The 139,400-nt window shown below is 48.6% G+C and overlaps 7 protein-coding genes and 1 long non-coding RNA gene across 20 annotated transcripts in view; 6 read left to right on the top strand and 2 right to left on the bottom strand.

Annotated features, from left to right (window-relative positions):
* The window catches only part of SLC38A5 (solute carrier family 38 member 5), a 16,677-nt gene extending 1,744 nt beyond the window's left edge, over positions 1-14,933 (bottom strand). Inside the window, exons 1-13 of the mRNA XM_079764357.1 lie at positions 14,902-14,933; positions 13,416-13,469; positions 13,271-13,346; positions 12,778-12,893; positions 12,608-12,681; positions 11,801-11,893; positions 11,582-11,660; positions 9,829-9,911; positions 9,376-9,434; positions 9,137-9,274; positions 8,883-8,962; positions 8,139-8,239; positions 7,770-7,885 (exon numbers count right to left, since the gene is read on the bottom strand). Coding sequence (XP_079620483.1) covers positions 7,770-7,885; positions 8,139-8,239; positions 8,883-8,962; positions 9,137-9,274; positions 9,376-9,434; positions 9,829-9,911; positions 11,582-11,660; positions 11,801-11,893; positions 12,608-12,681; positions 12,778-12,893; positions 13,271-13,346; positions 13,416-13,468 — 1,068 coding nt within the window. The 5' untranslated portion in view covers position 13,469; positions 14,902-14,933. The remainder of the gene's footprint in view (positions 1-7,769; positions 7,886-8,138; positions 8,240-8,882; positions 8,963-9,136; positions 9,275-9,375; positions 9,435-9,828; positions 9,912-11,581; positions 11,661-11,800; positions 11,894-12,607; positions 12,682-12,777; positions 12,894-13,270; positions 13,347-13,415; positions 13,470-14,901) is intronic.
* Positions 14,934-22,927: 7,994 nt separating this feature from the next.
* Positions 22,928-32,567, top strand: FTSJ1 (FtsJ RNA 2'-O-methyltransferase 1). Of its 2 annotated transcripts, none has more exons than XM_079765996.1 (13): positions 22,928-23,180; positions 24,725-24,869; positions 25,144-25,213; positions 25,317-25,410; positions 25,985-26,063; positions 27,527-27,579; positions 27,665-27,718; positions 27,805-27,907; positions 28,010-28,093; positions 29,256-29,353; positions 29,445-29,642; positions 29,862-29,903; positions 31,894-32,567. In XM_079765996.1, exons 2-12 carry the CDS (start codon positions 24,749-24,751, stop codon positions 29,892-29,894), a joined length of 987 nt encoding a protein of 328 aa, XP_079622122.1. In that variant the 5' UTR covers positions 22,928-23,180; positions 24,725-24,748; the 3' UTR covers positions 29,895-29,903; positions 31,894-32,567. The 2 variants fall into 2 exon arrangements, with proteins under 2 accessions (XP_079622122.1, XP_079622121.1); XM_079765995.1 differs by having other exon boundaries at positions 29,250-29,353; positions 31,894-32,566.
* Positions 32,568-48,456: 15,889 nt separating this feature from the next.
* On the bottom strand, positions 48,457-63,611 carry LOC307096414. The gene is made up of 5 exons (XR_013813262.1): positions 62,791-63,611; positions 56,584-56,691; positions 51,968-52,135; positions 51,540-51,643; positions 48,457-49,030 (listed from the first exon to the last, which is right to left on the bottom strand). It is a non-coding gene; the product is annotated as an uncharacterized lncRNA (long non-coding RNA).
* On the top strand, positions 49,614-60,867 carry PORCN (porcupine O-acyltransferase). 6 transcript variants are annotated; one of them, XM_079766020.1, is made up of 15 exons: positions 49,629-49,735; positions 50,049-50,160; positions 50,399-50,571; positions 51,954-52,146; positions 52,412-52,455; positions 52,854-52,915; positions 53,116-53,246; positions 53,360-53,377; positions 54,712-54,837; positions 54,993-55,093; positions 56,440-56,516; positions 56,610-56,673; positions 56,784-56,869; positions 57,899-58,009; positions 60,410-60,867. In XM_079766020.1, the coding sequence occupies exons 3-15, from the start codon at positions 50,436-50,438 to the stop codon at positions 60,509-60,511; spliced, it is 1,251 nt and encodes a 416-aa protein (XP_079622146.1). In that variant the 5' UTR covers positions 49,629-49,735; positions 50,049-50,160; positions 50,399-50,435; the 3' UTR covers positions 60,512-60,867. The 6 variants fall into 6 exon arrangements, with proteins under 6 accessions (XP_079622143.1, XP_079622146.1, XP_079622142.1 ...); XM_079766016.1 differs by having other exon boundaries at positions 52,854-53,035; positions 60,410-60,858; XM_079766017.1 differs by lacking the exon at positions 50,049-50,160 and having other exon boundaries at positions 49,614-49,735; positions 52,854-53,035; positions 60,410-60,858.
* Positions 62,520-67,956, top strand: EBP (EBP cholestenol delta-isomerase). Of its 2 annotated transcripts, none has more exons than XM_079766023.1 (5): positions 62,520-62,658; positions 63,619-63,937; positions 66,276-66,312; positions 66,441-66,571; positions 67,393-67,956. In XM_079766023.1, exons 2-5 carry the CDS (start codon positions 63,637-63,639, stop codon positions 67,614-67,616), a joined length of 693 nt encoding a protein of 230 aa, XP_079622149.1. In that variant the 5' UTR covers positions 62,520-62,658; positions 63,619-63,636; the 3' UTR covers positions 67,617-67,956. The 2 variants fall into 2 exon arrangements, with proteins under 2 accessions (XP_079622149.1, XP_079622148.1); XM_079766022.1 differs by having other exon boundaries at positions 62,525-62,658; positions 63,575-63,937; positions 67,393-67,953.
* A 4,979-nt stretch (positions 67,957-72,935) lies between these two features.
* TBC1D25 (TBC1 domain family member 25) lies at positions 72,936-92,793 on the top strand. Its single transcript, XM_079765997.1, has 6 exons — positions 72,936-73,189; positions 75,585-75,694; positions 76,871-77,025; positions 87,998-88,125; positions 88,260-88,448; positions 88,718-92,793. Exons 1-6 carry the CDS (start codon positions 73,070-73,072, stop codon positions 90,077-90,079), a joined length of 2,064 nt encoding a protein of 687 aa, XP_079622123.1. The 5' UTR covers positions 72,936-73,069; the 3' UTR covers positions 90,080-92,793.
* A 1,765-nt stretch (positions 92,794-94,558) lies between these two features.
* On the top strand, positions 94,559-98,034 carry RBM3 (RNA binding motif protein 3). Of its 2 annotated transcripts, none has more exons than XM_079765040.1 (7): positions 94,559-94,719; positions 95,329-95,448; positions 95,665-95,771; positions 96,416-96,512; positions 96,619-96,712; positions 97,171-97,254; positions 97,423-98,034. In XM_079765040.1, exons 2-6 carry the CDS (start codon positions 95,346-95,348, stop codon positions 97,226-97,228), a joined length of 459 nt encoding a protein of 152 aa, XP_079621166.1. In that variant the 5' UTR covers positions 94,559-94,719; positions 95,329-95,345; the 3' UTR covers positions 97,229-97,254; positions 97,423-98,034. The 2 variants fall into 2 exon arrangements, with proteins under 2 accessions (XP_079621166.1, XP_079621165.1); XM_079765039.1 differs by having other exon boundaries at positions 94,560-94,719; positions 97,168-97,254.
* A 14,798-nt stretch (positions 98,035-112,832) lies between these two features.
* On the top strand, positions 112,833-123,240 carry WDR13 (WD repeat domain 13). Of its 5 annotated transcripts, none has more exons than XM_079764961.1 (10): positions 112,833-113,008; positions 113,347-113,426; positions 114,105-114,345; positions 115,755-115,864; positions 115,983-116,113; positions 118,147-118,454; positions 119,498-119,678; positions 119,780-119,921; positions 122,252-122,370; positions 122,885-123,240. In XM_079764961.1, the coding sequence occupies exons 2-10, from the start codon at positions 113,386-113,388 to the stop codon at positions 123,220-123,222; spliced, it is 1,611 nt and encodes a 536-aa protein (XP_079621087.1). In that variant the 5' UTR covers positions 112,833-113,008; positions 113,347-113,385; the 3' UTR covers positions 123,223-123,240. The 5 variants fall into 5 exon arrangements, with proteins under 5 accessions (XP_079621087.1, XP_079621090.1, XP_079621089.1 ...); XM_079764964.1 differs by having other exon boundaries at positions 112,845-113,073; XM_079764963.1 differs by lacking the exon at positions 112,833-113,008 and adding an exon at positions 113,167-113,236 and having other exon boundaries at positions 122,970-123,240.
* The last annotated feature ends 16,160 nt before the right edge of the window (positions 123,241-139,400 follow it).

Genomic DNA, 139,400 nt, shown 5'->3' with positions numbered 1-139,400 from the left:
CTGTGAAAGAGAGGCTAAGGGGCTAGTTGGCATAAGGAGCCAAATAAGCTTTGATTGCCTGCCTCATTAGCCTTTTATTGTAACAACAGCTTGAACTCAAATTAACCTCTGGATACAATAAGCAGGGTAAGTATCCTTGAGAAGGCACATGCTTCTACAAGTTCATGTCCAAAAACTAAACATAGAGATTCTAGCAAAACACCTGGGGGAGGAGGAAAAAAAATGGCGATGGAATAGAGTCCTGTTTGGAGTCTGGTCCTGGGGTGGAAAGTGGGAGCAACGGAGGTTCGCAGGGGGATTGTATATTGGCAAGCCAAGGGACAGCTAAACTCCAGGAGAAGGCGGGGGAGTGCTGGCCAGGGCTCCCCTGACCATGCAGCACCCACAGGGGCTGGGTCTCCTCCCGGAGCTGCGGGCTCACTGGGCGCCTCGCCATCTTGCAAGGAAAGGAGGACTTTATTGGAAACCTGACTTTCCGCGACAACTGCAAACACTGAACAGCTGCGAGCACCAGAACACAGGTCTCCTATCGGCGCAAACATTCAGATTCAAAGGAACTCTTCACTGCACCACGGAAAGGTCAGATTTCGCCTGAAATAAGGTGTGGTTTCTAATCCCCGCGGTGGGAGGGAAGCGTGCGAGCCGCAAGACCAGCAGGAACCGGGAGGTCTGTGCCTAGAAAAATCGGCGGCAGTTGGAACTGCCGTGATCCGTGAATGTGGAAGGGGGTCCTCTGAGCTGCTAACAGAAGTGACCTCTTAAAAGAAACTCATTTTAATCTGACGAGGAGGATCAGACTAAGAATTTTCAAAGGAGTGCAGGCTACTTAGTCTGGCGCACAGACCCACTGTCCGCACACTTGGGCTCTTTCCGACTCTGATTACTAAGCCCAATACATAGGAAAACCCAGGTGGAAAAACCCTGAAAGACTGCAGGGGGGAGTTGTTTTTTCGGAACCTGGGAACAGAGCTGGGTGTGACCATTGGAGAGGCAGCTCTGAGGCGCACACCTCCACAAACCGGTAGTGAGTGCCATAGAGGGGGAAAAAAAATAAGCTACAGAGGCCCGGAAGTCAATTCAGAAACACTGCCACCCAGGGGCTGAAACGCTAATTGTCTCTGGTGTAATCAAAAATAACTATGAGAAATTAAGACACGGCCGGCTCAAAAAGCAGGACTGGCTTACAACACTGAGAAGCAGTGGAATGAAGCTGAACTGAAATACCGCCCAGACTGGGAAACAGGCATACCAAACAGAATATTAGAGGAAGTGAATGACAGCCGCTACTGCTCATTTTAGTCTTCCTATTTTTTAATTTTTAATTCCTTTTTCAATTTTTTTTAATTTTTTTTATTCTAATTTTTTTATTTTCATTTTTTGCATCTTTTACTTAAGAAACTAATTTTTTTTCTTTTTCCTCACTCGATTTTCACCTTTTTAATTATTACATTTTTATTTTCAATCAGCATTATTATTACTATTATTTTACTCTTTTTTTTAATGTCATTTGATTTTCCCTTTCTTGTATTTTGGGATTAGTGTCCTACATTCTATTTGCATCTTTCCCTTACCCTATCTCAACGCTAACATTTTGCCATCACTCTCCTAACCTTTCCCCTTTTGGTCTCCTGTTTTTCTTAACCCTTTCTGGCTATAGATTTTCCCTACTTTTTCAGTTTACCCTCTGCTAAAATTTCACCCTACTTATATATCTAATTCCCAACCCCCTGCTCCAAATCCATACATACCTCTCTCTACGCTACCAAAAAAAAATTATTTTTCTCTCTGGCCTTTTGTTGTTGTTTGCTTGAATGTTGATTAGATTGAATTTTTATGTTTTTTTATGAGATTGTTTTGATTATTCTTTTTGTTTGGTGGGTTGGTTCTTTTGTTTGCTTTGTTTTTGTTTGTTTTTTACTTTTGTTTTCCCTTGCCTCACTTGATACTAGTTGGTGTTGCAGTTTGTATTAATCTCCAGGCTCGTGTTGCTGGAATTTGCTGGGTTTAGTGGTTGTTCTAGTGGAGTCTACTCCCCATATATATAGTTTGTTCCCCTTTTCTCTCGTAGTATTGTTCTTGTCTCTCTTACTTTTTTTTCTTTTCCTTTTTTTTCTGCTCTTTTCCCAAGTTCAGATTCACACTCTTTGTTGTTGTTGTTGTTGTTCTTTCTTTTTACTCTCCCTCTTCCACTCCTATACCCTAATTTGTCTTTCTCTGGTGGTTACCTTTATTGGAGGTTATTAATATCGTGAATACAATTCTGTTCAGTGCCTTGTGTGTTGTGCCTGGTTGTGTTGTATTTTGTACCTTTAAATCAACGCCAGAGAGAGAGAACTATATAACCAGACATCCGGAGAAGAGAGACCATGGGGAGACAAAGAAACAGCCCCCATAGGAAAGAGAAGCAGGCATCACCAGAAAAGGAAGTAAATGAATTAGAGGCAAACAACCTATCAGAGAAAGAATTCAGAGAAATGGTCATAAGGTGGCTGAAAAGGATGGAAGACAAATTCGACAATATGAGTAAGAACCAAGAGGAAATGAAGAAGAACCAAGAAGAAATGAAAAATGACATCACTGCTGTAAAGAACTCAATAGAAAGCATCAAGAGTAGACTAGAAGAAGCAGAGGACCGCATAAGTGAGCTAGAAGACAAGATGGAAAAAAATACCCAATTACAACAGCTTCTAGAAACAAAAATTAGAAAGCATGAGGAGAGCCTAAGGGAACTTCGGTACAACACAAAACAAAACAACATCAGGATAATAGGGGTACCAGAAGGAAAGGAAACAGAGCAAGGAATAGAAAACCTGTTTGAAGAAATAATAACAGAAAACTTCCCTGATATAGGGAAGAAAAAACCCACACAAATCCAAGAAGCTCACAGAGTTCCAAGCAAAATGAACCCCAAAAGACCGACACCAAGGCACATTATAATTAAGTTGGCAAACACCAACGACAAAGTAAGAATCTTAAAAGCGGCCAGAGAGAGACAGACAGTTACATACAAAGGAACCCCCATCAGACTAGCAACTGATTTCTCAACAGAAACTCATCAGGCCAGAAGGGAATGGAATGAAATATACAAAGTCATGCAAAGGAAGGGTCTCAATCCAAGAATACTGTACCCAGCAAGGCTATCAATCAAAATTGAAGGTGAAATCAGGAGCTTCACAGACAAAAAAGGGCTAAGGGAGTTTATCACCACCAAACCAGCAATGAAAGAAATGCTAAAGGGTCTGATGTAAAAGAAAAAAAGAAAGAAAGAAAGAAAGAAAGAAAGAAAGAAAGAAAGAAAGAAAGAAAGAAAGAAAGAAAGAAAGAGGAAGCAAAGAAGGAACACAGGGGTATAGAATAAAAATGGCGACAAATAAGTGCCTATCAATAATAACTTTAAATGTAAATGGATTGAATGCCCCAATCAAAAGACACAGGGTAACAGATTAGATAAGAAAACAAAACCCATATATCTGCTGTCTACAGGAAACCCACCTCAAAAAAAAGGATGCATACAGACTGAGAGTAAAGGGATGGAAAAAGGTTTTCCAGGCGAATGGAAATGAAAAAAAAGCTGGGGTAGCAATACTTATATCTGACAAATTAGATCTCAAAGTGAAGGACATTACAAGAGATAATGAAGGCCACTTCATAATACTAAAGGGAGAAATCCAACAAGAAGAAATAACTCTGGTAAACATATATGCACCCAATACAGGAGCACCAAGATACATTAAAAAACTCCTGGAAGATATCAAAGGAGAGATTGACAGCAATACAATCATAGTAGGAGACTTCAATACCCCACTATCACCATTGGACAAATCCTCTAAACAAAAAATCAGCACAGAAACATCAATCCTAAATGACTCACTAGACCAGATGGAATTAATCGACATCTTCAGAACATTTCACCCCAAAGCCACAGAATATACATTCTTCTCAAGTGCACATGGGTCATTTTCAAAGATAGACCACATGTTAGGACATAGGCAAAGTCTCTCCAAATTCAAGAAGATAGAAATCATATCAAGTATCTTCTCAGATCACAGTGGCATAAAACTGGAAATCAACTACAATAAAAACAATCCAAAGAAACCAAACACATGGAGACTAAACAGCATGCTATTAAACCATGACTGGGTTACCAAAGACATCAAGGAAGAAATAAAAAACATCATGGCAACAAACGACAATGAAAACACAACAATCCAAAATCTATGGGACACAGCGAAAGCAGCCCTGAGAGGGAAGTTCATAGCTCTACAAGCCTACTGCAAAAAACAAGAAACAATGGTAATAAATTACCTAACCCAAAAACTCAAAGAGTTAGAGAGAGAGCAACAAGAAAAGCCCAGTGTAAGCAGAAGGAAAGAAATAATAAAGATCAGAGCGGAGATAAACGACATAGAGACTAAAGAAACAATACAAAAGATCAACAAAACCAAGAGCTGGTTCTTTGAAAGGATAAACAAGATTGATGAACCTCTAGCCAGGCTCACCAAGAAGCAAAGAGAGAGGACCCAAATAAACAAAATCAGAAATGAAAGAGGTGAAATAACAACAGACCCCGACGAAATACAAAGGATTGTTACAAAATACTACAAACAACTCTATTCCAACAAACTGGACAACCTGGAGGAAATGGATATATTCCTAGACAAATACAACCTTCCAAAACTCAATCAGGAAGAATCTAAACAGCTCAACAGGCCAGTAACTATGGAAGAAATTGAACCAGTCATCAAAAAGCTTCCGGCAAACAAAAGCCCGGGGCCAGACGGCTTCACAGGAGAGTTTTACCAAACTTTCAAGGAAGAACTAAAATCTATCCTCCTCAGACTATTCCAAAAAATTCAAGAGGAAGGAACACTTCCAGGCTCCTTCTATGAAGCCAGCATCACCCTAATACCAAAACCAGATAAAGACAACACAATGAAAGAGAATTACAGACCAATATCCCTCATGAACATAGATGCCAAAATCCTCAACAAAATACTAGCAAATCGGCTCCAGCAATACATCAGAAAGATCATACATCATGACCAAGTAGGATTTATCCTAGGAATGCAAGGATGGTACAATATCCGCAAATCAATAAATGTGATACATCACATAAACAAATTGAGAGATAAAAATCACATAGTCATATCAATAGATGCAGAAAAAGCATTTGACAAAATCCAACACCCTTTCTTGATAAAAACTCTCAACAAGGTGGGAATAGAAGGATCATACCTCAACATAATAAAAGCTATATATGATAAACCCACAGCAAACATCATACTCAATGGGCAAAAACTAAAACCATTTCCCCTAAGAACAGGAACAAGACAGGGATGCCCACTCTCACCACTCTTGTTTGACATAGTACTGGAAGTATTAGCTATCGCAATTAGGCAAGAAGAAGAAATAAGAGGCATCCAAATTGGAAAAGAAGAAGTGAAGCTGTCCTTATTTGCAGATGACATGATATTGTACATAAAAAACCCAAAAGATTCCATCAAAAAACTAATAGACTTAATAAATGAATTCGGCAATGTAGCGGGATACAAAATTAACGCCAAGAAATCTATGGCATTTCTATACACCAATAGTGAACTTACAGAAAGAGAGACTAAAAAAGCAATCCCATTTACCATCGCACCAAAAAAATTAAGATACCTAGGAATAAACTTAGCTAAGGAGGTAAAAGACCTATACGCGGAAAACTACAGGACCCTGAAAAAAGAGATAGAGGAAGACGTAAACAGATGGAAGAACATACCATGTTCATGGATTGGTAGAATCAACATCATTAAAATGTCCATACTACCCAAAGCAATCTACAAATTCAATGCACTCCCCATCAAAATACCAACAGCATATTTCACAGACCTAGAAAGAACTCTCCAAAAATTCATCTGGAATAAAAAAAGAACCCGAATAGCTGCAGCAATCCTGAGAAAGAAGAATAAAGTAGGAGGGATCTCAATACCAGATTTCAAGCTGTATTACAAAGCCACTGTTCTCAAAACAGCCTGGTACTGGCACAAGAACAGACATATAGATCAATGGAACAGAATAGAGAATCCAGATATCGACCCAAACCACTATGCTCAATTAATATTTGACAAAGGAGGAATGAACATACAATGGAGTCAAGACAGTCTCTTCAATAAATGGTGTTGGGAAAATTGGACACACACATGCAAAAAAATGAAACTAGATCACCAACTTACACCATACACAAAAATAAACTCAAAATGGATACAGGACTTAAACATAAGACGGGAAACCATAAAAATACTAGAGCAATCCACAGGCAACAAAATCTCAGACATATGCCAAAAGAACTTCTTCACTGACACTGCCCCTAGGGCAATGGAAGCTAAAGAGAAAATTAACAAATGGGACTACATCAAAATAAAGAGTTTTACAGCAAAAGAAACCATCAACAAAACAGCAAGAAAGCCCACTGCATGGGAGAACATATTTGCAAATGCCATCACTGATAAAGGTTTAATCTCCAACATCTACAGGCAGCTTATGCAACTTAATAAAAGGAAGATAAATGATCCAATTAAAAAATGGGCAACGGACCTAAACAGAATATTTTCAAAAGAAGACAGAAGGAAGGCCAAGAGACACATGAAAACATGCTCAAAGTGACTTATTATCCGAGAGATGCAAATCAAAACAACAATGCGGTACCATCTCACACCTGTTAGAATGGCTATCATCAACAAATCAACAAACGACAAGTGTTGGCGAGGATCCGGAGAAAAAGGAACCCTCGTGCACTGCTGGTGGGAATGCAGACTGGTGCAGCCACTGTGGAGAACAGTATGGAGTTTCCTCAAAAAACTGAAAATGGTACTCCCATTTGACCCAGTAATCCCACTCCTGGGAATATATCCGAAGAAACTAGAAACACCAATCAGAAAGGATATATGCACCCCTATGTTCATAGCAGCACAATTTACAATAGCTAAGATTTGGAAACAGCCTAGGTGCCCGTCAGCAGATGACTGGATCAGAAAACTGTGGTACATCTACACAATGGAATACTATGCTGCCATAAAAAAGAAGGAATTCTCATCATTTGCAGCAACCTGGATGGAATTGGAGAATATTATACTAAGTGAAATAAGCCAGTCAATGAAAGAAAAATACCACATGATCTCACTCATTTATGGATAATAAAGAACATTATAAACTGATGAACAAAAAGATAGATACAGAGACAGTAAAGCATCAAACAGACTGTCAAATTACAGGGGGAAAGTTAGGGAGAGGTGGGGGAGATAAGAAATCAAATGAAGGACTTGTATGCATGCATATAAGCATAAACAATGGACGCAAAACTCTGGGGGGTGAGGGCATGTATGGGTGTGGGGTGGGGGGGGTAAGGGTAAGATATGTACACATATAATATCTCAATTAAAAAAAAACACCTGGGGGATCAGACTTGTTTGGAAAAGTTAAGGTAGGGGCTGCCGCCTTTGGCAAGGTCCCCCCAGAGGCCCCTGATCTTCCAAAGGATCCTCCTTACAGACATTACAACCAAGTCCTGTGCTTCCCCACACCCCTGTCCTCCCGACTGTCTCTGTCCTACCATATATTTTTGCTTTCTCTGTCAGTCTGACAACTCTGCCTTCCCTGTCTGTCCATCCCTGCCTCCTCCATCCATCCCTACATCCATTCCTATCTCCAACATCCATCCAAACATCTATGCCTGTACCCTCTACCCATGTCCCTCTGCTCCATGCCCCCCCTTTGTCCCCACGCACAGGGAATAACACAACTGGCACAGTGAGAGTGACTGCAAGCAGCACCGCCAGGCGCACACAGAGGATGAGCAGGTCCTTCTGGCTGTACATTTGTAGCATCTCTGCCTCCACACTGCCTGGGCCATGGGACATGGGACAAGGGATGCTGGATGTGGCAGGAGAACCAGAACCAGTGTCCCTCCTCCCACCACCACCACCACCCCTCACACACACACACAGAATAACAAAATCTACATGTGTGATGCATACCACCCATTTGGAAACTGATGAGTCCAGAGGCATGGAGGGAAAGTGCTCAGGTTCCTGCCCCACCAGCCTCCCCAGTCCCCACCCCAGCTGCCACCCAACCCTGGCTCCAGCTCCACTCACTGTAGAAGGTAAGGTATCCAAAGGTGGCTGTAAGTGCATACATACAAAACATGGCACCGATGGACACGTTGGCTACAGCTTGCATTCTGCGCTTGGAGGGCCTAAGGTACAGAGGTCATAGAATTCTAATGCCCATATCCCTGGACTTGGTCCAGGCCCCTCAAAACCAGCCTCCACCCTCCAGATCCCCTTCTCCCAGAGCTTACATTCAGCTGGCACACTCTTGGATTTTCATCTCTACCTCCCTTGTGTAACTAGCCAAGCCTCCCCTCTCTGTCCATCCATATCTCATCCCATAGGACCATCATTGTGCATCTCCTCTGTCTGACCATCTCTGCCTCTCCCTTCCATTTGACTGTCACTGCCCCTCCCTTATATCTGACCATCCATACCTAATTATCCACACATCTCCTATCATATCATCCCTGAGCCCCTTTTGTCCTGTCATATCCCTGTCCCCATCTGTGCATGCCACCACCTCCATCTGATCATCTCTGCTGCCCCACTCTGTCCATTAACAACTGTATTGGATGTTAAAAGAGTGAAATACTTGAGCCCCAATCAATAAACAGTCACTTTCCTGTGTCTCCCAAGACCTCCTGACCACCTCAAACCCCTCCCTTTGCACAATCTACAATCAACAATCAAGTTACAGTCCCAGAACTGCTGTAGGGATTGTCAGTCATTATGACTACCACCCCACCTGTTGGTTCATCACACATGCCCACTTTCCTGTCCACTCACCGGCAGAGCTCCGTGTAGATGGGCAGCACCTCAGGGTGGCAGACAAAGGCAAAAGCCATAATGGGCACTGTATAGAACATCTGGGGGAATGGCCAAGTACATCAGATCAGAACCTATAGGGTTCCATCCCCTATTCTCCATACTCCTGGCCCCAGCACTGCTCTTCATATCAGATACTTGGAAGCCCCCAATGTCCAATACATGGCTCCAGAGGGCCTGAGTGTGGTGCAAGCCCTATTGAGCTACATACCCACCTGTGAGTCCACTGTGAACATCTGGGCCTCACAGCTTATGTTGAGCCCCTGGATGGGATGGACTGGGGGGCTCTTACTCTCTGCTGCTGTCTCATTGTGGCCCACATCACAGCTAATATGGAACTTCTTATAGATGACCTGAAGAAGAAAGGATGGGGAAATGAGCTTACAGGGAAGGCTGTGTCCCAATGCCCCAATCTCTCTCTCCCCACTTCTTCAAGTCCTTCTCTCAGACTCACCGAAATGAGAAAAAACAGCATGCAGGTCAGAGAAAGACCACTGGTATATCCAAGGTAGCCTGCAAGGAGCAATAACGCAGAAACTCAGAAATCCAGGGACCCCCTACAGCAAGCATGTCAAACTCACAGTAAGCGGGCCACATGCCTTATTTATGTGGCCCGCCGGCCACGAGTTTGACATGCTTGCCCTACAGCAAATATCAAACCCCTAGTCTAGCTTTCAAGATCCCCTCAGCCCAATTATGCCACACTTTTGCATAAGCTTTTACTTCTGCCTGGACCAGCCTCCCCTCCAGAGCAAACTCCTATTGAGCAAACTCCTATTCATCTGTTAAAACCCTCATCAAAAAAGCTCTCCCCTAGTGTTCAATAGCCCTTGAAAATGGGGTTCTCTCAATCTGGCTACCCTTCTCTAACCCCACTATCCTATGACCAACGCAGGAAGCCTCTTACCCAAGTGTCTCATGAGGGCCAGTGGCAGGATGATTAACACACTGACCATGATGATGAGAAGGTTTCCATTCAAGAACCAGCTCCTAGATAGACAGGCAAACATAGTGACTAGTTGCCAGCCAAAAAAAAAAATTGTCAGGCAGACAAAAGATGGCCGGACAGATTTCTGCCCGTCATCAGTAGATGAGCCAACACCTCAGCTATGAGAAGTCATTCAGGTGGTTACAATGATGGCACAACAAGATTGATAGAAACAGCCAGACTAATTATCAGACTATCTGCCAGACACTGTCAGAGGGGTACATCTAAGAACACATGCACAGCTAGACAAAACTGTGCTGTCAGACTCACAAGTGAATACACAACCAGATGGGTAAACAACACCCCAAGTCAGTCAGACTCACATAGTCCAACACAAAGTTCCAGACACAGAGTGAGCCATGACCCTGGTGTCTGACAGGTAGAACAATAGTCTGATAATTAGGCTGGCTGGCAGACAACGATGCAGAGTCAGACAAAAAGTCAGAAGCACACGTGTGGTTGTTTGAACAGCTCAAGGTTTGTTGAACACCTGAAAGTAGCTGGGCTGATTTGGCCACGTGATCAAAGACAGAAATAGAGACCATATGAATCAGCCAGCTGGCCACACTATTGGAAGAAAGACTGGGATCTGTATAGATATTGGAGGGAGGTGCTCAGGCAACACAGTTAATACAGAATCAGTTGAACAACTGCTCATTTGTTCAAAAGAATTTTATTGAGTGCCTACTATGTTACATCTCATACATACACATAGTTACACTGACATAAACCAACAAAGCATCATTGGCCATGTAAACAGTGGGAGCTAATTATAATAATTAGACACACCTAGGTACATAGACTGCCAGCTACCTGGATGGTTTCAGAATCAAACCAAAAATTTAACAAGAGACACAGAATCAACCATCATATCCAAACAACTGAACAATTTCAGCCAGCATATGGATCCAGAATTTTAAATATGCAGTCATTTGAATGCATACTCAGAACAACAATCAAGCATACATGGTTGGAACAATACAGAGGGCATGTACAGAGTTATAGGTGAGGATCACTCACACACAGAGAGAATTTGCCAGAACAATGGTCACTAAACAGAGATGGAGTCTATTGGCACATACATTTGGAGAAAATCACATATACATAGTTGGCACCACAGTATACATCACACACACACATACACACTGTTGGAGTCAGTGACCACACACTTAGAAGCGAGACAGATTCAGCCAGCCTGATGGACCCAGAATCAAACAGAATCTGTTGAACATGGAAAGTCAGAGTAAACAACTGTCAAATACACATGGTTGGAATTACAGTATACAGGACACAGCTGTAGTCAGCTTTCAGACAGCTGACCAGAGAACCTGCCAATACAACAGTAACAGAAGCAAAATCCACAGCGTTTAGATCTGCTAGAGAGTAGTTGCATGATCAGCATGAGAGTACACTGGACATACAGATTCAGCCACCAGATGGAATCAACCAGAACAACAGTCACAGAAATCAACACGGTCTGTTAGACTCCTATAGTCAGAGCAACAGTCACACATACTGCTGGCATCACAATACACAGGAATCGCAGTCTGATCAAAGTGGCCAACAGTCTCAAAGTAGAACATTTGGGACACAGAGTTGAAGACAGCAGCCAGACCAGACAGGCAGAGTCAGTGGCCTGTGAATCAGAGCCAAGGGGTGTTTGCTCACTCACCCCTCAGGGTCCATTTCCAGGAAGGTGCCAATAACCAGGGGGAGTTCGGATTTGATGATGAACAGGTAACTGGACATGGCTGGTACAGGTTGGGGGGAGGTGTAAACAAAAGGTTTTCCCTCACCCCCTTACCCCATTTTCCCCAGCCCAGCCTGGGGAAGCCCATCTCACCCCACCCTCTTCCCCCAAGCTGATCCCTCCACCTCCCAGAATCCTCACCCCCAACATTGTGCAGACAGATGACCATGGCCACCACCACCTTCCCCACAGGCCCCAGTGCCCTCTGTCCCAGCTGCTCATATGCTCGGATGCCTGTGGGGGAGACAAGAAGGAACAGGTTGTGGTCCTCCTGGACCAGGGGTGAGGTTGGGGGCCAAAAGGCCTGGGAGTTGGGGGGTTGGGGTTTAGAGTAATTGAGTCTGATTGATGGGGGCCAGGGGTGAGAGTTAGTTACAATTGGGCTTGGGGGTGGAATCTGGGAGGTGGGATCTGTGGTCAGGAACTGTGGCCAAGGAAAAGGTAGGAGGTGGGCTGGAGTTTGGTAGTGGGGATCTTGGGGGCAAATCACTATATACATAGTCTGAGACCACATACACATGGTCTGAGTCCCTGGTGGGAATAAAGTCTGAGATCTGGAGCAGTGGACGCTTGGAAGCTTGGGTCTAAGGACCAGGGGGTCTCGGGGTTCTACAGCTAGCTGGCTTCATGGTTGTGGGGACTAAAGACTGAAGGGAGGGGTTAGAGGTGGAATGTAGTGGTCTAGGGATGAGGAGGGTCTGAACAATGGGGTTTATGGCCAGACTAAGGGCTGAGGGCTGGGGATTGGGAATTTGGGATCTGGGAGATGAGGTCTGAGGGCCAGGGTCAGTCTGGGGTCTGGAGTCCAGGGAGTTAAGTGGGGTTTGGGGTCTTGGGTCCAAGATCTGGGGTCAGGGTGGAATGTCCAGGGTCGGGGGTTTGGGTTGAAATCTGGTGTCTCAGGTCAGGGGAGTGGGTCAGGGGTCTGGATTGAGCTCTGGGGCTCACCTACAACACCAGCACAGGTCAGCAGGAGATGGATGGAGTATGAAGACAGAAGAGCAATGCACAGCAGCAGGGCCCTGTGGCAGATGGCACAACTTAGACTTGGCCCCAAGGCCTCCCGCCTGCCCCCAAACACCCCTGCCCCCCTCCCCCACAGGCTGCTTAGGACTCACAAGAAGAAGAGGACCCCTGTGTGGGCCATGGCATAGGCCAGCCCCAGGATGCCGCTGCCCATGATGGCGTTGCTGAGGTTGAACACTGACATTCCAAATGATGTCTTCCCCTCGAACTGTGGGTAAGGGGCAAGGCCCAGGAACACATGGGTAGGGGAGGGGGCAAGTAAGGAGACCAGCTCTGGGTCCCAGAAAGACTAGGGAGGAAGTGACTGGGACAGGAAGAAGCCCAGGAAGGGCCAAAGGAGAAACCAAGAAGTTAGGAAAGAAAAGGAGTTGAAGATGGGAAGGAGCTGGGAAAAGGAGAACCAGGAAGGGGAAAACTAGGAGAAATTTTGGAGGGGAGCATCTATACGTGGAGAGGAACCAGAGAGGGTGGAGCAGCTACCAAAGGCAAACAGCTGGGGAGGGGAGTAGCTGGGAAGAGGGAAGAGTAGGGGAGGAGATGAACTGGGCAAGGTGCAGCTGGGACAGATCCTGTAGGGTCACTCACATCCATGAACTCAGCTGACTTCCTCCCAGGAGCAGAATTATGGCTGTGCAGGAAGCCCTCACGTTCCTGCCTGTAGCTGGAGAAGTTGGGGCTGATGAGAGGTAATCCTGACCCTCTGACCCAGACCCCTCAGGCCCTGACTCACCCCACAGCACCCGCAGGAAGGTCTCCATTCATCTTTGGGTCCTGCAGTTCCATCCTATGGGCAGGGAAAGGGGGTGGGGGTCAGAGATGGAGCAGGGGGGCTACAAGGTGGGAGAGCTAGGTGAAGAGGTAGGGGTTCAGCTAGAGGCAGACAGGGAGAGAAACAGAAACAGAGATGAGGTGAGGGGAAAGGGAACAGAAGGATGACAGAGACAGGGACGTAAATGGAGAGAATTGAAGAGTAAAAGGCTGAGGTGGGTACTTGAAATATCAGGGGGATCGCCTTGTAAAGTATACAAAGCTATACACCTATGATGTACACCTGGAATTAACACAAATCATACTGAATGTAAACTATAAAATTTCCTTGAAAAAGTAAATTTTTTCAAAAGAGTGAGAGGCTGAGAGAAGAGATGAGAGCGAGAAAAGGGCATCAGAGGAGAGATACAGTTACTCATACTTGGAGAGATAAAGATGGAGGAAAGAGAAAGAAATAAAGAGAGAAAGCAACCTCATAGCAGACGAGATGGCCATCTGGAGCTGCGATAGCCTCTCCTCCCAACCCTCACACTCACTCTATCTTCTTGCTGTACTATCTCTTCCCTTGCCAGGTCTCCCTCAAACCGTCCCCCACCCCCCACATCCCTTCACCCTCACCACATGGCCAGATCTCCTCTCCGGCCACGTGTCTGCTGACTGCCCCACTTCTCACAATGCTTCCTACCCTCCTCCTTCCCGCCTGAGCCCCAAGCCTGGGCCCCAAGCCTAGCCCAGAGCTGATGCAACCTGTCCACTGGGCTGGGGGTGGGGACCGGCTTGGAGACCCCAGCCCCTGACTTGGCAAACTCTGCCATAACTCTGAATATCCTCACTAGATGCCAGAGACAATTTCCCAACTGAGCCCTGGAAACCTCCATGAATCCCCCTTGTAGGAACCAGAGGTATTTCCTAGATCCCCTGTCAAGTCTTAAACACTCTTCTTCTGGCAGAAGGAACTGTAGTCACTTCCAGACTTGAGACCTTTCCTGGGCTCAGGGTGTCTCAGGAATCTTGCCTGAGCCCTAATTTCCCCTCCTGAGGAGGAGCTGTCTCTGAGACCTCATCAGCAACCCCTTCCAGGACCTGATGTGTTCCTGGGGTGGGGGGGGTGTCTCTGTGATCCCCAGGCCAATCTACAGTCCCCGTCTTCTATGCCCCCATCATCGCTAAAACTGCCTCCGGGAGACGCCCGCCCCAAGTCCTGAGTCCCTTTCCTGGGACGGGGAGGGATCTTAGGGAGCACCATCCTCAGCCCTGAGCACCCTCTGAGGACTCCTACCCACTCCCGAATTCACTCTTGGAAGCCAGTTACCAAAGGACCCCTCTCCCATTCAATTCCCCACTAATGCTAAAAAGGTCTCCAGGGATCCCCTGAGGCCCCTCCCGGGGCCCCCATTCGTGCCTTGGGGTCTCCAAAGCCCCCCACCCTGGCCAGCGCCCCTCCTCACCTTTCGGCTCTTCTCAACTCCACCGGTTCGCAGGACTCAGACAAGATAGAGAGCTCAGGGACCCACTGCCGCGCGGCTCTCTAGAACCTGCCCCCGCCCCGCCCGGTGGCCAATCAGCGCAGCTCGCGCCCCTCTGGCCCGCGGATTTTTTTTTTTCTGGGAAGAAGTTTTCATTTTAATTTTGTTTCCCTCCTTGTGGCCGCGGGCGCGGGGGGGGGGGGGGGGAAGTAGTGAGGAGAGGCGGAAACCCCCCTCATCTGGACCCACATGGAGGGAGCCTGAGGTGTGGGTAGGTCTTGGTCGCGGGGAGGGGCAGTGGACAGAAAGACTGAGTGAGTAGATCCACACCCAAAGAAAGGGCCAGGCAGGCAGAGAGAATTGACTTAGGGGTCAGCCACACAGTGGGATGGGAGATGGATGGAGGGTAGAGATGCAGAGAGGAGAGACAGAGATAGTAAGAGAAACAGTCACAAATAGAGACAGGCAGGCACAAGGACAGACAACAGAGAGGACAGAAAGATAGACAGGGTATGGGGGAGTGGTAGATAGACAAAGGGGCATTCACTGGGAGAAAGAGACTATAGGCAGACTCAGAAACTAACGGGGTGGGCGCGTGCAAGCACGTTAGAGGCAACGGGCAGGCCCAGTCGTAAACAGGAGACACAACTGGCAGATAGGTGGACACAGCCAGATACATCCCCAAACAGAGGTTGGAAACGGGCACACCAGCCCCGAGAGACAAGGGGACACGGGAAGTGATGGAGGCAGAGGAGCACCTGGAGGGACAGATGACAAGAGGCAGAGAAAGTCAGATTCAGGCAGAGCGGCGCACAAGGTAGATGGACAGACCTGGGGACAGACAGCAATGAAAAAGTGCAGGATAGACAGACACAGCCAGGCCACTATAAATTGACCTCAGACAGGCAACCTAGCCGAGAGAGGACCCTAGATCTTGGAGGTCCCCAGAGGGAGGCAGGGAAGACATTTATGGTTGGATAGGGAGGGTGGACACACACAGTGTGCAAACTAGGCACACCCTGAAGTCCTGGACCCAGCCCAGGCATTGGGTGAGGCCTAGCCACACCCTAACCTAGGAGCTCTACAGTCTGTCTGCCGGTCTTATATGGGGGGGAGGGGTCTGTGCACTCCCATCCAGGCATGTGGCAGGCATATGTCGCCAGCAGGAAGGCGGACGGGGTGGACTTGGGGTCCTGGCCCAAGTCTACTGAGCTGCTTAAGGCCCTGGTGGACAAAGAGCCTCTGTCTGGGCCCCTCCACCCACCTGTCCACCCCCCACAGGGAGCACAGAATTCCCGGAAAGGCCAGGGGCTGGCTGGGGTTCAAAGCTAACCTAGATGCCCCCACCCCAAGTGCAATTGGAGGAGGGCAAGGGATGAGGTGTTTACTTCGCCACAGCAGGAGAGAGACTCCCCCACACTCAGCTCCATCCAGGGGCTCAGAGATAGAGGCAGACTTGCCATCACCCACGGAGATACAAGCTTCCCTGCAGACCCACAGCCACACACACAGAATATGTGCTGACAAATATGAATGCACACAGACTGCACGTGGGGAGCCCAGGCCACGGTAGTCACACACTCCCAGCCGCACAGCGTGACTTAGTCTTACAGACTTCATCACCCACAGCCCCAGACCACACCCAGAAAGCAGAGAGTGGCACAGGAATAGGCTCACACCGAACCACTGTAGATTCATGGACATCATGGCCCACAGACTCACAGCCACACACAAAGCGCACAGACAAATCTGATTTCACACAGCCAACAGCTGCATACACAGGCCCAGTGCCTCACACACACTTCCACGTTCAGAGAGCCCTCGAGGCCAAAGTCCAGATTCAGGCTTTATAATGATACCTGTGTGCATATGAACTCATGTGTGAACTTGTGACCACATGCAGCTCTGGTGGCAGAGAGAGGTACTCACAGCAGACATGATTGAACAGAGAAGCCACAGCCACAGACTTGCACACAACTGTATTCAAGCAGGTAGCTGCACACACAATGTACGCACATAACTATTGACATATCAAGTCAGAGAAGAAACACGTGGGAAACATAGACAGGCACACAATCGGGAAAATCAGAATATAGAGTGTTCTCTTCCTATTGTTATAAACAGGAAATACACCTAAAGCTGCATGAAGAAGAAACAAGGGAACCAGATGGTACATATACAGTGGCACCAAAGGAAACATCCGTAGTGCCCTGGCCGGGTAGCTCAGTTGATTAGAGCATTGTCCTGATATTCCAAAGGTGGTGGCTTCGATGTCCAGTCAGGGCACATACAAGAATCAACCAATGTGGGGGAGGGGGGGCAATGGTAAGATATGAACACATATAATTCCTTAATAAAAAAATGAAAAGAAAAAAAAAAGAATCAACCAATGAATGCGTAAATAAAGTGGAACAACAAATCGATCTCTCTCCCTTCTTCTCCCCTTTAAAAAATCAATCAATAAATAAAAAGAACCCCCAAAAAAGAAATACCCATAGAGCACACATACCTATAGCCAGCCACTCACCGAGAGACAGAAGCACAGTGGCAGAGAAGAAAGACACACATACATAGTAGACACACACAGAAGAAACACACTAATCACCCACAAGCATTATAAAGGAGACACATAAACATTCAAGGAGCACACACACACACACACACACACACACACACACACAGTCCCATATAGATGAATTGCCCCAGTAGACAGTACCAATACACACAGGTGCTAAAAAGGAAACATACAAATTGGACAGGCAGCCATAGACATAAGATGCAACCGGGTAGACATAATATACAACCAGGTGATACAACCAGGCAAGTTACATAGGAAGACACATGTGGAGCTCACAAATGTATGTTTGTGGCTGAGAACATGTACAGGTAGATGAGATGCTTTGGAGGTATTCACACACACACACACATATGCACACACACACGCACACACTCCCCTGTCTATCCTGGCCTACTCTGATGTCTCTCTCCTCTGATACCCCACCTCCTCAGAGCCATTACACATCTGTGCTACAGGCAGGCCTGGGAAAGAGACACCTGTTAGCAGAGGCCTTGGCCCAGATGGCTAAGGGGGTAGGGGGTGGGAACTAAGCAGCTGTCTAGATTTCAAGAAAAGTCTGTAGAGTCCTGCCCAAAGAACTAGATCCTACCTTGGACAAAGAAACACATACCCCCATCTACCACCTCCCCCCAGCAGCTTCCTACTCTAATCACTCCCCTCCTCTCCCAGGCCCTCCACCATTGCCCAGCACAGGGCCACCAGACACGTAACAAGTGCTCAATAAATGCCACTTATTCGTGTCATATTATCATTATTATTTTGTTTCTTTCTGCCAAGTGAACTCTTCTAAGAGAGGGACTAACCTTCACCCAGCTCTATACCCCATAGCTCAGCTAAGCCCCTCAAGGCACTGCAAATAGCAGGTGCTCAGCATATGCTAGTAGGGAAACAAAGAGAAAGGGAAATCTGACTGTGCAGGGAAGCTTGCTTTGGAAGGAACAGATGTCTTTAAGCTTGACCTAGGTATTGAAGCTGTGTCAGGGATAAGGATGCTTTATTAGTTCATCACAGTAGGGCCCTTCCTCAGAGTCATTTAAAAGTTTTGTTGGTTCAGGAAAGCAGGCCCTTGGGTGACATTTGGAATTCCTAGTGAACCTTTTAAAAGTCCATTTGGGTTCTTGTCCATCCTTCCAAGCAGATCCCTGCTTTTCATTAAAACAGGTCACTACTCAGCAGCCTTCAGGGGAGGGAGCAGAGCGTCACAGTTCACAGAGGGAGCTTTCCCAGCTCCGTCGCTTCGTAGCTGCGTGGCCCGGAGCAACTTGTGAAATCTGACAGTTTCAGCTTCCCCCCTAGGGCGTGATCATGCCTGGGGCCGTGGGTAGGGTTGAATGAATACTGGTAAATCACTTAGAACAATGCTTGACAACATAGTCATTGCTCAATAACATATTTGTGAGAGGAATTCATGAAGACAACTCCTGCTGTGAAAGCAGGCTCTCGCGGGTTGCATTTAGGGTTCTTATCTCCCCTTTCATGCAGGCCCCCCCACTGAGTAACTCTTTGGTCCCTCCAAGCAGCCCCGGGGCAGCAAGGCGGTGGAGTCAGGGAGTAGCCCCTCCACCTGGACCACCCGCGTCTTTCCCTCAAGCTGTGAGATGCTCTCCAGTACCGAGCTGGCCTGGCAGCTTCCCCTCCTTGACCTCTTCGGGAGGCCATGGAGAGGACACCTTTATTCTCAGTGGGGTGTCGGGTGGGAGCCGCAGGCCGACGCCCTGCTTCAGGAAGAGCCTGGGGAGTTCAGAGCCTGGTTCCTGTCTTCCTACCCCCTGGCCCTGCTGGAGGAAGCAAGTTTCTTTGCAAAAAAAAAAAACAAAAAAAATCAAACATCCTCTTTGTGAGAGGCAAGAAAACAGGACATGGAAAGCATCCCACAGGGTGAACATGACTGCATGGGTCCCCAATGCCTGGCAGCCTCTCCTCTCAGGGGAGCAATGGCTGGTGGCTGGAATCCTTGCGGTCTCACAATTGCTTACTTCTGCAGGCAACTGTGTTCCCACCCCCCACCCCCCACGAGACCTTGGAACTCCCCTTGCAAGCTCTTACTTCCTCCCTAGCTCTCAGAGACTCCGGGAGGTGTCACCCCCTGTCTCTGTATGCGTCTGTCATCTATCTCCACCTCCCAGCGCCCCACTGAAATGCAAAACACACCACTGAGGAAAGAATGAAGAAAAAAGTCACAAAAGGGTGGATTCAGCAAGCATGCTACCTAACACCCACTGTGTGCCAGGCCCTGTGGTAGGTGTTTGGGAGGTAGCAGTGAACAAGAAAGAACAGACACCCCTGTCCAGTGAAGCTCGCAATTCTAAGGAATGATGATTCCATCATTCAGTTCTTTTAATACTCACCAAGCTTGTTTCCACTTCAGGGTCTTTGCACTTGGTGTTCCCTCTGCCTGGAGGATTCTTGGTAGGGTGTGCTCCCCTTCAGGTCTCAGCCCAAATGTCAGCTCCTCAGAGAAGACTTCTCTGACACATAACCGAAAAAACAGCTCAGTTCCTCTCCATCTCTGTCACCCTACCTTATTATTCGTCATAGCTTTTATACCACCTGATATAACATTGGATATTTACATATTTAATAGTATGTTTAGCCCTGGCCGGTTGCTCAGTGGTTAGAACATGGGTTTGATTCCTGGTCCAGGGCACCTACCTCAGGTTGCAGACCCAGTCCAACCCCTAGTCAGGGCACATGTGGGAGGCAACCAATTGATGTGTCTCTCTCATGTGGATGTTTCTTTCTATCCGCAGGTGAGGATATTTTTAATGGTATATTTATATTTAGTACAGTTATTTTAGTAAGTAAATGTATATAGATACTAGCATATTTATGCTGTACATGTATTTTACATATACACTATACAGAATCCATAAATATACGCTATTATGTATTTTCTTTTCTTTCTTTTTTAAATATATTTTATTGATTTTTTACAGAGAGGAAGGGAGAGGGATAGAGAGCTAGAAACATCGATCAGCTGCCTCCTGCACACCCCCTACTGGGGATGTGCCCGCAACCAAGGTACATGCCCTTGACCGGAATCGAACCTGGGACCTTTCCGTCTGCAGGCCGACGCTCTATCCACTGAGCCAAACCGGTTTCGGCTATGTATTTTCTTATATTTACATATAGTAGCATATTTATACTTATGTTTGATTAATATGTAACATATACTAGTAAATATTATATGTCAGTATATTTCTATATAATCACATATATATTAAATAACATATATGTTTATATGCCTAATATATATATATTTGAGTACAAGCGGTCCTCAAATAACATTCTTTTGTTCAATGTTGTTTTGTTATACCATCAATGAGGGAAAAGAAGTCAATTCTGATTGGGGCCATTATGTGGCGTTCACATGTTCTCCCCATGTCTGCACGGGTTTTCTCCAGGACTCCAGTGTCCTCACGCATCCCAAAGATATGCACATTAGGTGAATCGGCATGTCTACATTGTCCCAAAGTGAATTAGTGTGGGTGTGTATGTGAGTGCATCCTGTAATGGAAGAGCATCCTGTCCAGGGTTGGGTCCTACCTTCCACCCTGAGCTATGGAGATAGACTCTTAACCACCATAACCCTGAACTGGAATAAGTGGGTTAGAAAATAAGTATCTTATTTGTTTTTATTAATCTTTCTTTTTTATTATTATTATTACTCTTTCTTAAATGTATGGATAGCTCACATTTATTTCAATGTTTAGTATTACAAGTGTTTGAGGTCTTTGTTTTAGAAGTTTGGTCTTTATTTTAGGAATTGATTTTTTGCTGTAGAAACTTAATTCTCATTATATCAATTAGCCTATGGTAAAATTGGTTTTGTTCATTATATGTCACTTCACTTAAAGTCCCAGTTTCCAAAAACATATTTACAATGTTAAGGGAGGACTTACTATATACCCTCCCATGTCTCCGTTTCCTCATCTATAAATTGGGGATAATTACAGTAACTTGCTCATTAGGTTGTTGTAAGGATTAAAATGAGTTTAAGGAAAGGATTGAGCGATGCACTGGAACCTACTTGTACAGATTGTTTGATCAATTTTCAGGGATTTTGTGAACTAGTTGTTAAACACAGCTGCTATTAAAAACAAAACTATATAAACGTACAATTAAATAAATTATATATTTTTAAAGGCAATAAATACTCAAAACTCACTTTCTTATTTTACTACATTTCACTATTCTCTATGCTCTTGGGTTTATGTCCCCCTATTTTAACTGTAAGATAAACATATTATACAATGGTGCACTTCAGTGTTCCGTGACAACATATCAGTAACTTGAAATCTAGCAAGATGACAGTTGTGTAAACCGTGGACATTGGCAAATGTTTGAAATCAGGACTTCCTCCCTCTCTCCCCTCAAATAGTTGGTTGTTAACCATTTACCAGCACACCATTGAGAGCACTTAGAATAGTGCCTGGCACATGGTAAACTGTATAATAAATGCTTCCATTATATTTGCCTTTGCACTGGTGGGGATGTATAGGGTTTTTTGTTTTGTTTTGTTGTTGTTTTGTGGGTTGCAGTTAAAAATGTTTGAAGAACACGGAATTACACAAGGCCAGTGTGTAGTTACGCCCTAGGCCTGTAACTTCTTTAGTGAAAGGTTTTAAGCCAGACCTGTCCATTATTCTTGTGCATCTAGATTAACACACCTTTGAAATATCAGAAGTAATACCCTCCAAAGGGGGTATTAACCATCAAGAGAAGACATAATCTTAACTACCCTGTAATCCAATCCCTGCCTTGCTTTCTCCAATTTTCCATGTAAGCTTGCTCCTTCCTTTCAAACGCATAAAAGAAGCTGCAAAACTGTTATCCTCAGCAACATTTGAGATCTTGCTCCCCAGCGTCTGTTGTCAGTTTGGCTCAAATAAACTCTTAGAAGATCCTCCACAGGTCTAGGCGTTTCTTTTGTGGAGAGGTATTTAGTCTTCCCGATAACTCTGTGAAATCTGTAGTACTTATTTCCCCATTTCACAGGTGGAGAAACTGAAGTTCTAAAACGGGCAGCATCACGTTGAGGAAGTGAAATGCAAAAGTGCTGCGGAGCGAGCTAGTGCACTGGAACGCACATCCCGCCTCCCGCCCAGCCGAATTTCACTTCGCAGCACTCCTAAAATGCATGGGTGCTGTGGTGCCTCGTTGCATTTTGGGAAATGTAGTCCACACACCGCTCACTGAGAAGGAAGGAGCGGGGAGAAAACCGATCTTAGCCTTGGGACAAAAGAACAAAGGCAGTTTTTTTTTTGTTTTGTTTTGTTTTGTTTTGTTTTGTTTTGTTTTGTTTGTGTGTGTGTGTGTGTGTGTGTGTGTGTGTTGTGTCTTTTTTTTTTTGTCCCCGGTGAGGTTTCCATCACGCATGCGCGAGTTCAGCCGCTTTGGTCACGCCCTTTGCATGCTGGGAACCGCAGTCCTCCCGTCCCAGCTACGTCGACACAAGGTGACGGGACACGCGCTGTAAGTTCGGGTCGGTCCGGACCTCGCGGGAGCCTCCGCATTCCACGATGACAGGATCGCCCCGCTGCTGGAGCCCGCAGGCGTGCGCGATCGGCATTCAGAGCCACTAAGAACAGACACCGAACCCCAAAGATTTCCCACCGGTTGGACTCGGGCTGCTGGCGGACCGGACTCTCGCGTCCCGCTCCTCCTCACTTGGAAAGCTACGGTAGGCCCTGGGGCACGGAGGGCAGTTGAGGCACGACTTCACTGTCCCGCCAGCGAGGGGAGGAGAGAAGTTCGCCCTCGTCGCTGCTGCTAGTAGTCTGGCCGGCTGACACCGGGGAGGCTGCAGACCCCAGGTTTGCGAGTAGAAAGGGGACTACTATCGCGGGGTGGGCTGGGGGAGTCAGGGGTCCAGATATCAGCGGATCCGCCTTGAGGGGGGTCTGAAGGCCCCAGTAGGGACATGGTCTTTGAGTTAATATAGAGGAGGGAACCGTGGTGTGACCAGACGGCTGTTCATTGGGGAAGGCATGAGTGTGCGGAGCTCTGGTGGGGCTGTGATGGAGGGATCAATAGGGGCTAATGGTCGACATGTTCGTGGGGACCAGTGGGGGTGTGGTCATTGATTAATGAGATGGTGGTAGAGTGAGCAACTAGAAGGTAATGGAAGGCAAACGGGGGTGTGATCCCTAAGGGAGTGATGGAGGTATGATTTCTACAGGTTAGTGAAGAATGCTGGGGCATAGTAATTGAAAAGATAATGGTGAGGCTATGCAGGGAATAATAGAGACCAGTGGGGGGTCATGGTCAAGGAACTAATGGAAGCAGTGAGCAAGAAAAGGAAATGAGAGACGAACAGGTGTTGTAGTCAAAGGCTTTTCATGGGTGATCATGGCATGATCATTGAGGAATTAATGGTAACTGAGCAAAGAAAGGGTAATAGTAAGGTGTTGGGAGGTCATCATCAAGTAATTATTGGGGGGCAAAATGTGCAGTGAGGGGAGAATGGGAAACTGATCACCCAGGATTAACATTAGTGTGTGGTAATGAAGGAATTACCAGGTACAAATGGTGTGATCTATGAGAGATCAATTGGAGGGCTGAATTAATGGGGACTGATAGATCATAGCAATTGAGAGCTTAATGGGAACTAATAGGCCATGACCCTCCAGGCATTAATGGGTGTTGATAACAATGTAGTAATAAAGGAATTACTGGGGACCTAATCATTTCAGGGATTAATAAAAAGTTGGTAGGGAGAGAGATATTAAGGGGGTGGGGAGTACAATGAGACAGTATTAAGATAAGGGGATTGAAACAAGGGATTAATGAGGGACTAATAGGGCTATATTAATCTAGGGGCAATGAGGACATCTGGGGAGACAGTGAGATGTTAATGGCGATAAGGTGGGCAGAGAAGGGTTGCTAGAGTCTTGGGGTGTAATAAGTGGAGTGTGGGTGACAAGAGTGGAGGTTGACAGGATCAGTAATGATTCACCTATGAGATAAGTTTGGGGTTTGGGGGATCTGTGCGGGGAGTGATGGGTTCTGTGGGGGTGAGTGGGTGGAGCTTAGATTCAGCCTGGAGTTCTTCAGGCTCCGTGAGGTCAGTGGGATCGGTGACTGGGTTCCAGTCTTCTGATCTGCTGAGTGAGCTGTCACGTGGGTCAGATGAGCCCAGTGTGCTTTTTCACTGACCTACAGAGACAGGTGGTGGTCCACTCACCCAGTTACTGATACAGGATGGCATCAACTTCCTGTTGGCAGGTCCCTGGGCAAACAGTGTGCAAGATGGGACGGACGTCGAAGGACAAGCGGGATGTCTACTACCGCCTGGCCAAGGAGAATGGCTGGCGTGCCCGCAGTGCCTTCAAGCTGCTACAACTCAATGAGGAATTCCAACTCTTCCAAGGTCCCCACCTGGCAGGCAGATCACTGGGGGGTGGGCAGGCACAGGGAACAGGCAAATGAACTAGGTCTGCAGAGCCATCTGTGGTGGGTGGGCTAACTTGAAGGGTCTGTGAAGCAGGGGCCAAGCAGGAAGGTGTGCAGATACTCAAGAAGTCTTGGGCCCCTGGGCAGAAGATAGATGTGGGAGCTCCCCAGGGGAGAGGGATGAAGTTTGCAGGGTCCCCGGGTTGGAGCAGTAGGTGCATCTGACACTACGCCTTCCTGTGTGTGCTCAGGCGTGACACGGGCAGTTGACCTGTGTGCAGCCCCGGGCAGCTGGAGCCAGGTGCTGAGCCAGAAGATTGGGTGAGTGTGGAGTCCCAGATGGGGGGTTCCTGGAGGGCAGGCTAGGTGGGGGGGGGCGGGCCAGGAGTGAAAACTGGGCTGACATGGGTCGTGTTGTTCACAGGAGTCCACAGGGGTCTGGCCATGTGGTGGCTGTAGACCTTCAAGCTATGGCTCCACTACCAGGTGTGTTACAGATCCAGGGGGACATCACCCAGGTAAGAGCATGGCTGAGGGTGTGGGGGGTGTTTCCTGGGTGAAGCTCCTCTCACCTGGGGGCTACAGAAAGTGGAAGAGACAGAGAAACAGACAGAGACAGAAATAAAGTAACGGAGAGAACCAGAGAGAGTGTGACAGGGAAGCCGAGAAACAGAGCCAGCAGGCTGTCATCCCAGAGAGATGGCAAAAAATTATGGGACTGGGTCCTCAGAGACGGAGTGTGGTCTTAGACAGGCAAAGCATGAGCATTTGTCTGACTCTGGGCCTATGGGCTAGGGCCGTGGTCGGCAAACTGCGGCTCGCGAGCCCCATGCGGCCCTTTGGCCCCTTGGGTGTGGCTCTTCCACAAAATACCACGGCCTGGGCGAGTCTATGTTGAAGAAGTGGCGTCAGAAGAAGATTAAGTTTAAAAAATTTGGCTCTCAAAAGAAATTTCAATCGTTGTCCTGTTGATATTTGCCTCTGTTGACTGATGAGTTTGCCGACCACTGGGCTAGGGCCATGGACAGGTGGGGTCAGATGGCCACAGCATGCGGGGACCTTGGGGCTACTCATTCACCCTCTCTTCCATAGCTGTCCACTGCCAAGGAGATCATCCGGCACTTTGAGGGCTGCCCCGCGGACCTAGTGGTGTGTGACGGGGCTCCCGATGGTAAACACGGGTTGGGAGACCAGGTGGGGGGTCCCATGTATGTCTTTCTGTATCTCCCATTTTGTTGGATTCTTTCACCAAGTCCCTGCCTCTCGTCCTCTGTCAGCTGTTTCCCACATCTGGCAACTTCTCCCTACCCTGCTGCCTGCTCTCTGCCTCTGTCTTCTCCCTCCTACCACTTCAGTTTTGTCTGTTGCCCACCCTTCCCTCCTTTCATATCTTGTCTTTCTTCTCTCTGCAGCTCTCCAATCTATCTTACAGCCCATTCATTTTTGTCATTCAGTCAGTCATCCATTCAACACACATTTACTGAGCACCTGTTGTGTGTTGGGCACTGTTCTACATGTTGGGAAAACATTTGTGAATAAAACTCCACTAATCTCTGACCTCATAGAACTGGTGGTCTAGTGGGAGCAGATGGAAAAGAAACATGATTGAGCTCTGTGGCATATCAAAAGGTGATAAGCACCATGGGGAAATCAATGAAAAGGGGAAGGAGGGAGTACCTATTGGAATATTAAATAAAGTGGATAGGGAAGGTCTCACAAAGACCTAAAGGTGAGAGAGTGGGCCAGAGGCATGCCTGGAGGAAGAACAATCCAGGCAAAAGGACCAGGCTGTGCAAAGGCCCTGAGGTGGGAGGGTGCTTGGTGTGTGTGAACACCCGTGTGGAGATCAGTGTGGTTGGATCAGAGTGAGGAGAGTGGTAGGAGGTGAGGTCATGAGGTGACAAAAGGACAGGTCCTTGTGTGGATCCTTATGGGTCACAGTAAGAACTTTGACTTTTTCACTGAGATGAGAACTCAGAGAAAACCATGAGAGGGTTATAAGCAGTGGAGGGCCATGCCTGACTCTGGGTTGTGACAGGATCCCCCTGGCTGCTGTGAGCAGTGTGAGGGGCAAGGATGTAAGCCGGGGGGCCTGGGGAGGAGGAGGCCATTGCAGTATTCCAGCTGACTGATGACAGTAGTGATGAGAAGAGGGTCAGTTCAGGAGATCTTTTGAAAGTAGGGCCGACAGGATTTGCAAATGGCTTGAATATGGGTATGAGGAGAGAATGGAGCTTGTCAAAGGTAACGAAGGTTTTTGGTCTGAACAACTGGCAGGATCAGATGAGACAGGGAAGATGGTGAGAGGAACCGGTTTGGGCAGGAAGGGCAGGAGTTTGGTTTTGGACAGCTCAAGTCTGAGATGTCAACTCTGATCTGAGTCTGGAGTTTCAGAATCTGAACTGGAGGTAAACATGACGATAAAGAGAATTGCAGATAAGGTTGTTTTGAGAATTAAAATGAGCTCCTAGGGATTAGGAGCTCAGAATGTGCATCTAGTTGAAAGACATTAATTTGCATGCAGAGCCTTAGCAATAAGAGAGCCTGGGAAATGTTTTTAGCCTTCTAACCTCTCTGGGACAAGAAGATAGCTAGAACTGGATGGCCCCCCTAATGCCGTTCCTCTTGCCGCAGTAACTGGCCTCCATGATGTTGATGAGTATATGCAGGCCCAGCTTCTCCTAGCCGTGAGTAACCCTGGCTGCCCTTGCCTCAGTTTGACCCCCTCCTGGCTGTCTCTGCCCCAGCCTTAGCTATCTGCCCTGTCCACAGGCTCTGAACATTGCTACACACGTCTTGAAGCCAGGGGGCTGCTTTGTAGCCAAGGTAAGCCTTGGGAAACCTAGTGGGGGACAGAGATGGGTCCCTGAGGGTCGCCCTCATGCCTCCATCTCTGCCTCTCCACCCTGCAGATCTTCCGAGGCCGGGATGTGACACTGATCTACAGCCAGCTGCGTGTCTTCTTTTCCAACGTGCTCTGTGCCAAGCCTAGGAGCAGCCGGAACTCCAGCATCGGTCAGTGGGGTGGAAGGGCTGGGCAGTCAATGCCATCTCAGGGACATGTCCTGCCCCGAGGTGGAGATGACAGTCGCCCCTCACTCTACTTTTCACCCACAGAGGCCTTCGCCGTCTGTCAGGGTTATGACCCCCCTGAGGGCTTCCTGCCAGACCTGACCAAACCCCTGCTGGACCACTCTTACGGTGAGAGCCAGAGCCTTGTGCTTGTCCCTGGGGACACTGCCCCCTTGTGGAATTTATGTTTCAGGAGGGTTCTCAGCCTCACCCCCTGGTAGAGACACTGTTCCTAATAGGAATTCTGTCCCTAGAGACTCAGCCCCACCCTCTGGTGGAAACCGCCCCCCACCACCACCATCTGGATATTATATCCCAGGAGGATCTTCAGCCCAGTCCTCTAGTGGTAACTACTCTTGGACCTGGTGAAATTCTGTCCCAGGAAGGTCTGAGCTCTGCCCCAGTTGAGACACCCGCCTAAGGAGATTGTAGCCTAAGAAGATTCGGTCACGCCCCCATGTGGAAACCCTACCCATGTGGGAATTTTGCCCCATGAGGTTCTTAACACCTGGCCCTTTTTTTAGAAAGAGAGGCAGGGAGAGGGATACAGAGATAGAAACATCGATGAGAGAGAAATATCAATCGGCTGCCTCCTGCTCGCCGCCTACTGGAGACTGTGCCTGCAACCCGGGGATGTGCCCTGACCAGGAATTGAACCATGACCTCCTGGTTCATGGTTGATGCTCAACCACTGAGCCACACCAGCTGGGCTCACCTGGCTCTGAGTGGGAAAGGGCACAGAGCCTGCTCATGTAGCAAACATGATTGAGTGAGACAAGGTTCATGCTGTATATGATAGAAAGGCAGATAGACATGAAAGTACAGTGTGGAGCCCTGGCCGGTTTGGCTTAGTGGATAGAGCGTCGGCCTGCAGACTGAGGGGTCCCAGGTTCGATTCCGGTCAAGGGCATGGACCTTGGCTGCGGGCACATCCCCAGTAGGAGGTGTGCAAGAGGCAGCTGATCGATGTTTCTCTCTCATCGATGTTTCTAACTCTCTAACCCTCTCCCTTCCTCTCTGTAAAAAAATCAATAAAATGTATTTAAAAAAAAAAAAAGAAAGAAAGTACAGTGTGGAAAAAAGCAGTGGGGCTGATATTTTAGAAGGGTTGATCATGGAGGGCTTCCCTGAGAAAGTGATCTGAACCAAATAAAGGATTTCCGGTGGCGGAGTGAGAGTAGCTGGTGGATAAAGGGGGAGGCCTCGGTACCCATGCTGCAGCCCAATTCATGACCGATCCCAGGCATCCCAGCCTTGTCCTGTCTTATTTCTCCCTGCTTGTCAGATCCAGATCTCAACCAATTAGATGGACCCACCCGCATCATTGTGCCATTTGTAGCCTGCGGGGACCTGAGCTCCTATGATTCGGACCGCAGCTACCCACTGGACGTGAGTGCCCAACTGACGGTAGGCAGATGGAGGGAGGGTGCTCTCCTAGGTTCCCAGATCCTCACCAGCTCCCCGCTATGTGTCCTTGCAGCTGGAGGATGGCTCAGAGTACAAGTACACGCCCCCCACGCAGCCCCCCATCTCACCGCCATACCAGGAAGCCTGCACGTTGAAGAAGAAGGGGCGGCTGGCCAAGGAGATCCGCTCCCAGGACTGCCCCGTCAACACAGTGGACACATTGGCCCAGCCCCTGGCTGCCCCACAGCGCCACACCCTGATGGCCTCTGAGGTCTGGAAACATGTGGCCCAGGGCACTGCTGTGCCCTATCTCTGTGCCCAGAGTGACCCCGCCCAGTACTCCTCTTCCTGCCCCCAAATCGTGTGGCTTCCGGGGTCAAAATTCTCTTCCCTGCCTCCCAATAGCTGTAAAAATCAATGGGTAAAACCAACTATAATGAATGGAAAAGCTTAGCCAAGCATCTGAGACTCTTTTCTTTTTCTTGAGTAGGTGGAAGACAGTGGAATGAATTGTTCACCTTAACACATCAAGGTAAATCAGCCTTTTTATCTAAGAGCTTGAGTAAAGGACACCTTTAAGAAAAAGATCAGTAAAATTTCACCTTTGACATTTTTACATCAACTGATAAGATTTCATTCAGCAAACCTTTACTAAGCATCTGAAATTGTATGTCAGGAACTGCTTTAAGCATTTTACATATTACATATTGAGGCATTCGGTAAACATTTATTAAACCTGTACCGTGTGCTGGGCATTGTTCTAGGTTTGGAGGTAGAGTGGGGAAAACAGGGAAATACCATGGCCCTGGTAGAGCTTCTAGATTGGGGAAGAGGTAATAAATAAAACGGTCTGAATGCCGGAGTTGCCCTCCACACATATATACACACTTACAGCTTGCATTTCAAATATATATGTATTTATATAGCTTGCATTGTAATATAATGTGTTTTATATAGACATATCTATAATAATAAAAGCATAATATGCTAATTAGACCAGACGACCTTCTGGATGAAGCCAGGGCTGTGAGGGAGATCATGGGAGTGCCAGAGGGAAGCCGGTGCCAGCAGCCGGGGGAAGGAAGGCCTACTCTTGCACAAATTTCGTGCATCGGGCCTCTAGTATTTTATATATAATATGTAAAAGTAATATTGGCCCAGTCGATGTTGCTCAGTGGTTGAGCATTGGCCCCTGAACCAGGAGGTCACAATTAGATTTCCAGTCAGGGCACATGCCCAGGTTTTGAGCTAGATCCCCAGTAGGGGGCATGCAGGAAGCAGCCAATCAATGAGTCTCTCTCATTGATGTTTCTATCTCTCTCTCCCTCTACCTTCCTCTCTGAAATCAATAAAAAAATATATTTTTTTAAAATATTGGATATGAAAAAAGTTTAAATAAAGCAGGGTAAAGAGAATCAGGAATTCTGGGGGTGGCAGTGTGCACTTTCTAATAGTGTTGGCATGGAAGGCCTCACTGAGGTAACGTTTGAGCGGAGACCTGAAGGAGATGAGGGAGGGAATCCATGTATCTATCTAGGGAGAGCATTTCAGGCAAATGCAATGGCCCTGAGGCGGAACTGTGCCTGGTGTGCAAGGGAGCAGCGGGGGGGGGGGGGGGGGGGGCAGTTTACCTGTAGCAGAGTGGGCTAAACATGTCAGTGCTGGAGTTTCTCATCCTTAGGCCCTCAAGTTAAGGGACATCCCTTTCTGACAATGGCTTATAAATAAGTACTAAAATTTCCTAGTTGGCACTATTTGTAGTACCCCGGGACTAGAAACAGTGCAAACATCCATCAACTGAAGAATAGATTGTTAGCCCGGCCAGGTGTGGCTCAGCGGTTGAGCATCGGCCCAGGAACCTAAAGGTCACTGGTTTGATTCCTAGTCAAGGCATATGCCTGGGTTTCGGGCTCCATCCCCAGTAGGGGCCATGCAGAAGGCAGCCAATCAATGAGTCTCTCTCATCACTGATATCTCTATCTCTCCCTCTTTGAAATCAATAAAAATAAAAAATAAAAAGAATGGTTTATTAAATCATGGTTTGTTCACGGCAGAGCATTATTGGCAACAAGAATGAATATCCTACGATTATATGAAATAAGACCCTATTATTACTCATTAAACGGAACTTATATGTGTTTTATGCATTTTTCTGTATATCACTGTTTATAATAAAAGTAGGGAGGAGCCCTAGCTGGTTTGGCTCAGTGGGTAGAGCGTCAGCCTGCAGACTGAAAGGTCCCAGGTTCGATTCCCATCAAGGACACATGCCTGGGTTGTGGGCTCAACCCCCAGTAGGGGGCGTGCAAGAGGCAGCCAATCAATGATTCTCATTGATGTTTCTGTCTCTCCCTCTCCCTCTCTGAAATCAATAAAAACATATTTAAAAAATAAAATAATAATAAAATAAAAGTAGGGAGGAAACTTCACAAAAATGTTAGTAGCCGGGTGGACAATGATTAAGTAGAAGAAAGTGGGGAAATGCGTTTTTGTTTAAAACTTTTTCTTTAACCTTTTAATAGCTGGCAGTCTGCGACAACTTGGAAGCTGTTTGCTATCAGGAGAGCCAGAACTTGTGTTAATGAACTTGTTTTTCAAATATCTCGTCACTGGGCCCTGAACACAAGCTTCGAGTGGGAACCTGGAATGACCACCAGGAACACAACCAGGAAAGAAACATCATGGAATGTTCGTTTGAACTACACAAGGAGTTCTTGACTGAGATCTTGCCTCTTCTCTGAATCTTCCCAGGGGTATCCATGAATTTGATGAAGGAAAATAGTACATCTTTATTTTCACTAATATGACTAAAATTTAGCTATATTCCCAAATATAAATTTCTAGCAGTAAATCATAATTATAAAAGCAGTGCCTGCAACTTTCCTGCCAAACCAAATCAAATCAGTTCATTTTTATAGTAGGGTTGTATGGGCATCATGAAATATTGTTCACATTCATCACTAATTGGAATTATGGATATCTTACAATTTGTTTTATTAATAAAAATGCCATCTGTTATTACATCCCAGTGTTGTTTCATTTTAATATAGACGGCAGCCCTGGCTGGTGTGTACAGTGGTTAGCGTTGACCCAAGCACCACAGGGGCATGTACCTGGGTTGCAGGTTCACTCCCCATCCCCAGTTGGGGTGCGTGTGGGAGGCAGCCAGTTGATGTTTCTCTCTCACATTGATGTTTCTCCCACTCTGAAAAGCAATGGAAAAAATATCCTCAGGTCGGGCCTCAGAGGGAGGGTAGGGGAGGGTGGGGATAAAGGGGAGAGATCAACCAAAGGACTTGTGTGTATGCATATGAGCCTAACCAGTGGTTAAGGACAACAGGGGGGTGGGGGCATGCATGGGGAGGGGTGTGGGATGGGAATGGGGGGATGAGGACAAATATGTGATACCTTAATCAATAAAGAAATTTTTAAAAAATATCCTCAGGTGAGGATTTAAAAAAATTAATATGGATGGTCATAATTTTTCTAGTTTCATTGAGATATAATTGACATATGAGTTTAAAGTGTGCAACATAGCTGAAACCGGTTTGGCTCAGTGGATAGAGCGTCGGCCTGCGGACTGAAAGGTCCCAGGTTCGATTCCGGTCAAGGGCATGGACCTTGGTTGCGGGCACATCCCCAGTAGGAGGTGTGCAGGAGGCAGCTGATCGATGTTTCTAACTCTCTATCCCTCTCCCTTCCTCTCTGTAAAAAATCAATAAAGTATTTTTTTTTAAAAGTGTGCAACATAATGATTTGATATGTATGCATATTGTGAAATGTTCACCACATAGTATATTGTGAAATGTCACCTCACAGAGTTAAATTTTTTTCCTCTGATGGGTATTCTTAAGATCTCTCTTGGCAACTTTCAAATACACAATACCATATTATTTTTTAATATGTTTTTTATTTCAAAGGAAGGGAGAGGAAGAGAGAGAGAGAAATATCAATGATGAGAGATAATCATTGATCAGCTGCCTCCTGCACGCCCCACACTGGGGATCAAGCCGACAACCCAGGCATATGCCCTGACCGGGAATCGAACCGTGACCTCCTGGATCATGGGCCAACACTCAACCTCTGAGCCACACTGGCCGGGCCACAATACCATATTATTAACTACTAGAGGCCTAGTGCATGAAATTCATGCACGGGGTACAGTTCCTAGGCCTGGCCTGAGATCAGGGCCAACTTCCCTGGCTGCCGGCCCCACCCCCCGCTGCCACCCACCTCCAGTTCCCTATTTGCCATCAGTCAATCAGAGCCTGCCGGTTGCGGGGAGGGACCAAGAGGTTGGCTGTTCCTGCCCACTCGCCAGCCCCATCCCCCGAAGCCGGTCATGGGGTGACTGGCAGGGTGGGGGCCTTGGCCTGGTGCCACCTGTGTCTGCCGCCACCACCCCCGGTTCACCATTCCCCATCGGGCGATCGGGGCCTGCCAGATGGGGGCTGCTGCTGCATTGAGCATCTGCCCCCTGGTGGTCAGTGCACATCATAGCGACCGGTCGTTCTGCCGTTAGGTTAATTTGCATATTACCCTTTTATTATATAGAATAGCCACCATGCTATAATTACATCCCCATGACTTATTTATAACTGGAAGTTTGTACCTTTTAACCATTCACCCATGTCCCTTACCCCACCCCCACCTCTGGCAACCACCAATCTGGTCTCTGTTTCTCTGAGTTCATTTTTTAAAGATTCCACATATAAATGAAATCACCCGGTTTTGGTCATTGTCCGACTTAGCTCCCTAATCCTAACCCTCAAGGTCCATCCATATTGTCACAAATGGCAGGATTTCATTTTTTTACAGCTGTACGTTCTAGCAGTCAGTTCTTAGGAGTGGAATGGGCATACATGCAGCTTTAGTATTTCATTGTATGCATACACTACATTTTCTGTATTAATTCATCCATCGACAGACACATAGGTTGTTTCCGTATCTTGTCTGTTTTGAATAATGCTGCTGTGAACATAGAGGTGCAGATATCTCTTTGAGATAGTGTTTTCATCTCCTTTGGATAAATACAAGAAGTGGGATTCCTGGATCATATGGTAGTGCTATTTAACCTTTTGAGGAACCCCTGTACTATTCAATTGGTTTCATAGTAATTTTTTGTATCTGAGTGTGTTTTTGCATGTGCATGCTTTGTGTGTGTGTGTGTGTGTGTGTGTGTGTGTGTGTGAATTCTCACCCAAGGATATTTTTTCCATTGATTTTTAGAGAAGAGTGTAAGGTAGGGAGGGGGAGAGAGGGAGAGAAACATCAATGTGAGAGAGACACATTGGTTGGTTGCCTCCTGCACATGCCCCAACCAAGACCAGGAATCAAACCCACAACCCATTGGTGAGCAGGTGGACACTCTAACCACTGATCACACCGGCCAGGGCTGCATGTGTATGCTTTTTAAAATATTCTTTTAGTAGGTCCACAGATCAGACCTGGAGAGTATTATGCTAAGCAAAATAAGCCAGTGAAAGGCAATATCACATGATCTCACTCATATGTGGAATCTAATGAACAAAATAGACCCAGAGACATAGAAGCATGGAACAGAGTGTGGAATCTCAGAGGGAAGGCAGGAGAGGGTGGGTGGGTGGGAAGAGATCAACCAAAGACCTTGTATGCATATATGCATAACCCATGGACACAGACAATAGGGTGGTGAGGGCCTGGGGCAAGATGGGAGGCTAGAAGGGGTCAATTGGGGGAAATGGGAACATATGTAATACTTTCAACAATAAAGATTTAATTTTTTTAAAAAAAAAAAGAGGTCCACAGATTTAACTAGATGTCAAAGGGTTCCACAGAACAATTTTTATGTTAAATCCCTTTTCTTAAGGAAATGTCAGATAGCCTGTCTTGACTGCAGTCTTGAATTTCTATAGTTTAGCAAATAGGAGCTGACAAACTCATCAGCTACCCGGACAGAACCGGTTTCTGCAACTCACTTCCATACCTTTTTTATTTTTTAATATATTTCATTGATTTCAGAGAGGAAGGGAGAGGGAGAGAGAATAGAAACATCAATGATGAGCCCTGGCTGGTTTGGCTCAGTGGATAGAGCTTCAGATCGTGGACAGAAGGGTCCCTGGTTCGATTCCAGTCAGGGCACATGCCCAGGTTGTGGGCTCCATCCCCAGTGGGGACGTGCTGGAGGCAACCAATCGGTGATTCTCTCTCATCATCGATGTTTCTATCTCTCCCTCTCCCTTTCTCTCTGAAATCAATAAAAATATATTTTTTAAAAAGAGAAAAACATCAATGATGAGAATCATTGATCAGCTGCCTCCTGCATGCCCCCTACTGGGGACTGAGCCCACAATTCCGGCATGTGCCCTGACCAGGAATTGAACTGTAACCTCCTGGTTCATAGGTCAACGCTCAATCACTGAGCCACGCCAGCCCAGGCTCACTTCCATATCTTTTGAAATTCACCTTCTGCCTGGCCAGTGTAGCTCAGCAGTTGAGCATCGACCCAGGAACCAAGAGGCCACCAGTTTGATTCCTGGTCAAGGCACATGCCGGAGTTGCAGGAGGGAGCTGATCGATGATTCTCTCTCATTGATGTTTCTATCTCTCTCTCCCTCTCCCTTCCTTTCTCTCTAAAAAAAAAAAAAAAAAATCAATAAAAAGATATTTTTAAAAAAACAACAACTCACCTTCTTTGTCCACACCCCAGTCCAGTGACCTCAAGATTCCCTACATCCCACTCTGTGACCCTAATTGTTTCTGTACCTGACTGTGTGACCCTAGGAGTGTCCATACCAAGTCTCTGTAACCCTTGGGTTGGGGGACACGCCACGGAGTGTTAACCCAGGATTCTTCCCACCCAGGTCATTGTGACAATAAGGAAGACATGACTGAAGAGTCCACACAGAAGACTCTGTGACCATGGGAGTATCCATGCCCATGACTGTAAGAATCCAGCAGTGTCAACACTACAGTCTATGAGGTCCCAGGAGTGAGCACACTCCCGTCTCTGTCACAGGAGTGTTCACATCTCAATTTCCAGGAACATAAACACAGCCTTCTCGACCTCAAGAGTGTACTCGCCTCAGGCTATATGTCCCTAGTTGTTCCGCCCCCATCTGCTTGACATCCAAAGTATGCACATGCAAGTAGCTGTGACAGGAGCAATGTCTAATCTCCAGTCTGTGTGACCCAGTGGTGTCTACACTCCCGTGTGTGTGGCCCAGGAGGGACCAGTCTGGCCCAGGCCATCTCTGACCTCAGGTGCACCCCTCTCCATCTGCCCAGCCCTGACTGTGACTCCAGGAGTGTCCACACCCCTCTGTGTGACTTCAGAACTTCACATACCAGAGTCAGTTTGCCCACAGAGGTACACATGACCTCAGACCGTGTGTCCTCAGTGGAGTGCTTCAGTCTGAGTGGCTCCTGGAGTGTTTCCACCCCAGTCTGTGGTGACAGAAATGACTACTTTCCATTGTGTGCGGCCCCAGGTTGTCCATAACCCAGTCTGTGTCACCCCAAAAGTATACATGCCCCAGTCAGTTTGACCACAGGTTTGTCAATTCTTCAAACTGTATAACAACAATGGGTGTCCATTTCCCAGTCTTTGTAACCTAAGGGGTACCACACCCTAGTCATTCTCAACCCACAGGGGTGTCTACAACACAGTCTCTCTCCTCCTCCTCCTCCTCCTCCTCCTCCTCCTCCTCCTCCTCCTCCTCCTCCTCTTCCTCCTCTTCCTCCTTTTCCTCCTCCTTCACCTCCTCCTTCTCCTCTTCTATATAAACATATCCTCAGATGAAAAAAAAAGAAGTATTTTGAAGTGAGAGAACTGTTCTATGTCCTATTTTTGGTAGCAGTTAACCAACTATTTTTGTTTGTCAAGCCTCAGAGAACTGTATGCTACAAAGGGAAAAGTTACCGTATGTAAAATATGCCTCAATAAACATGACCTTTTTTTAAGTGCAATACTTTGCAAGCAATAAAGAATTCTATGTGTACAAGAGAGTTGTGATCGTGCCTGTTGTTATTTCTCCTCTCTGTGTGGTGTCTGCACAGACATGTCTCAGGAATGCACCTAAGGAAAAGGAGACGCCTTGAGCATCCTGAAGTTCTTCAAGGTAGGGGTTTGTTACCCTGGCTGGTGTTGCTCAGTGGTTGGAGTGTTGGCCTGTGCACAGAAAGGTCTCAGGTTGCAGGTTCAATCCCCCGCCCTGGGCAGCGGGTGCAGGAGGCAACCAATTGATGTGGCCCTTTCACATCAATGTTTCTCTTTCCCCCTACTCCTCCTTCCCTTCCACTCTCTCTGAAAATCAATGCAGGGAGTGTCTTCAGGTGAGGATTTTTTTTAAAAGGTAGTGCTTTGTTTATTGACTGTTAGGACCTGAACTGTGTCCTCTCAAAATTCATGTTAGGCCCTAACTAACCCCGTAGTGGCTGCATTTGTAGATAGGCTTTTAAGGAGGTAATAAAGGTGAAGTGATGTCATAAGAGTATATATATCCCCTAATCTGATAGGACTAGTGGCATAATAAGAAGAGGAAGAGACACCAGTGTGCTCTTTCCTCACACACATGCACAGAGGAAAGGCCATGTGAAGACAGTAGAAAGGTGGCCGTCTACAAGCCAGGAAGAGAGTCCTCACCAGAAACCAACCCTGCTGGCATCTTGATCTTGGACTTCCAGCCTCCAGGTCGATGAGGAAATAAATGTTTGTTGTTTAAGCCACTCAGTCTGTGGTATTTTGTTATGACAGCCTGAGCAGACTAACATATTGCCTTCTCAGGTTCAGATCTGACTTCAAGATATCTCGGCCATGTGTGAGGGAAGCAGGCATTCGAGTGAAAGAAGGGAAAATTCATAACAACAATGGGTGTCCATTTGTCTAGTTGAAGGGGAAGATGTGAGGGAACAGGTGTACACATGGCTGAGCCTGGGTATCGGTACACATGTACTCCTGAGAGCCTATGCCTGGGCATGTGTGTGGCATGGGTGCAGGTATTTCTATGGGTATTTTCATGTCCCCGGGGGAGGGGGGCTCATGAAAGCACACATGTGTGTGCATGAATGCACAAGCATCCAGTAGTCTGGACCGTGGTGTCTTTGCACAGGGACCTCTGGGCAGCCATGAATGTGTATGTGTGCAGAGTACAGGTGTATCCGTGGGTTCAGGCCTGGGCATCTGTGCACATGTACCCCTAGGTGCTCATAAATGTGTGTGTGCACACAAGTGCATATTTGTCCATGGGCCTGGGTCTGGGTGCTTGTGCACATGGACCCTGTATGAATGTTTATGTGTGGATTAGGTGTGCGCATAGGCCTGGGCCTCCGTATCTATGCATGTGTAACTCTGGGTACCCATGCATGTGTGTGTGCATGGTTTCAACATGTAAAATATGTGCGCCTGGGCCTGAGTCAGGGCATGGATATACGTGTATCCCCAGGGGCCCATGCATGGGTATGGTCATGTGTTCAGATGTGCCTATCTGTGGTCTCGGATCTTGGTGTCCGTGCACGTGTCTCCTTAGGGGCCCACATATGGCATCTGTGCATGCATGTGTGGCTGTGTGGGGGGATGGGTGTGTAGCTTCACTTCCACCTGCACCTGGCTGGGACAGTAAGGAAAACCAAGGAATGCACTTCCTCTAAGAATCCAGGTTTCCACTGAGCCAGAGGAGTGGAAGTCAGGACCACTTTCCTTTTCTCAAACCTTGATACTTGGGACAAAACTGGAGCTTGGGAAATGCCCCTTTCTTCATGCAACACGGTGCTCCTGACTTGAGCACTGCACTGGGCTCTGTTGCAACCCAGAGACAATGTGGCCAGACTCCAGACTCCAGGAGAGATGAGCAATGCTTGTAAGTCACCACGATATGACGCAGAGGTGCCAGGAAACTGCTCAGAGCACGGAGAAGAGCCTCCAGTAAGGCTTCCTGGGGCGGGGGGGGGGGGGGGGGGGGCGGGCAGGGGCAGAGGAAGGGGAGCCCATAGCAATGGAATGGGGAGCCTGGACACGCAGGTATGGGAGTAGGGAGACAGAAGTCGAGGCAAGGAAAACTCGGAAGGCAAAGGCCTGGAAGTGGGACAGCAGTGTGTTGGGTCAGGAAGCTGCTTGTGGCTGAGAGAGGTGACCGAGTGTCCAGGCCTGAAAGGGTCCCAGAGATGAATGGGGGTTGGTGGCAGGGAGTTGTCTCTCTGTCCCTGGAACAGGTAGCCTACACTTAGGAAGATTCCCTGGGCCACAGAGGCCTAGGCCCTAGGGTAAGCCACCTGCCCTTTCTAGGCCTCAGGACTCTTACTTTCCTTTTACTTTTGTTATTGTTGGCAATCCTCACCTGAGGACATTTTCCATTGATTTTTTAGAGAAAGTGAAAGAGAGGGGAAGAGACAGAGAGAGATAAACATCAATGTGAGAGAGACACATCGATTGGCTGCCTCCCGCACAAGCCTAGGGCCAGGAATCCAGCCTGCAACCAAGGTACATGCCCTTGACCAGAATCAAACCCACGACTCCAGTCTGCGGGCTGATGCTCTATCTAGGGCTAGGCCTCAGTACTCTACTGCCAAATAGCTCGCCTGTCTGCAGCCGAGGCCCAGGGAAGCATCTAACCTAAAAGAGTAGCTCACAGGTAGTGAGCAGACAGATGGCTACTCCCCAAGATTGGGCCCCCTCTTGCTCCTCTCCCACCTCTGAGTCCTCACACCCTGCCTCCAGGGACAACGCTTCGAAATGAGCTGGGGGAGCCATGCCCACTGGCCCACCAGCAGCAGGGAGGCCAGACCTGGTGCAGGCACAACCTGGACTAGGAGGGGGCACCTCCACCACTAGCCCCGATCCCCCACCAACCCACTGGGGTGCCGCAGGGGAAACACAGGCTCTGGTTGAACAAGGGGTGACCGCTGCTCCTGAATTCCAAGTCTGACTCAGCGATAGAGCAGGTTTGGAGAGGACAGAGGGGTCTCTCCTTCCAGTCTCAGCACCCCAGCCCTGCCTAGCTTCCACCCCAAAATCCCCTCGGGTGCAGTGTCAGGACCTATCTGTGCCCCCACCTCAACCCCAAACCGATGACTTTCTTTTAGTCACTGCTGACTGTGGCTGTCTGGCAGCAGGCCACTAGTTGCACAGGCTGTGCCCTGACAAAGAATGCCCGGCCCAGGGGGAGAGTGGGGGACAGAAATGCAGCCTGGGCCCCCTCTGGCATCCCTCTTGTTCTGACTTAGGGCTGCATCCCTCAGGAGGAAGGGGCCTGTTTTTCTGAAGTTCACCAAAGCACTACGTGAGCAAGCTAGTGGCGCCCCTCAGCGTCCAGGTCTTTAAAGGCATAGAAGTCAGGAGATGAGTCAGAAAGTGGTCACAGTCTGAGGGCTGGGCACGCCTCAGCCCAGGGTGCCTCTGAGCCGGAAAAGTCTCAGCCATTGTCTAGACCAGTCCTGTGCGTTGTCGGGAAAGACTCTGACAGGCTTTTAACGGGACAGAACTAGCCCCAGGTGTCCCTTCAAATGGAATGCTGATGTGTAGCCGACCCAGCTCATCTGTCTCTGGGCCTGTACAGACAAGAGTTAACATGTGCAGGGCTGACAATTCCCATTCGTAAACATGCAAATGCATTTGGTCCTGTCGAGATACATTTTATTCTGCCCTGTAGAAAAGATGATTATAAATAGTCTAGGGCAGTGGTCGGCAAACTCATGAGTCAACAGAGCCAAATATCAACAGGACAACGATTGAAATTTCTTTTGAGAGCCAAAATTTTTACACTTAAACTTATTCTAACGCCACTTCTTCAAAATAGACTCGCCCAGGCCGTGGTATTTTGTGGAAGAGCCACACTCAAGGGGCCAAAGAGCCGCATGTGGCTCGCGAGCCGCAGTGTGCCGACCACGGGTCTAGTGCATCTATTGGCAAATTCATTTCAGGATCATGGTAGCCTATACATGTATCTGTTCTGCAGATTTTCCTCCAAGAATTGCTGACATCTTGCCAGTTCTTTCATTAATAAAAGACCTTTGATGCATGTGCATTTTACATTTGTATGAGCAGTGATGTTATCATTTTGGAAGTTATCCTTTAACTGCATCTACCGGAGGTCACTGAGAGGGAGGAGACTTGCTTCAAGGGAATCTCAGGGGCTGGGACTGGGAGACAGAGCTTAATCCAGACCATTCTGGACTCTGCCCTGCTCCTGGAGGGAGGGGGGCTGTGCTTTGCACAGGATGTGGAATGGGGAGCTGTGACACATCCCCCCACTCTGAGGATGTGGAATGACCCCTTTGGCCTCCCACATTGGTTCCCACCCTTTGTTCTGTGCCTCCATTCAGATCCAAGACACAGACAGCTCCCCACCTCCAGTGGTAGTTTGGGTGGGTTTATTTAGGACATGCAGGCACTGAAATGCCCCATTGCCGTCCTGGACCCTGTGCTGGTGACACCTGTGGGAAGGGCTTTATTCTGGGGTGGGTTGTTTCAACTGCTGGGCCTCCTCAGTTTCCTTACCAATAAAATGCATGTAATATGGTTCCTGCCTGACCGTGGTGTGGAGAAGATTAAATGAGATAGTGGATGTAAAGCTCTTTACATAGCTCAGTATACAGTAAGCGCTCAATAAATACCAGATGTCAGTCATTAGGTCTGTTCACTTTGCAGAATTCCCAGAGGCAGACATTTGGGAAAGGATGCTTGGGACTCCTTCCAGATGCTGGCCCAGGAGGAGCCAAGTGCTCCATCCTTGGCTAAGACACTCAGCAAGCGCTTCCTGGGTGATGGATCAGGGGGTCAGGTCCCTGGCCAGTAAGGTTATGCCCCACCTGCTCTCTCTGGCACTCCCATGCTCCCACCCAGGGGATCCTGGGACCTGGAGGACAAAGGGGAAGGAAGATAAGGAAAAGTTAATTCCTTACAGGTAACTCTGTGGTGCGGCGGGGGCGGGGGGGGGGGGTCATTTCTAAGGGCCTTGGTTTCTCCATCTGCACTTTAGAGCTGGGAATTGCTGAGGTCCTCTGCAGCCACCTTTTAGGGAAAAAACAGATGGTCTCCAAGAACATACCAGTAACAGCTGGAAGCTGAAGGTCTCCCAATCCAGGCTCTGCTTCTGGAGACAAACCAGAGAAGACAAGTAAGGGAAAGCCACTCCCCTCCATACCACCAGAAGTCACCTAAATACACTGAGTGGCCAGATTATTATGCGTTCAGAGATCATAATAATCTGGCCACTCAGTGTATATATATATATTAGAGGCCCAGTGCATGAATTCGTGCATGGCGGGGTCCAGCCAGCCTGGCCAGGTGGTGGAACTCCCGGCCGAGGGGACAATTTGCATATTAGCCTTTTATTATATAGGATATACACTGAGTGGCCAGATTATTATGCGTTCAGAGATCATCATCATCTGGCCACTCAGTGTAGGCTGAAAGGCAGAGTTGGCCAGGAGCCCATGTTCCCAAGTTTCTTGGCTAGTGAAGAAGAAGGCCTGCCTGAGAACCTTGTAGGTACCAGAGTGGTGGATTCCAGGCCTGAGGGGTCCCTGCCAGCCCTTGGAACTGACTCCTGGCTGTGGCATTTCTGTGACCTCAGAGGACCAACATTTAACATGAGCAAATAAAATAAAATCACTGGATAAATAAATAAGAAAATAAAATGAGCAAATAACTCCACCGGGACATGCGAAGGTGGGAAGATGGATGTATTCTTCAGGGATTTAGGGGTTGTAAGTGACAGAAGCACAGATTAAACCAGCTGAAGAAAAAGACACTTAGGTAACTGAAGATACCAAGGCAGAGTGAGCATGGGGTATGCACCCCACATCTAAGAACCCTACCTTTCACTGGAAGGGGGTTCTACTTTTTGACAGCTTCACCCTCAGCAGGCTCTTCTCATGTGATGGCCGCCCATCATGTTGGGCCACCTCACCTTCCCCTGAACAGCTAGGAGCCCCAAAGTATAGAAACACCTCTTTCCCTGTAGTGCCAGCTTTATAGGTCATGTGGCCGGGCTTGGGTCACATACCCACTCCTGGCTCTGTGGACGGGATGACAGATTGCTCTATCAACTATGCTAGTCAAGGGTCCACTCCTAGAGTTTTGGAAAGGGCTGGGGGGAGTGAGTCCCATAGGAACTACATGTGGGGTGAGGTGTGTCACCAAGGGAAAATGGAGGGTGGTGTTTAATAGAAGAGGAAGGGGTGCTGAGTTGGCAGTAAAGTTACCTCATCTCTCTCAGCCACCAGAAATCCTGCCTCCTGTGACAGATTAGAAGGTAAAGTTTACAGGAAAATGTCAATGTCTCCCAGAAGTGGTTCAACATGTTTGTGGAAGAAGGCAAAGCCGCACTGGAAATGGTGAGATTCATCTAATGGTCGAATTTAGGGCAGCGTGAGAAAAGGACCGGGAGGGCTCCGGGGGGAGACTTCCAAGTACGCAGTGGACCTAACGGTACAAAGGCAGCCCAGGAGGAAAGAAGATCTCCTTCCCATCCTAGGTCTCCATTCAAGGCAGATGGCCCTCCCAGGCATGTCAGAGCTCTAGGGTCCTCTGCTCCCTTCCTCGTCTAGGTGTGTATTCAACAAGCATCGGTTTCTAACATTGAAAAGGGATCTTTCTAAAGAAGGTTTATTCCTCTGGACGATTACAGATAAGTTCTGTGTGGCGGGGTCAGCTGGTCATTTGTGTGGCTGGAACAATGCTTGTGTCCTCTCGGTATTCAGATGTGATTATGGAGTGGTCTTGCTTTTATCTCGATCTATCCCAGTCGCAGAGTGGTCTTGTCTGAAGCTGATGGTCTATACAATTGTTCATGTTCAGCAGGAAGACACCAAGGTCTAGCTGTGAGTGGAAGGCCAGCTCCTGGATGTGGGGGCTGCTTTTCTCTTTCCCAGATTTTCGGGATCAGATTTTCTGGGAAGCCTGGGATCCCACAAAGAAACAAATGCTTACTCTCTAAAATCGCCTGTAGCCCAGACAGACAAGGTTTGAATCACAGAGCCCGGTCCGTAGGTGGCCCCTCCTGTGGCTTACTATATGTGACCTCAGTTGCTGCCTCCGTGAAATGGGCGATTCTGATGGCAGAATTAGGTTGTTGGGGGGAGGGTGTAACCACCGACAGAGGTTCCAACAATGTTGGTGAAATGTAATCCCTCTGTAAAAGCCAGTCTTTTTAAAGTTAAATCCCTCAATCTTAAAACCAACATGGACTACTAAATGGCAGCAAGAAAGGCTGTTTGGTTTTTCTTATGAATAGCAGCTTTTCTTCTTTGTGCTTTTTAAAATGTCCTTTTTATAACCCCAATGGAAGGGAGTTTGTCATCTAACAAAAATGAATATGTGTTTCTCTTTTGTCCCAGCAATCCCACTCCTGGCAACTTGCCCTAAAGATAAACTTCCAACAATGTGAAAATACATATGCACAAGTTTATTCATTGTAGCTTGGCTGATAATTGGGGGGTGGGGTGGAGGGAAGGCAACAATATCAGTTCCTAGGCGTAGGCAGTGGTTGAATAAACTGTGATACATTCACACAATGGAATCCTACACAGCAATGGAAGAAAACTATGAACTGATGAGGAGTGGTTTCCAGAACATACGGTTAAGTGAAGGGGGCGGAAAAAGCAAAATGCACACCAGTATCTATAGTATACAAGCCTTCATGTAGAAACCAAGATGATATAAGTGCCCTGGCCAGTGTTGATCAGTGGTTAGAGCACTAGCCTCTGCACCAAAGGGTCGCAGGTTAGATTCCTAGTCAAGGGCACTTACCTGGGTTGCAGGTTCAATCCCCAGTGCCAGTCAGGGTGGTTCAGGAGGCAACCAGTTGATATATCTCTCTTACATTGATGTTTCTCTTTCCCCCACTTCTTTCCAGTCTCTCTAAAAAAAAAAAAAAATGGAAAAAATATCCTTGGTGAGGATTAACAAGAAAACACGTATATTTGCTTATCTTTACAAAAAGAAACAAAGGAAGGATAAACCAGCAACTATTGAGACTGGTTGCCTAGAGGCACTGGGTGGGAGCAGACTAGAAGGAACAAAGTTTACTTGTTGGAATAGTTCTGACTTTTGAAACCATGTTCATGTTTCACATACTAAGAAAATGAATAAAAATAACAAGGATGGGAAGGGGGAATCCTAAAACAGAACACAATCAGAAACAGATGAACCTTAATTGCATTTTAAACACAGCCTCACTCAAAGGGAATGGGAAGAACTAACCCAAGTAACTTTTGATCATGGTGTTCATCAGGTTAAAGACAAGAAGGGCTGTAACAAATATTGACCTCTAGTTAGTAGATTTGTCTTCTATAGTGGTATGGGTAGTGAATCTGAAACTATTTTTTTAAATATATATATATTTTTTTATTTCAAAGATGAAGGGAGAGGGAGAAAGAGAGATAGAAACACCAAGGAGAAACATCAATGATGAGAATCATTGATGGGCTGCCTCCTGCACGCCCCCTACTGGGGATTGAGCCCCCAACCCAGGCATGTGCCCTGGACTGGAATAGAACCCGGGACTCTTCAGTCCGCAGGCTGACGCTCTATTCACTGAGCCACACCAGCTAGGGCATGAATCTGAAACTACTGAATGTGTAACCTAGGATTGACAAATAAGTAAAATTCTTGTGGATAATGAGAATTAGGTTTCTTACTGTTGGAGAATGGAGTTACAAATACAGAAAAGGGAAAAGCTATGATGAACACCCTAGTATGGGATTGGTATTATAGATATCAATAGGAATTCATGGATTTTTATATATAAGTAGATATACATATAAGATAGATGTGTGGATGCATTTACATGCATATGTGTAGACGGTTTCGCTACATATGGTACATATATAGGAGATTACACATACATCCTAATTCTGTCCACTGAGAGAGCCTGGAATCAGCCACACTGCAGAAGCAGTAAGTACTTCTAGTGCCCAGATCTTGGTTTCCTGGATGCCATTCTTCACTGAAAGGAATCAAGGCTTCTTGGGGGAGATGGCTGACTCCAGGACCAGAACTGGGAAAGTACAAGATGAGCCTGAAACACCCTGATGTAATCTAAAGGAAAGATAGGCTCAAAAATGATGGAGATATGCCAAAAGGACACGGGAGCCAACTTGAGGGGACTCCCACTGGCCACATTTAGAACAATCTGAGCATTGTACAACTACCTCAGGTGAAATTTATGGTATGTTAATTATACCTCAATTAAACAACTTTTATTTTTTAATATATTTTTATTGATTTCAGAGAGGAATGGAGAGAGAGAGAGAGAGAGAGAGAGAGAGAGAGAGAGAGAGAGAGAAGCATCAATGATGAGAGAGAATCATTGATCGGCTACCTCCTGATCGAGCCCACAACCCTGGCATGTGCCCTGATGGGGAATCAAACCGTGACCTCCTGGTTCATAGGTCAACAGTCAACCACTGAGCCACACCGGCAGGGCTAAACTATTTTATTAATAAATAAAGCAACTGACTTTAACCTGTAAATTAAAAGAAGAATTCATAAAAAAAAAGAATTCATGAGTCTCATACTGATACAAATAAACAAATGTATAAATAAATACGTGGGGGAGAAAGAAAAGCTCTTCCTTACAGTAAAATCCCGCGGTACGTGTAAAAGAAAATCATCCTTTGACCACCATAATCGTAGTCATGGCTTCAGGCAAGAATCACCAAGGGTGCTAAACTAGTGAGTGGAAGTTTGAAGAAAAACAGGAGAGTTACAGAGTCTCAAAGTATGTCCCTGCAAGATACCTATTCATTACAAAGGGAAATAGTACATTGACAGTGGAGAAACCTGGAAGATGCGACCTTAATCAAATCACCAAAGCTAATAACAATTTGGGACCTAGCCAATACCTTGTGCCTCCGGACACACTAAGAAAAACACAGGTCACTTCTTTGGAATTCCTGCCAAAAATGCAGAATCCAAATCTAACCCTGAGGAAATATCAGATAACCCAAAATTGAAGGACATTCTTCCAAATAATTGGCCTGTGACTTTTTTTTGAAAACCTCGAGATCATGAAAGTTAAGGGAAGAGTGTGGCATTGTTCCGACTGAGGGAGGCTGAAAAGACCTGATAACAGCATGCAGCACATGACCCAGGATTTCCTTTTCCTATAGAGGGACATTACTGGCTCACCCACTAGGATGGCTAGAATGAAAAAGTCAGATAACAAGTGTTGAGGATGTGGAGATATTGGAGCCCTCATACACTGCTGGTAAGAGTGTAAGAAAATGTCCTTGTTAGGAAATTCATACTTAACTATTTAGTTAAAAGGCCATCGTGTCTACAACTACGATCAAACAGTTTAGGAAAATATATAGATAGGGATATAGATAAATAGATAGATACAATGTGGTTATTATGAGGCTTGGCCATTTTTGCCAATCTAATAAATGAAAAATGTGATCTCATTGTATTCATTTGCATCTCTTTAATTATGGAGAGACCATTTAAAATGCCCCAGAAACCACAATGCAGAAGACCACAAAGGCTATCCAATGTGAAAGATATTTATTGAGTGCCACTCTCTACTAAGCTCCAGTGATAAAAATATGAAACACCACACCTAGTAGATGTGACATGTATGTAACTGTTGTTTTAATTTTGCATTTCCCTGATAACAAAAAAGAATGAGTTATCTTTTCATAGGTTATACATGTTGGCCATTTCTGGGGTCTTCTGTGAATTCCCTGTTCATATCCACTGTCCATTTTCTAGTGTAGTGTTTGTCCCCTTCTGATTGATTTGTAGATGTGCTTTATGCATCCCAGAATCTAGATACTAGTTCTTTATCACACACATCAAAAGACTAGAATGAAACAATCAAGTCTGTGAAGCTCAGTGAGGCATAGAGTAAAGGATCTTTCCGTTTTAAATACCAAGACTTGCAATTAAGGGAAATATTTCGGGCATGTGCGGTGGGTCATTGTTGACTCTACTTGAGTATGTCTGAAAATAGAAAAAAAAATAAGAATGAAGTCTAATTTATAAAATTTATGGCCTGCACTCTGCTGTTAAGGAAAGGAATTAGCAAAAAGAAGAGAAATAAATAAGAAGAAGAGGGATTAGCATTGGTGAATCTGGTCTATGTAGTTTATTCATCATTACTGGATTCCATTTTTTTGCTTGTGATACATGAATCTTAACTTATGAGTTAAAACTCCATTTAACTTCACGTTAACATTTGCTTTAAAGAGGGGAGACACACATTTCTCTTCCATTGCCACCGCTATTTCCAAGCAAAGAACTGCTAATCCCATTCTTTTGTTTAAGAGAAAGGGACACCAAAGCTCGGTCAGTGGGCATGACTTGCCCAGCTCCATGCAGGCAAGCACTAATCTGATTAGAGCCTGTTTTCCTTAGCTCCTCAGGTGACGGCGGGGTCCAGCTTGATCTGGGCTTCCTTCTCCCTTCCCCATCGTAGCTGAGCACGCAGTACTTGCGCCACCAATGTTCCTTTGGAAAAATAGGCCCTTCATCAGCCTAGGGACCGAGTGGGGTGCCCAGACAATGAGGGGTAAGGGAGGCAGACAGCAGGTGTAGCGTAAATCCTGTGTTGGGGCAGTGTTGGGGACGCTGTAAAAGCTTCAGAAATGCTCCGGATCTGTCGGGTGCTCCGAACTAGCCTCCTGGTTCACGCACTACTTGCTGGGGTCACCCTCAGTGCGAGGTGAAGAACTACGGGGCTGGGAAATGAAGCAAGCAAATCAGTTCTCAACGACCAGCCAAGGAGTCCCCCCCCCCCGGGGAAGCCCAGGCGCCTAATTGGGGTTCCTCGGTGACACAGTCAATACGAAGAAATGTTTCGGGCCCGTCCCTGCGGGTGGAGAGGATTGGAAATGCCTGTAGTTCCCTCGAAGGATGGGGCAGGACGGACCTCGGTTCCTTTGCCCATCTGTGAACCGAGGCGGCACTGTGCGCGAGAACGTGCGTGGGTGAACAGTCAAGGTGAGGGGCTCTCCCTCCTCCCTCCCCCATCTTTCCCATCTGGGCTCCCAAGGATTGGGAATCTGATCATTGAGGCGTTGGTTCTTGGCCGGCCCGACACCGCCGGACGGGAATGATCAGGGGCTGCAACACTCAGGGCCCCAAAGGTGCGGGCGCAAAGGTCCCCCGCAGCACCCCGCTCCTCTCAACCTCCCGCTCCTCCTTCCCTCGACCCTCCCGCCTCCCACCTCCTCTGCCGGCCCCGCCCCGCTCCTGCCCTCTCATTGGCCGAGCTGGCCGGCCGGGCCTCCCCGGGATTTAAAGGGCCCGCTCGCCGCGCTGCTCTCCAAGCCGCAGCTGGTCCCGGCCTTGCGGCCTGCGGGGGAGGCTGCCCGGAGGAGGAGGCGACGGTGGCGGCGGCAGTGCGTCCCCGGTCCCCGGGACCGCAGCTTCCTTCCTGCCAGGTAGGTCACAGGAGTGCGCGCGCGGCTCCTCCGCTCCCATCCTGAGACGGCCTCCCCGCACTGATCTGCAGCGCGTGCTCTTGGGTCCCCTCTCCATCACCTTTCAGACTCCCCCTTCTGCTCTGTCCCCAACCACCACCACCACCTCCCTGAAGTCCCGGGGCCTGGGCAGGGCTTTCTCGGTGGCCAGGAGTGGCCGGGTGGGGGTGAGATGGGGCACGCAGGGGATACAGGACACCCCTCACATCCGTACAAGGAGAGATGCACACGGCCCCCAAGTGTCACAGGATCTCCCTCTCTGCCCTCCACACAGAGTGACTCTACCTTGGAAACCAGAGAGCGTCCCCATTTGATATACCGGCCTGGAATGTACACCATTCATTCCCCATCGGACCCCGACTCCTCACAGCATAGGAGAGACACAGGTCCTTCATTCACCACAGGTCGTGGGCTGTGTGCGTGCACCCAGGACGCTCACACACGCACAGTTGGCGGCTCAATCTGATGTACCTGACACCCACACCCTCTCCCGGCTCCCCCTCCCCCAGCACTGTGTGTCTAAATGGGTTGGACAGCCCCAAACTGAAATCTGAGCGCTCAAGTCTATGCCTTGAGCATGGTCTGCCCCATGGACATCCCTGCTCTGTGTCCCCACTTTGACAGGTCTATCCATCTGTCCATCCATCCGTGAGGGGCTGCGATGGCCACCTTCAGCCGCCAGGAATTTTTCCAGCAGCTGCTGCAGGGGTGTCTCCTGCCTACTGCCCAGCAGGGCCTTGACCAGATCTGGCTGCTCCTTGCCATCTGCCTCGCCTGCCGCCTCTTCTGGAGGCTTGGTAAGTGCCTGCCCCACTATGCGCCATGCCAGGCCATATCACACTGCCACATTCGTCCATACCAAGCCACACCTTATCCTGCCGCATCTTGCCATGCCAAGCCAGGCGCCAATATGTCCAGCCCACCCCCTCCCACCAGGCGAAGCACCATGCTACCACACCACATCCTACTATGCCCAGCCATACCATGCCAAGCCACGTCCAGCCATGCCAAGCCATGCCTTTTAGTATTCCTGGGTTCTAGGATTCTGGAAAGCTGAGGTTCTTGGATTTTGGCAACCTGGAATGTCTACATCCCAACGTGATAAGATTCGGCAATGCTGGTGTCAACGGGTTATGGAATCCCAGAGTACCACACTCTAGGGTTTGGGGAGCTGACAAGTTGAAATTCTCACATTCTAGGCTTCCAAAATGCTCGCATATGGATTTCTAGAATCAGGGCATGATGAGATTTCTGAATGCTGGAATTCTGGAATGTTTCCACATTCACAGCAAGCCTACATCCAAATGCTAAGACTCTAAGTTCCCAAGGTCCCTATAGGATGCTGAGAATTTTGGGAATCTGAAATTCAAAAGTCCTACATTCTATTTTTATTTTAAATGGATGTTTTATTTTTTCTTAGGTTTATCATTTTGAAATATTTCGGTTACTGAAGTTAAATTGAAAGAATAATACAATGAACACCCATTATATGCATTACCAGATTCCCAATGGTCAACATCTTCCCATACTAGCCTGTTCTATCTATCTATCTGTCTATCTATCTATCTATCTATCTATCTATCTATCTATCTATCATCTTTCTAAATCATTTGAATAACCTGCTGACACTTCACCCCGAATGCATCAGTGTGTGTCCCCCCAAAAAACAAGGACAACTTCCCCCAACAACCACAGCCGCAACCATCACCCCCCAAGAAATCTAATCTGGATGCAATAATATTACCCAATATAAGTTGATACTCACATTTCTCCCAGGGTTCCCAAATGTCCTTTATAGAGGTTCCTTTTCTTTAAACCCGGGATTTGGCCTTGGTCGGGTTGCGCAGTTGGTTAGAACATCGTCCCGATCTGCCAAGGTTGCAATTCAATTCCCAGTCAGGGCGCATACAAGAATCAACCGATGAATGCATAAATTAGTGGAATAACACATCGATGTTTCTCTCTCTCTCTTTCTCTCAAATCAATCCGTAAAATAAACAAATAAAGCCAGGCCCTGCCACCTCTCCAGCTCCTCAACACCTGCTTGGAGCCCCCTGCAAGCCCACCACATGCCAACCTCTAGGCCTTTGCCCAGGCTGTGCCCTCTGCTCAGGTTGCCCTCCCTTGTTGCCAGCCCACCCAACCTCCCTTTCTTGTTCTCTGTCTCCCTCACCGGAAGGGCTGCCATCCTACCTGAAGCACGCAAGCACCGTGGCAGGAGGGTTCTTCAGCCTCTACCACTTCTTCCAGCTGCACATGGTCTGGGTTGTGCTGCTCAGCCTCCTGTGCTATCTTGTGCTGTTCCTCTGCCGACATTCCTCCCATCGAGGCGTCTTCCTCTCCGTCACCATCCTGATCTACCTGCTCATGGGGTATGGCAGTGAGCCCTCGTGCCCATGCTGTTGGCAGAAGGGGGAGGGGGGTCCCCTGGCTGCTCCTCGGGCGGTTGTGCAGGACAGGAAGAGCACTGGCTGGGCTTGGGCTCCCCCTGGAGGAGGGAGTCCTGGGGAATGATTCCTCCATGAGGTGGTGCTGGACAGGGGTATAAGCCTCTCTGAACCTTGATCCGCACCTCCCTTTGTGGTCTCTGAGGCCAGGGGAGTCCTGGGCCCAAGACCACCACCCTTTTTTCCTCAGTGAGATGCACATGGTGGACACTGTGACGTGGCACAAGATGCGAGGTAGGAAGCCCTGGCTCTCTCACCTGCCCCAGCCCCCTGCCCCACTCTGCATCTCCTAACTCCCCCACCCCTGTCCTTCCTTCCCCACTTTGGTCCCTCATCTGTCCACCCCGCTGGACATGCAGGCCTCAGATGCCCTTTTACATCCGTCTCTCTCTACTAGGCCTCCCCCCCCACCGCCCCCATCTGCCTTTCCCATCTCATGTATGTGCCTGGCTCTTGAAAAAGGGCATCTGCCAGTCCTGGGCCTACCTGCTCATCTGCCTGTCAGACTGTGCGCCCACTTGTCCACCCTTGAACTTCTCTTTTCCTACCACCCCTCACCTGGTGCTCCCCCTCCCCCCCCCCATGCTGACCTGCTCTGTGCCCATTCACTTGATTATGGGCACCACACACAGGGGCCCAGATGATCGTGGCCATGAAGGCGGTGTCCCTGGGCTTCGACCTGGACCGGGGCGAGGTGGGTGCCGTGCCCTCACCCGTGGAGTTCATGGGCTACCTCTACTTCGTGGGCACCATCGTCTTTGGGCCCTGGATATCCTTCCAAAGCTACCTACAGGCTGTCCAAGGTCGCCCTCTGGTGAGGTCCTGGGTGGACAGGTGGGCAGGGACTGTGGGAGCCCCCACAGGGCAGTCTTCATGGAGCCTTGATCCCCACAGAGCCGCCGGTGGCTGCAGAAGGTGACCCGGAGCCTGGCGCTGGCCCTGCTGTGCCTTGTGCTGTCCACCTGTGTGGGCCCTTACCTCTTCCCGTACTTCATCCCCCTTGATGGTGACCGCCTCCTTCGAAAGTGAGCACGGCCTTCGAGGCCTCTGCCCTGCAGAGGGGGTTGGGTAGGGACCTGGGGTCTCCCCAGCTCTGAGCCTGTCTCTTAATGCTTCTGTCTATCTTCTGTTACTACAGCAAGAAACGCAAAGCCAGGTAAATGAGGGCAGGTGCTGAGGGCGAGTGGGCTAACTGGGGGGCGGAGGCATAGTCTGTGACCTCTTGGTTCTGTTAAGTCTGAGACTGTCTGACCATGTCCCCCATGACTGGACCGAGATTGAATGTCTGTCCGTGGCTGTTGTTTGGCCAAGATCGGCTCTGTAACTCCATGTATGACTGACACCCTGACACATACTATGTCTGAATGTCCGTCTGTTCCGCTGTCTCACCTTCAGAAGCCAATGACATGACTGTAACAGGGAGTGACCAGTACGGGTTGGCTGGTGATGCTGACCTGTCTGAGACTCTGGCTAGGCGTGTGTATGGGTTGTTTGTCTCTCAGCCGCTGACTCCCGATGTGGGACTGCAGTTCTGGCTGTGCCATTGTCAATGACGGGGGGTGTGGCTGTCGTTGGGTAAGTCTGGCTTGTCTGTCACTCTGGCTGGGAATGGGTCTGACTGTAGCATGTCATGTGCCTCTCTGATGGGTCTGCCTTCTCTGGCTGCATGGTGTTGTCTAGCTGAGGGGTTGTGACCGACTGACCATCTGCCTCTGGTAGAACTAGGATTCCATCCAGCTCTTGGATTGTGTGGCCCCCTCCCTGCCCCCTACTCACTGGCAGCTGATTGTAGGCTAATGCTGAATGAGGCTCTGGCAGGTGGAGTGACTTGCCCAATGTCACCCAGTGAAGCAGCCAGGCGTCAATCCCAGGCCTGATTCCAGAACCAGCCTTTTCCAATGCAGGACTCTGCCTGTGTCTATTGGATGACTGACAGGATGACTGTTGGGGGGTAGACTTGCGTATGTGTGCATAGCAAGGAGCTTGATGATCTCTGTGCCTAACTATACAGGACTTTTGTATGTCTTATGGTCACTGAGGCAGGTTAGAGAGCTGCGAGGCTGGGAGTCTGATGCTATGCGTGTCTGGCCACGTGGCTGTGTCACGGTGTAGGGCTGTTAGGACGGGCCTCTGACAGAAGCTGGGTCTGGATGTCTGGCCATGTGAGACTGCGGGACCATAGCATATTGTAGAGCAGCTCACACACCCACCTGAGCCCCATGAAACTGACAGTGTCTGCATGTGTGTAGCGATCACACCGCACCTATGTGTTTGCCACTGTGTTTCCGTCTTGTCTAAGACCAACTCAGGCCAGCCTCCTGGGCCTCTGACTCTCTTTCCTTTCTTCTCTGCTGCCTTCCTGACCCCTGGGGGCATTAGGGGCACCATGGTAAGGTGAGTCTACAGAGTGGGGCTGGGGATGCTGGCACATGGCGGGGTGTCATGCCGGCCCCTGGGCATGAGGCCTCCCCCCTGCTCCTTTCTCCCCAGGTGGCTGCGAGCCTACGAGAGTGCTGTCTCCTTCCACTTCAGCAACTATTTTGTGGGCTTCCTGTCCGAGGCCACGACCACGTTGGCGGGAGCTGGCTTCACCGAGGAGAAGGATCACCTGAAATGGTGGGGCGGGCTGGGGGGCCATCCTCTCCCTCGGGGTGTCGCCTAGAGGAGCTGCAGGGAGGAAGGGGGGGTGCTCCCGTGGGAGGAAACAGCCAAGACTGTGGCAGTCAGATGAGTGGAGATCCCAGATGAATTTGTATACCTGTTGCCCACAGGGACCTGACAGTGTCCAAGCCACTGAATGTGGAGCTGCCGCGGTCTATGGTGGAAGTTGTCACAAGCTGGAACCTGCCCATGTCTTATTGGCTAAATAACTGTGAGTCATCAAGCCACCAATCCAAGAGTGGGGAGTCCTCACCCCAGGCCCTTTTACATACTCACACAACATTCACTGAGAACCTATTGTATGCTAGGCTGAAGGTACTGCAGGGACCAAAAAAAAAAAAAAACCGACCACAGCCCCAAATCCCTGCCCTTGTGGAGCTGACATTTTTGTGGGGGGAGCACCTAATAAGAGAAAAAATGGCCCAGCCGGTGTTGATCAGTGGTTGAGCGACGACCTATGAACCAGGAGGTCACAGTTCGATTCCAGGTCAGTCAGGGCACATGCCCGGGCTGCGGGCTTGATCCCCAGTAGGGGGCGTGCAGGAGGCAGCCGACCAATGATTCTCTCTCATCCTTGGTGTTTCTATCTCTGTTTCCCTCTCCCTTCCTCTCTGAAATCAATAAAAAGATTTTCTTAAAAGAGAGGACAATACAAAAGAGTTCAGATGGTGATAAGTGAGTGCTATGGTGAAAAATAATAAGAATAAAGCAGGAAAGGATGAGCTGGGGTGTTGGCAGTGTGGGTGGGATGTCGCAATCTTAAATAAAGTAACAGAATAAGTCCCACGGAGGAGGTGACATTGGAGCCGAGATCTGAATCAGGTGAGAGAGCAAGCATTGTCAAATGTGGGGGAGGAGTGTAACAGATGGAGGGAACAGCCAGTGCAAAGGTCCTGAGACAGGAATGTGCCTGGCATGTTTGAGGAGAAGAGAGCGAGAGGGCCAGCAGCAGGAGGCGAGGTTGGAGAGGTGGCAGGGGCCTGGTCCTGTGGGCCCTCACTGGCCACGGGGAGGACTTTGGCCTTGTCTCTGAGAGAGCTGGAGCCACAACAGGGGTCTGGGCAGAGGAGGGCTTCGGGCTGACTTGGTTGTAACAGGACCCTCTGGCTGCTGTGAGGACAGATGGGGGGGGGGAGGGTGCCAGGCGGAAGCAGTGAGGAGGCCAGGGCAGTAGTCCGGGTGGTGGAGGCAGTGGGCATGGCGAGGAGAGGTCGGATTCCGGGTAAATTCTGATGGTGACACTCACAGGATTTGCTGGGTTTGGCTGTGGGCGTGAGGGCAGGGCAGATTAAGCGTGATTCTCAGGGTTTTGCCCTGAGGAACTGGAACGGTGGAGTTGACTGACATTGGCTGAACTGGGACAGACTGTGGGAGAGAGAGATTGGGAGGGAAGTTCAGGAGCTAAGTTTTGGACAGAGGACGTGTGAGACCATTACACAAGACTTTGTCCTGGGCCTTCCAACACATTGTGTGTATCCTCACCCTGCTCAATGCCCGCCCCCCTCCCGGGCAGGAGGGAACCTTGGGAGACTCTGGACCCCCATCTCCCTCTTCCAGATGTTTTCAAGAATGCTCTCCGCCTGGGCACCTTCTCCGCAGTGCTGGTCACCTATGCAGCCAGCGCCCTCCTGCACGTGAGCCGGGTGAAGGGGGATCAGGGTGGGAGCTGGGCGGGGGTGGCAGGGCCTCCTCTTCACTCACCTCATTGCCCCCTGGGGCCCCACCAGGGCTTCAGCTTCCATCTGGCTGCGGTGCTGCTGTCCTTGGCATTTATCACTTACGTGGAGCACGGTGAGTTTGGAGCCCAGCCTAGGAGACAGGATGGGAGGTTGGTAGGGGGCTAGAACCACTGTCCCCTGAGGCTAACCTGACCCCCTCCCCCCCCCCCCCATCTACCCCAGTCCTCCGGAAGCGCCTGGCTCGGATCCTCAGTGCCTGCGTCTTGTCGAAACGGTGCCCACCAGACTGTTCACACCAGCATCGCTTGGTGAGGGTTCAGCCTGGGCAACCTCAAGCCCAACACTCCCCCTCAAAAAACGTTGCTTCTGTCTCCATCTTATATGTGTCTCAGGGTGCCCAGCTTCCTGTTCTGGTGCCTGAGCCATCCCAGAACCTCACCTCTGTTCACTGCCACGCGTCTCTCTAACAAACATTTATCAAGCACCTGCTGTATGCACACCGGGCACTCATGTCCCCCGTGAACATTTATTGAACACCTGCTGGTACCAGGCACTATGTTAGATGCTGGAGACACAGTGGTGAACAACAGACTAGCAAGTTCCAGCCCTCTTGGGACACACATTTTAACAGGGGAGTCAGGAAATAAAAAAATAAGTCAGTGAAGTATAATAGTTTGTCCGATGGTGATTAGTGCCAAGGAGGAAATACACAAGGGAAAGGAGAAGGGAATGATCAGGGGGTGAATGGATTCCATTTTGAATAGGGAGGTGCCTTTTGAGTTCCGCTGAGGGAGGTGAGGGACGGAAGCGTTCCAGGCAAAGGGAAGAACCAGCGTAAAGGCCCCAAGACGGGAGAGGGCCTGGAATATTTGAGGAACAGCGAGGAGGCCAGTGTAGCTTGAGCAAAGCGAGCCAGGGGGAGAACAATGGGTCCTGTAGGACATGCGAGGAATTTACTTTTGATTTTTGTTTTTTGTTTTTCCTTCTGTTTGCAATAAGAAGTATGGACAACCTCAGCTTTGTCTCCTATCAGACAACTGATGTTTCTTACCATAAATCCCCAAGTCAGAGCTCCACCATTCTGCCTCCTTTGCCTGAATACTCGCATCTCCCCCAACCTGGACGCCCTCAGTGCAAACAGTACCCTGAGCCCTGGAGACCTGTTGGGCTCCCATTGGAGCATCTGAACCATGTCGTTCCTACCCGGGGGTACCATGGACACCCTCATTCCTGGAACCCACTGCACTTGGTGCATCTCCCTGGGCTCCCCTGCCCAGGTGGGACTGAGGGACAGTGAGTAGGTCCAGCTGCCAAGCAAATCCATCTGTCCCCCACAGGGCCTGGGGGTACGAGCCCTAAACCTGCTCTTTGGGGCCCTGGCCATCTTCCACCTGGCCTACCTGGGCTCCCTGTTTGATGTCGATGTGGATGATACCACAGAGGAGCAGGTGAGGTGGGGCCCTGGGCTGGGGGTACCCAGGGATGTGCCACCTGCTCATGGGAACCATGAAGACAAAGGGGGCGGGGAGGCTGAGACACGAGGACCGTGTGTGGTGTGTCTCTAGTTGGTGCAGCTGGTGCTCCTCTGTCCTTCCTTCCCGTTGTCCCTCTGGGCACTGCTGGGTCTTTTATTTGGGTGAAGTTTGCAAAATACATTTCTTTTACTTATTTTATAGAGATGGACTGCAAAATCCAGGTTTGCCTTTTTTTTTTTTTTCAATTAGTCATCTCATCATATTTTTGTTTAGGTCAAATCCGCAAGGTTTATTCTTATTTATTTATTTTTTTTAAAATCTTCACTCAAGTCGATTATGCAAACTCTAGATTCAACTTTTAAAATGGCTATTAAAATGGCTAGGCTATTTTTATTCATGTGGAGTATGCACATTCCAGATTTTACTCCTTTTTAAATTAAAAACATTTTCTAAAATAACGTTTTCTCACATAGCTCTTGCAGGATCCAGGTTTTGCTTCTCTTTTACATTTTTGTTTTTGATTAAAAATAAAACTTTATATTATTTTCGTCGTTAAAAACAGCTTTTAATTTTTAATCAGGTTGAGTGTTCAAAATCTGGGTTTTGCTTCTTTTTATTTTGGGGGTTCCTTTTTGTTGTTGCTTTTCAAAGAGAGTAGAAGGGAGGGAGGGAGGGAGGGAGGGAAGGAGGGAGAGAGAGAGAGAGAGAGAGAGAGAGAGAGAGAGAGAGAGAGAAACATTGATGTGAGAGAGACACATCAACTAGCTGCCTACCACATACACCTGGATCAGGGAGTGGAGCATGAACCTGCAACTCAGGTATGTGCCCTTGACCAGGAATCAAACCCGAGACCCTTCGGTGTGCGGACCAATGTTCTAAACACTGTGCACACCGGCCAGGGCAGGGTTTTGCTTCTTTTTAAATAAAGTTTTTATCTTGTTTTAATCAAAACATTTAAAAATAATTAATGTATATCACAAAGTTTAAAAAAACCAAATAGTATTTAAGATATTCAGGGGAAAGTCTTGCTCCTACGGTCTACTCACTGCCCTCTTACAGGTAACCACTTTCCTTCATTTTATTAAAATACTAGAGGCCCATTGCATGAAGATTCATGCAATAGACCTTCCTTCACCTGGCTGCTGGCACCGGTTTTCCTCCGGCACCTGGGACCCAGGCCTTCGCTCTGGCCGCCACCTTCCGCCTTCGCTCCAGCCAGAGTCTTCACTGACTCCGGCTGGAGTCTGCAGACTTCACTTCCCTCCGGCCAGAGCACCGCTCCTGTAGCTCCCTCTATCCCCTGCCCTCCCCCTCATAGCAGGTGTCCTGCCCCGCCCGGCCACTCCATGCCTGGAACGGCTGGGGTGTGGGGCCGCTGACATTTTTGTCCTGCTAATTTGCATATTCCCTCCTGATTGACTGGTGGGCATCATGGAGGTAGTCAATTTACATATTTCTCTTTTATTAGTGTAGATCTTTCAAAAATGTAAGTATAATAAGCGAATATAAAAGCATCTTTTAATTCCCTCCCCTGGTTTTTACCCTAAAGGTAACTCATGGATGACAGTGTGCACTACATGTTGCTTTTCTATAAATGATCCTTGAAAATCTTCCACATCAGTACATAGAGTGTCCTCACTCACTTTTTTTCCATTGTAAGGCTATGACACAGGGTAGTTTGTCCCTTATCAGTGGACACCCAGGTGATTTCCAGTCCTTTCCTATTACAAATCACATTGCAGCCAGTAATATCCTCATACCCGTGTAGATTCACACAGATGCAGACAGAACTGTAGGATCGATTTTTGGTAGTCGAAATGGAGAAGTCACCTTTTTGCTCTCCCACCAGCAGTGTGTGAACTTGTCTGTCCCCCCACCAACAGAGTGCCTCTCAGACTTTCCGGATGTGTTTGCCAGTTTGAGAGGAGGAAGATTATGAGTGAGGCCATACATTTAAGAGCTATTTGGTTTTCTCCTTTACTGAGAGTGGCCTACTCACCTCCTTTGCCAATTTTTGTCTTTTTAAAATATTGATTTCTAGGAGCTCTTTACATATAAAGGAGAGTACAGGTCAGAGAGTGGGGTTATCTTGCCCTGTCTTTAAAATGATTTCTAAACAAAGCATGAAAGAAAAAAAACCTAAATCTGCTTACCTTTTATATGCAGAGTACAGGTCAGACAGTGGGATTGAAGAAGAAAACACAAAAGAAATAAAACTAAACCTGTTTATCTTTTATATCACCCAGTTTTTTCTCTGGGGCCTCACCTAAGGTCAGCATGGAGTCACAGAAATGGCCTTGAGCAAAGGATGGGTTTTCCTGAGACCGTCTTTGTTCTTGCTCAGTGGGACCATCACTTCTTTCTCTCCCACAGGGTTATGGCATGGCATACACTGTCCACAAGTGGTCAGAGCTCAGCTGGGCCAGTCACTGGGTCACTTTTGGATGCTGGATCTTCTACCGTCTCATAGGCTGAGGCACATCTGTGGACCTTCCAACTTCCCTCAAGGCTCAACCCCTCCTCAGGGTGCCAGCTCTGATGGAGGATGAGGGATGGCCCTCTAATTCTTGACCCCTCTCCATCATAGTCCCCCTAACACCCTTACACACACACACACACACACACACACACACACACACACCATTTTCATGCCTGCTGATCCCCACCCCACCACAAGGCGGGAAGGGGGTGGTCCCTGCTGGGGCCAAGGGATGGGGGATGCTTAGGGAAGCAGAGAGGGGGAGATCCACAACCTTCCCGCCTTCCCACTCCCTTTTTATATACAGTTTGTTATTGTCAAATAAAAGTAGGAACTATACAAAAGACTCTTTCTTCACTGCTTAGTGGGGAATAGAAGTGAGTGAGGAAGGGGGCACAGCGTGGATAAAGGTTTGGAAGCTGGAACCATGAAGAGGGAACAGTTTGTGATTAGCTCATTGTTCATGATTGGATGTTGAGACAGAAGATGGCACTGCCTGATAGAAGTAGGGCTGGGACAAATTAGTTGCGTGTGGGGGAGGCCTGATACCAACTGGCAGGAAAGCTGATTGGTTGCTCTAACTGGGACAGAGAAAAGAGAAAGCAAGACACAGTTGAGCCTGGCCAGCATGGCTCTGGTTGAGAATTAACCTATGAACCAGGAGGTCACAGTTCGATTCTAGGTCAGGGCACATGCCCAGGTTGAAGCTCCATCCCCAGTGTGGGGCATGCAGGAGGCAGCGGACCAATGATTCTGTCTCATCATTGATGTTTCTAACTCTCCCTCTCTCTGATATATATCTACATATATAAAAGCCTAAGTGACCGGCCAACCGGCCTACTGGCCAGTAGCTATAATGCACACTGACCACCAGGGGGCAGATGCTCAATGCAGGAGCTGCCGAGCTTCGGTCACTTGGCAACAGCGGTTCTCAGGTAACACACCTGGAACCAGAGAGGAGGGAGCCGGATTCCGGAGTGTGTCACCTGAGAACTGCCCTCTCGCAATCCAGGACCCCTCAGGGGATGTCCTAGAGCTGGTTTCAGCCTGACCCCCGCAGGCCAGGCTGAGGGACCCCATCGGTACACGAATCCGTGCACCGGGCCTCTAGTATATATATATATATATATTTATATACATAGTTGATGCTTACTGATCCTTAGGACTGAGGGTTATGAGTTGTAATTGGACAGGAGGTTTGGGATGGGTCTGGATTCTAACTGTGCATTCTGGGTGCTCACTGGCTTAGAATTGTGGAGTTCAATTTGGTTCTGTAGAGCTGGCACAGGGAGATTGAGTATCTCCATGCCAATTGGCTCTCAAGGTGTTTTGATTGGTATTTCTGACCTGAAGTTGGGAGAGGTGAGGATGACCGCTAAGGAGTCCTGAGCACTGAGGTAGAGGATAGAGGTGTAGTTTACAGGATGTGATCGTAGTATTGTTTCCTTGTGCATTCGGGCAATAAGAATGAAGGCTTTTGGTCTTAGCCGGTTTTGCTCAGTGGCTAGAGCATCAGCCTGCGGACTGAAGGGTTCCTGATTCGATTCTGGTCAAGGGCACATGCCCAGGTTGCAGCTCGATCCCCAGTAGGGGGCGTGCAGGAGGCAGCCAATGGATGATGTTTCTCATCGATATTTCTATCTCTAACCCTCTCCCTCCCTCTCTCTCTAAAAATCAATAAGAACCTACTTTTTTTAAAAAAGAACGCAGGTTTTGTCTGGCAACGGATTCACTGGTCTGATTAGAAAACGAGGGCAAAGAAGAGAGGACACAATGCAATGCTGATTCCACAGCAGACGATTGACTGATAAGAGGATAGGGAAACTGAAGCCAAGACTGCTTGCAAGTTGGTTTCGGTGGAAAACGCCCACCCACCGCGGCACTCCCTGCCTTCACCCACCTCCAGACTGGGGCTCAGCCAACAACGAAAGTGGCACCACGCCTGAGGGCGGGGCCGGTGGCGCATAGAGAGCTCTGATTGGTCGGGAGTGGCACTGGCCGCCTCCCAGCCCCTCCATTGGCCAACTCCATAAGACGAGGAACCTGTGAGGCAATGGGTCTGAGCTAGGTTGTCACGGAGCCCGCAGGCCAGCTCAGCAGAGCCGGGACCCTGCTGGACAGGTCGCTGAGACAGCGCCGCTGGGTGAGTGCCCCCCCCTACCCCCGCCCCGCCTGCCGCTCCATCCCGTCGCTCTCCGCTGCCAGACGGCCCGCCACGGGCGCGCCTGCGCGAGACCCTTTTCCCCCCCCTGCAACCCGCCACCGCGCCACGCACCTCACGCGCCTGCGCGAGACCCCCTGGTACCGCGTGGTCGTCCGGGCTACCGAAGATCCTCCTTCCCATTGGGCAGCTGGACCAGAGGCTTCTAGTTCTGATTGGTGGTCTCTGCGTTGAACCCTCCTTTTCCTCTGCAAGCGCCGCGGAGACCTGTGCCTTCCCCTTTCCCGTGCCTTGCAGGTTGCCGGCGGTGGACGCTGTTGCGGGAAGCGTTTGGCTTTCCGCGCGCCGAGCCCGAGGGTTGTGGTTCTCGTTAGTCTTCTCTCGTCTGTCCTGCCGTTCCCAGGACTACAGAGAGGGGCTCGCTCTCCGCTGAACGATGCAGGACACCGACTCCAGCCCATGGGGCCCAACCTGTTGTCTGTTTCTCCCCCAGCAGCCTGTGACCCCCCGGGGGGCACGGACCGAGCTTGGTTCCTGGGTCTAACCTTAGCAGGGCGTGACCAATGAGGGCTCTGACCTAGTCAGATTCTTCTGTCTGCCCACCGGACTGTGACCAATGAGAGCAGGGACCCGTCCTGATTCCTGTCTTCCTCAGCTGACTCTGACCCTGAGGGCAGGGAGCTGGTCTGGTTACTGTGTTTACCACATATGGGTCCCAGAGGGCTGGAACAGGTTTTCATTCTTTCGGTGGCCTTAAAGCAGCATATGACTCGATTGTGGTTTTGAGCCAGTTTTATAAGTCTAGTAACTGATCAGTTTCGTCCGTTTGCATTTTTTGTGATAATAAACCATTCGGATGTCATTTTATTATCTCATTCTGTGCTTTCTGTTTGTTCAGGTTTTTCTCTTCCCTTTTCCTTCTTTCTGCTTATCCACACACAGCCATCAGCCTACAAAGACATGGCCACCAATGCCAGCCCCTTGCACCCATACTGGCCTCGGCACCTGAGATTGGACAGCTATGTGCCTAATGACTACCCTGCCTGGCATATAATAGCTGGCCTCTTCTCCGTCACTGGGGTCGTAGTTGGGATGACATGGCTGTTGTCAGGACCTGTTGCCATCATCCCCCTGGGAACCTGGCGACGACTGTCACTGTGCTGGTTTGCAGTATGTGGGTTCATTCACTTGGTGATTGAGGGCTGGTTCAGCCTCTACAGCAAGGAACTTCTTGGAGACCAAGCCTTCTTGTCCCAACTCTGTGAGTCCTGAGTTCTTTCATATGCTGTGGGAGGGAATTTGGGGGGCAGGGATTGGCTAACAACTTTTCTTCTATTAATTTATTTTAAAATTTTATTTAACTGTTTGTCGCATGGGTCAAAAAACAAACTATTTAAAGAAGTATGCAGCCTGGCCGGTGTGGCTCAGTGGTTGAGCATTGAGCTATGAATCAGAGATCACAGTTCCATTCCTGGTCAGGGCACGTGACTGGGTTGTGGGCTCAATTCCCAGTGTGGGGCGTGCAGGAGGCAGCCGATCAATGATTCTCTCTCATCATTGATGTTTCTATCTCTCCCTTCCTCTCTGAAATCAATAAAAATATATAACATAAATAAATAAATAATAAAATAAAGAGGTATGCAGTGTGCCCTGACCAGCATGGTTCAGTGGTTAGAGCGTCGCTCTTTGCATCAAAGGGTTGAGGGTTCGGTTCCAGGTCAAGGGCACAAACCTGGGTTGCAGGTTCAATACCCCACCCTGGTTGAGGTTCGTGCAGGAGGCAACCAATTGATGTGTCTCCCTCACATTGATGTTTCTCTCTCTCCCATCTTCTTCCCTCCCTCCCAATATCTCTGAAAAGCAATGGAAAATATATCCTCAGGTGAGGTTTAACAAATAATAAAAAGAAGCATGCAGTGAAAATCTACCTTCTGTCCACCAAGTTTCCTCAATTATTAATCACTGTTAATAATTGCTTGTTTTCTTCCAGGGTTTATTTACACATAAATTATACACAGAAGTTTAATTTGTCTCAGTTTGCTTGATTGTAAAAGAGGGATAATAGTAATACCCAAATATATGTAAGGCATTTAGAACAATGTTTGGCAAGCCATATAACTGATTATTATTATTATTATTATTATTTGGCAGACAACAGGTGCTATATAACTGTTTATTATCATCATTTTTATTTTTCCCTTTTATATAAACAAATGGAAACATGCTGTATACACTTCTGAACTTTGCTTTTTTTAATCAGATCATTCTTCATCAGCTCTTAAAGAGCTTTCAAAGCTTAAATGTTACAGAATTATTTGACTTGTCCAGTATTTTTTAAATATATTTTTATTAATTTCAGAGAGGAAGGGAGAGAAAGAGAGAGAGAAACATCAATGATGAGAGAGAATCATGGATTGGCTGCCTCCTGCACACCCTGCACTGGGGATGGAGCCAGCAACCCAGGCATATGCCCTGACCAGGAATCGAACTGTGACCTCCTGGGTCATAGGTCTATGCTCAACCACTGAAGCCATGCCAGCCAGGCTTGACTTGTCTAGTATTAATGATCATTTCCCCCAGTATTTTGCTGTTATAAGTAATACTCCTTTTGGTCTCATGAATAAAATGGCTATGAACATTGTTATAAGAATCTTTGTGTGGGGCTCTGCTTTCATTTCTCTCGGGTAACTATGGAGGAGTGGCTGGGTTGTATGGTAGATATGTGTTTAACTTTATGAAAAACTGCCAAACTGTTTTCAAAAACTGCTGCATCATTTTATATTCCCATCAGCAGTATATGAGAGTATGGTCAGGTGTTTCTTAAATTGTAGACCTTCTAGTGGATGTGGGTGCTCTCTCATTGTGGGGTTTTAATTTGCTTTTACTTAATGATAAATGCAAGTTTGAGCACCTTTCATTTGTGTATTGACCATCTGGAAATCCTCTTTAGTGAAGAACCTACTCCAGTCTCCTGCCTGTTTTTATGTCATGTGATCTGCCTTTTTCTTATTGATTCTCTGCTTGCGTTTTCATTCATTCATCTGTTCACTTTCTCTCTCAGTCCCTTCCTCCTTCCCTCCTGCCCTCTTTCCCTTTCTCTCTCTCTCTCTCTCTCTCTCTCTCTCTCTCTCTCTCTCTCTCTCTCTCTCTCTCTTCTCTCTCTCCCCCTCCCCTCCTCCTCCTCCTCCTCCTCCTCCTCCTCCTCCTCCTCCTCCTCTTCTTCTTCTTCTTCTTCTTCTTCTTCTTCTTCTTCTTCTTCTTCTTCTCTCTCTCTCTCTCTCTCTCTCTCTCTCTCTCTCTCTCTCTCTCTCATTGGCTGCGTCATTCACTTCATCATCTATACCTGCCTCCATTGTTCTACAGATATTTATGGAATGCCAGACAATCACAGCAGCACTTACTGTTCTATGTCAGGTTTGCACACATGTCTTGCATACATATATGAACTCTAAAATCCAGACAGCCACCTCATTGCAGATGAGGAGTTGGAGGCATGGAGAGGTTATGAAGCCTGCCTTATTCCATGGGCCCCCCGCTCTCACACGTGTGAGTTTCTTTTCCCGCCTTCATCCTTCATGTGTGTCTCTTGTCTTCTTCAGGGAAAGAGTATGCCAAGGGAGACAGCCGTTACATCCTGTAAGTGTTTGCCTCTGTCAAGGGAGGCCTGAATTGGTTTGGGGCGGTGGTGAGTCAGGGAGCACTAACAGGGTTCCCTGAGCTTGGAGCACAGTGATACCAGTGTCGCCTCACCCTTTCTCCTGCAGGAATGACAACTTCATGATATGCATGGAGACTATCACGGCTTTCCTGTGGGGACCACTCAGCCTTTGCGTGGTGGTTGCCTTTCTCCGCCAGCATCCTGTCCGCTTTATCCTACAGCTCGTGGTCTCTGCGGGTGAGAAGAGGGCCCACACTGATGCTGGAGGGATTACCAGGGATGCGCGGATATGGGGGCGTCCGTGTGGGTAGGATCTCTCAATTGTGCCCACCCAGGGCTGAGTCAGATTGAATGATAAATTCCCTGAAATTCTAGAACAGCTATGCCCCTCTCAGCCTGTGTTCTCAAGTGGGAAGTGTTCATTTCTCTTCCTCCTCCATCACAAAGTCTCCTGTGAAGGAGGTCATGGTTTGATTCCCGGTCAGGGCACATACCCGGGTTGCGGGCTCGATCCCTAGTGTGGGTTGTGCAGGAGGCAGCCGATCAATGATTCTCTCTCATCATTGGTGTTTCTGTCTCTCTCTCCCTCTCCCTGCCTCTCTGAAATCAATAAAAATATATTTTTTAAATATTTTTTTAAAAAAACAGTCTCCTGTGAAGGTTACATGAGGTGGCCCACGCTGGCCGGAAGTCCTTAGGTCCTGTAGGCTTAGGATTTCTAGCCTCTTTCATCTAAGATTCAGTGTTCTTACATTGTTAGCTTTCTTTAGTTCTAGAAATGTGGGTTATCTTTAGTCCTGGAATCCTCAGCTGTCTTGAATGAAAGGATTTTGAGCTTCCTTACATTCTGGAGATATGAGCTCTCCTGGGTTCTGAAATTCTCAGCTTCCAATTTCTGGAATTCTCACTTTTCTGATTTTTCAACTTTTTAGCTATAAGATTTCAGAATCGTTAGCTCTCTGAATTTGGGGATCCTAAGGACTGAGACCTCAAATGATGACTTGGAAAATGCCTTGCAGTAGCTCCTCCTCCTCACATTTCCCTTCCACCTCCCACAGGCCAGATGTACGGGGATGTGCTGTACTTCCTGACAGAGTACCGTGATGGATTCAAGCACAGCGAGCTGGGCCACCCACTCTACTTCTGGTTTTACTTTGTCTTCCTGAATGCCCTGTGGATGGTGCTGCCTGGAATCCTGGTGCTCGATTCTGTGAAGCAGCTCATGCACGCCCAGAGCCTGCTGGATGTCAAAGCCATAAAAATGAAGAGCAAGCAGAAATGATGAGTGATGGGCTGGGCTTTACCACGGGCTGATGACGAACTCTCCATCTGCCAGAGGAGTCTGTTCCTTGCTCCCACAGGTGGAAAGGACAAAGGGAATTGATCTGTCAAACAGGCTGATGGGCGGGCACCAAACGGGCCAGCAGTGGGGAAGAAAGGAGCTGTGTGGAGCTGTTGCAAGGAGCTGTGGGGACAAAAGTCCAAGAGAACCTACAAGGTCCGCAGTGGTGGTAATTTTTAAAATAAGGAAATAAAAGGTCATGACCCTAACATTGAAAGATCTTTAATTACTGACCCCAAAGACCCCTCTATCACTCACTCATTCCACAGACCACCATTATACCATTATCTCAGCCATAGATTCCCATCCCCATCACATAGACCTTCAATCATGTAGATTTCACTAACTCCAGAAAGTCCCATGATGGCTGATTAGATTCATGAGTCACACACCTGCAATCTCTCTTAAGGAGAGAACCCCACCTCCTTGGTGTTCTCTCCAGAACACACTTGCTCATTTTTTGCAATAGGGATAAGCTGAGAACAAGTTCTTCAATTTACTCAGCCCCTTGTCTCCTGATTAAGCACCCCACAGATATCCCATCACTCAACTCACAGACCCCGCCCCCAGGTACTCCAAAAACCCCAACACTGACCCCACAGACTCACCCATCGCTATTCTAATCCCCATCATTTACCCGTGACCCCACAAAACACCCCCACAGACCCTCCCATCACTTACCCTATATACCCCATCATTACCCCTTAAGACACCTATCACCCTCCCCACAACAGCCTTTCTTTTTTTTTAATATATCTTATTGATTTTTTAAAATATATTTTATTGATTTTTTACAGAGAGGAAGGGAGAGGGATAGAGAGTTAGAAACATCGATGAGAGAGACACCGATTCAGCTGCCTCCTACACACCCCCTACCAGGGATGTGCCCGCAACCAAGGTACATGCCCTTGACCAGAATCGAACCTGGGACCTTTCAGTCTGCAGGCCGACGCTTTATCCACTGAGCCAAACCGGTTAGGGCTCTTACTGATTTTTTACGGAGAGGAAGGGAGAGGGGTAGAGAGTTAGAAACCGATGAGAGAGAAACATCAATCAGCTGCCTCCTGCACACCCCCTACTGGGGATGTGCCCACAACCAAGGTACATGCCCTTGACCGGAATCGAACCTGGGACTCTTCAGTCCACAGGTCAACACTCTATCCACTGAGCCAAACCAGTCAGGGCCCCACAACAGCCTTTCATTTGCCCTATAGACTGATCTCTATCACTCACAGACCTCTATCACACCATGGACCTATCACTTGCCCCAACAGACCTCCCATCATGTACCCAACAACCCCATGACTCACCCTATAGGCCCCCCCATCACGTATCACACAGAACCCTATCATTTACCCTATTGGCCTTTCATGACTCACCCTACAGATGCCCCATCACCCACTCTTTTTTTAAAAAATATATTTTATTGATTTTTTACAGAGAGGAAGAAAGAAGGATAGAGAGCTAGAAACATCGATGAGAGGGAAACATCGATCAGCTGCCTCCTGCACACCCCCCACTGGGGATGTGCCCGCAACCAAGGTACATGCCCTTGACCGGAATCGAACCTGGGATAGTGTTGGCCTGCGGACTGAAGAGTCCCGGGTTCGATTCCGGCCAAGGACATATGCCTGAGTTGCGGGCTCAATCCCCAGTGTGGGGTGTGCAGGAGGCAGCCAATCAATGATTCTCTCTCATCGCTGATGTTTCTATCCCACTCCCTTCTCTGAAATCTATAAACATATATTAAATAACTAGAGGCCCGGTGCACGAAATTCGTGCACTAGGGGTGGGGTGTCCCTCAGCCCAGCCTGCACCCTCTCCAGTCTGGGATCCCTCTCACAATCCAGGATTGCTGGCTCCCAACCGCTCACCTGCCTGCCAGCCTAATCGCCCCCTAACCACTCCCCTGCCAGCCTGATCACCCCCAACTGCCCTCCCCTGCCGGCCCAGTCGCCCCCAATTGTCCTCCCCTGCAGGCCCTGTCATCCCTAACTGCCCTCCCTTGCTGGCCTGGTCCCCCCCAACTGCCCTCCCCTGCTGGCCTGATCGCCCACAGCTGACCTCTCCTGCTGGCCATCTTGTGGCCATCTTGTGTCCACATGGGAGTGGCCATCTTTGACCACATGGGGGCGGCCATCTTTTGTGTTGGAGTGACAGTCAATTTGCATATTAACTATTATATAGGATTAAAAAAATCCCCATAACTCACCTTGAAGAATTCATCATCATTCATCTCACAGTCTCTATCATTAACCTCATAGACCTTCAATCAAAAAACAATGGGTACTTGCCCAAGCTTGTTTGGGTCAGTGGTAGAGCATCAGCCTGTAGACTGAAGGGTCCCTGGTTCGATTCTGGTCAAGGGCACATGCCCAGGTTGCAGGCTCAATCCCCAGTAGGAATGCAGTTGGCAGCCAATCAATGATTCTCTCTCATCATTGGTGTTTCTATCTTTCCCTCTCCCTCTCTGAAATATATATATATATATATATATATATATATATATATATATATATATATATATAAATTTTTTAATGGGAACTTGACAAATTTAGAGGAGGTGACATGAATAATAAAATTACAGATACCGTATTTTCCGGCGTATAAGACGACTGGGCGTATAAGATTTTCCTGGGTTAAAAAGTCGTTTTATATGCCGGAAAATACAGTAGTCCAATATATCTAATCCATTATATCTAATCCCATCAATATAGTCCAATATACTGTATTTTCTGGCGTATAAAACGACTTTTTAACCCAGGAAAATCTTATACGCCCAGTCGTCTTATATGCTGGAAAGTACGGTACCTGTAGACTGGTTCCAGGTGACGTGTGCAGAGCAGGACTTCAGTTCCAATCTTGGTTCTTCTTGAGCTTACAGTATAACTTTTGAGAAATGCCTCATTTTTAAGGTCAAAGCTGTGAGTTACTTCCTCACTTCATATCCATCACTTACCTTATTACTTAAGGCATCCTGGCCTTCTTGCTTTTCCTCAAACACGCCAGGCATAGCTCCACCTTCCATCCATTGCATTGTCTACTCTCTGTGTCACTTACTATCCCTTTGACCTTGAGCATGTTTCTTCCTGACCTTCAATGCTCTCATCCGTAAAATGCTCGTAATAATAGTGACTACCTCATAGGGTTTTATGCAGATTAAATGAATCAATATATGTAGACTCTCTGGCATGCAATTTCTATGTGTTGAATGGAAGAATAAATCAATGAAAAAAAGAGTTCTCCCCAGGACCATGGTGAAGACCTCCTTTTTTATCTTGTTTCCATTATCTTTCCATCAAAGGCTCTCTCCACAACCAAGACAGAGGCTTCTGACCACATCATACTCATATCTAAAACCTGTGCTCCAGAGCAGCGGTCGCCAACCTTTCAGACCTCACAGACCACCAGTGGTCCACGGACCATCGGTTGGCTGCTCCAAAGGTTTCCTTAAACCAGCGGTCACCAATCTTTCGGACCTCATGGACCACTGGTTGGCGACCGCTGCTCTAGTGCACTCAGGGTAAACTTCAAGCTCCAGGCTAATGTTTGGCTCATCCCATTCTACAGTAATTTTAATGAAAAGCAGACTCTCAAGCTCCTTGTTTCCATAAAAAATTCAGCAGTGCCATAAGTATTTTGGACTCCAGCACCTGGGATAAGAGAAATGTGCCAATAACCCTCTTCTGGCTTTCAAAAAAAATCATTATTTATACACTAGAGGCCCGGTGCACGGATTTATGCACTGGTGGGGTCCCTCAGCATATCCTGTGGGGATCAGACCGAAACCAGCAGTCCAACATCACCTGCCCTCCTGCCTGCCACTCCTGCTCATCCCGGCCCTGCTGCACCTGCTGCTGCACTACTCAATAGGCTTGCTGCTGCTCTGCTGCGGTCTCTGGGCAGTGGCGGCCAGCCATGAGCCCTGCATCTGGCGCCCGACGGTCAGCTGAGTGGCGCTCCTGCTGTGGGAGCACACTAATCACCAGGGGGCAGCCCCTGGTGGTCAGTGCACATCATAGCGACCGGTCGACCTGTCGTTCAGTCGCTTAGGCTTTTATATAGATAGATTCCAGAAAATAGATGTCAATTTAATATTAGTACCAAAGCAACAAATTATTTCAAAAGATACCAAAACAGAATTGCAGTCTTCTTTTAAAAAGTTGATGTTAAGGGTAGCATCCATATAACACTGCAACAATAGCCAAAGTCCAGGCATCTTACAGGACTCCTTTGTTAGAAATTACACTTGAAGAAAAAGAAAAAAATACGAAATACCCCAAAAAATTACATTTGCACGAGCAGTCTGTATTTTGTCCAAACCATATGGATATTGTGCAGTAAAGTACCAGTAAGGAGAATGTGTTTGTGCATTTTTCCCTACATAAAGTTTCTCAGAGGAATCTAAGATATGTTCAATCATTCAGCCAATATTTAGTGGGCACACCATTTAGTAACAGGCCTGACCTCAACATGTTGTCCTCAAAGATTAAATAAAATGAAGGCGAACTTTAAAAAGCTAGGATCTCTAGAGAGCGTGAAAACGGCTTTTCTTGGAAATTATTTAAGTATAACAAGTGAACAAAATCACAAACATTTAAAATGTATGGCTCCATTAATTTTCTTTTGTTTTTGTTGTTTTGTTTTTGTGTTTTTGTTGTTTTTGTTTTTGTTTTGTATCATGTTCCTTCTTTTTTTTCTTCATGGTCCTTCTTATATGTATCAAAACTCAGACTGAACAATGAGTTCTGAGTTGCAAAAGAGGCTTTATTTTTAGCACCTGTACGTCGTTTTTGTCTACAAATTACAAAAACAAACACAAGTGCTACCCATTAATTTTCACAATGTGTAAACTATTTTTTTTAAAGGTTCGAGAACAGTGTTATTTTTCTGTTCGGCGGAATCCTTTGAAGAGGGCCACAGCATCTGAAATAGATGACATCACCTGGAAGCTGAGGCACAAGGCCACTTGCAGCAGGCTGTGGGGGGCCCTGACGTCATCGCGCAGCAGCTTCCTTTCCCCGCCCCCTCCCCTCGCTGGAATAGGTCAACACTTTAACACCAACTAGGTGAAGCCGGAAGTAAACTATCCAAACAGCCAAACCACGGACGAGGGGAGGTGGGACCTCAGTAGGCGCCTGCGCACTGGCTGAAGTGAAGCAAAACACCCGGCGTTGTGGGGCGGGGCTCCTGGCAACAGCACTCTCTGCGCACGCGCAGAAGCGACCGCCACTCTATCAGGTGTGGGGGGTGCTAGGGTCGCGCAGCGCCCTCTGCGCCTGCGCCCGGGCGCAAGGTGGGGCTGCGGGCGCCCGCAATCTGGAGTGCGCGCCGGGGTAGGGGGGTAACCGTCACCCGTCACCCTCAGGCGGGTGGCGGCGGGTGGCGGCGGGATGGCGACGGCCACTGGGTCCTCGGATTTGGCCGGCTCTGGGGCGCCCCCGCCTGGTGGGGGAGTCCAAGCGGCGGCGGCTGAGGAGGAGGAGCGAGAAGTGGTACGGGTCCGAGTCAAGGTGAGGTCGGCTGCCGCTCCACCAGCCGGCCCGGGGCTCCCAGGGGAGGAGAAGGCGGTGACTGTCCTAGGATGGAGGGCGGGACCTGAGATTTGGGGTGTCACCTGAAGGGCGAGGCTGGAGGGCCTGCCCGGCGATAGTGACAGGGGTGGAGTAGGCAGGACGTGGGAATGCGAGGCCAGGGCTGGAAGGCGTGGAGACTGAAAATGGCAGGGTGGGGGTTAGGGTGGAGAAGAGGGGCCGGAGGGATGGAGGAGGGGCCTTACTTGTTGAGGAGTGGGTCCCTGAGGATGGGGGGTGGGGTGCTGTCTGAAAAGGAGGCGCCTAGGTCAGTGAACATATGTGTGTGAGCGCACTGGTGTGCAGGTGCCCACCTGGTGAGGGAGACAAACAGCTGAATAAATGAGATGCCTCGGACACTGGTGAATGTCATGAGGAAATACTGAAAAGGGTTCTCAACGAGGACGTTACTTTAGCCAAGGTTGTGCAGGGAAATCCCCAGGAAGGTATTGAAGGAGCCGAGACCTTCAGTGGAAAGGAGTCAGCCTGTGCCTTGCGGGGGTGGGGGGTGGGGGTGAGTGTTCTGGGCAGAGGGAACAGCAAGGGCAAAGGCTGGGGGGGGCGGGGATGAGCTTGGCCTGTGCCCTTAGGCTCCCATGTTCCTGGAGCCCTGGAGAGAGGGAGGGGAGGAGTGGAGGCGTGTGAATCAGAGGGGTGACAGGGGCAGATGGTGAAGGGCCTTTGAAGTGTGCTCTGAGTAAGAAAGCTGTTGCACTAGTCCCAGCAAGCAGTGATGGTGGCTCAGACTGAGGTGGTGGCGCTGGTGGCGCTGAGAACAGGGTAGGTTCTGGAGAGAAGTCAACTTACAGCAGTTTGGCAGTACGAGTGTAAAGTTCAAAAAAGCTGATGGGCCCTGGCCGGTTTGGCTCGAGGGATAGCGTGTCGGCCTGCAGACCTGACCGAAGGGTCCCGGGTTCCATTCTGGTCTAGGACGTGTTCCTCTGTTGGGTTTCAACCTCCTCCCCGGCCCAGGCCCTGGTCCTGGTCAGGGCACGTGTAGGAGGCAACCAATCGAAGTGTTTCTCTCACACTGATATTTCTCTCTGTCTTTCCCTCTCTCTTCCACTCCCTAAAAGTCAATGGAAAATATCCTCGGGTGAGGATTGAAAAAAAACACATAAAATAGCTGATGGGCCCTAACCGGTTTGGCTCAGTGGATGGAGCGTCAGCCTGCGGACTGAAAGGTCCCGGGTTCGATTCAGGTCAAGGGCATGTACCTTGGTTGCGGGCACATCCCCAGTAGGGGGTGTGCAGGAGGCAGCTGATCGATGTTTCTCTCTCATCGATGTTTCTAACTCTATCCCTCTCCCTTCCTCTCTGTAAAAAATCAATGAAATATATTTTAAAAAATAGCTGATAGGAGAGAGGCTGGCGGGGTCCTATAGGCTGACCTGTTGGGGACCCTTTAAAGATATTTAAGCCCTAGCCAGTTTGGCTCAGTGGATAGAGAGTCGGCCTTCAGACTGAAGGGTCCCGGGTTTGATTCTGGTCAAGGGCACATGCCAGGTTTGTGGGCTCGATCCCCAGTAGGGGGCGTGCAGAAGGCAACTGATCAAATGCTTCTTTCTCATCATTGATGTTTCTATCTCTCTTTCCCTCTCCTTTGCTCTCTGAAATCAATAAAAATATATTTTTTAAAAAAAGATATTTAAGCAGGGGAGTGTTGTAGCTCGATGTGCTAGATTGGTCGCAGTATGGAGGACGAATTTGATAGAGGCCAGACTGGACATGGTGATCCTCACAACCATCGTTGAGGGAATACAGAAGAAAGATTGGGTGTCTGGACCATTGCAGTAGCCTCCTCCTCACTCGACTGCTGCTTTCTCCCTTGCACCCCACAGTCTGTCCCAAGCAGAGAAGCCAGAAGGATCCTGTAAATCTTAAGTCAGACCACATTCTTCCTCTGCTCAGAACCCTCCCAATGCTACTGCCTCACTCAGAGCAAAAACCAAAGTCTTGCCCTGACCGGTTTGGCTTGGTGGATAGAGCGTCGGCCTGCGGACTGAAAGGTCCCAGGTTCGATTCCGGCCAAGGGCATGTACCTTGGTTGCAGGCACATCCCCAGTAGGGAGTGTGCAGGAGGCAGCTGATTGGTGTTTCTCTCTCATCAATGTTTCTAACTCTCTATCCCTCTCCTTTCCTCTCTGTAAAAAAAAAAAAAAAATCAATAAAATATATTTAAAAAAACAAAACAAAACCAAAGTCTTCACCATCGTCCAAAATGCCCACCTTGATCTGGCCCCCACCACTCCTCTGACCTTGCCTCCTCCTGCTCCCTCTGCTTCAGCGTGGTGATGTAACCCCTGATGGCCTCCCCTGGGTCTTCTCTCCCCAGAAATGTGAGAGCTTCTTGCCACCTGAGTTCCGCTCTTTTGCTGTTGACCCCCAGATCACCTCACTCGATGTGTTGCAGCACATCCTCATCCGAGCATTTGACTTGAATGGGTGAGTAAGGGGATGCTGGTGCCTGACCAGTGAGCTACCCACCTCAACAGTGACTGATTGGCCTTTTCATTGTCGTTGTTTGATAGGTTATTTGTTTGTTTTATTATAAATAACCCCACAGTGAACAGCCACCTAGCACTGGCGTTGCTGGATTAAAGGGTGTCTGCTTTTTAAATGTTCAATGGGTGGTTCCAAAATGCTCTCCGGACAGGTTTTACCAATTTACAGTCTCACCAGCAGTATACACTGAGTGGCCAGATTATTATGATCTCTGAACGCATAATAATCTGGCCACTCAGTGTATGTATATATTAGAGGCCCGGTGCATGAATTCGTGCATGGGTGGGGTCCGGCCAGCCTGGCCAGGGGGAGGGGACATGGGCGGTTGGCCGGCCTGCCTGCTGGTCGAACTCCTGGTTGAGGGGACAATTTGCATATTAGACTTTTATTATATAGGATATACACTGAGTGGCCAGATTATTATGCGTTCAGAAATCATAATCATCTGGCCGCTCAGTGTATAAAATGCCTGTTTCCCTCACACCCTCACAAACACGGGTTACTATAAAATACTGGAAAATTTGCCAACCTGATAGATGAAAAATGGGGTCTCTTGGGGGCAGCTGTGATGGTTCTTTGGTTTTGGTGGCTATTTTGGAGGAATACAAGCACATGGTAACAAACTCAAAGAGTACCAAAGTAATGGGTATTTAGGATGTTGTCATGGTTACAGTAGTCAGCACACAACATACTTCTTTGCATAGTTACACAAATGTATCTGAGAACAAATTCCTAGTTGTTATTTGACTTTTTTTCATAAACATCTTTTGTTGTGAAAAATGACAATCATACAGATTGCTTTTTTTATGCAGTAAGAAGGCTGCTTTCTTTCCACTTCTACCCTTCAACTACCCTGTTACCCTCCCTAGAGGGTACCAACATTTTACCAGTTTCCAGTGTGTCCTCCAGATACAAGCAGGTGTGTGTGTGTGTGTGTTTCTGTGTTAGCGTAACAAAGTAGAGATGAGGGATCCGCCCTCAATCCTTAGCACAATATCTAGCACATAGTAGAAAGTTGTTGTCAACACCATTTACCTTCCCCTGGTTCTTTTGGAAACTGTCCCTGAGCCTCCAGGGCACCGGGGCACTGAGAGCTGCCGCACCTCCCATGTCCAGGAAGAAGAACTTTGGCATCAGCTACCTGGGCCGGGATCGGCTGGGGCAGGAAGCTTACCTCTCACTCCTGTCTGACTGGGACCTCAGCACAGCCTTCGCCACTGCCTCCAAACCTTACCTGCAGCTGCGTGTGGATATTCGGCCCACTGAGGACAGTGAGTACCCAGTGTCCTGAGGGGCACTGCTCTGGGACCTACCCTGTCCCTGTAGGATGATGCCACCCTTGCAATACACTCCCTCACAGTGGGCTAGGGAGCAAGGTAGCCTCATTCCAAGTTCTGGGTTGGCCACTGGGCCTCAATTTCTTTACCTGTAGAGATAATGGTATCTTAGGGCTATTGAGAGGATTAAACAGGGAAATTCATGTAAAATGCCTGTAACGGTGCATTGCTACATAGTAAATGCTCAAAAAGTATTAGCTCTAGCCCTAGCCGGTTTGGCTCAGTGGATAGAGCGTCGGCCTACGGACTGAAGGGTCCCAGGTTCGATTCCAGCCAGGGGCACATGCCCGGGTTGTGGGCTCGATCCCCAATAGGGGGCGTGCAGGAGGCAGCCGGTCAATGATTCTCTCTCATCATTGATGTTTCTATCTCTCTATCCCTCTCCCTTCCTCTCTGAAATCAATAAAGAAATATATATTTTTTAAAAAAAGTATTAGCTCTAGTAACAATAATTATATTTATTGTAGCATATAATCTAGTAATATACAATTATACAATGCAATATAACAATAGAGCTATAGATATGTTTCAACTATATTAATATGTAAATGTAGCAATGTAATTATAATAATGGCAGTTGTATTTTTTTAATTTATTTTTATTGATTTCGGAGAGGAAGGGAGAGGGAGAGATAGAAGCATTAGTGATGAGAGAGAATCGTTGATCGACTGCCTCCTGCATACCCCCTACCTCGAATTGGCCTGACCAGGAATTGAACCATGACCTCCTGGTTCATTCGTCTGTAGATTCTCTCTAATCATTAATGTTTCTATCTCTCTCTCTCCCTATCTTTCCTCTCTGAAATCAATAAAAATATATTTTTAAAAAAGAATCTTCTTTCAATTAGATGAATTGCAAATGTTTTTCCCCAGCTTACCTTTTGTTTAATGGTTTTGTTTATGGTATTTTTTTTGTCCTATCAAAAATTAAGCCCGGCTGGTGTGGCTTAGTGGTTGAGCATCCACCTAGGAACCAGGAGGTCACAGTGCGATTCCCATTCAGGGCACATGCTCGGGTTTTGGGCTTGATCCCCAGTGGGGGGCATGCAGGAGGCAGCCAATCCATGATTCTGTCTCATCATTGATGTTTCTATCTCTCCCTTTCCCTTCCTCTCTGAAATCAATAAAAATATATTTTTTAAGAAAATTAAAATGTAGCCGAAACCGGTTTGGCTCAGTGGATAGAGCGTCGGTCTGCGGACTGAAAGGTCCCAGGTTCGATTCCGGTCAAGGGCATGTACCTTGGTTGCGGGCACATCCCCAGTAGGGGGTGTGCAGGAGGCAGCTGGTCGATGTTTCTCTCTCATCGATGTTTCTAGCTCTCTATCCCTCTCCCTTCCTCTCTGTAAAAAATCAATAAAATATATATATTAAAAAAAATGTAGATGCAATCTTATACATATACTAGTGACCCGGTGCACGAAATTCGTGCACATTAAAAGGGGATTAATTAGCTCTGACAGGTTTGGTTAAGTGGATAGAGCATCGGCCTGCAGACTCAAGGGTCCCAGGTTCGATTCCGGTCAAGGGCATGTACCTTGGTTGCAGGCACATCCCTGGTAGGCAGCTGGTTGATGTTTCTCTCTCATTGATGTTTCTAACTCTCTATCCCTCTCCCTTCCTCTCTGTAAAAAATCAATAAAATATATTTTTTTAAAAAGGGGGATTAATTAGAGGAAATAATTTAATATTGCTATTTGCCCTTTCTCTATAATAGAAGTGTTAGAGATGAAAGAAAATGAGTAAAATGTATATGAAAACCTTCCTCCTGTCAGAGTCTGGGGCACACCACGGGACCCAGAGTCAAGTCCCCACCCACCCACATGCACCTCAAAATCGTGTGAGACCCAGACCCGGACGCCCCCCCCCGCCCCATTGGGCTAGATCCAGACCTGGCCAGTCCCACCCTTGTCAAGCCCTGCTGGGCAGGGGGCGTAGCCTCAGGTCCCCTGGCCCAGCTCCAGGATGGGGGGCATGGCCTGAGGTCCCCCAGCCCAGACCTGGGTGGGGGCGTGCCTTGAGGTCCTCCATCAAGCCCCGCCAGGTGGGAGACACAGCCTGAGATCCCCTGTCAAGACCCGCTGGGTGGGGGGCATGGCCTGAGGTCCCCCATCAAGCCCTGCCAAGCGGGGGGGCGCAGCCTCAGGTCCCTTGGCCCAGCACCAGGAGGGGGATGCAGCCTCAGGTCCCCCGTCAAGCCCCACTGGGTGGGGGCGTGGCCTGAGTTCCCCTGACCCAGCACTGGGGGTGCACCTTAAGGTCCCCCATCAAGCCCCGCTGGGTGGGGGGCATGGCCTGAGGTCCCCTATTAAGCCCAGCCAGGCAGGGGGGCGCAGCCTCAGGTCCCCTGGCCCGGTGCTGGGGCGGGGGGTGCAGCCTGAGGTCCCGTGTCAAGCCCTACCTGGTGGGGGGTGTGGCCTGAGGTCCCCCAGCCTGGCGCTGGGGCGGGGGGAGCAGCCTGAGTTCCCCTAGCCCAGCACCAGGATGGAAAGCGCACTTTGAGGTCCCCCGTCAAGCCCTGCCGGGTGGTGGATGTGGCCTCAGGTCCCCTGGCCTGGCACTGGGGCGCAGGGTGCAGTCTGAGGTCCCGCAGCCTGATGCCATGGTGGGGGACGTGGCCTGAGATCCCCTGTCAAGCCCCACGGGAGCGGGGGAGGGCGTAGCCTCAGGTCCCTGCTGATTGCTCGTTAAGGCTCCTTATGGGAATGTGACGGAGTGATGGTCAATTAGCATATTCCCTCTTTATTAATTTTTTAAATATATTTTATTGATTTTTTACAGAGAGGAAGAGAGAGGGATAGAGAGTTAGAAACATCGATGAGAGAGAAACATCGACCAGCTGCCTCTTGCACAACCCCTACTGGGGATGTGCCCGCAACCAAGGTACATGCCCTTGACCGGAATCGAACCTGGGACCCTTCAGTCTGCAGGCGACGCTCTATCCACTGAGCCAAACCGGTTTCGGCATATTCCCTCTTTATTAGATAGGACTAGAGGACCAGTTCCCAAAATTCGTGCATGGCGGGGGGCGGCGGCGGCAGTCCTTCAGCCTGACCTGTGCCTTCTCGCTGTCCAGGACCCCTTGCTCCCTGCCACCCACCTGCTCACTGCTCCTTAGAGCTGCCGCAGAGGTGGGAGGGGCTCCCACCACCACCACCACCACCACTTCGCTTGCCAGCCATGAGCCCGGCTTCTGGCTGAGCGGTGCTTCCCCTGTGGGAGCGCACTGATCACCAGGGGGCAGCTCCTGTGTTGAGTGTCTGCCCTCTGGTGGTCAGTGTGCATCATAGGGTCTTTCCACCATTTAGTCAATTTGCATATTAGGGTATTATTATATAGGATACCTATTTCTTTATGATTTCTGAGATTCTCCTCTTAATTTGGAACACCTTCCCCTATATTTCCTAATATGCTTATTATTTTCTTTACTAGAGGCCCGGTGCATGAAATTCGTGCACGGTGGGGAGGGGGTGGCCCTCAGCCCAGCCTGCACCCTCTCCAATCTGGGACCCCTTGAAGGATGTCCAACCGCTGGCTCCCAACTGCCCTCCCCTGCTGGCCTGGTCCCCCCAACAGCCCTCCCCTGCAGGCCTGGTCCCCCCCAACTGCCCTCCCCTGCAGGCCTTGTCACCCCCCCCAACTACCCTCCCCTGCAGGCCTGGTCCCCCCGCAACTGCCCTCCCCTGCAGGCCTGGTCCCCCCCAACTGCCCTCCCCTGCAGGCCTTGTCACCCTCCCCCAACTACCCTCCCCTGCAGGCCTGGTCCCCCCGCAACTGCCCTCCCCTGCTGACCTGGTCTCCCCCAACTGCCATCCTCTGCTGGCCCAATCACCCCTAACTGCCCTCCCTGCTGGCCTGATTGCCCACAACTGCCCTTCTCTGCAGGCCTGGTCCCTCCCAACTGCTCTCCCCTGCAGCCCTGCCTCCCCAACTGCCCTCCCCTGCAGTCCTGGTCCCCCCCCCCAACTGCCCTCCCCTGCTGGTCTGGTCACCCCTAACTGCCCTCCCTGCTGGCCTGATCGCACACAACTGCCCTTCCCTGCAGGCCTGGTCCCCCCCAACTGCCCTACCCTGCTGACCTGGTCTCCCCCAACTGCCCTCCTCTGCTGGCCCAGTCACCCCTAACTGCCCTCCTGCTCGCCTGATCGCCCACTACTGCCCTCCCCTGCAGGCCTGGGCCCCGCCCCCCAACTGCCCTCCTCTGCAGGCCTGGTCACCCCTAACTTCCCACAACTGCCTTCCCCTGCAGGCCACCTTGCGGCGGCCATCTTGTGTCCACATGGGGGCAGCCATCTTGTGGCTTGGTGTGATGGTCAATTTGTATATTACTCTTTTATTAGATAGGATTTGTAAATATCTACTCTGTCAACATTCTGATAACTAGACATAGGTTTTTTTTTTTTTTTTTTTTTTTTTTTTTAAATATATTTTATCGATTTTCCACAGAGAGGAAGGGAGAGGGACAGAGAGCCAGAAACATCGATGAGAGAGAAACATCGATCAGCCGCCTCCTGCACACCCCCCACCAGGGATGTGGCCGCAACCAATGTACATGCCCTTGACCGGAACCGAACCTGGGACCCCCCAGTCCACAGGCCGACGCTCTATCCACTGAGCCAAACCGGTTTCGGCGACATAGGTTTTTTTAAAATTCCAAATAGTCAATTATGCCAGCATCATTTATACATGTTATTTATTTATTAAGAGAGAGAGAGAGATGAGAGAGAAACACCAATCAGTTGCTTCCTGCATGCCCCCTGACCAGGGATTGAACCTGCAACCTGGGTATGTGCCCTGACCAGGAGTGGAACCTGCCACCTTTTGTTGTACAGAATGACAGTCCAACCAACTGAGCCACACCAGCCAGAGCAGCAGCATTTTTTAAATAACCACCTTTTCTACACTGAGTTGAAATGCCATTTTTGTCCGTACTGAGTTCCCATGTGTACTTGGAATTATTTCTCGGCTTTCTATTGCATTCCACCAATTGACTCTCTTTCTCTACTGCTATGCTAACATCATATTTTTATCATAGTACTTTTGTGGTAAATATTAATAAGTCAAGCATTGCCATCCTCCCACTATTCTTTTTCATGACTCTTATTTTCCTTAACTATCCTTAACTGTGAATTCTTTCATATGAACCTTAAAATAATTTTATCCAGTTCCAGGAAAAACCCCACTGCATTTCTGCTTGGCATTACACAGCATTTATGTATTAATTTGGGGTTTGGGAAGTTTGACAATTTTATGATGAGGAAATGTAGTCTGTACAGCATCTATTATGTAATACCGCATGCAAGGCCTGAGGCAACACCCTGTAATAAAATACTTGGGCGTTTCTTCAGGGAAATGTATGCATATTCACACTCAGTGGGTTACATAAAGACTAGATATAGTCTCATGTCAGTCAGATCAGGTTTTGCCACTAGATGAGTTTGTGCTTGTAGAAATCCTTTACCCAATGGGTTCTTTCTTTTTAAAATCAATATAAGACTGTCTCTTTTTTCCTGTAATGTTTTTGGCCTTGAGTGGTGTTTTGTTTTTGTTTTTTTCTGACATTCATATTGCTGCTCTTGTTCTGTTTGTGTTTGCCAGGTATTCCTTCAGGTTTCCTCAATTTTCATCTTTTCTTTTTTCTTTTCAGTCTCTGAGAGTTTTTTTTAATATATTTTTATTGGTTTCAAAGAGGAAGGGAGAGGGAGAGAGAGATAGAAACATCAATGATGAGAGAGGATTACTGATTGGCTGCCTCCCGCACACCCCCTACTGGGGATCAAGCCCGCAACCCAGGCATGTGCCCCTGACCGGGGATTGAATCTAGGACCCTTCAGTCCACAGGCCGACGCTCTACCCACTGAGCCAAGCAGCCAGGGCCAATTTTCATCTTTTCTTTGTCACCTAATTTTAGGTATATCTCTCATTAAAATCCCATAGCCTGATTTATGCTTTTTTACATATTTGACAGTGAAATATTTTTTAAAAATATATTTTTATTGATTTCAGATAGGAAAGGAGAGGGAAAGAGAGATAGAAACATCAATGATAAGGGAGATTCATTGGTTGGCTGCCTCCTGCACGCCCCCTACTGGGGATTGAGCCTGAAACCCAGCATATGCCCTTGACCGGAATTGAACTCATGTCCCTTCAGTCTGCAGGCCAATGCACTATCCACGGAGGCAAACCAGCTAGGGCAACAATGAAATCTTTAGGCCATTTACTTTTCTTGTCCAGTGTTTCCCACCCTCCCTGGCCCTTGAAAAGAAAGCTTTGGAACACTTTTAATTGATTTTTGGAGAGGAAGAGGGAGGGGGGAGGGAGGGGGAGAAAGAGAGAGAGAGAGAGAGATTGATTGATTGATTGATTGATTGAGAGATTTGTTGTTTCACCTGTTTATACATTCATTGGTTGATTTCTGTATGTGCCCTGATTGGGAATGGAACCTGCAACCTTGGCATATCGGGATGATGCTCTAACCGAGATACCAGGCCAGGGCTGGAACACTTTTAATTCTAATTCTTCTTCTGATCCCTAACCCTTAACTTGTGGGTTTTGCTGAGACGGTAATTTTTGTTTCTTTTTAAATTCCAGGCTGTCATTATCTTTTCTTTATAGTAGGTTGCTTAAGTTTCAGCAATGCTAAAGTAACACTTAAGATTACAAACTCCCAATCACAGTGTCTCTGTCATTTCATGTTTAACTATATATGTTACAAACTGTGGCTCATCACCATTTACACTTCCTTTGCCTTCCCTCCCTTGAGCCGTTGTAGTCATTTCCTTTGAGAACTTCTTTGTCCTCTTCCAATAAGGTATGTGAGTTAGATGTGCTCTAGTGACCAAAAATGTCTTTTTTAGGCCACCATAGACAGGTACTGTTTGGCTGGGCATGGAGCCCTTGGGTCTTGGGCCTTGCTTCTCAGCGCTCCATTTGTGCCACAAAGCACTGTCTTCTTGCTTCTGGAGTTCCGATGACCTTCTTTCTGTCGTAAGCAGCCTATTCCTCGACTTTGGAAGCTGGCAAGAGTTTTTCTTCCTTCCTGGAATTTGGGCATTTCACTAGCATCTGGATAGAGCTGGGAAGGCCTGTTATATGTGTGGTTTGTTCAATAATCCTATCTAAGGCTTGGTGAGCCATTTCTTCATCTCAAGGGCATTCTCTTTCATGTCTGTGTGACTACAATGTCTTCACCTGATCCCCCTTCTCCCCCTGCGTTTCCTAGTGTTTGAGTATTAGGTGTTTTGGACTTGGTCTCCAAGTCTCTCTCTTTTTCACTCGAATCCTCAAGCTTAAGTCTGTGCCTTGAAGGGGTTCTCCTTGGTCTTCTCCTCCTTCATTTTACCCATCCAGTAGCATGACCTCCATTTTACCTGTTGTGTTTTAATGCTCTGATTAATGTTTTAGAAAGACCACTCTAGCAGCTGTTGGGAGAGAGGGGAGGGGCAAAAAGGAAGCAGGGACTGGTTAGGCAGCAGTTTCAGGTAGGAGATGTGGTGGCTCAGACAGGCTGACAAGGTGGAAACGAGAGAAGAGGTGGAATTAAAGTATGTTCTGCATGCAGGAACCATGGGGCTTAGCAACGGTTTGGCACTGGGAGTTGAGAGAGGGGGAGGCAGCAAGGACGTCTCTCAGGTTGCTGGCTTAGCAACTGAACAGATAGAGACACTGTTCACTCATACGAGGAGCAGAGGAGGCCATGTGCAGAGTGGCTCTCAGGCTCCCCTTTTGTGTTTGTTTGTTTGTTTGTTTGTTTTAATATGGAACGCTTCACAGATTTGCGTGTCATCCTTGCGCAGGGGCCATGCTAATCTTCTCTGTATCGTTCCAATTTTAGTACACTAGTATGTGCTGCCGAAGCGAGCACTCAGGCTCCCCTTTTGGATCCCATAGGTTCGTAATGTGAGGTGAGAAAGCCAGGGAGGAACAGGGACATCCAAATGGTCTAGGCCAGTGGTTACCAACCTTTTTTTGGCCATGCCCCACGTAAGCATCTCTAAAATCCTGATCCCACCCCCCCCATGATATATAATTCTTATTATTCAAAAAGTGAACTCCTATTCACGTGGAGGAAGCCTAAAAGGCCATTAATTTGGTCTAAACAAGCTTCCAAAGAACATGGCATCTATGAAAGAGAAAAATAAAAGAACAAAAGGACAGTTGAAGTACTGAGGAAGAAATCGCTAAGAAATTGTTAAAAATAATATGAAGTGATATGAAAAAATAGCAAATAAAATTTCAAAACATATAACTGAGAACTGAAATGCATAAATATGTCACAATATACACTGAGTGGCCAGATTATTAGGATCTCTGAACGCATAATAATCTGGCCACTCAGTGTGTGTGTGTGTGTGTGTGTGTGTGTGTGTGTGTGTGTGTGTATTAGAGGCCCAGTGCATGAATTCGTGCATGAGTGGGGTCCGGCCACCCTGGCCAGGGGGAGGGGACATGGCCGGTTGGCCAGTCTGCCTGCTGGTCAAACTCCTGGTCGAGGGGACAATTTGCATATTAGCCTTTTATTATACAGGATATACACTGAGTGGCCAGATTATTATGTGTTCAGCGATCATAATAATCTGGCCACTCAGTGTATATTTATATACTGTATATGAGGCCCCTAGAACCATAAGAAATGCAAAAAAATCACTTTTAATGACATCCTCGAATTGCCCCCCTTAAAAATCAAATTTCTGCCCTAACCGGTTTGGCTCAGTGGATAGAGCATCGGCCTGCAGACTCAAGGGTTCCAGGTTCGATTCCGGTCAGGGGCATGTACCTTGGTTGCAGGCACATCCCCAGTGGGGGGTGTCCAGGAGGCAGCTGATTGATGTTTCTCTCTCATCGATGTTTCTAACTCTCTATCCCTGTCCCTTCCTCTCTGTAAAAAATCAATAAAATATATTTTTTTAAAAATCAAATTTCCCCCCTGTGGGGCATGTGCCCCATGTTGAGAACCACTGGTCTAGAGTCTGCTTCCTCCTCAGCTTGAGGGAGAAAGTACAGTGAACTCCATGGAAATGCTGCTTAGGGCTGGCAATTGCCTGCAGATGACAACGGATTAAGCAAATCCAAGTTGATTTGTTTCATATATAGAGTTTGAAAGGCACTGGATGTTGCTGTTGTCAGTTTAGCAGCTCTGTGGTGCCAAGGCTGACATCTCCCAAATCTCTCCAACTTAACCTCCAGGTGGCCACTGTTGCTTCAGCCACCACATCACATTTGAGGTGGGAAGAAAGGATTCTAGGGGTGTAAAGAACTGAGAGAAGGGACAGACTTCTGCTGATGTTCCAAGGACCAGAACTGGAGAAAGTCCAGCATAGCATTGTTTCCTCTCTCTAACATACACAACATACATATTCCACAAGTATTTTTTTCTGAGATCTATCTGGACTCTGGAGTAAGGCCAATGAGGTTCAGATCCTGGCCCTACCATTTCCTAGCCGTGGAATCTTGGCCACTTACTAATTATTCCAACCCTTTTCCATCTTCAGTAATGACCATGGTAATCTATACTGATTGTGGGAGGAGCTGTGGCATGAATCCTATATAATAAATAGGTGATATGCAAATTGACTGTCACTCCAACACACAAGATGGCCCCCCCCGTGGACACAAGATGGCTGGCAGGGGAGGGCAGTTGTGGGAGATCAGGCCAGCAGGGGAGGGCAGTTAAGGGCGACCAGGCCTGCAGGGGAGGACAGTTAGGGGCGACAAGGCCAGCAGGGGAGGCCATTAGGGGCAATTGGGCCGGCAGGGGAGCAGTTAGGCATCGATCAGGCTGGCAGGGGAGTGGTTAGGGGCAATCAGGCAGGCAGGCAGGCAGGCGAGTGGTTGGGAGCCAGCAGTCCTGGATTGTGAGAGGGATCCCAGATTGGAGAGGGTGAAGGCTGGGCTGAGGGGACCCCCACCCTCCCGCGTGCACGAATTTTGTGCACCGGGCCTCTAGTATAAGATAAAGAGTTTGGGCACTCCACATTTTGGTTCTTTCACCCATTAGCTGTGGGGCCTTGGACAACTATCTTATCCTGACTGCGCCTGTTTCCTCATGAAAGAGTGGTGATAATAATAGTGCCTAACTTATAGGATGGATGGGACTAGTAAATAAGCTAAGCCTTGGCCAATGTGGTTCAGTTGGTTGGAGCGTCATCCCATGCACCAAAAGGTTCAATCCCCAGTCAGAGTGCGTGCATGAGACAACCGATAGAGGTTTCTCTCTCACATCCTGTCTCTCTCTCTCTCTCTCTCCTTCCTTTCTTTCCTCCCTCCCTTCCTCACTTTCTCCCCCAAAACAATCAATTTTAAAAATTCAACTCTGCCCAGCCAGTGTGGCTCAGTGGTTGAGCATCGACCTATGAACCAGGAGGTCACGGTTCTATTCCCGCTCAGGGCACATGCCCGGGTTGCGGGCTCGATCCCCAGTATGGGGCGTGCAGGAGGCAGCCGATCAATGATTCATTGATGTTTCTATCTCTCTCCCCTCCCTTCCTCTCGGAAATCAATTTAAAAAATATTTAAAAATTCAACTCTTAAAAAAAAGCTAAAAAAAAAAAAAAAAAAGCTAAAGGCTCAGAACACTTCCTGGCACTTAGCACTATGGAAACATTGTCTCATGTTACTATTTATGTTAAAGCTAAGCCCTTGTCACATAGTACCTGGCACATGGTAAATATTAGTATTAGAGTCTACCCAGCCATTTTGTGAGATAGTTACCTAATATAAAAGACAGTCAGTCTAATAGAAAAGAATCATTTATGGCTCTATGTTTTGCATGATTTAGATGACATGGAGAGAGAGAGTGGGAGTCGCTCATTGCCCTGTGGTTGCCTGGCTTCGGCAGGAGAGGAACCCAGCCCTGAGGTGTGGGGTTCTTATCTCCATTATCATGTTGCTTCACTCTGTGTGTCCAGGCCCGCTGCTGGAAGACTGGGACATAATCAGCCCCAAGGATGTCATCGGCTCCGACGTGCTGCTGGCTGAGAAACGGTCATCGCTGACAGCGGCTGCCCTGCCCTTCACGCAGTCCATCCTCTCTCAGGTGGTTTCAGGGAGCCCCAGGACTCTCAGGTGGTTGTAGGGCAGGGCCTGCCTGGCTCCCCTGATTCTGTGTGTGCTGGTTGGCACCTGCCCCTAGCCTGCCAGCTGACCAGCGGCCTCCCCCCTCCTTCACAGGTGGGCCGCACCTTGTCGAAGGTCCAGCAGGTGCTGAGCTGGTCATACGGGGAGGATGTCAAGCCTTTCAAGCCACCCCTGAGTGATGCTGAGTTCCACACATACCTGAACCACGAGGGCCAGCTCTCCCGCCCCGAGGAGTTGCGCCTGCGGATCTATCACGGTGGTGTTGAGCCCTCCCTGCGCAAGGTGAGCCCCCTCGACCACTCACTGGATCCATTCCTCCCGCAGTCATGAGTAGCTCATGAGACACATGCAGTGGACCCACACTGTCCTGGGATGGCGTGGTGATGTTCCCGGGCAGCAAGCTCTCCTTCCCGAGGGGCTAGGAGTCAAAGGTGGGAAGGAGGACAGAGGTCCAGGGCGGGCGGGGGCGGGGGGTGGTGGTGACAGATAGACCCTGGGATGTGGCGGCTCATCTGTAGATCCTCAGCCTCATCCTTTGTGACCCTGGCCAGGTGGTGTGGCGGTATCTGCTGAATGTGTACCCAGACGGGCTGACAGGCCGCGAAAGGATGGACTACATGAAACGAAAGAGTCGGGAATATGAGCAGCTTAAGAGTGAGTGGGCGCAGCGAGCAAGCCCCGAGGACTTGGAGTTCATCCGCAGCACGGTCCTCAAGGATGTGCTGCGTACCGACCGGGCCCACCCCTACTACGCAGGGCCCGAGGATGGCCCGCACCTGCGGGCGCTGCACGACCTGCTCACCACGTACGCCGTTACCCACCCGCAGGTGTCCTACTGCCAGGGCATGAGCGATCTCGCCTCACCCATCCTTGCCGTCATGGACCATGAAGGCCATGCCTTCGTCTGCTTCTGCGGCATCATGAAGCGCCTGGCTGGGAACTTCCACCCTGATGGCCGCGCCATGGCCACCAAGTTCGCGCACCTCAAGTTGCTGCTGCGACACGCCGACCCCGACTTCTACCAATACTTGCAGGAAGCTGGTGCTGATGATCTCTTCTTCTGCTACCGCTGGCTGCTGCTGGAGCTCAAGCGGGAGTTCGCCTTTGACGACGCCCTCCGCATGCTCGAGGTCACCTGGAGCTCGCTGCCTCCCGATCCTCCTGAACACGAGGTAGAGCTCATCGGACCCCCGAGCCAAGTGGCAGACACTGGCTTCGGCAGCCACAGGGGGCGGCCTGTGCGGCAGAGGCACATGTTGAGGCCTGCCGGTGGGGGAGGCGGTGCTTTTGAAGATGCGGTTGACCACTTGGCCATGACCAGTCAGGGGCCCGGTGGCGGGGGACGTCTCCTGAGACAAGCCAGTCTGGATGACTTCCAGCAACTCAGGGATAACACCAGCCCCAGGAGGGACCTTCGGGTCCAGCTGCCCCACCCAGTTGCCCTCATCAGCTCCAAGTCCCTCTCGGAGCCCTTGCTGAACTCCTCAGACCCACTACTCTCCTCCTCTTCCCACCCCGATTCCCCATCCTCCTCATCTCCGCCATCCTCCCAGGAGGCCTCTCCTGCTGGTGATGTGGCTGCAGGATCCCCCCTGATGCCTGAGGTGGGCTCCCCACAAGACCCTGGGAAGTCTCTGCCACCCCCACACCCATTGGGCCTGCCCCCACCCCAGGAGTTTGGCCAGGGGAACCCATTCATGCTCTTCCTCTGTCTCGCCATACTGCTGGAGCACCGTGACCACATCATGCGCAACGGGCTGGATTACAACGAGCTGGCCATGCACTTTGACCGCCTCGTGCGAAAACACCACCTGGGGCGCGTCCTACGCCGGGCCAAGGCTCTCTTTGCTGATTACCTGCAGTCTGAGGTGTGGGACTCAGAGGAGGGAGCTGAGGCCACAGCCCCATTGTAACCAGGCTCCCTCCAGCCCACCATCAGCCCCACCAGATCTCCATTATTTGCCACGAGGGCCTCCACATGAGACCCTACCTCCCTGCCTGCCAGCCCTAGACCTGTTGGGGTGCAGGACCCTCTCCCCACAGGTCTGGGAATATGGGGCTCTGCGTCAGCACTGTCCCATTGAGGTCACAGCCTCTTTCCTGTTGTTGCTTTGTTTTTAACAACTGTACTTTGCACACATGAAGGTCCCTGTGGTCTGTTGATTTCTCTGCCCTCTTTCTGATTTTTGTTATACATGGAGTCTCCAGGGGCTCTTTACCTGATGGAGCCGAAATGCTTCACTTGGTGGAGGGGGGGGTCATGCAGTGCCTTCTTCCCCGGCGGTCGGAGAGTGGATGCTGAGAATTGGTTCTGAAAGATGAGCCCAGGTTGAGGACAGCTGGAGGAAGCCTGGAGGCTGTTGTGTGGTACATCTGTCTACCTGTAAGGCTCTGGATTATAGCTGTGAGTGTGTGATTTCAGGACAGGCCCCTGAATGAAGAATGAGAGAGTTCCTGACTCAGAAAGGGCAAGATTCATCACAAAGGCTGGGAAGTGTGGGCTACTTAGAGAGAAACATTGGGCAGCCACCTCTAGCCTTCCACATGTCACCAGTTCTAGGATCCAGACCCTTCCGGGAGTCCTAGGCAGGGATCTACGGCTCCTATGCTTGGTACTTGCTTTGGGGCTAGCTTGAGGGACTGTGGCCTTGCCATGCCTAGGACTCTAAGCCCTAAACTGGGTTTCCAGCTTATGGGTACCTGTCTTAACTGCTTCACCAACAGACACCTTTTCTTTGCCTTCTCCAACCCACCACTGTGGACAAACAAATCAAGCACTGCTAAAGCTCAGGCCCTAAAAGAAGTCACTTGCTTTTTTGGAGGTTGATGATCAAACCAAAGTCCTTTTTCCCACGTACGTTCTCAGAAGGCAGATGTGTCACAGGTCCGGTGCTATCCTCCACAAGGAGTGACAGACAATGGGTGGGGTAACTGGGGTCCTACAGGTTGTGACCTTGCTGTGCCAGGTTCTGGCCAGAAATTGCTCCGCAAGGGGCATCAGGGTAGCCATCCTCTCATCTCCTTCCCAAGAATGCCATATAAAGCTGGAGATAACTCTTTTTTTAAAAATATATTTTATTGATTTTTTACAGAGAAGAAGGGAGAGGGATAGAGAGTCAGAAACATCGATGAGAGAGAAACACCGATCAGCTGCCTCCTGCACACTCCCTACTGGGTATGTGCCCGTAACCAAGGTACATGCCCTTGACTGGAATCGAACCTGGGACCCTTGAGTCCACAGGCCGACGCTCTATCCACTGAGCCAAACCAGTCAGGGCATGGAGATAACTCTTAAAAGGCTCCCAGCACACCCCAGTATTAGAAGGGAAGCTGACCATTCCTCAGATAAGGGCTCAGTCACTGGGAGAGCAGGACAAAACCATTCTCTATCTAGGGTGCTGCAAGACTGTGGGTCTAACAGGTACACATAAGGGTCTCAGGCAACCCCACACACTGAGGACCATCCAAGATATTGGGGTATCTGGCCAACCCTAGTAGAACATAGGAAGGAACTACACAGGATGTGAATACCAGGAGATAGGGATCATTGGGGGCTATATTGGAGGCTGGCTGCCACACTAGGTGACATAATATCCAAAACAAGTACTGGGTCAGACGAATAATTTTAAATAAGTATAATAGGTAATATAAAAAAGATAAAACAAGAACAAGAGATATAAAAAGACCCCCAAAATACTATGAGAATGATAGAAAAAAAGGAACAGAAAAACACTGTAAATAGGAAATATGACATGAGATGTCAGAAGTTTTAAATAGTAAGTACAAAAGTAGAACACAAGAGAGCCCTCATTGGATTTTTTAAAAAGGTCCAGCAGTGTACACACACATAAAAAGGTTTAGAAATGTTGGAAAGGAAAGGATGAAGAAAGGCTATAGGAAGGGATTCATAATTGGACTAAGTGACGGACCCCTGAAAATCAACAAGAGAACTATGGGAATGTGGGAAATAGCCTAATAGGAATATAGATATGAATAAGCAATGTACATGAGGAAACCCAAAATCAAACAAGCGTGTGAAAAGTACTCAAAATCATTCTCTTTTTTGTTGTTAATCCTCACCTGAAGATATTTTTCCATTTATTTTTAGAGAGAGTGGAAGGAAGGGGGAGAGACAGAAAAACATCGATGTGAGAGAGACACATCGAATGGTTGCCTCCCACAGACACCCCACCAGAGCCAATGATGGAACCTGCAACTGAGATACATGCCCTTGACTGGAATCAAACCCGGGACCCTTCAGTCCTTGGGCTGACACTCTATCCACTGAGCCAAACCAGCCAGGGCTCAAAATCATTATCAATCACTTTAAAATAAAAGTTAAAAAAAAAAAACTAATGAGAAGAGCACCTTTCTATTGACTAGATAGGATGCTGCCCAATTCATGAATCGTTCAATAAAGCCAATTAGATTTTTAAGTTAAAAACTAATGAAATATGACTGTACTGGTTAGAAAATTTTAGTAAGCTGGATAATGCTAAGTGTTGATGGAGACGGGAATGTAGGGCCCTTCATACATTGCTCCACCTATTCCAGATCAAATCTGGCACTGCTTACAGAAATTATGTACATCCCTATGGCCCAGCTATTTTCTGAGTATGCATCCTAAAGAAATTTTCACACTGGCCCATAGGGAGCATTTACAAGGCATAATTTATTGAAATGGGGTATTGGAGGCAGCCCAGTGTACCTCATTGGGAGCACCTAGGGGTAAAATGATGCAGTGGATGTACACATTGGGGTTTAGTGGAACCATTAGAAGCAACAGATAGATTATCTGCACCCATAACAACACAGATGAATCTTAACATAATGCCGGTTGGTGGGGGGGGGGGAGGACACACAGAATAACACTACCATTTACTTTAATTAAAAGCATAGGTAAAATGTAGATTTTATATGTAATCATGCATAAAGATACACATTGAACCCAATAAAATGGTAAACTGTGAGAAGAAGAGAAAGATTGTTGGGTGCAGGAATAAAAGAGAATTAATAAAATTAGGGGCTTTGCATGGAACAACAATGAGGATGCGTCATGAACTGTGGAATATGATCAGAGATCAGACACTTTGAAAGGCAAACAAGTACCTCTTTTTTTTGCATGGGGCTCAGATTCTCTGAGGTCTATCTAATACCAGCATGAATGTGGACAGTGTGAAAACTGTTCACATAAAACCTGGGCATAGGAGGTCTGAATATGGCAAAAGTCAGACAAGTTCATTTTGTAGATGCATATGATACTGTACTCTGAAAGTTAACAAATCTAGACTGTGTTTGAGGGGCTGACGCTTAGAAAGTAGATTTCCATTCTATGGATGAGAAACTTAGTCTTTGAAGGAAACTAACCCATTTCTTCTTGGACGGGGACCGCAGAAATTGAGTCTGTCACATCCATTCATTGCAAAGGTAGTTCAGACACTGAAGGCTTCACAAGACCAAATTGTGGGTAATGGGTCAGACACACTTTGCTTTGCATAAGTCCACTGTGTATTGTCAACGTCCTTTCTGTGGATCAAGGGCTCAGCAACCCTGAGTGACAGCAAAAATTGTTGTGTGGACCGGGATTTACTTCCTCTGGAGATTGGAGCATCCTGTTTCTTTAAGAAGGCCCCTCAGGCAGTCTATTGGGGGTTGGGGATCAAGAATGGCTTCAGGAGGCTGTCAGATAAAGATGAGGGCTGAAGTCAGAAATGAGAAGGAATGCCTAGCTGGTGTGGCTCAGTGATTGAGCGTCGACCTGTGAACCAAGAGGCCACGGTTCGATTGTCAGTCAGGGCACACACCCGGGTTCCGGGCTGGATCCCCAATGGGGCGTGCAGAAGGCAGCAGATCAATGATTCTCATCATTGATGTGTCTATCTCTCTCCCTCTCCTTTCCTCCCTGAAATCAATAAAATATATATTTTTTTAAAGAAATGAGAAGGAATGATGCCAGGAAAAAGGGTCCCGTGACAGGCGGGGCAGCGAAGAAAACCTAGAGGTCAGGATCAGACACTGAGAAAAGGTACCGTTTGATGTAAAGGGTGATGACATCAGAGAAACTGGAGGATTAGCATCAGGCCCTGGAGGGATAATAAGATTAGAGGACTAGAAAGTGAGTGCAGGTTATGCTAGTGGCTGCCAGGCATGTCGTCGGGGACCTAGAAAAAGATGGTGAGAAAATCGTGGGAACCAATGGGGAAATGACGTCAAGGAAGTAAGGGCCGGGAAGGGATGTGAGAGCCAAAAGGTTCGTGCGCAGAAGAGACGAAAATGGCTGGGGCCAATGGAGGTATACTGACGTCATAGGGCCCCGACCACACAAACCTCCGCCTCCGTTCCCGGAAGCATGCAGAGAACTTGGCTTCCTCTGCTCGGCAGGCCACGCCTCCCACCGCCCTCGCCGGCCTCAGCCAATGAGCGCGTGCGGGGCGACGTTCAGTGACGTGCACGCTACGTACGCTTTATTAAGCGTCTTCCCGCGCGATCTCCTCCTCAGTCGCTCTGCTCCTTGGCGGTAACTGTCCTTACGGCCCTTTTCCTGAACTTCTAGGTAAGTGGTGTCGGACTTGACGGAGCGGCCTCTCCTCGCCTCACTGGGGTGCGCCGCGCCGCCCTAGAGCGAGGCGTGCAGGTGGGAAGAGGAGCGGCTTCGGACACGTAGGCTCGGGCTTCTCCGAGGCGGGCGGGTCCCGTGCTTCGAGGTTAAACTTTTTTGACTTGGTGCGATGCCGGCGCACTGTGTCCTGGCACGAGGGGTGGCCGGAGGGGCTAGCGGAGTGACTTGGGCTGGGGTTGGTCTCGGGAGTGACCACGCGGCGGCCGAGAACTGCGGGGGAGGGGGGGGCTTTTTCCCCACGTGACCGCCGCCATCTTGTTCTGTGGGCGCACAGTGAACGCATGGACGTTCTTGGGCCTGCGCTGTGGCACAAAATGACGGGCGTGGCGGCGGGGATGTTGTGGGCATGCGCGAAGGCGGCCCCCAAATGGCTGCCCCGCCGTTTTCCGTCTTTTCGGTCTGCCTCCTTGGTTTCTCCTTGGTTACACCTTATTTTGTTGTTCCCGTCTGCGTTCTGTTCTCAACATTTTTTCTCTTCGTCCTTTTTCCCCCCCGACCTTTCTCCCACTTGCACCCCACGCTCTTCCGTGTTCTCCCCCACAGGACTCGAATTCATTGCCATGTCCTCTGAAGAAGGGAAGCTCTTCGTTGGAGGGCTCAACTTCAACACCGACGAGCAGGCTCTGGAAGATCATTTCAGCAGCTTCGGGCCAATTTCGGAGGGTGAGCGGCGGGCCAGACCCATAAGGGGGTGGACAGTGACCGGAAATCTGGGACCCTTGCATTTCAGCAAACATGGAGAGCGAGGCCAGGGCTCCAGGCCGCCTTGTGCTACTTTTCCTCGCTCGGTTCTTAGGTCTAAGGGGGGTAGTTCAGGCTTTGGAGAACCCTGATCACTTTTCATTGAAGATTGGTCACTTTTTGCTTCCTCTTTCCCAGTGGTCGTTGTCAAGGACCGGGAGACTCAGCGATCCCGGGGTTTTGGCTTCATTACCTTCACCAATCCAGAGCATGCTTCAGATGCCATGAGAGCCATGAACGGAGAGGTGAGGCCTTTTACCTGCATTAGGGGTCCTGCCCCCGTCTCTACCACTTCCACCATTCTTTCTGTTTTTCCCTCTGTGTCTGCTAGGGGCAGCGCGGCCACCAAACCCCACAGTGCCCACTCACAGGAGCGTGACTGCCTTCTGTTCTAGGGGGTGGAGGGCAGCGGCAGACAGAGCCGGGCTGCCTGGGAGGCGACGACTGGTCCTGCATGAGGCCGAGAAGCCACCTGTGGATGGTTGACCTGCCCTGGGCTTAGGTAGTAGAGTCTGCAGATCTGCGGGCCTGGCCCGGAGAGGACCTCGTGAGTCTTCCGGGATGGACTCTGAAGCCTCAAACCAAGAGAGGTGTCTGTCTAGCCCGAATAGTTGGGCAGCTTAGAGGAGTGGGGAGGAGAACTCACCTGAGTTCAGTCAAGATGTAAGTAGTAGCAGGGGAGCACGGTGGATCCAGGTCATTTTGTGGGGTTCTGTAGCTCCTGATAAGGCCATTCTGGTCAGAGGAGCCTGTTATGGAACATGGCACCCAAAACTTGGTGCTCAGCAGGAGTTTCTGGGCTCTTTTGCCCACCTGCCCTGCCCACTCTTGACTCGCCACTTCCCTGTGTGACCACCAACTTATCCTCTTTATGTCTCCTCGCACCTAGTCTCTGGATGGCCGCCAGATCCGCGTGGACCATGCTGGCAAGTCGGCCCGGGGCCGAGGTGGTGGCTTTGGAGGGCGTGGTCGCAGCTACTCTAGAGGTAATGACCGCGGTAAATTTGGTCATGTGGTGTGGGGAAGAGCCACCTGTTAGTGGCCTCTGTCTGGGACAATTGCAATTTACGGGGGTTTTTTTTTCTACTGTAGGTGGTGGAGACCAGGGTTATGGGAGTGGCAGGTATGACAGTCGGCCTGGAGGATATGGCTATGGATATGGAAGATCCAGAGACTATGGTGGCAGGTGGGTAGCCAAGGGGTTGGGGTGCTCGGGTGGTGCTGCCTTTCTCTCCTTAAGAGCTGGGCTGCCTGGGTATGTATGCCTATCTTACCTTGGCGTTACTAGTGTTTGTTTTACAAACCATGATGGAACTGTAAAACAAATATGAGGGATATTTTGATTTATGTGTAATGCGTTAATAAATTATAAGATCACATAATTGCTGTATATGATAGGTAGCATGTATGTTTTGTGCTGTGGTTAATTTTGTCCAGTGCATTAATGTTTGATATGATTCAATGTGTTGTGTGAATTACATACTGTATAATTGTGACTTCTATATGATGTTCACATGCTTTAACATATACCCTGTTTTGCACATTAACATTTATAAGATGTGATGGAATATGTAAATAAGAGTTTCTGTATTATCTGGGGGTGTCTGATACATTTCCTGTAACACTGTGTTTTTTTCCCAGAAGCCAGGGTGGTTATGACCGCTACTCAGGAGGAAATTACAGAGACAATTATGACAACTGAGATGAGGCATGCCACACCTAATGTAGGTGAGACTTGTATGGGAAAACCTGTCTCCCCTGTAATCTGCTGGCCATGGAGATGAGGGGGTGTCCTTGTTGTGAAGCCCTTTCTGTATCTTTATCAACCCCAGAAGGTAAGCATGTCAGCCTGTTTCTTCCTAAAATCACAGCTCTTCCCCTTCTTACTGTTCTCAGATACACAAACACAAGGAATAAAACTTCTGATCCAGGATCGTCCTTCCAAATGGCTGTATTTATAGAGTTTTGGAGCTGCACTGAAACACCTGTTTTAGTATGTCAACTTCTATTTTTGAATTGAGCTCCCAAGGTAGCTTGCTAAAGACCTTTTAGAAAGCTCCATGTGTTTTTATTTTTCTCTCTCCCATTTAAAGACAAATTCTGGAACATTTATAGAGTCTGGAATATTTCCTTTTACCCTTTTTTTTTTTTTTTTAAGTTTGGGCGCTCAGGAGTGGTCTTGGCCAAAAAAAAAAAATGTTTGGCCAGACTTTTTCCCCCCACCCAGAAATAATGTGCATCTAAGAGACATTTTTTAAAACTTGTATACAGTGTTTATCATGGTTAAAAAAATTTTCCAAATATAATTGCAATAAATCAAGGACCTGATTACTTGGAGTTTTTTTTTTTTTTAAACTGAAGATCACTGCCCTAATTATATAGAAGTTTCTTAAAATAATTGTGAATGTCATTTTTTTAATACTGGAAGAAAAATATTCTGTTGTGTTTCATGTAGTGTTAGGATGTCTTTCATGGAGCTGATTAAAAAAATGATACCTAAAGAATTGATATTGCTGCTGCTTTTTCCTTACTCTAGCTTGTAATTTAAAAATAAAGATTGGGAAAGGAGACTTTGAGTAAAGAATTTAGAGGGGGTGAGCAGGGACTGCCCAAAGGGCAAATACATCTAGAGTTTGGGGCTGGTTTGGGTGTGTGTGTATATATAGGCACACCTCAGATACGTGAGAAAAAGAATACTAAACTCACTTTAGTGTGAGGGTCCCAGGAGAATCCTGGTTTAAGAACAGAATTCTAAGCTCAAACTGGATTCTGCTGCTTCCCAGCTATTTGACTTTGTGGATCATTTAATGGGCATATACAGCCATTGACAACCATTGGCCAACCCTTCAGTCATAGATTCAATGCTAAGGTGGTGGCAATGGCTTGGTCCAGTTTTGTACCTTGGACTAGTCTCGAGTTCCTGGACAACTTGAACTGCCTTACTACCTCATTCCTGGGACATGACTGTCATGGACTGATCATGTCCCCTCAAAATACATACGTTGCAATCCTCCCCAATATGATAGTATTAGAAAGTGAGGCCTTCCTTGCTAATGAGGGTAAGGCCTTGATATTAGAAATAGTTTGCCTCCCTGCTCAGCTCTGCCATGTGAGCGTACAAGAAGGCATTTTACTGATTTCAGAGAGAAACCTGGGTTGGCTGCCTCCTGCATGCCCCCAACTGAGGATCAAGCCTGCAACCTAGGCATGTGCCCTTGATCGGAATCGAACCTGGGACCCTTCAGTCCGCAGTCTGGCGTTCTGTCCACTGAGCCAAACCAGCTAGGGCTACAAGAAGGCATTCTGAAAGGGCTGAACCATGCTGGTACCCTGATCTTGAGTTTCCAACCTTCAGAATTGAGACGTTGCTGTTTATAAGCCACCCAGTGTGTGGTACCGTTAAAGCAGCCCTAACTGACAGCATGGGGCCCTGGATTGGCAGCCTGCTTCCCAGGTCTGGACCTTCCTTCCCATACAGGTGGTCCTACCTAGCCCCCTGAACAAGGCCTGGGTAAAGGCATTGTCCTACCCTCACCATTTGGGTACCTATAGGCAGCCTTGAGGAGTGAGGCGGGGTTTCCCTGCACCTCAGGGAGTAAAGTATCCTCACCCTCAGTGCAGCATGAGACTCCCATCAACGAAGTTCTGCAACAAAATGATCCCCTGAATTACATCAATAAATAGCCTCCTAGACCTGAATGACAACCTGATCAACTTGCTCTTCTCTCCTGGTTTCGGAAGGTGCCTCGTAATCCAGCCCAGGGAGGGCAGCCCAGTCTCGCTGTATGTTTGCTCTGAGGAAGGGCCTAGAGAACTCACAGCTGGTTTTCTCTGGCACTAAAATTGCTAATCAATAAAATTTCCAGACAAAAGTGCCACTTATTCCTCCACTTCAGTTTTATCAGCATCTCACTAACATGCATGTTTCCCAAGAACCCACCGAAACCAGGAATTCCCAAACATTTCGAGGTCCCTTGAGAACCTGTGTCCCAGGGCCTATGAAGAGCCATCTTACAAACATCCCATGACCACCCCCCACCACTGCAAGGACCCAGATAAATCCCAAGCCCTGCCCCCCCCCACACACCCCCTATGAACTGAATCCCTTCAGACCTTGCTTCCTAGCTTAATTTCTTTACCTCAGGTTCAACGTAATGTAAAATGGGGATAGTGCCCCACCTGATGGAGTTAAGGGTCCCTGATACTGCCCCCATTCTAGATGTAGGGGTGTAGAAAACTTCCAAATAGCCTTCCAATTTTTTAAAAATATATTTTTGTTGATTTCAGAGAGGGAGAAACCTCAATGATGAGAGGGACTCATTGATCCGCTACCTCCTACATGCCCCCTACTGGGGATCAAGCCCGAAACCTGGCATGTGCCCGTGGCCTGGAATCAAACCTGGGACCCTTCAGTCTACGGGCCGACGCTCTATCCACTGAGCCAAACCAGCTAGGGCCCGAATAGCCTTTTAAAATATGCTGTGAATACTTCAGGCATGCTAACAAAAAAAAAATTGGATAAGGATCACTGCCAGTGTTCTTACCACTCCTGCTTATCAAGACAAAACTTGCCGCGTCCCTGCCCAGCTGCATACCTCTTCCATCTCCCATCCCTTCCCGGGCTAACAAGGACCGCGATCCCTTGGAATTCAGACTGCCCCAATATCTGGAAAACTAGAAGGGATTTTTTTCTTCAATATAACAATGAATGCCAAAAGACCATTAGGGCTTCTAAATTGTTTTTTAAAAAATCCGTGGCAGCCCTGACCGGTTTGGCTCAGTGGATAGAGCGTCGGCCTGCGGACTGGAGGGTCCCAGATTTGATTCCGGTCAAGGGCATGTACCTTGGTTGCGGGCACATCCCCGGTGGGGGGTGTGCAGGAGGCAGCTGATCGATGTTTCTAACTCTATCCCTCTCCCTTCCTCTCTGTAAAAAATCAATAAAACATTTTTTTTAAAAAATCCATGGCATTGTTCTACATAAACATTTCTAATAGGCCATCAAGTCAAAATTTTAAACTTTAAGACTCATCTCTGAAAGTTTTCTTTAGTTTCACAAGCACATAATTTGCAGTCTATTTTAAACTTTATTATTATAATCCATAGTATGAAGTACATTTTTTCCTCACTGGGTTCCAGTCCACGCATTTGTGTAAGGGGAAGGAAACTTTAATGATGAAATACCCTAAGTTCCCTGATGTCTCCTAGTTTATTGTATTTTAGCGAAGTCAGCTGGCCCCAAATGACAAATGCTTATGGAGGCTGCAGTTTGAAAAATACTATGTTTAGCTCTGGCCACTGTGGCTTGTTGGGTTCCTAGTCAGGGCACGAATGCAGGAGGCAACTAACTGATCGGTTTCTCTCTCTCAGTGATGTTTCCCTTCCTCTCTAAAATCAATTTTTAAAAAAACACTCTCCCTAGCCGGTTTGGCTCAGTGGATAAAGTGCCGGCCTTCGGACCAAAGGGTCTCAAGTTCGGTTCCGGTCAAGGGCACATACCTTGGTTGCAGGCTCCTCCCTGGCCTGGGCCCTGGTTTCAGGAGGCAACCAATCGATGTGTTTCTCTCTCATCAGTGTTTATGTCTTTCCCTCTCCCTCCCACTCTTCCTAAAAATCAATGGAAAAATATCCTCGGGCGAGGATTAACAAAAATTAAAATTAAAAATATTATCGGATGAGAATTTAAAAGAAAAATAATATGTCTATAATTGTTGAAACTAGGGGATGGTACAAGAATGTTTATTCTATCAATACTAATGTAAGTTTGAGACTTTGCATAATAAACATAATAAAAAGTTGAAAAATAAAACAGAGTTTTGCCACATTTGTGTGGGAGGTGGGTAGCTGTCATCTGTTTTCTGCACACTTGCCCTGTCTCCCCAAGCCTCTCCATTAGTTGCAGGCATTTCTACTCCAAGGGCGTCAAGACACCCTGCTCTATAAATGCTAGCTTCTATTTCTTGACATCTGACATTCCTTCAGTTACTGTCTTCCAGATAATGGCTTCCAGCTTCCCCTCCCCTCAGGATCCCTCTGGGTTCTCTAGACAGAGGGACCATCCCTTTGCCCAGCACCAGAAGCCCTGCGTTCCCTCCTCCAAAACCTAGGACCCCTAAAAACCTGTCTCTCCCTTGTATGCATATATGCATAACCCATGGACACAGACAATGGGGTGGGGGCGGGTGGCAGGCTGGAGGAGGTCAATGGGGGGGGGGAGAAGGAGGCATATGTAATACTTTCAACAATAAAGATTTTTAAAAATTGGGAAGGGAAAAAAATAAAAACCTGTCTCTGTAAGATGGGGGTAATGCCCATTAAATGAGTCAAGACATGGGAAACATCTAGAATAGTGTCTGGTAGTTAGACGTAGTAAGTGTTATGTATGCCAGGTAATAGTAGGGACACAGCAAAGAATACACAAATTTCTTTCCCTCAGAAATCATGCTTGTATTGATGGGGCCCACGGACAATAACGTAGTGAACCAGTGCGTAATGGAACATTAGGACGCGGCAAGCAATAAGGAAAATGAAACGGGATGGAGAGTGAGAGGGTGTGCTATTTGCACAGGGTGGTCGGGGAAGGCAGCTTTACAATAGAGATTCAGATAGAGGGAGAGCAAGCGAGGAGGAGATGGGGTAGGGCAATGGTTCCGCCATGGCGTTTTGGCTGTCTTGCACATCTCTGCATAAGCCAGGTAGGCAAGCTCATCTAAGAATTGGCAGAACACTCTGATCTTCGGAACACAGCCTGACAGGCTTGTGAGGAAATGCTGGGAGGGCAGCTCCCATTAACCTCCCTGTCCACCAAAGAGACTGTCCTGAAACAGTTTTTCACCCCCCAGGGTTCTGATGAGGTAGGAGGCGTTCTGTCCTCCCTGACTCAGGGGCTGTGGAATTGCTCAGCGTGGAATCAGTTTCTCTGCAGCAGGGTGTCCTACCTACCACTTCTGCTGCAGTCATCGGCCCCTTTGTTCCAGTGTCACCCACACAAGGAACATGAGCTGGCATCTGTGGCTATTGCTTTTTTTTTTAATGAACTCGTTTTATTTATTTTTTATTAATCCTTGCCCGAGGATATTTTTTTTTCGTTGATTTTTAGAGAGAGTGGAAGGGAGAGGGAGAGACAGAAACATCGATGTGAGAAAGACACATCAATTGGTTGCCTCCTGCACACACCCCAATTAGGGCCGGGGATCCTGCAGCTAAGGTACATGCCCTTGACCGGAATCGAACCTGGGACCCTTCAGTCCATGGGCCGACGCTCTATCCACTGAACCAAACCAACGAGGGCTATTCTTGCTTTTGCGATCTATGTAAAGTAGCAAACACCTGAATCAAGTAAGGGCTGGTCTCTACTGGCCAAATCTGTCAGCTTCGCCTCTGGGAAGGGAGAATTACAGGCAGAAGAAAAAGCAAGCAAGTACAAAGGCCCTGAGGTGGAGCTTGCTTGGTGTGTGATTAGCAAGGTCAGTGCACAGGAGCAGAGAGAGCCAGAAGGCAGATAGCAGGAGGCGAGGTTGGAGAGGTGGCAGGGGCCTGGTCCTGTGGGCCCTCACTGGCCACGGGGAGGACTTTGGCCTTGTCTCTGAGAGAGCTGGAGCCACAGCAGGGGTCTGGGCAGAGGAGGGCTTCGGGCTGACTTGGTTGTAACAGGACCCTCTGGCTGCTGTGAGGACAGATGGGGGGGGAGGGTGCCAGGCGGAAGCAGTGAGGAGGCCAGAGCAGTAGTCCGGGTGGTGGAGGCAGTGGGCATGGCAAGGAGAGGTTGGATTTTTTTTATTCTTTTTTTTTATATATACACTGAGTGGCCAGATTATGATGATCTCTGAATGCATAATAATCTGGCTGGCCACTCAGTGTATATCCTATATAATAAAAGGCTAATATGAAAATTGTCCCCTCGACCAGGAGTTCAACCAGCAGGCAGGCTGCCCAACCACCCATGTCCCCTCCCCCTGGCCAGGCTGGCCGGACCCCACCCATGCACGAATTCATGCACCGGGCCTCTAATAAATATATATATTATATTTTATATATAATATATATATACTAGAGGCCCAGTGCATGATTGAATCATGCACGTGTAGGGTCCCCTACACGCTTTTGCTTTCGATCACGGGGGAGCTGGGTGCCTGTCCGCTGGTGCACCAGGCCTTTCAGAAGCCTCCGGAGGCTTCCGAAAGGCCTGGTGCCGGTGCAGACAGGCACCCAGCTCCCCCGCTTTTGATGGTCGGCGGCGGCGGGACATGAGCTCACTGCCCCAGAGGCCCCTTCTGTGCTGTAGCACAGCCATGGCTCAGACGCTGAGCTCGCGCCGCCGCTGGCAACGCTAGCTCAGCATCCCACTGGCCCAATCGGCTACCCCGGCCACCCCGAGTCCCGCCCCCCCGCGTCTCCTGGCCAATCGTGGGTGTAGCGGAGTGATGGTAATTTACATATTACCATTTTATTAGGTAAGATAAAATATATTCTATATATAATATAATATATATTATATATATTGAGTGGCCAGATTATGCGTTCAGAGATCATAATAATCTGGCCACTCAGTGTATATCCTATATAATAAAAGGCTAATATGCAAATTGTCCCCTCGACCAGGAGTTCAACCAGCAGGCAGGCCGCCCAACCACCCATGTCCCCCACCCATGCACAAATTCATGCACCTGGCCTCTAATATATATATATATATATATATATATATATATATATATATATATATACACACACACACACATATATATTGAGTGGCCAGATTATGCATTCAGAGATCATAATCTGGCCACTCAGTGTATATATATTATTGATTTCAGAGAGGAAGGGAGAGGGAGAGAGAGAGAGAGAGAGAAACATCAATGATGAGAGAGAGACTGATTGGCTGCCCCCCTCTCCCTTCCTTTCTGAAATCAATAAAAAATATATTTTTTAAAAACCTCCCATTCCCAGAGTATAGAGCATTTTCTTCTTCAATTAGAGAAAGAGAAACGTCGATTTGTTCCACCTGTTGATGCACTCATTGGTTGGTTCTTGTATGTGCCCTGACTGGGGATCACACCTGCAGCCTTGGCGTATTGGGATGATGCTCTAACCACCTGAGCTACCTGCCCAGGGCTGGAGGTCATTCCGAGGATGGCAGAAGAAAAAGCAAGCGAGTACAAAGGCCCTGACAGGATTTGCTGACAGATCAAGTGAGGAGGGTAGGAAGAGAGAAAGTACTAGTTAGGAAGCTGCACTGGAGGAGCTCACACAGAGGAGTTGGGCATTTGGTGTTAAATAGTGTAGTGATTAAGAACAAGGATTCTGCAGCCAGGCGACCTGGGTGCAAGTTCAACTCCATTGCTTACTGTGTGATCTTGGGCAAGTACCTCTTTTTTAAAAATATATATATATTATTGATTTTTACAGAGAGGAAGGGAGAGGGAAAGAGAGTTAGAAACATCGATGGGAGAGAAACACCGATCAGCTGCCTCCTGCACACCCCCTACTGGGGATGTGCCCGCAACCAAGGTACATGCCCTTGACCAGAATCGAACCTGGGACCCTTCAGTCCGCAGGCCGATGTTCTATCCACTGAGCCAAGCCAGTTAGAGCGGGCGAGTAACTCTTTGCCTCCATTTCCCCATCTGTGACATGGGATAATAATTGTACCAACTTCATAGGGCTGTTGTGAAGACGAAGGCTTTCCGTCTGTAAAGTGAGTATAGCAGTACCTGGCACAGCAAGCTTGGTATTAATAATATTACTGTGGGATGTGTTGACATGTTCTCTGCGTGAGTATACAGAAGAGAACGCTCCAGATCCCAGGAACAGCTTGTGCAGTTTTCAAAGGATGGGCAATTAAGTCATTGTGGCTAGAACATACCCTGACTGAGGAAGAGCAACAAGGGACAAAGTTGGAGAGGAGGCCTAAGAGATCAGCTTCTCCCCATGGCAGGGGGTGGGGGGGCGGGGGGGGAGGCGCTACTGTGAATTTCAGTGCAGGAGGTTGGAAAAGAGGAGAAGAAATTGATTAGGGACTAGATGCAGGGGGGTGTACAGAGGAGAGAGAGGAATGGGGGCACTATTGTCAACACTGCTGGCTGGTTACCAAGTGGTCTCTGGTGTCCAGGATGAGAAACTGTCCAGTTCTACTTCCTGCCGGGGTCCAGATGCTAGTTCTCAAATTTTCTACTTCTGTGACCGTGAGAAGCAAACCCCTTGGAGGATCACTTTTCTCATCTTCAAAGTGGGGCTCAGTCTTGCACCTACCTCATTAGGGTGGTTGTGACAATTACATGAGATGGATGTAGTAAGAGCTCATTAAATGCAGGCTGTCGCCAAAACCAGGTGGGGCACATCCCGGGAAAGAAAGGGTGGCTTAACGTTCTAAAAGCAATGAGCTGCATGCAGCAGATTGACAATGCTTTCAGTGTATTGACAGAAAAAGATGAGAAGAACCAAGGGCTGTGCTCATTTAGCTATATTGCCTAGGACTGAGGTACAAAACCCAGCATCCAGTCTTTCCCAGGCCCACAGTCGGGCCCTAAAGCTCTCACTGAGTAAAAGGAATTCCAAACTTTAAAAAAATATATAGCCCTAGCTGGTTTGGCTCAGTGGATGGAGCGTCAGCCTGCGGACTGAAGGGTCCCAGGTTCGATTCCGGTCAAGGGGACATGCCCAGGCTGCGGGCTCCATGCCCAGTAGGGGGTGTGCAGGAGGCAGCCGATGAATAATGCTCTCATCATTGATGTTTCTATTTCTCTCCCTCTCTGAAATCAATAAAAATATACTTTAAAAAACTACAAAATAAAATATATATATATATATATATATATATATATATATATATATATATATACACACACACACACATACTAGGGGCCCAGTGCATGAATTCATGCACCTTGAAAGGAACTGTGGGCAGCAAGGCTGTAGTGGGCAGAGCGGCACCGCCCCTGCCTGGCTCCTCCCACCGCAGCCCCAGTCCCCTGTCTGCCAGCAGCCCTGCTCCCACCACCACTGCCGCTCACACCTGCTGATGGCACCAAGCAATTGGGGCCGGCCCCGGGCGACAGCAGCGAGTGCAAGCGGCAGCTCTGGCGCTGGCAGTGGGTGCGAGCAGGGTCGGCAGCAGGTGTGAGCGCCGGGCAGGATCGCGGCACGCAGGAGCAAAAGATTTTCAGTAACCACCAGAGGCTCGCCCCATGACAGTGACCGGTGCCCTGCCTTGTTCTCACCCCCCTCCCCCTGCTCACCTGATCCACCATCCCACCGCAGCCGTGTTCCATGCTCTGCCACCTGCTGCCAACTCCCACCATGTTCCACATGTGCCCCCTAGTGGTCAGTGCATGTCATAGCAACTGGTTGTTTGGTTATTCCACCATTTGGTCTATTTGCATATGAGGGTTTTATATATAAATTATATAATATTTATGTATATATATTTAATATATATATTAATTTTAGAGAGGAAGGGAGAGGGAGAGAGAGAGAGAAACATCAATGAGGAGAGAGAATCATTGATTGGCTGCCTCCTGCATGTCCCACACTGGGGGATCGAGCCCAAAACTGGGCATGTGCCCTGACCAGGAATCAAACCATGACCTCCTGGTTCATAGGTCAATGCTCAACCACGGAGCCACGCTGGCCGGGCAGGAATTGTGATCTTGAGAGCAGAGCAGCCGAAGTTCTAGCCCTGCAAAGTGATTGTCCCCTTTTGGGAACCAGTCACTGACTGGCCTCGCTGGCCTTGTCCACACATTCAGCATTCAGAGCTTTGTGTCTATTGCTCCTTTTTATTCAGGTTCCAGTTTAAATTTATTTACCATTCTTCCCCCTCCCTCCACAGCTTAGCAACACTAAGGGAACTATTTTCATGGTAGTAAGTACCAATTTATATTTTTTTTTTTTTGATTTTTTACAGAGAGGAAGAGAGAGGGATAGAGAGTTAGAAACATCGATGAGAGAGAAACATCGATCAGCTGCCTCTTGCACACCTCCTACTGGGGATGTGCCCGCAACCAAGGTACATGCCCTTGACCGGAATCGAACCTGGGACCCTTGAGTCCGCAGGCCGACGCTCTATCCACTGAGCCAAACCGGTTTCGACAGTAAGTACCAATTTATAAATGATTGTCATTATTGTTTATCTTTCCAGCTAAAATGGCAACTCCATGAGGCTGGAGACCATTTGTCTGAGTTACTGCTGCTGCCCCAGTGCCTGATACCTAGCAGGGGCTTGATTGATATGTGTTGGAAGGCTGACTGACTCCCTGTTTCAACTTGCCGGGGGTGTTCAAGTGGTCTGGGAGGCTTTTGCAGGAATCTTGTTTCTGACTCAGGCTGTGGAGAGTTATATCACCATTAAGACTTGGCGTGCGTCGGACCTGCATTACCACCATTTGTCCACCATCCAGAGCTGAGGGGTCAGAGCCGACATGTACTCATAAGGAACTGGTGGACATTGATATTGGGTCTCAAAAGAACTGTTGGTCCAGAAAGAAACTCACTACAGACTGATTCATTTGCCTGTCAGCATAACTATTATTGCTCGTCTCACATTCAATTCTTATATCTCTAGTGACACATGATTTCACTCATCTAGGGGAAATGATGAACAACATAGACTGATGAACGAGAACAGAACCAGAAACAAGGAGGCATCGATCGGACTATCAGGCCTCAGAGGGAGGATAGGGGAGGGTGGGGGGAGGGGGGAGAGGTCAACCAAAGGTCTTGTGTGCATGCATATGAGCCTAACCAATGGTTAAGTTCAACAGGGGGTTGGGGCATCCGTGGGGAGGGGTGTGGGATGGGAATGGGGGGATGAGGACAAATATGTGACACCTTAATCAATAAAGAAATTAAAAAAAAAAAAGACTTGGCGTGGCTCAGTGGTTGAGCCTCAACCTATGAACCAAGAGATCACAGTTCTCTCCCGGTCAGGGACATGCCCGGGTTGCAGGCTGGATCTCCAGTGTGGGGCTTACAGGAGGCAGCCAATCAATGATTCTCTCTCATCATTGATTTTTCTCTCCCTCTCCCTCTCCCTCTTCCTCTCCCTCTTCCTCTCCCTCTCCCTCTCTCTGAAATCAATAAAACACTTTTTTAAAAAGACTTTGAGCACTGTGAGAACTTTGGCTTCAGAGGCAAATGTTTCCCCAGGAGGAAAGGATAAAATTTTAAGTTATGACTCTCAACCCCCATTTGTCCCGTTTAGGAAGAAACTTCAGGGATGAGATAAGTGAATTATACTTCAGCTCCATGTCTCCCCAAATTTCGCTCTCTGGCCTTGATTCTTGGCATCCCAAACGACCCAGGCTTTCCTTTAAATCATGCTCCTGTTTGTTCCTGAAGACTGGGCCCAATTTCAGGTTTCCTTTTAGCCTCTGTTAGTAATGAAAAGTGGACACAGCCAGTGTGGTTCAATGCTTGCCTTTGCATTTCTAAACTCTGGGGGCCGGATAGGCAGAAGGTACATGAAGGAAGGAGGAATCCAGAACAGACATGGCCCCTGCCTGTTTCTGCCACCATTTAAGTTGCTGTTGTGATGTGGTGTGATCTTCAAACAGCTCTGACTTACCTGTCTTTTCTGCCCAAATCTATTTTAGTTCGTTCATTTGACTAGGACCCTCAACTGCCATTCTGACCGTGAAAGAACCCTGATCCTGTTGGAGTGAGTAGGACTTGTGGTCCTCTGTGGGCTTGAGCTTCTTTTCTAAAGGTCATGATTATAACCACTGTCACTCACAACCTCCAGGAACAGATAGATTCTCATGACTTGACACCTCCAGTCCTGAGACCCTCCTTTCCCCACCCACTGACCTGCCATTCATGCTGATAATCTCTGCCCCTTTCTCTCTAACAACTGAAAGTGCTTTCTATCACTAGCTTATTGTTCACAACCTATTTTTAAGCCAATGAGAGTGTGTAAATGCTTAGAAAAGAACAAAAATTGAAAAAATGCAGAGTACATAATGGATGCAAGCTGTGGTCATTCTAATTCACATTATTTCTGCACCAGATCTGCCTCTGGCAGATGGATCTGCTATTGGGAAAAGTTTTTATTTATTTTTATGTGTGTGTGTGTGTGTGTGTGTGTGTGTGTGTGTGTGTGTGTGTTTTCCCTTGGGAAAAGTTTTTAAATCAACAGGCCCAGCCAGCGTGGCTCAGTGCTTGAGCATCAACCTATGGAACCATGAGGTCATGGTTTGATTCTGTAGGGTTGTGGGCTTGACCAAGCCCATCAGTGATTCTCATCATTGATATTTCTTTCTCTCATTCTTTCTTCCTCTCAAGTCAATAAAAATATTTTAAAAAATAGAATCAATTCTGGCAGTGAGACAATCTCCCTGGCATTGCTGACTTTCCTGTGACTTCTTCCCACCACGTTTGTTCTTTCTTTCTTTCTTCTTTCTTTCTTTCTCCCTTTCTTTAATATATTTTATTGATTTTTTTTTACAGAGAGGAAGGGAGAGGGATAGAGTTAGAAACATAGATGAGAGAGGAACATCTATCAGCCGCCTCCTGCACACCTCCCACTGGGGATGTGCCCGCAACCAAGGTACATGCCCTTGACCGGAATTGAACCTTGGACCTTTCAGTCTGCAGGCCAACACTCTATCCACTGAGCCAAACCAGTCAGGGCTCTTTTTTCTTTCTTTAAAAACATTATTTCTTGCTGAAACAGGTTTGGCTCAGTGGATAGAGCGTCAGCCTGCGGACTGGAGGGTCCCGGGTTCGATTCCGGTCAGGGGCATGTGCATTGGTTGCGGGCACATCCCCAGTGGGGGGTGTGCAGGAGGCAGCTGGTCGATGTTTCTCTCTCATCGATGATTCTAGCTCTCTATCCCTCTCCCTTCCTCTCTGTAAAAAATCAATAAAATATATTTTAAAAATAAAAAATAAAAACATTATTTCTTGCCCAGCTGGTGTGGCTCAGTGGTTGAGCGTCAACCTATGAACCAGAAGGTCACAGGTTCAATTCCCAGTCAGGGTATATGCCCAGGTTGCAGGCTCGATCCCCAGTGTGGGGCGTGCAGGAGGCAGCCAAGCAATGATTTTCTCTCATCATTGATGTTTCTATCTCTCTCTCCCTCTCCCTTCCTTTCTGAAATAAATAAAAATATATTTTTAAAAATTATTTATTCTTTTTCCATCAGGTTTCTTTAGAAGATGAGTGGTGGGATGAAGGGGCAAGGCTCTGTCCAGAGAGGGTCAAGGTGAATGGGAAAGGCATTGATCACAGCACCCTTTTTTTCTTTTAAATATATTTTATTGATTTTTTTACAGAGAGGAAGGGAGAGGGAGAGGGAATTAGAAACATCGATCAGCTGCTTCCTGCACACCCCCTACTAGGTATGTGCCAGCAACCAAGGTACATGCCCTTGACCGGAATCGAACCTGGGACCCTTCAGTCCGCAGGCCGACGCTCTATCCACTGAGCCAGACTGGTTAGGGCCACAGCACCCTTTATGGTAAAATGGATGTGGCAAAAAATCCAATGCTGTCACAAATAGGATATCAGTTCAATACAAATGTCACCCTTGAACTCCCTGGGCTTCAGATTTTGTCATCTGTAAAATGGGGATAGTAATAAGACCCATAACATTCAGTTATTAGGATTAAATGGATTAATACATATAAATCACCTTCAACAGTATCCAGCACTTTCTCCAATAAATGTTAGCAGTTACACATTTGTGCAGTGAAATAGTTTATTCTTCAGCAATCATGAAATAGAAGGGTATTTAATATCCTGGAAAGACACTGGTAGTTTAGGTACATGGCAAGGGATGTGCCAAATCAATACAATGCGGTATGGTCTGTTTTTGTTAGGACACACAAAAAAAGGGCAATATGCTTTTTAAAAAATATTTTGTTGATTTTTTACAGAGAGGAAGGGAGAGGGCTAGAGAGTTAGAAACATCGATGAGAGAGAAATATTGATCAGCTGCCTCCTGCACACCTCCTACTGGGGATGTGCCTGCAACCAAGGTATATGCCCTTGACCGGAATCGAACCTGGGACCCTTCAGTCCGCAGGCCGATGCTCTATCCACTGAGCCAAACCAGTTAGGGTGGCAATATGCTTTTTAAAAAAATGTTATTGTAATCCTCACCCAATGAGTGAGAATATTTTTCCCATTGATATTTAGAGAGAGTGGAAAGGATGGGTGAGGGGAAGAGAGAGACATCCATGTGTTAGAGAAACATCCCATTGGTTGCCTCCCACTCGCGCTCCAACCGGGGGTGGAGGATTGAACCTGCAACCAAAGTACTTGCCCTTGACTAGGAATCGAACCCGAGACCCTTTGGTTCACGGGTCAGTGCTCTAACCGCTGAGCCAAACTGTCCAGGGCGGCAGTATGCTTTTGGATGTGTCTCCTTGTTTCAGGTGGCTTTAGAACATTTTTCAGATTATGGAATTTGTGATAAAAATCGTGTAAAAAATCACAATTTTGAGAATTGTAGCAGTTGATGTTAAAATCCAATAGGAAGCTACTAAACCTTGTATTTCAACTTCGTAAGTTGTATATCCTGACCACTTTAAGAGGAATAGAGATGCAGCTTCCGGTAGAAGTTGAAATAAGGATGATTCGGATAGGCTCCTGAGATTGTTGTGCCTAATTATTTGCAGACTCATGGCCAAACCGTTGCCTAGGAGCATCAAGCCCAGCGCATCCGCACCCCCGCACCCCTCCACCTCCCCACCCCCCGCGCGCACACACACATACACACACACATACACACTCTCCCATCCTTCTCACAGAACGGACTTCTCATCTTGGGGTGTCCGGAGGCCCATCAATCGCTCTAAGAACTGGAGAACGTTGTAGGGGCCTGTGCATGTGTGATGGTTGTATTCTATGCTTCAGATCTTGCTTGGCTAAGATTGTGCTGCTAAAAAGCAGCTTATATATACACCACTCCTTTAAAAGAAAATCGGCCTGGCCTGGGTGGTTCAGTGGTTGAACATCAATCAACCTATGAACCAGGAGATCGCAGCTGGATTCCGGGCGTATGTCCAGAGTTCCGGGCTCAATCCCCAGTGTGGGGCGTGCAGGAGGCAGCCCATCCGTGATGCTCTCTCATTGATGTCTCCCTCTCCCTTCCTCTCTGAAATCAATAAAAAGTTATTTACAAAAGAAAATCCTGTTTCTGTTTCTGAAAGTCATTTTTCTGATTTTTAGTGAGTGATTCGCATCCTTGCCCCTGGACAGTATTCTTGGGTGTAAACAAGGGCCCGTAGGGGCTGGGAATGGGTTGAATTTAAGGGGCGGAGCCCCCGCCCTCGCGCCGGAAGCCACCGGCCCTTAGTGCGCCTGCGTGGTTCTCCCCACTCCGGGGAGGATTCCCATCCGTTCGCTCCACGCTTGGCAGCTCTTCCTGGCCGCAGGCAGCCATCTTGCCTGGAGCTGGAGAGAGGGAGGAGGCAGTAGGGAAGGGTGACGCCGGCCTCAGGGCCGCCCCGGGGGCCTTGAGAGCCGGAGGCAGCCCCGGAGGTGGTTCCCGATCCCGGGCCCCCGTTCTCGGACCCGAAAAGGGAAGGCGGGGCGGTGGGGGCCAGGTGGGTGGGGAAGGCCGGGCCGGGTTGCTAGGCTGGGGGAGGGGCGTTGCTATGGCGACCGGGGGGGGCGGAGGGAGGGCCGAAGCGCCGCCGTGAGTCTTCCCGGAGCTGCCTGGACAGGGCTGGAGTGCTGACCATGCTCGCAGCTCGGTGTGATTTCACGGTATCTCGGCGCGGAGGGACGCACTGTCTGTGGCCACGATCGCCCGGCAGGAGGGGCGGAACGACCCCCCTTCGCCTGAGCCGCTGACATTCCAGGCCCTTGTCCTGCAGGCGCCCGCGGGCGGACGCGGCGGAAGAGGAGGCCGGGTGATGGCCGCGGTGTGGCAGCAGGTCTTAGCCGTAGACGCGAGGTGAGGCGTGGGGTCGGATCCCCTGGGAGCGGAAGTGACTGTGGTGCCCCGGCAATGGCATCAGCGAGGCTGGGCGTGGGCATGCCGGAGGTGAACATGCGCAGTGGCAGGGTGTGCGAGCTGGCCCTCGGCGAGGGCTGGCCAGAGAGGGTCTTAAAGAGCATGCTGGGAAAAGGCGGTCAGATGTGGGCATGCCCAGAGAGGCTGGGGTAGCAGACCCTTTGCGGGAGTGGGGAGTCGGGGGTGGGAGGAAGGTGATGGAGCTCAGGCTGGTGACATCCTATTTCCCACCATTGTTCGCCAGACTTCTCTTACCACCATCATTTCCCCAGTCTCATCCCATCACCATCCCATACTGACCCCCCCCCGCCACTGCATCCCATTAACCCCCATCACCATGTCAGACTGACCCCTCCCGTTGTCTACACTGACTCAGTCACCCCATACCAACTTCAGCCGAGCTGCGGACTGCGCTTGTCCCCACGTGACCTCTTCTCCACGTTCATTATTACTGTACACGCACCCTTGCACATTGCCAGAGGAACCCCCATCAGCACTGCTGATCACTTGCCATCCTGGCCCCTCCCTGCCACACACCTCATGCTCCGTCCCTACCCTCCGAGTTGATTGATTCCATCTGTCTTGTGCCTGCCGCTCGCCTGCCTCCTGCCATCACAGGTACAACGCGTACCGCACACCAACGTTTCCACAGTTTCGGACACAGTATATCCGGCGGCGCAGCCAGCTACTGCGGGAGAATGCCAAGGCCGGGCACCCCCCAGCGCTGCGGCGGCAGTACCTGAGGCTGCGCGGGCAGCTCTTGGGCCAGCGCTACGGGCCCCTCTCGGAGCCAGGCAGTGCACGTGCCTATAGCAACAGCATCGTCCGCAGCAGCCGCACTACCCTTGACCGCATGGAGGTGAGCTTCCTCCACGCCGCCTGCCGTGCATACCACCTGCCTCCGTGTTTATTTCTTCAACAGACCTGTCAAGCACCTGCTCTGTGCAAGGCACTGCTCTAAGCTCTCAGGATTGAGTAGAGGGCAAAAGAGATAATAGATGAGAGAAGTCAATAAACAGACAATAAATAAGACAAACGGGTTGATAAGTAGGCAATAAACATGATAACTAGGTCAATAATCATAGCAAACCAGATAAACAAGTCAATAATTACCATCGCTTATAGTGATACATGCTAACATGGCAAAAAAATAAAGCAGATTGGGGGGATAAAACAACTGTTGTAGGAGACAAAGGGAAGCTCTTATATATAGATTAGATAGATAGATAGATAGATAGATAGATATAATTTTTTAATTGACTTCGGAAAGGAAAGGAGAGGGGGAGAAATATCAATGATGAGAGAGAATCATGAATTGCCTGCTTCCTGCATGCCCCACACTGGGGATCCAGCCGGCAACCCGGGCATGTGCTCTGACTGGGAATGGAACTGTGACCTCCTGGTTCATAGATCTATGCTCAACCACTGAGCCACACCATGCCGGCCAGGCAGGTAGCTATTTTTAAAAAATAAATATTTTATTGGTTTTTTACAGAGAGGAAGGGAGAGGGATAGAGAGTTAGAAACATCAATGAGAGAGAAACACCGATCAGCTGCCTCCTACACACCCCCTACTGGGGATGTGCCCGTGACCAAGGTACATGCCCTTGACCGGAATCGAACCTGGGACCCTTCAGTCTGCAGGCCAGTGCTCCATCCACTGAGCCACACCAGTCAGGGCAGGAAGCTATTTTTTAAATGTATTTTATTGATTTTTACAGAGAGGGAGAGAGAGCTAGAAACATCGATGAGAGAGAAACATCAATCAGCTGCCTCCTGCACACCCCCCACTGGGGATGTGCCCGCAACCAAGGTACATGCCCTTGACCGGAATCGAACCCGGGACCCTTCAGTCTGCAGGCCGACGCTCTATCCACTGGGCCAAACCGGTCAGGGCAGGAAGCTATTTTTGATGGGGATGATGAGGGAAGGCCTCTCTGAGGAGGTGAAAGTTGATCTGAGACTTGAATGAAGCGAGACACTGAGCTGAGCGGTTTCCTGGGAGGTGTCCGTTCTTGGTTCAGAGACCATTTATTGAGTATCTCCTGAGCAGGGCAAGGGTGGGAGCAGGGTAACTAGTGCAGAGTAACTAGCAGGGTAACTAGAAGCAGGGTAACTAGTACTAGCTAACATAGTACAGGTAGGTGATGGTGGTGGCAGGGGACGGGGTGAGCAGGGGTCTGGTTCTGGGTATATTTTGAAGGCTCTAGACCTCATAGGTTCCTGAGGGCTGTTTTCAAGATGCGCCCACCCTGATCCTCTCGGCAGGACTTTGAGGATGATCCTCGGGCCCTGGGGGCCCGTGGACACCGCCGTTCTGTCAGCCGAGGCTCCTACCAGCTGCAGGCCCAGATGAATCGTGCCGTCTATGAGGACAGGTATGCACCAGGGACCGCGCTGGGGTGGGGGTTGTGAGAAGGAGGGGAGCCGTGGGGCAATGGCAGGCTGGATGCCATAACCTGTCTCCTCTCACCTCCTCCCTCGGTTGGGGCCCAGGCCCCCTGGCAGTGTGGTCCCCACATCAGCAGCAGAAGCAAGCCGAGCCATGGCTGGGGACACGTCGCTGAGTGAGAACTACGCCTTCGCGGGCATGTACCATGTTTTTGACCAGCACGTGGACGAGGCAGGTGAGCCAGTCGATGGCACGGCCCATCACCACGAATTCGCCCAAACTGTCACAACCACCCATTGTATCCTTTTCTAGAACGCAGTCTCTGGCCCACCTCCGAAGGAGGAATTGCCAGACCTTAAAACCTTTCCCAGCCGAAACCGGTTTGGCTCAGTGGATAGAGCGTCGGCCTGCGGACTGAAGGGTCCCAGGTTCGATTCCGGTCAAGGGCATGTACCTTAGTTGCGGGCACATCCCCAGTAGGGGGTGTGCAGGAGGCAGCTGGTCGATGTTTCTCTCTCATCGGTGTTTCTAACTCTCTATCCCTCTCTCTTCCTCTCTGTAAAAAATCAATAAAATATATTAACAAAACAAAACAAAAAACCTTTCCCAAACCTAAAAGCCCTCTGCAAAGTGGCCTGCAAAATCTTGGGTATTTTGTCTACCATGAAGGGGCTCTGCAGCCCTAGCCGGTTTGGCTCTGTGGATAAAGTGTCAGCCTGTGGACTGGAAGGTCCTGCGTTCAATTCCGGTCAAGGGCACATACCTCAGTTGCCGTCTCTAGCCCGGCCTGGTTGGGGAGCTTGGGGGAGGCAACCAATCCCAGGTCAGGGCCCACAACCAGTCCCTGGTCAGGGCTGTGCGGGAGGCAACCATTTGATGTGTCTCTCGCACATCGATGTTTCTCTCTCTCTCCGTCTCTCTCCCTCCCTTCCATGCTCTCTAAAAATCAATGGAAAAATATCCTTGGGTGAGGATTAACAAAAGAAAAAAGAATTTTTAAAAAAATACTTTATTGATTTTTTTTTTTTTACAGAGAGGAAGGGAGAAGGAGAGAGTTAGAAACATCGATGAGAGAGAAACATCGATCAGCTGCCTCCTGCACACCCCCGACTGGGGATGTGCCCGCAACCAAGGTACATGCCCTTGACTGGAATTGAACTTGGGACCCTTGAGTCCACAGGCCGACGCTCTATCCACTGAGCCAAACCAGCTAGGGCAAGAAAAAAGAATTTTTAAAAGAAGGGGCTCAGGAGTGTAAAAGAGCCCTTTGCGGCTTCTGGGGTTGGGAGTCACTTGAACGAGCCCAAAGCTTTTGCTGCAGAGAAATCCCCTTGCAGAGGTCAGAGGGAGTCTTGCAAACTGCTAAGACCTTGGTGACTGCAAAGTGCTTGCTGAGATGCGGAGGCCTTTTCGGGTTGCAGAAGTCTTGCAGTCCATTGCGCACCGGCTAAGATGCGTGAGACTTTCAGCAGAGCGTTTTCCAGGGGTGCAACCCCCTTTGTCAGTCAAGGAAAGCCCTTTGCTGAGGCCCCTGTGCCTGGTGCGGTGGGTTCCTGCCCTCAGTTCACGCATCAGAACCTTTTTAAAAAAGATCTATTTTAGCCCTAGCCGGTTTGGCTCAGTGGATAGAGCGTTGCCCTGTGGATTGAAGGGTCCCAGGTTCAATTCCGGTCAGGGCACATACCCGGGTTGTGGGCTCGGTCCCCAGTGTGGGGTGTGCGGGAGGCAGCCGATCAATGATTCTCTCTCATCATTGATGTTTCTATCCTCTCTCTCCCTTCTTCTCTGAAGTCAATAAAGAAATATATATATATATGTGTGTGTGTGTGTGTATATATATGTGTATATATGTGTGTGTGTGTGTATGTGCATATATATATATATATATATATATATATATATATATAAATACCCAAGATTTTGCAGGCCACTTTTACATATATATATATATATATATATATATATATATATATATATATATATATGTAAAAGATATATTTTTATTGATTTGAGAGAGGAAGGGAGAGGGAGAGAGTGTTAGAAACATCAATGATGAGAGAATCATTGATCGGCTGCCTCCTGCATGCCCCACACTGGGGATCGAGCCTGCAACCAGGGCATGTGCCCTTGACCGGGAATCGAACCATGGCCTCCTGGTTCCTAGATCGATGCTCAACCACTGAGCCACACCGGCCGGGCAGAACCTTTTATAAACAAAAGCACCTGGTGAGTGTGCTGACTCCTACCCGCGGCTCCTTGGCATTGCAGTGCCCCGGGTGCGCTTCGCCAATGACGACCGGCACCGCCTGGCCTGCTGTTCACTCGATGGCAGCATCTCCCTGTGCCAGCTGGTGCCCGCTCCACCCACCGTGCTCCGTGTGCTGCGCGGCCACACCCGCGGCGTCTCCGATTTTGCCTGGTCCCTCTCCAATGACATCCTCGTGTCCACCTCACTCGATGCTACCATGCGCATCTGGGCCTCTGACGACGGCCGCTGCATCCGGGAGATCCCCGACCCCGATGGCGCTGAACTGCTCTGCTGCACCTTCCAGCCGGTCAACAACAACCTCACTGTGGTCAGGCTCCAGGGCGCCATCGCCGAGGGCGGGGGGCGGGGCCAGGAGAGCTGTTCTAGGGCATCAATGTGGGGGGATCCCCTCTAGTCCATCGCCGTAGTCCCCGGGCGGTCAGACTCAGAGGGAATCCAGTCAGAATGGGGACCTGCAGTTCTTGGTTTGGGATGGCCTCGCTGTGGCAGACACCAGGGGTGACCAGTCGGGGGGTGGGGTCATGGGTCTGCCACCCCTGTGGTCCCGTCAGCAGTAGGCCTTCCATTTCCAGCTGCAGGGGCTGCTGGGTGTGGAGCAGGATTACTAGATGGAAACCTCATCTCGTCTCAGTGGACGCTCCACTGTGGTCTGACCCTCGGATAGAGAGTCGGGGGGGGGGGCAGTGGGGGAAGGAAATGAGGTCTGGCTTGGCCCCGAGAGGGAGTGGAGGGGGAGCTGGCTGAGTGAGCCAGTCGCTGGGATCCTTTCAGATGGAGAAGCAGCCCCCGCCCCAGTGGGATCAGGCTCCAGGAAGGACCAGCAAGGGAGCTGTTACCATGGGCCTAGGACCGTGGTCGGCAGACTTCGGCTCTCGAGCCACATGCGGCTCTCTGGCCCCTTGAGTGTGGCTCTTCCACAAAATACCATGGCCTGGGCGAGTCTATGTTGAAGAAGTGGCGTTAGAAGTTTAAGTTTAAAAAATTTGGCTCTCAAAAGAAATTTCAATTGTTGTACTGTTGATATTTGGCTCTGTGGACTAATGAGTTTGCCGACCCCTGGCCTGGGACGGCCCTGTGCTTTGCTGAGAACAGTGGGCACTGGCTGAGGGCCAGCACTGTGGGTCTGTGACTCCTGTAGTCCCTGCCGCGCTGGGTGCTCTGGTCAGATTATAAGAGGGCTGGCTCAGGAGGATTATGGGCCTGGGTCACCTCTAGTCTACCCACCACGGCCCTACTGGAATCAGACTCCAGCAGAGAGAAGTGGGTCCCGTTAATCGCAGCCCCACGGTGGTCAGACTCGAGGAGGGACTGGCTGGGAGCAGGATGATGGTGTGCGGGTCTCACCCACAGGTGGGGAATGCCAAGCAAAACCTGCATGTCGTCAACATCTCCACGGGCAAGAAGGTGAAGGGCGGTTCCAGCAAACTGACAGGCCGTGTCCTGGCTCTGTCCTTCGATGCCCCTGGCCGGCTGCTCTGGGCAGGGGATGACCGAGGCAGCGTTTTCTCCTTCCTCTTCGACATGGCCACAGGTAGGCGGGCCCCAGGCCCACATCCGGGTGTTCGCACCCCCGCCCTCCTAGTCCGCAGCCCTCGCCCTCACTTTGGCCTCCTCTCCCCTCCGTGGTCGCAGGGAAGCTGACCAAGGCCAAGCGCCTGGTGGTGCATGAAGGCAGCCCTGTGACGAGCATCTCTGCCCGCTCCTGGGTCAGCCGCGAGGCCCGGGACCCCTCGCTGCTCATCAATGCTTGTCTCAACAAGCTGCTGCTCTACAGGTGGGTCTCCCTCCTCCGGCCACCTGGGGATGGGAGGGGAGGCCTGTCTCCTCCTCCCCTCCCCCTCCTCTTCTCCCCCTCCTCTTCTTCCTCCTCATATTATGATGACCTCAGTAGCAGCAGTAAAAAGTAACGGCAGCCCTGGCCGGTTTGGTCCAGTGGATAGAGCATCGGCCTGTGGACTGAAGGGTCCCGGGTTCGATTCCTGTCAAGGGCACATGCCTGGGTCGCAGGCTTGATCCCCACTAGGGGGTGTGCAGGAGGCAGCCGATCCATGATTCTCTCTCATCGATGATGTTTCTTTTTTATTTTTTTAAATACATTTTTTATTGATTTCAGAGAGGAAGGGAGAGATAGAAACGTCAATGATGAGAGAGAACCATTGATCAGCTGCCTCCTACATGCCTTCTACTGGGGGTCAAGCCCACAATCAGAGCATGTGCCTTTGACCGGAATCGAACCTGGGACCCTTTAGTCCGCAGGCCAATGCTCTGTCCACCGAGCCAAACCAGGGCTCATCGATGATGTTTCTATCTCTCTCTCCCCCTCCCTTCCTCTCTCTCTGAAATCAATAAAAATATGTTTTTTATAAAAAAGTAATGGCAGTAGCTAGCAGTTAGGTAGCAGTTACTGGGGCCAGGTCCTCTTCAAAGCACCTCATACCTATCACCTCATTTAATCCTCATAACAGCTCTGTGAGGTGGGTGCTTTTATCATGTCCATTTTATAGATGAGCAAACTGAGGCATAACATGGACTAGGGCCTCATAGAGCAGTGACCCGTTTTCCTTTTTTTTTTTTGAGGAGGGAAGTTTTTCTGTCCCCACTCACATATATCATGTTACCCAAATGCAGTTCTCAGCCTGGACCACATGTTGGAATGACCTGAATGACTTCAAAAGTCATGGCCAGGCCCAGCTTGTGTGGCTCAGTGGTTGAGTGTCAACATAGGAACCAAGAGGTCACAGTTCGATTCCTGGTCAGGGCACATACCCAGGTTGTGGGCTTGATCCCCAGTAGGGGCGGTGCAGGAGGCAGCTGATCAGTGATTCTCTCTCATTAATCTATCTCTCTCTCCCTTCCACCCTGAAATCAATAAAAATAATATTAAAAAATAAGTCATGGCCAGGCCCCACTCCAGGCCAGGGATTTCTTTTTTCTTTTTAATATATTTTTATTGATTTCAGAGAGGAAGGGAGAGGGAGAGAGAGATAGAAACATCAATGATGAGAGAGAATCACTGATCGGCTGCCTCCTGCATGCCCCACACGGGATTGAGCCCACAACCCCAGCATGTGCCCTGACCGGGAATCGAACCAGTGACCTCCTGGTTCATAGGTCGATGCTCAACCACTGAGCCATGCCAGCCGGATGGGGCCAGGGATTTCAGAAGCTCTGGGGCAAGCTGGGCATTGGTATATTGAAAAGTTTCCCAAGTATCATCCAGCTATGTCTGAAGACCACTGCCTGACAGGATGCTTGCCACTTTACTATTTTATTTTTCTTCTCCTTTTAAACTTTTAATTGAAGCGTACTCCTAAGTTTTTTGCCTCTTTCCCCCATCCTCTGCCTTCTCTCTTCCTCGTTTCTGCCATGTTGGCCACCGCCTGCCACAACTTCGAATGTACCATTCCACACTTTGTTCCCTCTCCCATCGTCCTCTGCGCCCACACCCACAAAGGAGGGTCATTGTTTTATGGACGTGGGTTCCTTCTGCACCCTTCCCCACGTCTCTCTCTCTTGCTTCATTCCTTTGAACAGCCGTGTGGTGTCCACAGTACACGGGTGCCATAGTGTCGCCAGCCGTTTCTTCTCTGTGCCCATCTGAGCGCCAGAGCGCTTAGAGACCCTTAGGAAGAGTAACTAGTGAATTACAGCGCAGAGGCTCTCCGTTTATATCAACAGATAGAGTGTCCAGCCCTAACCGGTGTGGCTCAGTGGATAGAGCGTCCGCCTGCGGACTGAAAGGTCCCAGGTTCGATTCCGGTCAAGGGCATGTACCTTGGTTGCGGGCACATCCCCAGTGGGAGGTGTGCAGGAGGCAGCTGGTCGATGTTTCTCTCTCATCGATGTTTCTAACTCTCTATCCCTCTCCCTTCCTCTCTGTAAAAAATCAATAAAATATATTAAAAAAACAAACAAACAGCTAGAGTGTCCAAACGGTCACTAAACCCCACACCAGCCATGCTTTCCAGGTTGACGCACTCGTCCCAGGACTGGGTTTCATGAACCTTGAAAGAACTCGGTGCAGGGACAGGGACACGGACTAGCACAGCACGCATCCCCCTCGGGGCCTGAGGCTGCGCCTGACCCGCCCTCCTTCTCCCTCAGGGTGGTGGACAACGAGGGGACCCTGCAGCTGAAGAGGAGCTTCCCCATTGAGCAGAGCTCGCACCCCGTGCGCAGCATCTTCTGCCCCCTCATGTCCTTCCGCCAGGGCGCCTGCGTGGGTGAGTCCCATAGGGTTGGGTGTCTGGGTGGCCGGGGACAGGCAGACACCAGGCTGGTGCTGATCTGGCTCAGACATCCGGACACCCTGAGGCCCTGCCTTCCGGGCGCCGAGGCCTCTCCCACCCCACCAGCCCTCCACTGTGAACACAGAGCCCCATCCAGCTCAGAAACCTCACGTCATAAGGCAGGGGTCCTCAAACTTTTTAAACAGGGGCCAGTTCACTGTCCCTCAGACCGTTGGAGGGCCGGACTATAGTTTAAAAAAAACTATGAACAAATTCCTATGCACATTGCTAAGTCGGCTGCTAAGCAGGACAGGCAGCGGCGGCAAAAACACCCGGCGGGCCGGATAAATGTCCTCGGCGGGCCGCATGTGGCCCGCGGGCCGTAGTTTGAGGACCCCTGTTAAGGCATGGGCCTCCCCAAGAGGGATTCTCTCTCATCAGTCTCCAGATGTAGATCCCAAAGGGCTAGTTAACCTCCCCATCTAGGAATGGGTCCCCCTATCCCCAGGCACGCTGGGACCTCAGAGACTTCCCCCTGGGTCACCCCACCTCCTGCAACACCCGCTGACGGCCTGTCCCCCGCACCCGCGCAGTGACGGGCAGCGAGGATATGTGCGTGCACTTCTTCGACGTGGAGCGGGCAGCCAAGGCCGCCGTGAACAAGCTGCAGGGCCACAGTGCCCCGGTGCTGGACGTCAGCTTCAACTGCGACGAGAGCCTGCTGGCTTCCAGCGACGCCAGCGGCATGGTCATCGTCTGGCGGCGGGAGCAGAAGTAGGAGGCTCCCGGCCCTGCCATGCCCACCTTCCCACCGGGCCCGTGCTCCAGCCTCGTGTTTGTAAATAAAGATCCTGTGCTCATGCCCATGGCTGGCTCCCAGGGCCGCAGGGGGCGGGAGAGGGGAGAGGGCAGGGGCTCACATATTCATTCATGCATGCGTGTGCTGATTTCTTTTCTCATTCAACAACCATTTACCGTCTGGCCGCCTTGTCAGAGGCACCACTCTGAGGGTTTTACAGCCGTGCATTGACAGACATTACTAAGTATGTCCTGTGGGTCAGGAACTGTTCTAGGCTCGGGGGGTAAGCTGTGACCTGAACTGACAAATCCCTGCCCTCCCTCGCGGGCTCGCGTTCTAGGGGGAGCAGGCAGATAACAGAAATATTTAACAGGCCAGCTGAAAATGGGCGCTGGGAGGAAAAAGAAAGCGAGGCCAGGAGACAGCGGTGCAGGAGTGGAAGGTTGGGCTCTTTGGGGTGCCATCACCCTGGGAGACGTTCCTGCCTGTGAAATGTAAACAGATCCGAATGAAGTGAGAGAGGGAGCCATGGCACCTGGGGAGAACGTTCCAGACAGAGCAGTGCAAAGGCCCAGAGGCCACTGTTGGAGGGATGAGGTTGGCCCGGCCTGATCCTGGAGGGCTTCGTGGGCCAGCCGGAGAATGTGGGCTTTTGTCTGAGTGAGGCGTGAGTCACTGGACTTTTTTTTTTTAAATAAAGTTTTCATAGACGCTACATTTAACATGGATGAACCTTGAGAACTTTTTTTTTAAAAAAACCAACACATTGTTTTCAGAGAGGAAGGGAGAGGGAAAGAGAGATAGAAACATCAGTGATGAGAGAGAATCATTGATTGCCTCCTGCACACCCCACTGGGGATCAATCCTGCAACCCGGGCATGTGCCCTGACCAGGAATCAAACCCGGGACCCTTCAGTTCGCAGGCTGATGCTCTGTCCACTGAGCCAAACCGGCTAGGGCTCACCGGACTTTTTTTTTTTTTAATATATTTCTTTATTGATTTCAGAGAGGAAGGGAGAGGGAGCGAGAGCTAGAAACATCAATGATGAGAGAGAATCATTGATTGGCTGCCTCCTGCATGCCCCCTACTGGGGATCGAGCCCACAACCTGGGCATGTGCCCTTGGCCGGAATCGAACCCGGGACCCTTCAGTCCACAGGCCAACGCTCTATCCACTGAGGCAAACCGGCCAGGGTACCAGACGGTTTTGAGCAGAGGATCCCTCTGGGTGCCATGAAGAGAACAGAGGAGGGTGGGGGGCGAGGGTGGAAGCAGGAGGGCCAGTGAGGAGACCCTGCAGTAGTGGAAGCGAGCATGATGGGGAGCTGCGCCAGGGGCGCTGGAGAAGTTGAGGTGGCGGATGTTGGCTTCTACCCCAGGGTTTAACCCTGTGAGTCTGCTGGACTCTGCTGCCTCGGGGACACCCAGGCTCCCCCACCCCCTGCCCCAGGGCAGCCACTGCCTGGGCCCCACACCTGTCTGTGCATCGGGTTGTCCAGAAGCAGGAAGCAAAGGTGTTGAGGACTTGAAGTGCACGCCGGGGCAGGAGCAACCATGAACCCTAAGGCGGAGCTAATGGCTTCTACTGGGAGTGGAGGACATGGGGCTTCTCCCTACCCCCAGCGGAACTCCAAACCACCCATAGCCCCTCTCATGCCCACCCAGGGCCCAAAGTCCAGTCCTGGAACTACTCAGGCCACCAAGCCATGTTCAGTATTTGAGGGGAGCACTGAGTGAGAAGAGAAAGCTTAGGGTCTAGAGGGGGCGATAGATAACCCAAATCCCTTGTCAATGACCTGAGTCACCAGGGAATGTCAAGGTTGCCAGAAATGGCAGAGGCTCTTGGTCCAGCTGCTCCCTTCCCTCCACCTCTGTAGGCTGCCATGTCCAGAAGCATCAGTGGGAAGCGTGACACCATCTTGAGACCTCAGGGTCAGTGCACAGGGTCACAGAGACACCAGCCTGGCCCAACAGTGTTGAGCTGCTGAACTAACACCCGCAGTCTTGCTGAGGGAGGAAAAGGACCTCCTGTTGGTTCCAGCCACTGTTATTGGACTGGGTGGTTACTTGGAGCCAGAAGCAGGTCCTTGAATAACGCTATTTTGTTCAATGTCGTTTTGTGATGATGTTGGTAAGATGCCGTAGAAACTGAACTCTGGTTGATACCAGTTAGCCTGTGGTAAAATTGGTTTTGTTGTATGTCGTTTTGCTTGAAGTATAGAACCTGTTGATGACTTTAAGTGAGGACTTACTGTGCTTCCATCTCAGAGACCCTAAGGTAAACGGTGATGAGATGGGGACAGCAGAGAGCTGGACTGCTCAGGATCAAGGTCATGTATACACTGAGTGGCCAGATGATGATGATCTCTGAACGCATAATAACCTGGCCACTCAGTGTATATCCTATATAATAAAAGGCTAATATGCAAATTGTCCCCTCGACCAGGAGTTCGACCATCAGGCAGGCAGGCCAACCACCCATGTCCCCTCCCCCTGGCCAGGCTGGCCAGACCCACCCATGCACGAATTCATGCACCAGGCCTCTAATACACACACACACACACACACACACACACACACACACACACACACACACACTGAGTGGCCAGATTATTATGATCTCTGAACACATAATAATCTGGCCACTCAGTGTATATGTGTGTTGGAGGTCCTCAGGACCACCCAGACTCAATGATTTGCTAGGAGGACTCAGTCTCAGCACATACATGGCGATGATTTCTTCCAGCCAAAAGATACAGAGATCAACCTGCAAGGGCAAAAGGCCCATGGGATGAAGCCCAGGGGCACAAGCTTCCAGGGATCCTGTCCCAGTGGAGTTGCACGGGACACGTAATTCCCTCAGCCCTGGGTTGTGACAACACACGCGAAAGGTTTCCAACCAGGGAAGCTCCTTAGAGACTCGGCACGCAGGGTTTCTATTGGTGGCTGGTCACCTAGGCAACCCCTTCCTGGTACATATACAACTTCCGGACTCCCAGAGGGAAGCAGGTGTTCAGCATGAACCACGGTGCTTATACGAATAGAGTAGTGAGAGCCATTCTGAGGTCTAAGTTTCCAAACACCAGCCAAGGGCTCCCCTTGAAGCAGACCTTTCCAAGGACAGCAGTTTGGGCCTGCTCTGTTAACCCTTCTGCACAGCATGCAACACCAAAAGGGTGCTGGGTTCCATCCAAAGTCGGGTGGGCAAGATCATTTGGGAGGACTTCATTGTTCTCTAACACTTTCTTTCCTTCACACTCTTCATGTTCTTTATTGAGTCTGTGTTCAAGATGGCTGATTATGCATGTTGTTATACATGACTTTGGAGGTTTTCTCATTGTAAAATTCGGAGGTGGCAGAGTTGACATCCTGCTTTGAAATCATCTTCAGCCCTGGCTGGTGTGGCTCAGTTGGTTGGGTGTCATCCTGTGCACTAAAAGGTTGCTGGTTCGAGTCCCGGTCAGGGCACATGTCTGGGGTATAGGCTCGATTCCCAGTAGGGGGCATGCAGGAGGCAGAGGAGGCAGCTGATCACTGATGTTTCTCTCTCTCTCTCTCTCTCTCTCTCTCTCTCTCTCTCTCCCCCCTCCCTCCCTCTCCCTCTCTAAAAATTCAATTTTAAAAACTTTTTTAAATAAATACAATAATCTTCAATAAATAATGAGCATATAATAAAAATAATCTTATTGGTCAAATTGGGCCTCTGTTCATTTATCCATCATCACCGTGCCTCTGGGTTTTTTTGTTTTGTTTTGTTTTTATATTTTTTTCAAAAGAAAAAACAACTTTTTATTATTTCCTTGAATATGTGAACTCAGTAGAAAACTGAGTAAACCAAAAAGAAAAAAAAGAAAACTGAGTAAACCATTTAAAAATGCATGACTTCAGAATAGTATATTTCAGCAATTTACTAGAGCTCTTATATAGCCCCAGATCAGTGTCATTCAAATACTATTACAATTAAAGATTTCTCTGTAGATTATATCCTCATGTTTTAAAATTAATTTAGTTTTTTTTAATCACAGGTAAATTTTTTTAATCCAACATTACCACCTGGTTTGTAATTGTTTGACTCCGCAAAAATCAGAAGGCATTAATGGACAGCCAACCCATCCCATGGTGCTCTGAATGAAGACAAGTCAGCTTAGATATATGATGGACTAAAATCCCACTACTTAAGGCTGCAAGCAGTGAGAGGAACAGCCATCAGTCGTGCCTCTGGTTTAACATCAGATCTGGAACTCTTTTTTTTTTTTAATATATTTTATTGATTTTTTACAGAGAGGAAGGGAGAGGGATAGAGAGTTAGAAACATCGATGAGAGAGAAACATCGATCAGCTGCCTCCTGCACACCCCCCACTGGGAATGTGCCCGCAACCAAGGTACATGCCCCTGACCGGAATCGAACCTGGAACCTTTCAGTCCACAGGCTGACACTCCATCCACTGAGCCAAACCGGTTTTGGCTAGATCTGGAACTCTTAACCGTTCTGCCATCAATGCCACTCAAGTCTTGCCTCAATTCCAGGCCTCCGTTAACTGTTCCATGTCCTTTGTCTGACTTGGAATCTGTGTGTCTACTTCATCAGAAGCCTCTCTGGTCTGAGCTTGAAGCTGGGCCTTAGTTAATTATTACCTATCCGCGTACCACTGGTCAGTTCTCAAACCAGGGCCTCTGTATGCTATTCTACCAGCTATTGTCTTCTGATCTGACCTTGAATTCTGAGATTCTCTTGATTGCGATCAGTGCCCTGTTGCTCCAATCCAACCTTTAGGACCCTCAGTCCTGACCTTGAATCTGAGCGCCTGTCATTTTCCCAGCAATGCCCTTGTGGTGCCAATTCTACGCGGGGTCCACAGCCCAGTGTGTATTACTCCAAGTGTGGGACGGCTGAACTGCAGTGCAGGCCCCATGAAGCCTCGGGGGCCCAGTGGGCGAGGGCTCTGGAGCAGGCATTGCCAGTCGGAGCACAGCCCTGCCGAGAGCAAATGCCCAGCTCTGTACCTCTGCCCAGCTCAGCCACCACGTGGCCTGGCCCAGGCAGGGCGGAACCTCAGGGGAGGTGGCTCTCCAAAGCTGAGCTCCACCCTGAGAAGCTGCCAGCTGCCCAGCGAATGCTTCCTGGAAACGGGTCTGGCCGGTTGGGGAGTAACTGGGGGCCCAGGTTAAAGCCTGGTTCCTCCATCAGTCAGCCCACAGCCCTGAGCCAGGCGCCTCACACTCTACCTCCATTTTCTCCAGACTCAGCTGAGGGTTCGGGAGTCACTTCATTTATTCTTCTGACATATATTGACTGAGTCTCTACACTGGGCCAGGCACTGTCAGGATATAATGGTGAACAAAACAGGCAAAACCGCCCAGCCGGTGTGGCTCAGTGGTTGAGCATCGACCTATGAACCAGGAGGTCACGATCCAATTCCCGGTCAGGGCACATGCCCTGGTTGTGGGCTCCATCCCCAGTGAGGGGCGTGCAGGAGGCAGCCGATCCATGATTCTCTCCCATCGTTGATGTTTCTAACTCTCCCTTCCTGTCGGAAATCAATAAAAATGTATAAAAAAGAAAAGCAGGCCAAACCTCTGCCCTCAGTGATCCCTGACACTCATCCAGTGACGCACACTCCGAGCAGACGTCACTCCTGGCCTTGCTTGTTTGACACACGGTAAGTGCCGTGGCCTCAATGCATATGCAGACAGATGATGGGCTGGCGTGGAGCCGAGGAAATAACCAGCTGCGTTCACATGGAGGGAGGGAGGGAGCCGCCACAGGGAGTTCTTAGCAGGAGCTCAGAGAGATCAGGGTGGAGTTTTACAAGGGTTTTTCCAGCAGCAGTCAAAAAGCGAAGTGCAGGAAAAAGACATTTTTACTGCCTATCACCCTGCTCCTCACATGGATCAAATAAGGGAAATTAGCCAGCCAAAGCCAGGCCACGCTGCCTGTCCAGCTGTGGATTAAATGTTCGTTTTGGGTTGGTTTGTAGCCCAGTTATTTCCCATCCGTGGCAGCAATGATTGGGATTTTGGTTTATGATCTGACCATTTGGTGATCTCTGTGAATAAATGAATGGAGCTCTGTGAATGAATGAATGAATGAATGAATGAATGGGTGAGATACCACAGAGCATCTGGTTTGTTAGTCTGCACCTCTGGCAGCTCTTGCCTCTGTAGAACTGAAGCTTTAAGTGCTCTGAGTCTGAGTCTGTCATTCATTCAGTATTAGGTGTGTGTGTAACGTTGTCCTGTCTCCAGAAGGCACCAAAAAATTATTTTGTGAAGTCTGTTAAATTAAGAGAGCTCTGTTCTGATTGGCATATAGAAAGAATTAAGCACTTATACAAATCAAATATTCCTGAAATTCCAAGAAAACGAGGACATTGACGTGTGGTAGACTTGAAAAAAATTCTTTCATAAACTAACTTAGAGACTTTTACAAAATCCAGGTCAACATAATTAAGGTAAATCTTTGGCAAATGAAACCAGTTTACGAACTTGGGCTTAATAAAAACAATTATGTTTTCTCTGATTATCAATGTTAAGTATAATACAAATGTGCATTTTATTCTACAGTACTTGGGTTTATTTATTCCTAAATTTATACAGGTTTACTGACCAAATAAGCAGCTCTTACTCCAATGTATTGTTTAAGATACAAAAAATGTATATTTGTGTTTGACTCAAATGAATCATTATTCTGATAAATTTATTTCAACAGCAACTGAATTTTGTAGTATGTCCGCTTGAAGATAATTTCCAGGGCCCGGCTGGTGTTGCTCAGTGGTTGAGCATAGACCCATGCACCAGGAGGTCATGATTTGATTCCTGGTCAGGGCACATGCCAGGGTAGTGGGCACAATCCCATTGATGTTTCTTTTTTAAAAAAATATTTTATTGATTTTTTACAGAGAGGAAGGGAGAGGGATAGAGAGTTAGAAACATCGATGAGAGAGAAACATTGATCAGCTGCCTCCTGCACACCTCCTAATGGGGATGTGCCCGCAACCAAGGTACATGCCCTTGACCGGAATCGAACCTGGGACCCTTGAGTCCACAGGCCGATGCTCTATCCACTGAGCCAAACCGGTTAGGGCTGATGTTTCTTTTAAAAAAATTATTTTTATTGATTTCAGAGAGGAAGGGAGAGGAAGAGAGAGAGTTGGAAACATCAATGATGAGAGAGAATCATTGATCAGCTGCCTCCTGCACGCCTCCTACTGGGGATCAAGCGTGCAACCCAGGCATGTGCCCTTGACCGGAATCGAACCTGGGACCCTTCAGTCCACAGGCCGATGCTCTATCCACTGAGCAAAACTGGCTAGGGCCCCATTGATGTTTCTATCCTCTCTCTCTCCCTTCCTCGCTCTGCAATAAATAAAAACATATTTTAAAAGCCCTAGCCTGTTTGGTTCAGTAAATAGAATGTCAGCCCACGAACTGAAGGGTCCCAGGTTCAATTCTGGTCAAGGCCACTTACCGTGGTTGCAGCTCGATCCCTGGCCCTGGTCGGGTTCATGGAGGAGGCAACAAATTGATGTATCTCTCTCACATCAATGTTTCTCTCTGTGTCTCTGTCTCTCCCCTTCCCTTCCACTCTCTCTTAAAAAAAAAATCAATGGGAAAATATTCTCGGATGAGGATTAACATTATATATATAATGTTTTTATTGATTTTAGAGAGAGAAGAAGGGAGGGAGAGAGAGAGAGAGACAGACAGAGAGAGAGAGAGAGAGAGAGAGAGAGAGAGAGAGAGAGATTTGTTGTTCCACTTATTTATGCATTCATTAGTTGATTCATTCTTGTATGTGCCCTGACAGGGGATGGAACCCGAAACATTGGCATATCAGGACAATGCCCAAACCAACTGACCTACCCGGCCAGGGCTAATACCTGAGTTTTGAATGAAGCTGTGTTGCTATCATAGTTTGTTCGATTTTGATGGACTTATGTGCTCATCTGCTTGGTGTGCTGTCGATTGCCTTCACCCACAACATGAATTGTTATTTTTCCTTTCAATCTAATCTGCCCAGATAGTGAAGACTTTCTCTAGAATAATTTTCTGTGCTTTATATGGACTTTATTGTTATTAATTTTTGAAGGAAAAAATAAAAAGAACAAAGTTTTCTCACTTAAGTTCTTTACAATAGTATTGCTTCCTATGTTCCTTTTTATGTTTTATTGTCACGTTAGTTACAGTGCCCTGGCCAGTGTGGCTAAGTGGTTAAAGCATTGGTTCGCACACCGAAGGGTGGAAGGTTTGAGTCCCAGTCAAAGAGATGTACCTGGGTTGCGGGTTCATCCCTCCCCGCTTCATGCGTATGTGGGAGGTGGCCAGTGGCTGTGTGTCTCTCACATAGATGTTTCTCTCTCTCTCCCCCTCCTTCCCTGCCGCTCTCTTTAGAAATCAATGGAAAAAGTATCCTAGGATGAGGATTAACAAAACAAACAAACAAACAAGCAAGCAAAAGGTGCCTAGTATTGTTTCTCAGACACCTGTGATCCTATCTTTATCAAGTGCCCAAATCAGACTTAAATATTGGAAAAAAAAAACAATATAAAATTCAATTATTTTCAGCATCTCTTTGCGCCTAAAACTATCTTTGAGATTTCACACAGGGTCCTTCACAAAGATCTCTTCTTTTGCCTTATATATAAAAAAAGATGCTAGAAATAATTCAGCTTATTTGACGTGTTACTATTTTTTTTGTAAATATGCTTTATTGATTTTTTTCCAGAGAGGGAAAAGGATAGAGAGTTAGAAACATCGATGAGAGAGAAACATTGATCAGCTGTCTCCTGCACACCCCCCCACTGGGGATGTGCCCGCAACCAAGGTACATGCCCTTGACCGGAATCGAACCTGGGACCCTTCAGTCCGCAGTCCACCAAGCCGACGCTCTATCTACTGAGCCAAACCGGTTAGGGCTGACGTATTACTATTGATGAATTGCATGGGAAGAGATGGCCAATCAGGAGAGAGCCTCAGCTTTCCCTAGGTTACATCTGTAAGGTTAAAATGCTAACATAAATATCTTAAAAGTGCAGAAAGTGAGAATCCCCTGGAGATTTGTGCCCTTGCTTTTCATAAAAATGTCGAAACTCAGAGGAAACACTGACCAAAACTCTTATAAAACATTTTCATTGAGTTTTCCTATATTTGACAGTCTTGGTGGTCCTTTGCCTGATGATCTAAGACAACAGCAGTAAAGAATTATCAGTGCCTGGTGGGCAGGGCTCAGTGGTTGAGCATAGGCCTAGGAACAAGGAGGTCACAGTTCCATTCCCAGGCAGAGCACATGGCCGAGTTGCAGGCTGGATCCCCAGTAGGGGGCGTGCAGGAGGCAGCTGATTCATGATTCTCATCATTGATGTTTCCATCTCTCTCCCTCTCCCTTCCTCTCTGAAATCAATAAAAAAACACAATAAATAAAAAAAGAATTATCAGTCACAACTTTACTTCTTTTATTTAAATCTAGCATTTTCTAGGCCAGTGATTCTCAATGTGCAACAGACTTACCCAGAAAGTATTATTAAAATATAGATGTTTAGCCCTACCCGGTTTGGCTCAGTGGATAGAGCATTGGCCTGGGGACTGAAGAGTCCTAGGTTCGATTCTGGTCAGGGCACATGCCCGGGTTGCGGGCTCTATCCCCAGTTGGGGGTGTGCAGGAGGCAGCTGATTGATGATTCTCTCTTATCATTGATGTTTCTATTTCTCTCTCCCTCTCCCTTCCTCTATGAAATCAATAAAATATATATATATGTGTGTGTGTGTGTGTGTGTGTGTGTGTGTGTGTGTGTGTGTGTTTAGAACCTACTCCAGACTTACTGAACCCCCTTACTCAATATCCTTGGTAAATTATATATACTATGTCTTAGGATTATTATATATCTCAATATTTTTTCTTCATAAAAATTTATTCATCCATTTTGTCACCCATTTTAATAAATCAGATATAGTATTCATTGACGTCTTTGGGAAAATAGGTTTAATCATTGGCCTTAGAGACATTTTATCTAACATTTTTTTCTTGGAATGGCTTAAAACCACAAACATGTATTATCTCACAGTTTCTATTGGTCTGGAATCTGGGTGCAGCTGGGGTGGATAGCTGTGGCTCAGGGTTTGTCCGGAATTTGCATCTGTGGCCGTAGGGTCCACTGCCAAGAAGGCCCACTTACGTGGTTGGTGGTTGATGCTGGCTGCTGGCTGGAGTGCTTCGGCTCCCCCGCTGCGTCCTTTTATCCTCCAGGGCCTCTCTTTTCCATATGGTTTTTCCAGCAGGATAGCCTGGACTTCTTTACCCTGGCTGGGCTCCAACTGAGGGAGGGAAAAGAGGGAGAGAACCAACAAGGGAGAGAGAGCACACTTAAGATGGAAGCTGCAATCCTTTTATAAACTAACCTCAGAGATGATATCCCATCCTTTCTACCATATTGTCTTTGTTAGAAGTGAGTCAGTAAATCCAGGCCACCCCCAAAGGGAGAGGATTACACAGGGGCATGAACCCGGAGGTGGGGGGGGTCATGGGGGGCGACCTTGGAAGCTGCCTGCGACACTGCCCCTAAGGTGTGTGGGACCCTACACAAATATTTTTTCACAGGATCTGTGTCTATATAAGTAATCTGAATAAAAATCTATTACAAAATCATGGGTCCAGATGAGCTATTGTGAGTTTTTTCTTATTATTGATTTCAGAGGAAGGGAGAGGGACAGAGAGAGAAACATCCATGATGAAGAGAGAATCATGGATCGGCTGCCTCCTGCACGCCCCACACTGGGGATCGAGCCCACAACCCGGGCATGTGCCCTGACCGGGAATTGAACTGTGACATCCTGGTTTAAAGGTCGACGACGCTCAACCACTGAGCCATGAGGACTGGGCTGTTGTGATTTAGTGATGAAGATTTAGAACAAAGGGCAAAGAAGAAGTACCTCCTTACTTGTTTATTGCCTAATTAATGCACCTGAGGAATCCTCGAAGTGTCCACGCTCCAACTTTTTCCTGTTCAGGTCCAGGAACCATCTCCTTATATTCTTGATGTTCTTTATTGTCAGATGTGACATTCCCGGCTAACTTCATCTCCCACCACAAGAGGGCAGCAGCACCTTTCTTACTCACAATGCCACGGCTCTTCAGAACCTGTTTATACTGGGAAAAGAAAGATCTTCTTGCCTCTGTGTGTCCCTAATACCATTGATTTAATACTGGTTATGTCTTACTTGTGACAGGCACTGCACCATTCGCTGGGCCGCCCCTGAACACTGGCTTCCAACAATGCCTCCTCCTGCAGAAACTGTGCTTTGTTGATAAGGGCCGCAAAAGCCAACATGACGCAAAGCAAGCAAGAAAATGGGAACAAGACTTCATTTCCTGGTCATGTTAACTTTCCCGTCTGGAATTTTATAGCATAAATGTAGAAAACCACACCCTCCAACTGGCTCTTCTCTTGCACTCTTTGAACAGTAATCCCTGCATTCCTAGGATGAAAGCTTGACTGCGCCCTTGCTTTCCACACACCGCCAGCAGGCGAGGGGGGGGGGGGGGGGGGAAGCCAGGGGCCCTGGCAGAATGAGGAGAGAAGTCCCCTTTGTACAAAGAATGTCCATTCCTATCTGGCGTGACTTGAAACTGACCTGGAGAAGCACGAGACCCCCCACGTTGATGAGCCAAGAGACCGCCTTGGAGTTGGGGGGCAATCGTCTCAAAAGTCCTTAGAGGAGGGAGACATGGCCTGGTACCTGGTGCGCAGCCTGTGGAGGGAGTGACTTGTCCTGGGTGCCAGTGGCAAGACTTTTGTTATTTTTTTAAAAAATATATTTTATTGATTTTTTACAGAGAGGAAGGGAGAGGGACAGAGATCTAGAAACATCGTTGAGAGAGAAACATCGATCAGCTGCCTCCTGCACCCCCCCCCCCCCCCACTGGGGATGTGCCCACAACCAAGGCACATGCCCTTGACCGGAATCAAACCTGGGACCCTTCAGTCCGCAGGCCGACGCTCTATCCACTGAGCCAAACCGGTCAGGGCAAGACTTTAAAATATATATATATATATATATATATATATATATATATATATATATATATATTTTATTGATTTCAGAGAAGAAGGGAGAGGGAGAGAGAAAATAATTGATTGGCTGCTTCCTGCACACCCCGTACTAAGGATCAAGCCCGCAGCCTGGGCATGCGCCCTGACTGGAATCAAATCATGACCTCCTGGTTCATAAGTCACCCTGAGCCATGTCAGCCGGGTGGCCGGTGGCAAAACCTGAATAATTTCCTTTCATTAGGAAATGATTCCATCAGGTGTGTGGGACCCTACACAAATATTTTTTCACAGGATCTGTGTCTATATAAATAATTTGAATAAAAATCTATTACAAAATCATGGGTCCAGATGAGCTATTGTGAGTTTTTTCTTATTATTGATTTCAGAGGAAGGGAGAGGGACAGAGAGAGAAACATCCATGATGAAGAGAGAATCATGGATCGGCTGCCTCCTGCACGCCCCTCACTGGGGATCGAGCCCACACCCCTGGTACCTGTGCATGTGACCTTACTTGGCAAGGGGAGCCACAGAGCCACCTGCCACTACCTCCGCCCACCATTGGGTGCTCTAGACAGGAGGTAGGAATGCTGACAGGTGAGAGCTGACACATGGGCCTCAAGTGCAGCTCAAGCCCAAAGGTTGGCAGTGGCCAGTGACCCAGGGCTTTGAACATGGCCTGTGAACGACACGAATGAGTCACTCAAAATCAGCATATCACCACCATACTGATGGCCCGGTCTCATGAGATCCTGTGAAAGAAAGCTCCATTAGCCAGCAGAAGCGAACCATTTGCTAGGTCACACCCCTTGGGGCTGGCCAGAGAGTCCTGGGACAGCCCCATAGGTATAAGTACCAGAGTTCATCAGGGGAACTGTCTGGCCCCATTCATGGGGTAGAAGGTAAGAGAAAACACCCCTAAAAAGGAAAAGTGGGGATCAGGGCCCACTTAGGTCCTGATCCAGACTCAGGGTGCCTCACTCAAATGGTACTTATGGCCCTAGCCAGTCCCAGCCGCTAGAGGGGATTTTAGACCACTTTAAGGGAGGTAACCCAAAGCATGGGGCCCCTTGGCTCAGAACCCAGAGCAGGGGTCCTAATTGCTTATTTGTGGCGTGGTACAAGGTATACTAGGTTCCGTATCATCTTTCATTAGGAAATTATTCAAGTCTTAACCCCTGGTACCTGTGCATGTGACCTCATTTGGAAATCATGTCTTTGCAGATGTGATTAAGATGTAAGTTAAGATGAAGTCATACCAGATTAGGGTTGGCCCCAAATCCACTCACTAGTATCCTTATGAGAAGAAATAGACACACACAGGGAGAATGCCATGTAATTATGGAGGAAGACATTAGAGTGATGCAGCTGAAAGCTGTGGACTACCAACCACCTGAAGCTAGAAGAGGCTGTTAATGTATGAAAAAATTCAAACCTGTAAAGAATTTTTATGAGTTTGTTTGAGCCAAGCTGTCGACAATTGCCAGAAAGCAGAATCTCAACATATTGAGAATGGCAGTTTTTCACCTTGTTTTATACATTATAATCAAAGTGGGTTACAGGAAATCCATTGGTGATAGATTAGGGAGGTGGGAGGAAGCAAAGCGGGGAAACCTCTGGGATTAGATAAAGAGTAAGATGAGCCCTGACCGGTTTGGCTCAGTGGATAGAGCATTGACCTGCGGACTGAAGGGTCCCAGGTTTGATTCTGGTCAAGGGCATGTACCTTGGTTGCAGGCACATCCCCAGTGGGGGGTGTGCAGGAGGCAGCTGATCGATGTTTCTAACTCTCTATCCCTCTCCCTTCCTCTCTATAAAAAAATCAATAAAATATATTTTAAAAAAGAGTAAAATGATAGACACATACTTCTTTTTTTTTAAATATTCTTAATTGTTGATAGTATTACAGATATCTCCCATTTCCCCCCTTGTCCTCCCCTCCCAGCCCCTACCCACCCACCCCAAGTCTTCACTATCCTATTGCCCGTGACACATACTTCTTTTACATAGGTCGGTACAGGATAGTTAACAGTCAACAGTTAACAAGATAACAATAAGAATGAGGGGATATGTGGTCTCTGCCCTGGTGCCCTGGCCATTGGTTGTGCCCTGAGGGGTCTGGAAAAAGGGAAGTTACAAGTTACTATGACAATCCACAGGTATGTTATCATAGATGCAAAATACCACAATAGGCTCAGTAAAGATCCAAGTTGATCTTTGTCAGGGAAGATACCCCCTCCCCCCCTTGGACATGACTACCCACTATAAACTGCTTTTACATTAAAGGTTTTAATTTCAGACCATCCTTTGTGGTTACTTTAGGTCTCTTAGGTTAGCATGTGGCCCCTTTTCATCCACAAGGCCGGAAAGGACTCAGCAGACGTTTATTGGGAGCCTATTCTATGCCAGGCACTGGGAATACAATGGTTTTTAAGGCAAGGATTCTGCCCCAAGTTGCTGGCAGCAATACAGGCAGTAAAGCAGCTAGGATGGAGGGGCTTTGAGAATAATGGCATAATACGCCAGGACTCCATGTAGTCATGCTTATGGCTATGATTTATTACAGTGAAAGGACAAAAACACAATCACCAAAGGGAAAAGGAACAGGAGGGAACAGGAGCAAGCTTCCAGGACTCTTCTCCCAGGGGAGTCACACAGGACGTGCTTAATTCCTCTGACCATAAACTGTAACAACATATCGGAAATATTGTCTGCAGGGAAACTCACCTGAGCCGAAGACCCCAAGATTTTTATCAGGGGCCAGTCACATAGGCTAGCTAGCATATACCAAAGTCCCAGATCCCCAGAAGGAAAGCAGATGTTCAGCATAAACCAGTGTTTGTACAATACAGTTTAGGTGCAGTGAGCCACTCATCATTTAGAGCAGTGGTTCTCAACCTTTTTAATGCCGCGACCCTTTAATACAGTTCCTCATGTTGTGGTGACCCCCAACCATAAAATTATTTTCGTTGCTACTTCATAACTCTAATTTTGCTACTGTTAATGAATCGTAATGTAAATATCTGTGTTTTCCGATGGTCTTAGGCTCTACAGCAGCGGTTCTCAACCTGTGGGTCGCTGGGTTTTAAGACTGGGTGGCTTAAAAAACAGAAATGTGTTTCTTATAGTTCTGGAGGCTAGAAGTCCAAAATCAAGGTGCCACCAGGGTTGGTTTCTGGTGAAGACTCTCCTTCTGATTTGTAGATGGCCGCCTTCTCACTACGTCCTCACATGGCCTTCCCTCTGTGCCTGCAAGGAGAAACATCTCTGGACTCTTCTTCATATAAGGACACCAATCCTATTGGATTAGGGCCCCACCCTTATGACCTTATTTAACCTTAATTACCTTCTTAAAGGCCTCATCTTCAAATATAGTTACTTTGGGGATTAGGGCTTTAACATATGCATTTGCGGTGAGGGGGGAACATGATTCAGACCATAACAATAACCAATGACCAAACTTGCAGGCCTTTCTAAGGACAAGTCTCAAGTATGCTATATACTCTTTCCTGCACAAGGTCTGTACCAAATTACAGAACCTTGAAATGGCTGCCAATTCTGTTGCTCCCTGGGAGGAGGGGTCCCTATTTGATGCTGGTGGTCCAGATTACAATGGCTCTTTCCATGTGGGTTGAGAACCTTCCTGCCCCTTGGCCACAGCTGAGGAGACCAGAAGTTGATGTGTGAGCAGAAGGCAACCCTACATGGAAAGAGCCTAACAACTCACGCCAACAGAGGCACCCCTATTTGATGGCTGTGATCAGAGCCTCTCTTCAGGAAGTGATATGAAAGGGTGTGGCTCAGTGGTTGAGCATCTACCTTCGAACCAGGAGGTCACAGTTCGATTCCCAGTCAGGGCACCGTTAGGTCGCTGAAGGGGGAACGCACGAGGCCAGAATGGTGAAGGATTATGAATTTATTCGACCATCTGCACACCAGGTGGCTGAGCCTGGATGGCTCCCGCACCCAGTGAGGGGAGTCAGCGGCTTTTAAAGGACTTGTGGCGGGCTTTTTCTGGGCGGAGAATTATTTGTGCAGCCCTAACCGGTTTGGCTCAGTGGATAGAGCGTCGGCCTTCGGACTCAAAGGTCCCAGGTTCAATTCCGGTCAGGGGCATGTACCTTGGTTGCAGGCACATCCCCGGTGGGGTGAGTGCAGGAGACAGCTGATCGATGTTTCT

This window comes from Cnephaeus nilssonii (assembly GCF_951640355.1).
Source record: "Cnephaeus nilssonii genome assembly, chromosome: X".
In the NCBI taxonomy this organism is placed as follows: Eukaryota; Metazoa; Chordata; class Mammalia; order Chiroptera; family Vespertilionidae; genus Cnephaeus; species Cnephaeus nilssonii.
Note: the sequence above shows the minus strand (reverse complement) of the source record. Positions and strands in the feature narration are given on the sequence as shown.

What these genes read in the sequence shown, in the direction of transcription:
- WDR13 (XM_079764960.1), top strand. Translation starts at nt 113,210, where the DNA reads ATGCTCGCAGCTCGGTGTGATTTCACG. An exon ending in CGTGCCGTCTATGAGGACAG is followed by an intron (nt 115,865 to 115,982) that starts GTATGCACCAGG and finishes GTTGGGGCCCAG; the next exon opens with GCCCCCTGGCAGTGTGGTCC. An exon ending in CCGCCAGGGCGCCTGCGTGG is followed by an intron (nt 122,371 to 122,884) that starts GTGAGTCCCATA and finishes CCCTATCCCCAG; the next exon opens with GCACGCTGGGACCTCAGAGA.
- PORCN (XM_079766017.1), top strand. Translation starts at nt 50,436, where the DNA reads ATGGCCACCTTCAGCCGCCAGGAATTTTTCCAGCAGCTGCTGCAGGGG. An exon ending in GTCTTATTGGCTAAATAACT is followed by an intron (nt 55,094 to 56,439) that starts GTGAGTCATCAA and finishes TCCCTCTTCCAG; the next exon opens with ATGTTTTCAAGAATGCTCTC. An exon ending in ATGATACCACAGAGGAGCAG is followed by an intron (nt 58,010 to 60,409) that starts GTGAGGTGGGGC and finishes TCTCTCCCACAG; the next exon opens with GGTTATGGCATGGCATACAC.
- EBP (XM_079766023.1), top strand. Translation starts at nt 63,637, where the DNA reads ATGGCCACCAATGCCAGCCCCTTGCACCCATACTGGCCTCGGCACCTG. An exon ending in GGAGACAGCCGTTACATCCT is followed by an intron (nt 66,313 to 66,440) that starts GTAAGTGTTTGC and finishes TTTCTCCTGCAG; the next exon opens with GAATGACAACTTCATGATAT. An exon ending in ACAGCTCGTGGTCTCTGCGG is followed by an intron (nt 66,572 to 67,392) that starts GTGAGAAGAGGG and finishes CACCTCCCACAG; the next exon opens with GCCAGATGTACGGGGATGTG.
- RBM3 (XM_079765039.1), top strand. Translation starts at nt 95,346, where the DNA reads ATGTCCTCTGAAGAAGGGAAGCTCTTCGTTGGAGGGCTCAACTTCAAC. An exon ending in TGGTCGCAGCTACTCTAGAG is followed by an intron (nt 96,513 to 96,618) that starts GTAATGACCGCG and finishes TTTCTACTGTAG; the next exon opens with GTGGTGGAGACCAGGGTTAT. An exon ending in TCCAGAGACTATGGTGGCAG is followed by an intron (nt 96,713 to 97,167) that starts GTGGGTAGCCAA and finishes TTTTTTTCCCAG; the next exon opens with AAGCCAGGGTGGTTATGACC.
- FTSJ1 (XM_079765995.1), top strand. Translation starts at nt 24,749, where the DNA reads ATGGGACGGACGTCGAAGGACAAGCGGGATGTCTACTACCGCCTGGCC. An exon ending in ACCGCAGCTACCCACTGGAC is followed by an intron (nt 29,354 to 29,444) that starts GTGAGTGCCCAA and finishes GTGTCCTTGCAG; the next exon opens with CTGGAGGATGGCTCAGAGTA. An exon ending in ACACCCTGATGGCCTCTGAG is followed by an intron (nt 29,643 to 29,861) that starts GTCTGGAAACAT and finishes TTTCTTGAGTAG; the next exon opens with GTGGAAGACAGTGGAATGAA.
- TBC1D25 (XM_079765997.1), top strand. Translation starts at nt 73,070, where the DNA reads ATGGCGACGGCCACTGGGTCCTCGGATTTGGCCGGCTCTGGGGCGCCC. An exon ending in TATTCGGCCCACTGAGGACA is followed by an intron (nt 77,026 to 87,997) that starts GTGAGTACCCAG and finishes CTGTGTGTCCAG; the next exon opens with GCCCGCTGCTGGAAGACTGG. An exon ending in TTGAGCCCTCCCTGCGCAAG is followed by an intron (nt 88,449 to 88,717) that starts GTGAGCCCCCTC and finishes GACCCTGGCCAG; the next exon opens with GTGGTGTGGCGGTATCTGCT.